Genomic DNA, 144,179 nt, shown 5'->3' with positions numbered 1-144,179 from the left:
TGTTTTTTTTAAAGCTCGCATTACTCGAGAGCCGCCTAGTGGCACAAGAAGGCTGGCTGACCCTTTTCTCTTTTATCGTATGAGTGCTGCGCGGTTGCTTACAAAATGTCTTTGAAATGTCGGCTAAGCTTTACGGTCGCTATGTCTGCAGGTCGGCAAGGCTTCTATGTTTAATCTCACAGACACACACAAACGCCGCAACTGCTCGTTTAGGTCCGTTATCAAATGAATCCGTGATCTTTTTTTTTGTTGTTCTTTATTTCGCCTTATACAATTTTTTGTATTAGGAATTTGTTAGTTTTCGCATACCCCTTGGGGTCAGAGCGCAGGGTCAGCCATTGTACAGCACCCCTGGAGCAATTGAAGGTTAAGGGCCTTGCTCACGGGCCCAGCAGAGTAGGATCTCTTTTGGCAGTGACGGGGATTCGAACCGGCAACGTACCAGCGCAGATCCTTAACCTCAGAGCCACCATTTTGACGCCAGTTTTGACTCCGAGGCCCCGATGGCGAGTATTCTTAAATAATTAAATAAATACAGTAATCCCTCCTCAATCGCGGAGGTTGCGTTCCAGAACCCCCCGCGAAAGGTGAAAATCTGCGAAGTAGAAACCATATGTTTATATGGGTATTTTTATATTGTCATGCTTGGGTCACAGATTTGCACAGAAACACAGGAAGTTGTAGAGAGACAGGAACTTTATTCAAACACTGCAAACAAACATTTGTCTCTTTTTCAAAAGTTTAAACTGTGCTCCATGACAAGACAGAGATGACAGTTCCGTCTCACAATTAAAAGAATGGAAACCTATCTTCCTCTTCAAGGAGTGCGCGTCAGGAGCAGAGAATGTCAGAGAGAGAGAGAGAGAAAAGCAAACAAGCAAAAATCAATACAGAAGGGAGCAACATGAAGGTAATCTTTAAGCATTTTTAGACGAGCGTCCGTATCGTCTAGGTGTGCGAACAGCCCCCCTGCTCACACCCCCTCCGTCAGGAGCAGAGAATGTCAGAGCAAGAGAGAGAGAGAGAAAAGTAAGCTGGGTAGCTTCTCAGCCATCTGCCAATAGCGTCCCTTGTATGAAATCAACTGGGCAAACCAACTGAGGAAGCATGTACCAGAAATTAAAAGACCCATTGTCCGCAGAAATCCGCGAACCAGAAAAAAATCCGCGATATATATTTAAATATGCTTACATATAAAATCCGCGATAGAGTGAAGCTGCGAAAGTCGAAGCGCGATATAGCGAGGGATTACTGTAAATAATAAGCAAGCAATGCCGGCTTCACTGGTTAGTAGAAATGACTTGTGTGTCTATAAGAGTTCAATTACATTCGCGTTTAGTCCAAAAGTATGCACGGTTCTTGTATTTGTAATTGAATGTAAAATATATTTAATGTGAATATATGGGAACTTGAATAACAAAATTCTGTTGTATTCTTTGCTGGGTTATATATAAGAAATATAAGATGGTTGTTAGGGAATTGAAACATGAAGCTTAAGAGAACAGATATAATTTCTGTCAATGACAGGATTTCCTAATGTACCAAAGGTCAAGGCCTCATTTTTGTTTTGTTAAAATGAAAAGTGACCTTTGGTTTTATATTGCCACCCTGTCCAGAGATTATTTCTGCCTTGTGCCTAATGCTTGTTGGGATAGGCTTCATCTTCCTTGCGATCTTGCTCAGGTTGAAAATGGATGGATGGTTTCATACTGGTGACACATTGTAACACAGCAGTATGAGAAACGACAGAACAGACTCTTTTGTTAGAAGACTGTGCTTCTTTAATTTGGGTAGTGACATTCTTTTATGTATTCTACAACTCTTTGATGGTCAGTGTGGTGTGATGGGCTAGTAATATAATTTCAAGAGAGGCCCAATGAATCAATAAGCCGGTTAAAATGACACTCAGTTTTAGGATGCATTCTTGACCCCTTGGTTTTAGTAGTGGGGGAAAGAGTGAAGAGAAAACTGAGTGCCATTACGAACAAAACTTCACATCATCTCTCTGACACACCAACACCGAGGACTTTCATCTGACAAATTATTCAGCAGAAGTGTGTCAAGAAACGTGACTGGAGATCCTTTATACAACCAGCAATACATCTGCATAAGGCCTGACTGGGACTTCCCTTTTTTATATTTTGCCAAGTCAGAAGTTTTCTTTCTTTTTAGTACTTTCAGTGTGTATTTGTTATATTTATGTATGTATTTATTTATTAAGCTTCTGTAACAAGCCAAATTTCCTCACATTAAATATCCTATCTATCTATCTATCTATCTATCTATCTATCTATCTATCTATCTATCTATCTATCTATCTATCTATGTATGTTCAGTTTTTGGACAGTACAGTGACATAGTCAGATACATAATTAAAAAAACACTGGTGAGTGGTCTGGGATTACAGTTCATAACAACTGAAATAAATCACAATGTTTATGATTGCTGAAAACAGGAATCATTTGAGAGTCACACTTTATAATAATATAATGTCTGTCTGGTTTGGATTCACTAATTTCTGTGTAAGTTCTATTTCTTCACCAAAATGTTTGTAAACATTTTAATGTTTTTTTTTTTTTATTTAATGGCATATATTACTTTCTTAAAGTGCCTGACTCGAATTGTTACTGTCACTGTACCAAGTTCTAATTGCAGTGCTTGCCCTGCTCAAACTTGTTGTATTCATTCAGTCATCTGTTATTTTAATACTACTTTTACTATAAAAAAAAAAAAAACTAGCTGTGTAAGCCTGTGCTGTAAAAAGCCCGGGGTCCTAGAAACTATTGAAATAATCAGAAAAAAAGTTGAAATGTAGAGATTTCAGGTATTTGAAAGGAACTACTCTGGACATCTCTCTTCTAGGAGGATTCGTTAGCAGATGTGCTCACATTGCTTGTGCATTAGCGGCAGGAGGAAAAGTAAAAGGGATACAATTTTGCTGATGTGCTCGCCTCACCTCTGCATTAGCAGCTAAGCGAGTGTCTCTTTCTTCAGAAGTTTGTGTTGCTGAAGTGCTTACATTGCTTGTACATTAGTGGCTAAGCGAGTTTCTCTTTCTTCAGAGCTTTCGTTTTGCCGGCGTGCTCGCCTCGCTTGAGTATTAACAGCAGGAGGAAAAGTAAAAGGAATATCGTTTGGAGATGTGCTCGTCTCGCTTCTGTATTAGTGGCTAAGCAAGTGACTCCTTGTTCGGAGGTTTCGTTTTGCCAACATGCTGGCCTCACTTACGTATCCTCAGAGGTAGAGACCTCACCCCAACTCCACCTCTCACTTCTGGGCCAGACTGACACACACTCTTCCATGTGTAGACATTTATATATATATATATATATATATATATATATATACAGGATTCTGACCATGATATTGTGTTCGTGTTTGCTTAATCACTTGATTTCTGTTCTATGTCCGCCTACTTTTTTTTTTTTTTTTATTATTCACAGAAACAGTTCATTCACACAGACCTCTGTATTTTTGTTTATAATAAGCATGTTAAATATCAAAGCAAACTGCACATAAAGGCAAAGGTTAGTACCTGTTGCAGAATTTGAATATTCAATATGTGAGTTGGTGATTTTTTTTACCTGGTTTGACCTGAACAGGGTTGCAGGGGTCTGCTGAAGCCTATTCCAGCCAGCATAAGGGTGCAAGGCAACAATCGGACCCTGGACAGGTTGCCAGTCCATTGCAGGGCATACAAACACTCACACGGGCCAATTTAGAATCGGCAATTCACCTAACCTTCATGTCAATGAACTGTGGGAGGAAACCGGAGCAGCAGGAGGAAACCCACGCAGACACGAGGAGAACGTGCAAAGACCACACGGGGATGACCCAGAATGCAAACGCAGGTCTCCTTACTGTGGGGCAGCACCCTCCTATTCTATAGTGTCTTTCATATTTGTAAGGTATTACTTATCACTGGGAATACCACACAATACAGCACAACAAACCTTGTAGCTTGAAACTACTGTATGGTGTTTGAATGCTCAGGATTTTGGCTTCGGTACACAATTGTGAGAATTATCCATGGTGGCAACCCCTAACGGGAGCAGCCAAAAGAAGAAGATAAAGATACAATTGTGAGAATTGCATATTTTTGTTTAAATAACCTATAATTTTTAACTTAATGAAAAGGGAAAATCACTTTGCACTTTCAAGACAAAAGAAAAAAAAATGAGGAAAATATAATAAGAAAGGTTACTGGCAAATAAAAATGGTCATATGTAATCTTATCATGAAGCATCACTTTCAGATTCATCCTCTGAAAATAAAGGATGCAGATGTTCTTCCAATGATCCATTTTTGTAGCCTGCTTTTCCATTTCCAAGATGTGTGGAGCTGGTGCTTAGCACAGTACCATTTGAAACAAAACGGTAACCAACCACTGGGTTGGGGGGGGGGAGCAACTTCATCACAGGGCACAGTCATACAGGGCTAATTCAGAGTCGCCAGTTAATGTTCACATCTTTGGGATGTGGAAGCCATCAGAGATGCAGGGAGGACATGCAAACTTCACACATACAGTGCTAGCTACATTAAAAAATTAAAGCATGTGTGTGAGACAATGCTTTTTTGTTCAAACAATGTATTCTTCTTCAAGTATGAAATATAGGCAGAACAATATGAAAGGTTGAAACCCGACTCAATGAAAGGCTGTGACGAGAGCAATTGAAGGAGCTGTACCATCCTTGAGAGATCATAACGAAGGCTTGGCTATGTGAAATTACATTATCTCATGACACCCACTCAGACAGACTGACAGAAAAATAAAAGTAACTATGCCGAAACTGGTAACTATAGGCCATTAAGCCTAATATAAGTCAAAAGTAAATTCATGGGCATAGTTCCCTGTCCTGTCTTTAATGTACTGTAGCATCTTTCTGTTCATTCAAGAAAGTGTGTTACTGGATAATCAAAATGGTTTCGATTGGGGAGAGTGTTCTTCTCTAATTAGAGTTGTATGAGGAAGTGTAAGAAGTATTCCATTTCAGCGTGGTGCACAATAATATCTACCAGGACTTTCTAAAAGCTTGTCATGTGTTGCATCATCAGGGGCCCATCAGCAAATTACAAGAGGAAGGCTCTTGAGTGTGTAGTGGACCGATGTATGCAGAATTGGCTTTCACCACAGTCAACGACACTTTGATTTGGTTCAAGTGAAAAGTGTGGTACCAGAGGAATCAATGTGCGGTCGTCTTTTTTTTTTTTTTTTTTTTTTTTTTATTGTTATTGATAAGCAAATCAATCTTAGATCCTGTGTCTGGTTTGTGGTAGTGGTTAAGGATTTGGACTTCAGACCCTGAGGTTGTGGGTTTTAATCCCGCTACTGACAACTGTGGGATCCTAAGAAAGTCACTTGACCTGCCTGTGCTCCAATGGGAAACCCAGAAAAATGTAACCAATTGTATCATAAATGTTGTAAGTCACCTTGGATAAACACATCAGCCAAGTAAGTCCATGAGATCGTGTCAGTAAATTACAGTATTTGTTAACAGTTTGTTTAAATATGTAACTGATAACTTAAATTTGGAGATGATGATGAGTTCTGGTGAGTTAGTAGATATTTTAAATCCCTGTAGATCAGCTAATATGTGTCAGACAAAATAAAGTATAAAATCTTACACACTAGAAGAAATAGGAATGCAATAAAGTTATACCCACATAGGAGTGTGGGAATAGTATGGTAAAAAGAATCAGAGGATGTTAATCCATCAAGTATTATCCGTTTTGTGTTTGGCAAAGGCCATAACTACTTAGACAATATGATAAGGAGCCTCCTTTCTTTTCTCTCAAGGTGAGGATTTGTACAATTAAAATTGCATCAAGGTAAGTGAAGTACATTGCTTTGAGAAACAGTAATACAATTTATTGATGTTCTGCATGGTCAAACACCACAATATATTTCAGATTTTTTATGTTATACTACCAATTGCTCACTTAAGTCATCTAACTGGGGCCTTCTTATTGTTCCACGTACTCGGCTAAAGACTCATGGGAATCGGGTTTTTCAGTCCATTGCACCGAAATAGTGGAATAGCCGTCCTTGTGCTTTGTGGGCTTCAAATACACTTGATACATTTTAAACAAAATAGTTGAGGAGGTGCCTTTTTAGGTTAGCAGGGTACCAATTTTTGGCTCTTCTGTTTTATGGTTCATTTGTTGAAATGTTAGTTTAATTTAATTTTTGTGTTTTTATTGTTTTCTATGTTGTACAGTGCTTTGTGCCTCCGTCTGCGAAAGGTGCCTTATAAATTTAAAAAACAAAGGGACTGCTTCTGGTACAAGACTCAGACACAGAGCTTAACATTTCAGGAGTGGATCTTAGGGCCAGTTCAGGACATCAAGTGCAAAGTTCTCTGGAGAGGAGCTTTCAGGTCCAAAGAAGATGGGTCAGCTTCTTGCTCCAAAGAGACAAAATGAATAAAAATATGCCAATGTTAAAACTCTGGATCAAGGTATCTTCTAGTTTCAGAGCCTATGCCTTACACATGCGTTATTTTGTCATATATGGAGTAGAGACGGTGGCACTGACCAGAAAGCAGGAGACAGAGCAGGAAGTGGCAGAGTTAAATATGCTAAGATTTGCACTGGGTGTGACGAGGATGAACAGGATTAGAAATAAGGCCTTTAGAGGGTCAGCTCAAGTTGGACGGTTTGGATACAAAATAAGAGAGGTGAGATTGTGTTGGTTTGGACATGTGCAGAGGAGAGATGCTGGGTATATTGGGAGAAGGATGTTAAAGATAGAGCTGTCAGGCAAGAGGAAAAGAGGAAGGCCTAAGAGAAGATTTATAGATGTGGTGAGAGAGGACATGTAGATGATGAGGGTAAGAGAGAAAGATGCACAGATCAGGAAGAGATGGAAAAAGATGATCTGCTGTTGGCAACCCCTAACAGAAATGTTACAAGCTTAAAAAAAATGGTATTTTTGGGAGCCTTTTCACCCAAAGGATTTTCTGAAGACATGTCAACTCCTCATTGATTAACACGTCTTGTCAGATTCATATTAATACTCAAGCTGAGTGGGGGTGAGTGTTGGTGCAGCTGGCTTCCGATACTCCTGCTGTGTCTTCTCTCTTAACAGGCTATGTGTGCTACTTAAAGCCTAGCAAAAACAGATGATGATTTATCCTATAGTGTTCAAAAAAGTTGGGGGTGGGATGTAGCATTCTGTGTGTTTCATGCTGTATGGAGTACAAGTTACATGACTACATTTACTCTACCTCATTGACGTCTGGGATAATTTGTGCAGTTTTAAGGTATCCATATTATAAAATGCCAATAAAACCTTTGGAGAAAGTCCCGACAAAAACACATTGATTTAAGGGCAGTGGGCATAAGCTATGGGGAAAGGTGAAAGAAGCTGACTCAAAAGTGTTATGTGCTTTGTGCTGCAGTCTTGAATTTATTCTACTCTGTTTTGTCTACAGAGAAAAAAAGAAGCTGTCAAAACATTTAATAAACGGAGGAGAAGTGTGCTGCTGTCCAGGAGCCTCCAGTGATGTAATATAAACATGAATAAGTGACCACAGAAGAGACGGATGAGGTGCTGCTTTAACCAGAATTACCATTGCAGAGTTTGTTTTACAGTGCGTTGTGCTGCTCGGCTGTTATTTTGGCTGTGTGCTGTGGTGTGGACGTTTTGTTTTAGGTTTGGCAGCACACAGAAAGAACAAGGGAAAAGGACAGCATCAGTCAAGTAAGCAGTTTAACTGAGAGCTAATAAATTTGTTAGCCAACCAGGGTGAAGAAAACAAGTGGGTTTGAATGTGATTAGCTGGTCTGTTTTATATGGAGAAGATTGACAAGCCCACTGTAAATGATGTGAGAAGCTGCAGGCACCTGTGACCCTAACTTTGAAAGGGCCTGGTCATTCACCTCTAGCCATGTGTTTCCTTGTGATGCTGATAACTGGAAGTGTTGGCCATTCCCAGTAAAAACCCACATACTCTACTTTTGGTCACATCCCCGCTCTGTATGGGAGTCATGGTGGGTTGTTGAGAGAATGCAATCTGTCAAAGAGACTGCAACATTAAAGTGCAAGTACTGCTGGAATAATCAAATAAGGGCAGGTTCATTCTCACACTGTATAGGAATCTCCATTTCACCTGTACCATGAAGAACAAAAGAAAGATGAATGTTAAAAAAGAAGACTGTGAATGGGAATCTTTGCAAAATCAGTTGAATGTTTATAGCAATGAGGAAGGTGAGGATTGTAAACGGGGAAAACCAGTCATGAAGGAAGAGCCAACAGCTTATGTCGCTGATTTGGAAAAACACAAGATTGAAAACCGTGTCAAGGCAGAAGACCTCGAGTCTGTCTCTCAGTATGCATGCTCAGCTGAGGAGGGAACAGGGACAGGCCTTACAAATAGTAGGCCTCACTGCTGCCAGAGCGAGACTGTGCAGGTGAAAACCGAGCCTTTAGAACGTGACGTGAATGGGTCTGAGAGAGCATCGTGTTCAACGTATTCTGGAAAAGGTAAGAACTAAAATATTTTAAGAAATAAAAGAAACGGGAAGTAAAGATTTTTCTCTCTGCAACACACAACCTTTGCAAAAAAGAAGATATGCTGTCATGTCTCAATTTATGAGTGTCACAAACACTTAATAGAAGAGTTACATTCTGAGCTTGACGAAGTGACTTACCCAGCATAATTCAATTTTGATTTCTGAAAAATGTGAAATAATGGATAGGATTAGAAAGGAGTACATTAGAGGGTCAGCTCAAGTTGGACGGTTGGGAGACAAAGTTAGAGAAGCGAGATTGCGTTGGTTTGGATGTGTGCAGAGGAGAGATGCTGGGTATATTGGGAGAAGGATGCTGGGGATGGGGCTGCCGGGGAAGAGGAGGGCCTGGGCGAAGGTTTATGGATGTAGTGAGAGAGGACATGCAGGTGATGGGTGTAACAGAACAAGATGCAGAGGACAGAAAGATATGGAAGAAGATGATCTGCTGTGGCAACCCCTAACTGGAGCAGCCGAAAGAAGAGGAAGTCATAGTTCAATATCATTACACAAAATAATGCAGTCCGAGTGTAGATGATCAGAGTACATGAAAGAGGTTGTTGCTCCAGGTAGTTTATGTGCAACAAAATCTCTTATCTGATGTTACCTATATTCCTCCAATTGAGTGATATATGCTTCTGTGACTGGTGGGTTTAAACCAGGGGTCTTCAGTCACGGTCCTAGAGGACTGTAATGGCTACAGTTTTTCTAATTAGAACTCAATCCTTGCTGATAATGAAACTTAGTATTTAACTGTATGCCTTGTTAGCGGTTTCATTCATCAAAGAAAAGCCAAGCAAAATGACACCTTTTATTGGCTAACTAAAAAGATTACAATATGCAAGCTTTCGAGGCAACTCGGGCCCCTTCTTCAGGCAAGATGTAAGATGTTGATTACATCTTTCCTGAAGAAGGGGCCCGAGTTGCCTCGAAAGCTTGCATATTGTAATCTTTTTAGTTAGCCAATAAAAGGTGTCATTTTGCTTGGCTTTTCTCCACATTCATAATGGCTAACACGGTACAACACCCTAATTCATCAAAGACAAATTTAATTTACATTGTAGATCCGAGGTCCTCAGTTGCAGATTTTCACTTCAGCCAATTTTTTAATTAGAGCCCAATTCTGTGGCTCGTTGGTCCAGTTTTCCAGGGATTATGGCCCTCTTCCTTATGTTACACCTAGGACATGGATAGCTGATTTTTGGGTTTTTCTGGCTTTGAGGAACTGTTTCATCTACCATTTCATGCCACCTCCTGTCACAGAACAGTTATTAGTTCCTTGATACTCTGTTATTATTCTCAATTTTAAAATATAGCAAAACAGCTATTACTCTATGGTTTTGTATGTTATTATTAGTGTTTGATTATCAGTACTGTTAAGTGTGTGGCATGGTTGCTAGCAGAGGTTGTTTGCATATGGGATGTAACGGGGCTTGGATTCGTTCTTCCCCACTAACCTTTTAAAGTGCTTTTAATCGAAGACGCCATTTCCAGAAATCAACAGTGAACTCCAAAACACACACACACACAAAAAGAGGAAGGCCACCACTTGGTGCGTGTGCTTCTCCGCTTTCTGCATAAAAAACATCAAGGTATAAAGCACTACAGAAAGCCAAAATACTAAGACAGCTTCTGAAAGTTAAGCTGCACACTGAGTAAAATGGCCTTCAAGCACTCCTGTCAGCTGAAGGAGACAGTCTTGTACCAGTTTGCTGCTCTAGACAAAGAGGCGGTTTGAGGCCGAACGCATTGACCTCTTTATTTCAGTGTCAACTCTAAAATCTATCAAACCAATAACATGAAACAGCTGGTCCTGCTAGTGCTACGGAACCACATGTGGTGATCTAAAACCTTGTGCAGCATTGCTTGGCCTGCCTAGAGTAATGCTAATTTAGAGACATTTGGATTTGTCTGATTACATTTTGAATATCCAGACCAGGGGTCCTCAATCATGGTCCTGAAGGGCCGCAGTGGGTACAGGTTTTCATTCCAGCCAGTGTCCTAATTAGAATTCAGTTCTTGCTGATAATGAATCTTGGTGTTTTGACTTTATTCATCAAAGACAAATTTTAGTTACTTTGTAGATCAGAGGTCCTCAATTACAGTCCTGGAGGTCTGCTATGGCTGCAGGTTTTCCCTTTAACCAATTTCTTCATTAGAACCCTTTTATTTACTACTAAAGCAATAGATTTTTTGAGATTAATTTTAGTTCTCTTGCCTGTTACCATTCAGAACCCTTAATTGCCTATTTTAGATTTTAGCAGCTTCATTTACGTTTGAATTGTTGCCTGTTTTGTTAATCAGACACTAGTTAATAATGAGATGCAGATAACCAATAAACCATGCAGCAGCTCTCCAGCTAATGTGCTTACCATGAAGTATCTGTGATAAAAAATGTTTAGAAATGAATGAGAGGTGAATTGGAAGAACCATTAAGTTTAAATCTGTTCTGTTCCACAAAACACATGGATAGTGTTCTCACAGAAGGAAACTACAGTGCAATTACAATTGCTCTTGAATGAATGCAAGCATTAAGAAGCTAAATAGTTCAATACCAAGTTTCATTATCAGCATGGACTGCTTTCTAATTAGGAAACTAGTTGGAATAAAAACCTGCAGCCACTGTGGCCAACCAGGACCGTGATTGAGGACCCCTGATCCAGACTGTAGCACATATTCATATATAGACAAGATTTGGACATGAATGTGGCAAGCCAGCTTTGTAGTACACCACAGTAATTAATTTTTCTATTATGTTTGCAAGTTTCTTTTTTTATATGTAGCACAGTCTTACCTATATTTTGACTTGGGTCTGCTACTAGGCACATTGGATATTTTAACCGAGTGGAGTTTTAAATGAAATCTTAGGTCATGGGTGGTTCGTAGGTTTCAATAGGTTTGTTGCATTTTTAAAATGTTTTCCCATGGTTTAATCATTTCTTCTATTTTGGATGTTTTCATTCTTTTTTGTTTTATAATATAGCATGTACTGTTTAATAAATGTAATAATAATATTAAAATGTTGTTTCAATGGCATACCCTACGCAGTAAAACCCTTGTGAGGCTTTTATTGTATTTTTTATGCATTCTTTCTTTTCCTGTATTTGCAGTCTGCTGTTCGCTGCATTTGTGTTTCTAGGTGGCCCTCAAAAGGACCATTGGTTACAAGACGCGAGTCTGTTCATCAGCCGCACTCTAATGCTGTCATCCCTTCAAACAGTAAATGCAGTGGCTCTCCTTTGCTCCCTCACATGAGGTTTACTTTTATTTGGAATATAGTGTAAAGTCAGTGTACCCTCAAAAATGAACTCACAGGGCCATTTTCTTCATATAACCACCTTCAATTAATTGAATCGAAACTACCGTATATACTCGTGTACAAGTCAGGTCTTGAAAACCCGAAAAATTGATCATAAAATCAGACCCCGACTTATACGCCCAATCAAAAATGCGACACTTTTTTTTTTTTAAACATCTTCTTGCTACCTCCAATCTTGCATCAGTTTCTCAGACACATCGAATTTTGTTGCAGCAGCGCAGTTTCCAATTTCTTTCGCCACTTTTCATATTTTCTTCAGATCAAATGCTCCATCGTAGATATGGGATGCTCTTACGATAAATGTGTATGAGGGTGTGAGATACACACAACAGTGCAAACATCACTTCGGAATAGTTCGGGTATTACCGTGTGATCACGTAGGCACAATACATAGAAAATAAAGGCCATCTGCTCCATGGTTACTCTCTCAGGTGGGTGTTAGCATATCATAATCTCTTGGACCAATAGCGTGAGTCTTCCTCATTCGACTTATACAACCGACATTTTAAAATACCAGAAATTATACAGTAAAATCAAGCCCCGACTTATCCACGGTAGAATTTAAACGTGAGTGTATACGGTAATCATATTTTCTAACAATCCTGACATAAATCATTTGAATGACACTTTAAATTATTAACATCAACGTATTGAATTCCTTTAAACCAGCTGAACCATAGTCTCAAGGATTATTGCCATTATCCAGCTACTTTCATTTCATTAAACTCAAAGTGAACCCCATCTTATACTGTTGTTTTCCCATGACATACTTGTATTATGTTGGCTTAAATTAGCATGAACACCTTTTCATGTTTATGTACATGACAATTGTGCACACCATTTTGATAGAGAGGAGGCTCTGCTCCTTGGTTGGTCGTTTGTGAGCAATGTCCCCCCCCCCCCCCCCCCCCTCAATAGGTTCAGGCTAATTGTTCTTCATAGCAGGTTATACATTTTCTGGGTTATTTTTCTTGATAAAGTCCTACATTTGCATAAAGATAATTTGTGATTTGTTGTCAAAGTCTTTCAATGCAGTGCTTTTACAGTGCTCTAGATTGACATTGTGACCTTCTGCACAAGCTCTCAAAAGCTTTTTGTTATCCACAATGAATACCATCTGTTTAACTTCAACATTTTGCTCAGTGATGTTTATATACAGTATTCAAATGTGTTCACTACACAGTAGGGTTGTATGGTGAAATTGCCCTTGTTGGGTATCTTGAGCATTTTTCTTTAACACAGCACCCATTCAGCTGTCATGTTAGATCCTGTACCTTTATAGTAGCCATTCTTGTTTCTTCTTCAGTTGTAGTCTTAGCATGCTCTCATGAGATGATGATCTGATCCCATGTTGGTTCCTCAATTAAGTGCAAGTAAGTGTAGTCAAATGTGATATTACTGGTGGTGTGATTCAGTAGCTCATCTTAAATTTGGTCTGTTTCCAGCAGTCTTATTGTCAGGAGGAGTGAAAATGCTGAAGTCAGAGGTCCCAGCTGGATATGGCTACTTCAGCTCTATCCAGCATGTTGTCTTTCTGGTCTTTAGTGAGTAGAATCTTTCCATTTTTATGTTTGACTAGCCATCCCATGTTGCTCTGCCCGCATAGTAGTGAAGCAGGAGAAACTTTAAAAATTAATAAACAGGTATTGCTAACTAAGCGGCGGCAAGGACCGCTCCAAAACATGGCCAGACGTAGAGCGAATCGAATGGAGGGAGTCACGCTTCCCCTCCCCTTGGCCCGCAGAATCTGTCTCGGATATGTACAAATATATAATTCCTACAAGCGAACTATGATTCTGTGAGAGAAGTCGCAAAATCAACTGGAATGTTCAAGCAAATTATAATAAAAAACCCAATCTAAATCCATTTGGCAGTTCTCTCATGAAAAGCAGACAGACAGGAGTTGGATTATATATATATATATATATATATATAATATATATATATATATATATATATATATGGTTGAAATAGTTTACTGTCAAATAAATGCAAAGAGTACGCGACACGTGTTTCGCCCTCATTCTGGGCTCATCAGGCGTACACACTCCACTGCACTCCCTCTCGGGAATCGAACCTCGGACGTCAGCGCCAGAGGCGATGCCCCTAACATTGCGCCACGGCATGTGGTTCGTTTATTTGACAGCATATAGATTGGGGTAATTACATTCACGGCATTCGTAGTCTGTGTCACAATCTGATTGTATGGGTGGTTACCTACCAGGTAACGCTTGTGGTTGGCCAGCAATCTGCTAACATCCGCCACGGTGCCCTCAGTTTGTGAGGAGCAGATCATAGAATGGTTGAAATAGTTTACTGTCAAATAAATGCAAAGAGTATGCGACACGTGTTTCGCCCTATATATATATATATATATATATGCATCAGGCACGATGTAACTCCGAGATGCCTACGATTCTCTTCCATTCATATATATATATATATAAGAGAGAAAGAGATAGGTGTGTTACTGTTGCTTCTTGCTCCTATCAGTTTTTGCATCAACTTGATAAAGTGTCTTTGCATTGTTACTGTTTGCCACTTCTTGTGTTTCTAGTCCTTACTTTTCTGGGCAATCTTTTTTTGTGAGCTCAAAAGCTCCCTTTCAGGGTGTCGTCATCATCTCATTGGTTTTTTAATGTCTTTCATTTGTCAAATCAGTTGTGAGGTTCTTTCTTGCATCCACCATTCTTTCTTAATTTCTCTTCTCCAACTAGACATTTGCTCCATGCTTTTGATCGCTACTTTTAAAATGGCATCCATTGTTCATTGCACTCTGTTGTGTGCTGTATTTGTTGAAGCCAATTTTTGAGTTTGAGTTGATACTGACTGGAGATAGAGTGCTCTTTCATCTTCTAAATCACAGATGGTTGGAGCAGTTGCAATTCTTGTCTTGTCTGCTGATCACCATGTTATCTATCATCTTTTAATGTATGAATTAGGGTTTCACAGTGCACACCTTGATTTTGTTGCTGAACAGCAACATTCACCATCATCATTCATTTTCTTCACATATTCCAGTCTGTCACTTATTACGTATTGTGCATTCTTGATGCTGGTGAACTGTCACGTCATGGCTAAGAATAGTGTGCTGCTCTGTATTTGATCACAGCGCTCATGTTTTTCAATTTCCTTCAGTTGCTGCATACATTTGAATGGTGGTAGTTTTAGTGTGGATTGAATGGACCCTTGTTGTGTTAATTCATTTGTTCACTGGCTTACACCCAACTAACATACACAGACCACTTCCTGACTTATCACCAAAACTTTGTGTGTTAATCTCCATGTCTGAAGTACATATTATTGTCATTTCCGTATAGCATGATGGTTTATGTTCACCTAATCACACTTATGCCCAAAATGTCCAACTGGTAGCTATCCTATTCATGAAGAAACTGGACTCTGTCTCTCCATACTGTTACAGCATCATCTGGATGTCCCAAGTTCCAGTTCTTCGGATGATTTTGAGCACTCACAATCGAGCGCTGTATCACCTACAGTAGATTTTTCTCTTTCATCCTTTCATTGTAAGGAATGAGGCAGTATCCTGTGTGGACGTTAGGGGTCACTGTTGCCCCTTTAACCCCAACAGACAGACGCACAGGACACCAGGTAAAAGAATGAAGAAGTATTTTAATTCTTTTCTTCTTATTAATAGCGCCTTCAAACACCCCAGCCACAATAAACGGACAAATTAACAAGCAATTCTCAATGATAATTGCAATTCTCTTCTCCACGCCTCCCAACTCCGGCACGCCTGCTGGGTCTTCAGCAGTCCTTGAAATAGTCCTTAACCCGGAAGTGCTTCTGTTCTTCCTCCCACATGACATGCAAGCACTTCCAGGTCGGATGGAGGACTTGAGTTTTCTTCAGTCCAGAAGTACTTCGGAGCTTCCATCCTCGTGATATTGGAGTAGTTCCGGGCTATGGATAAAACACAATTCCTTTGTTCCTCTTGCAGCGGCACCCACAGTACCCAGCAGGGCTGAAGTATTACACTACATGTCCCATAGTGCCCTGCGAGAATCCAGGGCACCACTGCCATCTTGGGGGAGGCAGTGTCCTACAAAAGCTGCCTTCCATCACAGTGGTGTCCCAGCCAGGTTGAGCTGCCGTCTCTTACACCTGGTGCCAATCTTGAAGAGTTCTTTGAGAGTCACTATTTGTTTCCATGGCAGGTGACTGTTTTTAAAGGGCCTCGTTGTTATCCCAATGTCTAACTTTCTTTTATTTTTCATCCATACCTGGTAGTGGTAGATGTTTCTTCCCTATAACACTGTAAAAGATGTACTGCTCCCAAATGCAAAAGAAGCATTTTGTATCTGAAGGTTGCCATTGTTCCTGTTTATACAAGTCTAGAGAAACTGCTCACAAATCTTTTATGTTCCCATAAGAGAATCATCAGTTCAACATGACAGCTAAGTAACTTAAAAAAAAATTGGCTTACTGGAAAGACAAGTACTCAAATGGTGGGAGGAAGTGTAGGAATTGAGAGAGAACAAGAGGCTGGAAGTAAACTGGAGTACTTAAGGAGATGTTGTAAATGGAAAGAGAAAGTGCAAGACCATTTTTATTTGTGACTTTTTCTTTGCAAAGAAATTAGAGATTAAGCACTGTAATGCATCACCAGTAGCCAGAGGCAAAAGAGCTTTCTTCTGCCTCTGTTGTCTGTTCTGTGTAAAGTACAGCTGTCATATTAAGCAAAAATTAGGGTTTGAACACTAATATTAAAAAAAAACTGACATAGGATAAACATTCTATGCTCTACTACATCTCCTTTTTATTTACCTTGCCTTTGTATGCACCATTGTTATTAATATTTTTGTTTTGTTGTTTGTGGTGCATCTGCAAAGCATGCAGCAGCACTTATGACTCGTTCACTAATTCAGACATCACTTGGGAAACACCACTCCTCACACAAATGAAATTTCCTGAGCATGGAAAGTGACACGATGAAAGACAAAAGTGGAGCTGTAATGTATATGTGAACCCCATTCAAAAAATCGCATGATTAATTAAACAGTCTAAATGCAGTCATTACTTTAGTCCTCTGCACCCTGAACCCTCCTGCAGCGTCACTTTGCAGTGTGTCTTTATAGTCCATGGATGCTAAAGACATGTCAGTGCCCATCTGTATTTTTTTTTTATACGTTGAGGCATAGCGAGTCTCTTTATGTTTCACAAACTGAGTTACTGAATATACTAAATGCTGTATTGTAATTATTTTTTAAGTATTTCCCCCTTGTTTTATTTGGAGAACACTTTAATTAACAGCACCATAAAAATTTGCTACAAAGTAGAAAAAAATATTACACAGCAAAATCTTAAAACAAGTCGCAAGAAGCATAGGTTACAGTTTAAAACAAAAAACTAAAAAGCAGCTTGTGGGAGGAAGATTTGGTGTGCGGAGCAGCCCGATTTGATAAGTTTCTCGAGCAAGATTCTGGATGGGCACTGTGTTGGAACTTCAGCAGTCAAAACTAAAAGGGACTTTTTTATTTACTTTTATAGGTTCGGCAAAAATATAACACATGTAACCTTAATACTTATTTTTTCATTATGCCTTTGTTTTAGGAATCATGTGTGAAGTCAACAGCATGCAAAAAGCGCATTTTGATTTAGATAACTAAGTATAACTAAGTAGTGCTTTCCTGACACTGAAAATGCTCATTAAAATGATTTTAAAGTTGTTATAATAAAAGGAAAAATAATAAATCTTGCGAAAATTTCCTGTTTTGTTTAATGAGAAAGGAAACCCATTTTTCTTTGCTATAATGAATGCTTAACAGTTTTCATATAAAAGAACAGAAAATCAGGGCTCTCAGGTTCAGGAGTCAAATGGAACAGGATTAGGAACAAAACAATCTTTTTAGGGTGTTGGAGAAATGTTTAAAGTCTGATGTTAGTAAACCTGTTAACCGAAAAAGCAGAGAACTGCAGTAAAAAAAATGCTGTCTGTTTTATAAATGATGATACAAACTAACAAATAAAAATACTAAAAACCTGTATCATGGAAGTGATGTGCAAACCACAAGTAAAATACTGAAGTATTGCATCATAGTGTATCTGGAATAGCGCAATGCTGAAATAAGCATACGTTAAAATTTAGGATTACCATTTTTTTTTCATTTAAATTTACAGTGGCATGCATAAGTTTGGGCCCCCTTGCTTTAAATATCTGCTACTGTGAATAGTTAAGTGAGAAGAAGATGAACTGATCACCAAAAGACAAAGTTAAAGATGACACATTAATTTAATATTTTAAGCAAGTTTACATTTTTATTTCCAACATTCATAGGTACAAAATACCAAAAAGATGAAAAGGGCCTGAAGCAAAAAGTTTGGGCCCCCAGCACAGTCAGTACTTAGTAAGACCCCCTTTGGCAAGTATCACAGCTTGTAAACATTTTTTGCAGTCAGCTAAGTGTCTTTCATTTCTTACTTGGGGTATTTTCGCCTATTCACCCTTGCAAAAGTCTTCTAATTCTGTAAGATCCTTGGGGCGTCTTGCATGCACTTCTCTTTTGAGATCAATCCACAGATTTTCAATGATGTTTAGGTCAGTGGACTGTGAGGGTCATGGCAAAACTGTCAGCTTGTGCCTTTTGAGGTATTCCATTGTAGATTTTGAGGGGTATTTCAGATCATTATCTTGTTGTAGGACTCATCCTCTTTTTAACTTCAACTTTTTTACAGATGGTGTGATGTTTGCTTCCAGAATTTCCTGGTATTTATTTGAGTCCATTTTTCTTTCTACCAATGACATGTTCCCTGTGCCACTGGCTGCAACACAAGCCCAAAGCCTGATCGATCCACCACCATGCTTAGTAGTTGGAGACATGTTCTTTCCCAGGAATTCTAGCCCTTTTTTCTCCAAACATACCTTTGCACATGGTGGCCAAAAAGTTCTGTTTTGACATTATCAGTCCACAGGATCTGTTTTCAAAATACATCAAGCTTGTTTAGATGTTTATTTGCAAACTTTAGGTGCCAAATTTTGCAGCTAGGACCCAGGAAAGGTTTTCTTCTGCTGACTCCACCATAAAGTTCCTATTTGTTCAGGTGTTGCTGCACAGTAGGACAGTGGACCACCACTCCAGTGTCTGCTAAACCTTCCTGAAGTTCTTCTGCAGTCAAATGGGGTTTTTATTTGCCTTTCTAGAAATCCAAAAGTTTTTTTGGTCTTCCAGACCTCAACTTTTTTTTTTTAATAATATTAAGAACTGAAGGAACAGCAACCTGAAAACGCTCTATCTTCTTGTCACCTTCTCCTGCTTTTTGAGCGCCAATTCTTTTATTTTGCAGAGTGCTAGGCAGCTGCTTAGAGGAGCCCATGGCTGCTGATTGTTTTGACAAGGTTTGAGGACTCAGAGAATTTATACAGCTTTGCAATTTGCATCACCCAGGGTTTGCTAATGACGACTGTGAACAGGCCGTAGTCCTAACGAGCTAATGGAGGTCTGAAACCACCTTGGGAAAATAATCTGAGACCTCTGATATCTTGGGTTTGCCAAACTTGTGCATGGTGCTCATTTCCTTTTTTCACTGCACAATTGTACAAAACAAAAACAATTCACTAATCTTGCATAAAATGCTGAAAAGAAATGTGTCATCTTTAACTTTCTGCCTTTTGGTGAACAGTTCGTCTTCTGCACACTTAACTATTCATTAGTTAATAGATATTTTAAGCAAGGGGGCCCAAACTTTAAAACTGTGAAAAAGGCCCATTCCAATGTGGCTAATAAATGCCAATGCTCTGCCGTGCATCGCTCAGAGGGGAGTGAAGTGTGCTTTAGCAGGTATAATCAATCTTTAGCAGATGCTGTCAGTTACCTGGTGGAGATAACACCATTGCCTTGGCTGCAGCAGTATACAATTTTACAATGTTTTCAGTAGAGAAATTTAGACTCAATGAGAAATGTTGTTGTGACCCATCAAATGTCAAGAAGATAACCCGTGCTTTAAAAGATGTGCCCGAGACAGCAATATGGGATCAGGTCAGATCAGTGCATCTGCAGAAATGGCTGCGTGAGACGATCAAAACTCACACCCGAGAACAAACCGGTCTGTCAGTCTGACTCTTCCAGTAGTGACCTACTAGACCCTCCCAATCCTGAACCTGTGGCTGGTCCCTCAGCATCTGGAGATGAAAGTACATGGCTAGGAGGTGTTGAAGAAACTGGAGAGTTGAGACTGAACTTTCTACATCCTCATGGATCGTCTCCATCCTACTCATACCCATACCATCCTGATATACTTGTCATGGATCACCAGAATGTGCTTTTAGTAGATAAGCTTGTGACGGCTGCAGGACAGACCTACACAATTTCAAGCAAAGACACAATTGCTGCATCAAAGGCTCTGATGAAGTATAAAATGAGAGTGTGGCCATTGTTTACGTTCTTACATTCTGTAACAACACATCTTACTATTCAAACAGTAAAGCTTGTACATCACTTATTCATAATTCCACCAAAGCTGAAGTTATTTCCTCACTCTAGTGTGTTAGTTTTTCAGGTTTATGAAAAAAAGGCTTGATCTATATTGTCTGAAAACATACAATGAAAGAGTGCATGATGTCAAATATGATTTACTTAATTCAAGGCCCTTTTTGGTAGGCCAGTGTTTCTCAAGAAGTCAAAAGTGTGAACTGAAGAAAAAAATAAAACTTTTCTGATTTTACCACTAATTACATTTTGCTTTAGTTACTTTGGCATTATTGTCTATGTAAGTCATTTTTAACTGACATTTTTATTTTTATTTCAATTAAAATGATATTTTCACTGCTAGTTCTGGCGTAATTTTCATGAACCCTAATAATCCTGTACCATTCACTGATCACCAGCTGCTATTCAACAGCATTGTAAGGAATTGTGGCTTTGATGGACACTTCAGATAAGGCATGATGTCTCAGTAAGGACTCAGAAACCAAAGACCACAGTTTCTGGAGATGTTCATGACATTATCGGCTAGCTTTAGTACAAAATTCACTAAATGTAAAATATAGCTTTTTGCTGTTCAATTGTTAATATTGTAATCACTCAAAACATGTTCATTTTTCTCTTTGGGATAACATAGTATTGGATTGGCTCCAGCAGACCCCCGTGACCCTGTAGTTAGGATATGGCGGGTTGGATAATGGATGGATGGATAGATAGTATTGACGCAAAATATATAGCTGGAAAAGAGCTTTGAAACAATATCAGAACCATTTCTGTTCAACTGATATTTAGTGAGATATAGCTAGTCAAAGTCATAATCCCCCTCCATAAGTTCAAAATTTGTTACCTTCAATCTCCCTTAATATTGATTCGAAAAACTTTCAATTTCAGTTCCATTGGTTACTCCTGCGACCAAATCAGCATGCCAAGTTTTGTTAAAACCGGTGATGATGAGGTCCAAAAGTGTGATAATTTCACATGGAATTGCCCAAATGCAAACTGTACACAGACAGGGTCCTGTTACTGTAATAAAGTGAAGGGAAAGAGAAAGGTGGCTCTCAACTGAAACTTTTTTTTTTTTTTTTTGGCATAATGTTTCCAAGGTCATTTCTATAAACCTTACAATAATGTTCGAACCAGCCAGAGAAAATAAAAAGAATCTTTCAACGATAAAACATATTACCAGGGTTAGTTTCTTGTTGAGTTGTGTTTATTGAAATACGCTATTGTACATTAAAAGATTGTCTTACTAAAGTTCTAATATTTACATGAAATTATGTGCTTGTATATTTCTGCAGATTTACAAGAAACTGGCATCATCTTCCCTTCCCAACCTCACACTTTTGTTCACGGCAGAGCACAGCAAAAAGGAGGTGTGAACAAAGTGACATCTGGAGCAGGGATTTTGTTACCAACTTTGTTGCCATTTAGTTCTCTGCCTGTTGTGAAATTAAAAAGGATAGATGCAATCAAAACACGACAGCAGATGCCCAACACAAGTTCGTCAGCTTTGTATGGTTGCAAAGAACAGAAGAAAACTTCTAAACAAAACCCTAAAACCAAACAAAAGAAGACTCGTGCAAAACGGAGGCCATACTGTCCAGAATGTGGGAAACAGTGTGCGACTAGAAGCAGTCTGCAGATCCACAAAAGAACTCACACTGGAGAAAAGCCATATTGCTGTTCTGAATGTGGAAAAGGATTTGTTTCCAGTGGTGACCTTCACAAACACTCAAGAGTTCACACTGGAGAGAAGCCATTTTGGTGTTCTGAATGTGGCAAAGGATTTGCACAAAAAAACACTTTTCAGATACACAAAAGAATTCACACTGGAGAAAAGCCATATTTCTGTCCTGACTGTGGCAAACAATTCTCACACAATAGCAGTCTTCGTATGCACAAAAGAACTCACACTGGAGAGAAGCCATATTTCTGTTGTGAATGTGACAAACAATTTTCCAGGAGTAGCCATCTTCAGGTCCACAAAAGAATTCACACTGGAGAGAAACCATATTCCTGTTTTGAATGTGGTAAACTGTTCAACTCCAGTAGCAAACTTCAGATCCATAAAAGAATTCACACTGGAGAAAAGCCATATTGCTGTTCTGACTGTGGCAAAAAATTCTCGCAAATTGGCCATCTTCATTCCCACACACTAATTCACACTGGACAGAAACTGTATTCCTGTGCTGACTGTGGAAAACAATTCTACAAGACCGGTGATCTTCGAATGCACAGAAAAATTCACACTGGAGAAAAACCACATTGCTGTACTGAATGTAATAAACGGTTCATCACCAGAGTCAAGCTTCAGATTCACACAAGAGTCCACACTGGAGAGAAGCCATATTGCTGTTCCTCTTGTGGCAAACAATTCTCACGAATAAGCTATCTTCATATCCACAAGAGAATTCACACTGGTGAAAAGCCATATAGTTGTTCTGACTGTGGTAAACAATTTGCTCAGTTAGGTAATCTTCAGATCCATACAAGAATTCACACAGGAGAGAAACCATATTGCTGTTCTGACTGTAACAAACGATTCACCACCAGTAGCGGTCTTCAGATCCACACAAGAATTCACACTGGGATCAACAGGACTCATCAAAAAAAAACTTCCATTGCCATCTTGAAGCCTTACCAGTTACCTTCATCCAGTATGACTGCCAAAACAGGGTAAAAATCCAGGTACTATATATAGCAAGTACTTCCTGCAAATTTTAGGGAACAACTGTAACAGAAATGTTAAGACTAATGAATGAGGTTCCCTTCTGTTTTGACAGTGAGCACACTAAACCCATTTGGAGATATTACCCCTGGCAGAAACCAAATTGCTGTTCTCAGTGGAATGGTTAACCACACATGGCCATCTTCACACCCACATAGGATCTCGGACTGAAGAGGAGCCATGTTACTCTTCTGAATATGACACTTTTCTGATAAGCCGCACAAAGAAGCCATTATTTAGCTCCAGCAATAACTGACACATAGTTCTCCTAGTACAAGTCTTCAAAAATAAACCACAATTCCCAGTGGAGAGAAGAGGTTTGCCACCACACATAAAAGCAGCTAAACATTTTGGAGAAACATCTATAATGATGGCCAAGAACAGACTAAAAACACAACATGGATAACAATCTGCAGATGGATATAGAAACACATAAATGAAAGAAATGGTGTGGCCTGAGGTAGCAGCCGAAGGAATAGACAATAAACTCAGAACTGCCGCTAAGTGGGAAATCCCAGGTCCTTTCTCTGTACCCATCTTCTGGTTTATGCAACTAACACCAGTGCACCCAGATACAGTACCTTCCATAATGTCTGCGGCAAAGGCTCATTTTCCCTGTTTTACCCCTGTACTTCAAAGTTTAAAATTACAAATCAAACAGTTCTGACATGATTAAAGTGCACATTGCATGCAGACTTTCATTTAAGGGGATTTGTATACATTTCAGTCACACCATGTAGAAAGGACAACAGTTTTTCTACATGGTCCAACCATTTCAGGGCACCATAATGTTTGGGACAATTGGCGTCACCAGTGTTTCTGATTCCTCGGGTGTGTTCCATTGCTTCATAAGATACCTCGGCTTGCTTCTATTCTTTGGAGTTTGTAGCTGCCATTGTTCAACATAAGGACAAGAACTGTGGTAATGAAAGTCAAAGAAGCCACTCTGAGGCTGAAAAATTAGAATAAAACCACTAGAGACATCTGCGAAAACTATGGGTGGCCTAAATTGACTATCTGGAATATCATTAAGAAGAAAGAATGCACTGGTGGGCTCAGTAATCACAAGGAGATTGGTAGACCAAGGAACACCTCCACTGCTGAGGACTGAAAAATCCTCACTACAGTAAAGAAAAAGGCCCAAACGCCTGTCTGATAGATCAGAAACAGTCTTCAGGGGCAGATGTGTGTATGTCAAAGATGACTATCATCAGAAGACTTTATGACCAGAAAAACAGAGGTCACACTGCAAGATGCAAACCACTAGCTAGCCACAAAAACAGAATAGCCAGATTACAGTTTGTGACAAAGGACTTGAAAGAGCCTGCAGAATTCTGGGAAAAGGTCTTGTGAACAAGTGCGACAAAGATGAACTTCATCAGCGTGATGACAAGAGCAAAGTATGGAGTTGAAAAGGAACTGCCCGAGATCCAAAGCAGACCACCTCATCTGTTGAACATAGTGATGTGGGTGTTATGGCTTGGGCATGAATGGCTGCCACAGGTCCTGGCACACTTACAGTATCTTCATTGATAATGGAACTGCTGACTGAAGTCACACAGTGGATTCTGAGGTGTAGAGAAACATCTGTTCAAGTTCCAATATATGCCCCCAAACTCACAGACCAGCACTTCATCCTACAACTACATAATGATCCATACACACTGCTTAGGCAACACGGGAGTTTTTGAAAGCTAAAAAAATGGAAATGGCCAAGCCAGTCACCTGATTTAATTCCAACTGAGCAGGTCTTTCATATGCTGAAGAGAAAACTTAAGGGGACAAGCCCACCAGAAACAAGAAGGAGCTGAAGATGGCTGCATTAGAGGCTTGGCAGAGCATCACCACAAAAGATCCTCCGCACCTGGTGATGTCTGTGAATCGCAAACTTCAAGCAGTCATTGTATTCAAGGGATATGTGACAAAGCACTAATATGATGGCTTTAATAGACCTGCCATTGCTGTGTCCAAACATTATGGTGCCCAAAAAAGGGGGGACCATGTAGAAAAAAGTGTTGTCATTTCTACACCGTGTGACTGAAATTTATGCCAATCCCCTTAAATGGAAGTCTGCAATGTGCACTTTAATCGCATCTGAATTGTTTGATTTGTAATTTTAAACTGTGAAGCCATGGAGTAAATCAAGGACAAATGTCTCTTTGTCCCAAAGATTGTGGAAGGCACTGTATAGTGGTGGAGTCTGAAGAAGCTTTTTTAGTGCTGAAGTAAACCGGGATCAGATTTTTTTCCCCTACAGGTCTCACAATGGATAGGTTTGTCTTATGATGAAGCCTGATTTGTGCTGATCCATTAAAAGCACCACAAAGAGCCGCTTGACTTCTTGCTCAAAATTTCTATAAGGGACCAACAACACCTGCTGTGTAAGAACTAAAGGCTCGGCCATTTATTTTGTAAGAGACACCCTAAGTAAAATGCTGCTGTACCTGAAAGCACAAACTGTACAACAGACATGTAGGTTATGCAGCTAGAGATTCAGAACCAATTTATAATAAAAGTGAAACTGGAGCAGTACAATAGTGAGGCAGAAAATCAATTTACAGGACCAAGAAAAAGATGACCCATTGTACATCATGATGTACTGAGAAAATTTAAGGAGAAACTGAATTTGTGTGCCACTGGAAATCATTTTTGTCACTGAAGATGGGTTAAGGCAGGATGTAACTCTTTGCACACCTGCATTTTGGGATGTGACAAAAAGGCACTGTGACGTTAAAAGGTACAAAGTAAAGAAGGCTTAACTGTAAAATGTCAATGCATCTTCTGGATAATCACCTTGATGATGATGTTAGTAGGCTCTGAACAACAACAACATTTATTTATATAGCACATTTTCATACAAAAAGTAGCTCAAAGTGCTTTACATAATGAAGAGAAGAAAAATAAAAGACAAAATAAGAAATCAAAATAAGACAACATTAATTAACATAGAAAGGAGTAAGGTCCGATGGCCAGGGTGGACAGAAAAAACAAAAAAAAAACTCCAGAAGGCTGGAGAAAAAAATAAAATCTGTAGGGGTTCCAGGCCACGAGACCGCCCAGTCCCCCTTTGGGCATTCTACCTAACATAAATGAAATAGTCCTCTTTGTAGTGCGGGTTTTTCACGGAGTCACTTGATGCTGATGGTCATACAGACTTCTGGCTTTTAATCCATCCATCATTGTTGGAACATCATGGTGCTTTGGGTAGATGGTGGTGGCGCACGCCACCACCAACAGGACACCGGAAAAGGAAACAGAAGAGAGAGTAGGGGTTAGTACAGATTTTGAATGAATAGTTATTATAATTCCTCCCACAGTCCAAAGACATGCAGGTTAGGTGGATTGCCGATTCTAAATTGGCCCTAGTGTGTGCTTGGTGTGTGGGTGTGTTTGTGTGTGTCCTGCGGTGGGTTGGCGCCCTGCCCAGGATTGGTTCCCTGCCTTGTGCCCTGTGTTGGCTGGGATTGGCTCCAGCAGACCCCCGTGACCCTGTGTTCGGATTCAGCGGGTTGGCAAATGGATGGATGGATAGTTATTATAATGAATTGGATATACAGAGTATCAGGATTAAATTACAGTGAAGTTATGAAAAGGCCATGTTAAAGTAATGTGTCTTCAGTAGTTTTTTAAAGTGCTCCACTGTATTAGCCTGGTGAATTCCTACTGGCAGGCTATTCCAGATTTTAGGTGCATAACAGCAGAAGGCCGCCTCACCACTTCTTTTAAGTTTTGCTCTTGGAATTCTAAGGAGACACTCAGTTGAGAATCTGAGGTTGCGATTTGGAATATAAGGTGTCAGACATTCCAATATATAAGCCGGGGCGAGATTATTTAAAGCTTTATAAACCATAAGCAGAATTTTAAAGTCAATTCTGAATGACACAGGTAACCAGTGTAGTGACATCAAAACTGGAGAAATGTGTTCGGATTTTCTTTTCCTGGTAAGGATTCTAGCAGCTGCATTCTGCACTAGTTGCAAGCGATTGATGTCTTTTTTGGGTAGTCCTGAGAGGAGTGCATTACAGTAATCTAGCCGACTGAAAACAAACACATGAACTAATTTCTCTGCATCTTTCGATGATATAAGAGGTCTAACTTTTGCTATGTTTCTTAGGTGAAAAAATGCTGTCCTAGTGATCTGATTAATATGCGATTTAAAATTCAGATTACAATCAATGGTTACCCCTAAGCTTTTTACCTCTGATTTGACTTTTAATCCCAATGCATCCAGTTTATTTCTAATAGCCTCGTTGTATCCATTATTGCCAATCACTAAGATTTCGGTTTTTTCTTTATTTAATTTGAGAAAGTTACTATTCATCCATTCTGAGATACAAGTTAGACATTGTGTTAGCGAATCAAGAGATTTGGGGTCATCAGGTGCTATTGATAAATACAGCTGTGTGTCATCAGCATAGCTGTGGTAGCTCACGTTGTGCCCTGAGATAATCTGACCTAATGGAAGCATGTAGATTGAGAAGAGCAGTGGACCCAGGATAGAGCCTTGTGGAACACCATATAGAATATCATGTCTTTGAGTTATAATTACCACAACTAACAAAGAATTTTCTCCCTGCCAGGTAGGATTCAAACTAATTTAAGACACTGCCAGAGAGGCCCATTCATTGACTAAGGCAATTCTTAAGAATATTATGATCAATGGTGTCAAATGCGGCACTCAGATCTAAGAGGATGAGAACAGATAAATGGCCTCTGTCTGCATTTACCCGCAAGTCATTTACTACTTTAACGAGTGCAGTTTCTGTGCTGTGATTTGTTCTAAAACCTGACTGAAATTTATCAAGAATAGCACGTTTATTGAGGTGCTCATTTAACTGCATAATGACTGCCTTCGCTAGAATTTTACTTAAGAAAGGCAGGTTAGAGATGGGTCTATAATTTTCAAGAGCAGAGGGATCGAGATTATTTTTCTTAAGTAGGGGTTTAACTACCGCAGTCTTAAGACAGTCTGGGAAGACCCCCGTATCTAATGACGAATTTACTATGTCAAGAACATTATTAATAAGCACGCCCGATACTTCTTTGAAAAAATTAGTTGGTATTGGGTCAAGGGCACAGGTGGAAGGTTTCATTTGAGAAATTATTTTATGTAAATCAGGTAAATCTATCCTAGTGAAAGACTTTAATTTGTTTATTATGGAGTACTGGGGTTTAGGAGGATGCTTAGTGTTGGGGAGATATACTATGTTATTTCTAATATCATTAATTTTTTGATTGAAAAATACAGCGATAGCCTCACAGGTTTTACTGGAAGTACTTAGGAGGCACTCCTTTGAGTTACCTGGGTTTAACAGATGATCAATTGTCGAAAATAAGACTCTGGGATTACTAGCATTGTTATTTATGATCTTAGAGAAATAGCAGCGCCTCTCAAGACGGACTGTGTTATTGTATTCTGTTATTTTAACTTTTAATATTTCATAGTCAATAGTTAGTTTAGTTTTCCTCCATTTACGCTCAGCTCTACGGCATGTTCTCTTTAAATCAGACACTCTTTGGGTCTTCCATGGTATAACAATGCTAGAAGATTTTTTAACTGTCTTTTCAGGTGCAACTAAGTCAACAGCAGCCCTCACTTTAGTATTAAATCTTTCCACCTTACTATTTACATTCTCCTCGCTATTATAGTTGGCACTATAAACGGACTGATTGGTTAGAATGTTTGAAAGTTTTAAAGCTGCTGATGAGTCAAAGAAGCGTTTTTTAACAATATGCTTCTCATGAGTGTTTTCTATCATTATTTCTATATTAAAGAGTAGAAGAAAATGGTCTGATAGAAGAGTTTATTATTAACAATAAGCAAACACAATGGGTAATTGAGTATTGTCATATGGCCAGTAGAGGTGAGGAAAAGAATTGATGTTAAAACAAGTGAAGAGTGATCAATCAATAGAACTACTACAGGCATCAGTTAACGTATATAACATCTGAAAAATTAAACATTCACAAGGTTACAGATGTAGAATTGTAAGGGAAGCAGGAAGTTGATCTTTTAAAAGTTATCTGAGGAGGCCGGCTAGTGAAGTATGCAGAATTAAAACTGTGGATAAAGAAGAGCAGTAAGAGTATGGAATGCACACTTGGTGCTGGTAGTGAAGTCCACAGAAGTCCTCAAATTCCTTTTTCTTCTTTCAGCTGCTCCTGTTAGGGGTTGCCACAGCAGATCATCTTTTTCCATATCTTTCTGTCCTCTGCATCTTGCTCTGTTACACCCATCACCTGCATGTCCTCTCTCACCACATTCATAAACCTTCTCCTAGGCCTTCCTCTTTTCCTCTTGCCTGGCAGCTCTGTCCTTAGCATCCTTCTCCCAATATACAGTATTCGGCATCTCTCCTCTGCACATGTCCAAACCAACGCAATCTCACCTCTCTGACTTTGTCTCCCAACCGTCCAACTTGAGCTGACCCTCTAATGTCCTCATTTCTAATCCTGTCCATCATAGTCGCACCAAATGCAAATCTTAACACCTTTAACTCTGACACCTCCAGCTCTGTCTCCTGCTTTATGGCCAGTGCCACCGTCTCCAGCCCATAAAACATAGCTGGTCTCACTACCTTCCTGTACACCTTCCCTTTCACTCTTGCTGATAACTGTCTGTCACAAATTACTCCTGACACTCTTCTCCACCCATTCCACCCTGCCTGCACTCTCTTTTTCACCTCTCTTCCTTAATCTCCATTACTCTGTACTATTGATCCCAAGTATTTAAACTCATCCACCTTTGCCAACTCTACTCCTTGCATCCTCACCATTCCACTGACCTCCCTCTCATTTACACACGTGTATTCTGTCTTGTTCCTACTGACCTTCATTCCTCTCCTCTCCAGGGTCTCCTCAACCTGCTCCCTACTCTCACTACAGATCACAATGTCATCAGTAAACATCAAATTTATACAAGAAGCACAAACGGAATGAGCCTAAGAGACAGGATGTGTTCAGTGAATGTTCACAAATAGGGGCAGGAACCAGCATGTCATGATTCAGAAGTCGAAAGGGAAACCAAAAAGTAAGTGCGAAAAAGTACTTTAAGAGACTAATTACAAAAAAAGTACAATACTGCAAACCTTTCAACAAACATGTACAACAGGCCACTGTAGTCATTACAATAAATAATGCGGCGAGAGTCCTTTCAAAATCATGAGCCATTGGTATTTCACAAACCTGTTTTACTATTTAGTCATGGCTATTTACTTTACGGAGCGTGTTATGTATCTAAATAAATAAAGGTTCTTTCTGGAACCTTCATACAGATGAGTCTCTTGGGAACCAAAAATGGTCCCCCTATGGCATCACTCTGAAGAGCCACTCTGGCACTTCTAGTTTTAGGAGTGTGGGACGCCAACCCTGGTCTCCTTACTGCGAGGTAGTGTCACTGTCACTCCACCACCCATTCTGTAAGAAAACAGCATGGGGACCTGAAGTGGGGAAGCCATGACAGGCAGTCAGACTCACCTTGGACATTTGACAAGTCTTTTTGTACAATGATGCCTCTAAATCTGCAGAAATTAAAACCATTTCCCTCATAATGATACAAATATAAACATTTTGTGTGTTTTATTTTCCTTGTGTAGTGTTTGGAATTATGAAAATCATTAGTTTGTTTATATTTTTGTCTGATTTTCTTCTCGCCAAGTTCAGTTCGAGCAGAGCAAAATCCTCTGAAATCATCAGAGCCCAAGTCTTTAAATATGGAGTGTTGCCACATCATTTTTTTTGGAGGCAGAAGTCGCCAAACAATTTATGTGTTACACATCCTAGAGCCATCAAGTATGAAAAGATTAGTCTCTTGTAAGGGAGTGACATCCACCATTTTACGCCGAAGAAATGTTGTGGATAAAAGTGAACAAAATGCAAACTTACGTATTAAATACTTATTACAGCTGTTGCCCTCGCTGCATTCATTAGCTAACAAACGGTTTACAACTACCACCCCCTTTAAAGTGGAATACTGCCTTTCAGTGTGTTGGGATGTCCCACGATTAACGAAAGAACATTTGAAAATCCGTCAAGACTTTAGAAAATCACATCTAATTTGAAACAGGAGACCTCAAGTACAGTATGTCTCAATTTCACGTGAACGTGTTACGAGCGGATCTCGACCTTCCCATTATGGCGCACGCGCGGCTCAGTCGATACTCCGGCATCCGACGGCGACGGAAGTGGCTGGATGATCGCAAGCACGAGCATTCATGCGGCGCGAGCGTTCAAGTGGCAAACTAGTCCGCTCGCAAGGCCTGGTTGCGGAAGTTGATCTGCAGAAAATAAAGGTACGTATTTTTATACGATGTGGATGATAGAAATGCCAAAAGAGATATTGGCAGCAACCGAGTTCGCTACAGCCTGGGGCCCTCGTAGACTTCTCTTTGTCTCTGTTATTTTATGGGAGCTCTGCTCAAGTCTCCAAGGAGTGGATCTGTGGGTTGACGGTTTCACACCTGTTATTTAACTGCCCAAATTTACCTTTAAACGCCTAGAGACGTAGCCGACACTTGCTGTTCAGATTACTACGTAGCGCTTTTCAGATATATAAAATATCGCTGTCTGTTGCATTCTGAACTGGCCATTTGCAAAAACATTTGTGTTGATTTCTGAGTCTTGACAGATTTTAACGCGGGTGGCTTCGACGCCCCGACAGTCGCAGCTTTAAGATTAGCGCACGAGCATTTTGTAAGTAATCTGACTGCAGGCTAGTGAAGTGTAGCCTTGTGTTGGTTTGCGGAGTCTCACTTTCAACCAGAGGCGTCCAGGTCTGATCCCGCTGCACGACTATGACTCGTGTATGTCTATGTGCTTAAAGTATCCACAATCTACTGGAGTTGAATTCAGATGTTGTTCAGAAAGGTGTCACAGTAGTAGCATTGCTGCCTTGCAATAAAAACACAAAGGGTCCTGAGTGGAGTTTGCGTGTTCTTCCCGTGTTTGCGTGGGCCTTCCTCCCACAGTCAATAGAAGATCTGAAGGTTGCAAGGCCGGATTAGGTTGCCTGGGGGGCCCTGGACTAGTTATTTTTGGGTCCTACCTACACAAAATACTATGAGTGCACATCAAATTCAAGGTTTCAGAGACACACAAAGTCTTAGCATTAAAATGAATGGCAAAAAACTAAAAAGCTCTATGTAATTATGTGAGTATGCTGTATTAAAGGTTATATATGTAGTAAGCCATTGCTACAGTGATGAAAAGGACCAAGTAACCACCACAAACCACGGTTTGAAAAGTCATCTACAGAACTCTATTGCAAATGCCTACAAAAGCAAGAATATCACACTGCTTTGGCCATTCTGTATAATTTACATGTACGATTCTAAAAAGCAAGCATTTGTCTCTTTCAAGATTTCTTTGCTACAAAGATAACTAAAATCCAGTTAGCAAACCAGATCACTCACAACTGACTTTAGAGTCAAATGATTCAGTCTTGCCTGTCCCATTGTAGATCTTAGCCTTTTCTTCAATGGCTTCTGCTTGGAGAAAGATCGCTCGCCGCTTGGCAGTTATAACCAGCAATGTCAGGTCAAGCTTGAAAACAATGCCTATGTCTTACAAATCTTTTTTTCTCTAAGACGCTGTAAAAGCTTTGCATTGGATGCCATTAGTTATTATGCATTCTCTAAACTTGACAACCTGCTAAACACTGTGCCACCGTGCCTTAAACGATAAAACGTGCAGACGGTACAATAGCCACAAACGAAAAATAACAAATGTTCACGTGCTAGCAACATAAATACACACACAGCTACAAAAAATGAAATCACACTCTGCTCTCAGCACTTCCAGATTACTACTATTAACAGCCTGCAAACACGGGATTAAATCAAATCAGGATCAGCATTATTACTATGCCTAGCACTCTTTATTTTTTTGTAGCTCGTCCTGGATGGAATTGCAAAAATATTAGGGCTTTCAGAACAAACATCACTATTCGAGTATAATTCAAGTCTGTATAAAATTGTTTTTTCAAGGCAAACACTGACCTATTTTAAACTAACTACCTATTTTTATTTTTTAAACTCTCACTAATATTGGCATCGTGTTACTCCAGACATGCTATGCTGTTTTACTTCTGTATTTTGCATTCGTTTTGCACATCACTTACATGATTTTTAATTGTAAGTTTTTTTATCATTCTCTCTCTCTCTCTCTCTCCTTATATATAATTTGATATTATCCGTATGTATGGTGTTCGCGTCAATACCCATGGTGTTTGCTTCAATACCTCGACTCAATACAAGTTAGAAGCACGAGTAATGACGGCTTGTTATTAACAACAGTCATTGTTTAAATTTTAGCCGATCTCAGATCTAAAATGAGTGACGATCGCAACGCGGCCGCGGAAAGGATGCGTAGGAAACGAAGTCACATGACTGACGAGTAACGTAGACTTGCTAATGTGACCAGACGTACACAACGTGCACAACAAACAGATGAGTAGATTGCGGCTACAAATGCTACTAACGCTGAAAGAAATCGTGCAAATCGGACACAAAGTACAGATGAAGAATGTGCGCTACAGAATGCTACAAACACTGAAAGAAATCGTGCCAGCCGTGCACAAGCGACCGAAGAAGCTTGAACAGCCGCAAATGCAGCACGTGTTGAAAGACATCGAGCAGCCCGTGCCTTGCAGCCTGAAAATGCTCAGCGGCACGGCATTGCCATTTGCAATCACACAGATATTATTGAGGACGAAGTTCCGGAGCACCACTCTGGCGCATTTGACAACCTGTGCAAATATTGCAACTCATTCAATTTCACCTGTGAGAACAAGCAAGGTAGAGAATACAATTGCTGCCATAAAGGTCGAGTTCGAATTAACCCTTACAGATACCCTGACAGGTTTAAGAACCTGTTGACATATTTACACCCAAACTCCAAGCACTTCTAGGAAAATATCAAAAAGTACAAAAGTGCATTAGCCCGTGCATCCATGGGCGCACAAATATCTCTGCCTGCAGGCCATGGTCCTTATTGTTACAGAATACATGGGTAAATACACCATCAATCTGGACCCTTGCACCCCGGAGCGGGCGAAACACCAAAATTTGCTCAAATCTATATATTAGAACAAAATCATTTCAGGGACTTAAAAAAACAAATAATACTTTGCAGAGAAAATATTGATTTCACAAACGTAGAATTTGTAGCCCGACTCGATCGGGCTCCCAGTCGCTAGTGTGTATGTATATGTATGTATATATATTACTGTATATAATAGGCAGGCTGTCGCACTTTAGATTTATATATCTGTCTGTATGTCTGGCCACTTTTCATGAGTGGACTTTAATTTAGATCTGGTTGTTTTCTATAATTTGCTTGAACATTCTGGTTGATTTTGCGACTTCTCTCATCGCACTAAGTATCATAGTTCTCTTGCGGTACCGATGTATTTGCACAAATCCAAGAGAGAGGGGGGACTTCACTGTGTGGCCCTCCTCTCTCACGCGCCAGCCTCCGTTTGAGTTGCTCTACCTCTCGCCACATGTTGGGAGTGCACATAGCTAGCTATTCCTGTTTGTTCAGCAGACATCATCGTCAACAGATTGTTAAGGAGTAACGTTTGACATTTTTGAGAGAGAGATTAGAGCTACGTGTGTTTTAGAGGGTAGCTGCTCATTGGCAGAGACATCACGGCCACATGCTCTTCTCCCCACGCGGGGGAGGCTCTCCCGTCTGAGCTGAACACCATCAGATACAGTGCCAACGTTTGACGTTGGAGCGGACTTATCTTCTGCTTGGCCAGAGATACCTTGCCAACTTTTTACATTTTTGGCAAACAGATCAGAGCTACACTCTCGTCCTTGATAGCAAAACCAGAAATATTGTGTATCAAGAGGCCCTTGGATGCAAAAGCTTTCAATATTAATTCTTCTCAATACAAATGACTTTTTTGTTTTTTATTTGTTTTTACAGTTTGTCGTGTTTCACTACTATGCGAGCGGAGCAGCGGGGGACAGCTAGTTATTTATATAAACAGACTTATTTTTCTACTGTACTGCTTGGCTTTTTGGTTTATGGGTGTGCTAAACAGATTTTAAATATGTCTCTCACACCAAAGAAATGCATTTTGTCTCTGAACCATTTGTTTTTCTCTTGAACCTGAGATCCCTGGTTTGTTGTTTTATATTTAAAACTGTTAAGCATTCATAGCAGCAAACAACAGCTGGTTTCCTTTGTCATTAAACATTATGAGAAAAGAAAATGTTTATGATTTTCCTTTTATGATTAGGGGAGATTTCAAATGAACATTTTAAAGAGCATTTTCAATGTGAGGAATATCTTCTCAGCCAATATATATATATATATATATATATATATATATATATATATAGGCATTGTTTAATGAATGTCTTTGGGTAGCTGGTTAAGGTGAAAAGATGGAAAAGACTGCATCTTTCGTTCATTTTTGTCTCCTTCCTATTACAATGGGTGTGGACTCTTCTGAATAAAGTTTTAATACAGCTCCGTTTATGAGATGCTGGATGATTGCTGGCGAAGTGTAATATCTTGTCTGCATAGCATTCCTTATGGTAAACACTTGTGGTCAGGGTAGCGTCATTACTTTTTTCAATGGAGATGTCCAGGAAATTGATGCATCAGTTTGTTTATCAGGACTTCTGTCAGAACTGGTAATGCAGCTATTCGAAAACATGGCTCTATCTCAGTTTACACCCAAAATTTAGATACGCTACGTAGACGACACGTTCGTCATATTAAAAAATGACCAGCTGATCGATTTCTACAACCACATCAACACAATATTCCCTGCAATCCAATTCACCATGGAAAAAGAAACAAACCGACGCATCAATTTCAATATATAAAAAAATCCAATGTCTGTCTGTCCGCTGTTCACAAGAGAACTACTTAACGAGTTTAGATTGGGATTTTTTTCTATAATTTGCTTCAACATTCCAGTTGATTTTGCGACTTCTCTCATTGCACTAAGTACCATAGTTTGCTGGTGGTACCGATTTTATTTGCGTGAATCTGAGAGGCATGCAGCGGGCCGAGGGGAGAGGGACGGGGCCCTCCTCTCTCACGCGTCTGCCTTGGGACGTTCCTTACCTCCACTTAGTTAGCGAACGAGAGAACTACTTCATGGATTTAGATCTTTTTTCTTCTATAATTTGCTTGAACATTCTAGTTGATTTTGTGACTTCTCTCATCGCGCTAAGATTCATAGTTCACTTGCAGGAGTGATATATTCGCGCTAATCTTAGACAGAGGCTGAGGGGAGGGGGAAGAGTAACGTCAGGAGTGAGGGGTCAGGCGGGTCGGGTCGGAGCCCTCCTCACTGTCCTGTTTCACTACTCCGAGGGTGAAGCCGCGCGGCATAGCCAGTACAGAATATGGAAACCTTGAGTCACAGTTTTGACTTTATTGATGATGACGCCTTTGCTGAAGGACTCTATGCTATGCTTGATTTGTAAGCACTGCTTTATATAACGTTGAAGAGTTGCGGCATGCCCTTTTACAGCTGAAGCATCAAGAGTTCAGTTACCACTGTCCTGTAGGTGTAAATAGACTGCGGAGTCCTGGCTTGACAAGGTAGCTCTTCTCTGTTGTGCCATCCACTTCGCCAGTGGTTGTTTGGTTTCCCCGATGTATAATTCACGGCAATCCTCTTGGCACTTAACTGCGTAAACTATATTAGTCTGTCTGTGCCTCAGCACCCGGTCCTTGGGGTGGACCAATTTTTGCCATGGCTTGTTTTGGGGTTTGAAAACCACAGAGACCTGGGGCCTCATGTATAAATGGTGCGTATGCACAGAAATGTTGCGTACGAACCTTTCCACGCTCAAATCGCGATGTATAAAACCTAAACTTGGCGTAAAGCCATGCACATTTCCACGGTAACTCATACCTTGGCGTATGCAATTTCTCCGCTCGGTTTCGCAGACTGGCGGCACCCAGCGTCAAAGCAGTGCTACTGTTCCTGTGTGGTTACCCTTTCTTAGATTCACATCCACGGCGGTGGATTTATCAAATACACTGAAATTAACCGCATATCGTTCATAAATTTAATGCATCTGATTGTAATTAACCTGTAACAATATAATGGTCCACAGAATGGTCAAACTACTGTTCCTGTGTGCTCATCCTTTCTTACTTAGCTCCACATTCCTGACGCGGCTTTATAAATACACTGAAATTAACTGCATATTGTTTATTAGTGTAATGCATCTGATTGTAATTAACCTGTAGCAATATAATGGGCCAGGGAATAGCCATAGTATTCCAAATACCATAACTGCTTTAGCGTTGTTATGCTCACTGCATCTTGTTCTTCTTTTTGCTGCTCCCGTTAAGGGTTGCCACAGCGGATCATCTTTTTCCATATTACTCTCACTGCACCACTCGGAGTATTTATATCACTGTATCTAAGTGTGAATCACAGCAGATGATCGGAAAGAGAATTATCGGTATACAGTTTCAAGTACACACTACCTCAACCACGGCAAAAAGCGTCAAAGCCTTTCCTGTACGGACCTCGCGTTTCAGAAACAGTTTCATCCCAAGAACTATAAACGCACTCAATCAGTCCATCAAGTGCTCCTCGTAGAACTGTTTGTACTTATAAGTACAATCACCTCACTGTAAACTTACACTACAGTTATAATATTGCACAACCTGCGCTACTTTATAAAGCGCGTATGATGACAATATAATTTTTAAGATGAAATGCAGCAAAATATGTTGCTTATAGTATACAGATAAAACTTTAACTTCATTTAAATAATCTGTATTGTTAATAATTAAACATGTGAGGACACGGTGCTGCAGCGTATAGCTGGTTCACAGATAGCTCCTGCCTTGCGTTGTATTCTTGCTGGTGCTGACGCGGCACTGGAAGGACAGACAAATAGAATAATTAAACATGTACTACGAAGATATTTCAATGTTCCTTAAAAGTTTTGAAGAATCGGCATTCTAAGCTTACAAATGGCTTAACGTCTATTACAGAGCTGATTGTGTGGTGATTGGGTATTTGGAGAAAGAAAAGTAAGGGCAGGAATTGGAGGTTAGTACGTTTGAAAGAGAGTACTTCTGTAATAAATTATTTCATCGAAGGTCGCACATGGTGCAGCAAGCCTCTTGCGTGAGATATGAACAATCACTGCGCCACCGTGTTCCCATGTTTAATAACATGCTTTCATTCCTATCATCATGAAAATGATATCACGTATACATCTCAGTATTTTAGTTATTCAGAGAGCTGTAATATCTTGAATGTAATGCATTCTGTGTCCTGTCGGAGAAAGAGAAAGAACGGAAGCACGTAGTGATTCACACACATAGAGCACATAGAAGATCAAACACAGAACAAAGCATTTAACATGCTACTTGAGAAACTAGTAAAATAAACGATTTTAAGATGAAGTTTATGATGTTCTACTTTAATGGCAAAATAAACTACGTGATTAAAGTGGAAATTTCGAGATTAAAGTTGACATTTCGTGCTTTTTTCCCACTGTGTGCCTATGTTTTTTGTTTGTACCCTAATACGCTTTCATATGACACTCAGACGGTGGGCTACGACTCGCCTTTTCACGGCGACTTTGATATGTGATTTCTTTTTTATTTCGGACACTGTGCGACTTTGTGAATTTGATCTTTCGAGTTTCTCCGACACTCTGTCACTCGATCAACTTTCTTTTGTTGATTATACCACTGTTTAAACCAACAAATAGAATGTTTTTCCTTTGCCTCCACTTGGTATTCACTGAAATTCTTATATTTTCCCCCCGTGCTTTTCCCATTGTCTTTTCACAGAAGGCGCGTGCACGTGTGTTACTTTTCACGCTGATTGGGATTTATGTAGTTGAAGAACGTGAAAGTTTGCGTACATACAGATTCCTGCATCTGGATTTTTCTGTGCGTACGCACAATCCCGCTTTTGTGCTTACGCCATGTTATAGTGTGAGTTCTACGCACGGCGTTATACATGAGGCCCCTGGTGTTTTGATAAAATGCGTCTCAGCTGTTCTGATACTCCTGACATATAAGTGATCACCAAAGGTTTTCGCTTAGGCAGCGGTTTTCCTTCCTCTCTCCTGGATTGCTTAGAGCATTCTTTAGGTGTTTTCCATGCTTTGACAAAAGTCCACATTTTCTCAGGGCCTTTTTGATCTGATGTTCTTCTGCTTCCCTGGCCGCTGTGTCTGTGGGTAGATTGTTTGCTCTGTGTTGTAGAGTCCTGATGACACCTATTTTGTGCTCTATTGGATGGTGAGAGTCAAACCTTAAATACTGATCCATGTGCGTTGGTTTACAGTACACATCAACTTTCAAATGTCCCCCATTGCTGATGGAAATTTCACAATCTAAGAAAGCTAGCCTGTCACGTTTCATGTCCTCCTTAGTGAACTGGATGTGTTTGTCCACTGAGTTGATGTGGTCAGTGAACTGTGGTACCTCCTGAGATTTGATTCTCATGTACATCTTTCACCATCTTACAATGCTGTGATTGCAGCCATTCCCCAAATCTCTGTGAATGGTACTCCTGGCCATTGATCAATGGACAATTTCATATCATTAATCACACGGCCCATTGTTAGTCAATGGTGCTAGTTTCAGTCATTATGCAAAGGTACTGTTTATAAGGTTGGAGAAACCTGCAGTCAACTGAGACTGAGGAAGTCACTTGGATGAGTGATGTAACGTATCTCCCTGGAAAAGAGCTATGTCCAGATGAACTGAATCAACTTTCTAGAATTTTCTTACCTGGATTATTGAGTATACATCGAGACTGGAACCCTGACCTCCTGCTTTGGTGAATTGTCATTTCACAGGGCATTGCTCTTTGATCAAATGTGTTTCTATCGTACCGCTCACAGTTTCACATGCAGACCCCACATTCACCTCCGCCCCTGAACAGAAAGTCGATAATTATACAGCATGAACCTTAACGGAGGATTGCTGTTTGATCGAATATCACTGAAACATGCCATGCCATGCTGCTGCTTGTAGTGTCATGTGGGGACAGCCCCCATTTAACTGAAAGTTCACTGTTTCTAAGTGTGGCATTTTATAACCTGTATGCCAAAAATGTGCCATTGAGGTTGAATGGTTCAGGTGAATGTGTGCGTGTGCCCTGTCAGGTCTGTTTCTTGCTCTGCACCTAGGGCTTCCAGGAAAGGCATTGTCCACAGCAATAGAAGAAGCTGGTATGAAAATGTTTTGCGTTCTTAGTTTATTCCAGACGTGAACTGCAAGAAAAATTCAACCACAAAAAAAATAAATAAAAGCACACTAAACCTGTGTGGGTCAACTGCAACAGAAGGCAGGTGAAGATGTGTGAATTGCAACAAAAAAACCCAAATCTCTTGTACAGAATGTGATGTTGGTTTGTGACTAGTGGGAAACAGAAATTCTTTCAAAAACCATCATGAAAAATAATTTAGAAAGTAAAGGTTTAGCTGAGAACTTAATTACATAAATAGTTGAAAATTGTTTACTTGTTTTTTCAGTGATAAAAAGTGTGTATTCTATATACATACAGTGAAATGCAAAAGTTTTCACCCCCATGCTTAAAATGTTTGTTAGTGTGAATAGTTAAGTGATCAGAAGATGAGCTGATCACCAAAAGGCATTAAGTTAAAGATGACACATTACTTTAATATTTTAAGCTAGATTACATTTTGTTTCCATCATTCATAGGTAGAAAACACCAAAAAAATGAAAAGGGCCTGAAGCAAAGGTTTGGGCCCCCCAACATGGTCAATATGTAGTAAGACCCCCTTTGCCAAGTATCACACCTTGTAAACACTTTTTGTAGCCAGCTAAGAGTCTTTCATTTCTTACTTGGGGTATTTTCACCCATTCGTCCTTACAAAAGGCTTCTAATTCTGCCAAGATCCTTGGGCCGTCTTGCATGCCCTGCTCTTTTGAGATCTCTCCTCAGATTTTCAATGATGTTTAGGTCGGTGGACTGTGAGGGTCATGGCAAAACCGTCATCTTGGACCTCTTGAGGTATTTCATTGTAGATTATGAGGGGTATTTTGGATCATTATCTTGTTGTAGGACTCATCCTCTTTTTAATTTCAACTTTTTTTTTTTTACAGATGGTGTGATGTTTGCTTCCAGAATTCTCTGGTATTTAGTTGAATTAATTCTTCCCTCTACCAATGACATGTACCCTGTGCCAATGGCTGCAACACAAGCCCAAAGCCTGATCGATCCACCACTGTGCTTAGTTGTTGGAGACGTGTTGTTTTCCTGGAATTCGGTCCCCAAGCATACCTTTGCACATTGTGACCAAAACTTTCTATTTTGACTTCATCAGTCCACAGGCAGCTGATTGTTCTGACGAGTTTTGAGGACTCGGAGAATTTATACAGCTTTGCATCACCTGGAGTTTCCTAACAATGACTGTGAACAGGCCGTAGTCATAATGAACTAACGGAGGTCTGAGACCAACTTGGGAATAGTTATCTAAGGCCTCAGATATCATGGGGTGCCCAGACTTGTGCATGGTGCTCCTTTACAATTGTACAAAATAATACACTAAATTTCACATAAAATGCTAAAAAGAAATGTGTCATCTTAAATTTTATGCCTTTTGGTGATCAGTTCATCTTCTGCTCACTTGACTATTCGCAATAACAGATATTTTAAGCAAGTGGGGGCCAAAGCTTTTATCCATTGTATACATATATACTATATGTGCATATATATATGTATGTGTGTATATATATATATATATATATATATATATATATATATATATATATATATATATATATATATATATAATATAAATTTTAAGCCTAAAAGTGCAGTGATTTTATGTGACATTATTATGTCACATTTTTTGTCACTACATATATATGTTTGGTGTCATTCTTTTCAGAATTTATCGAACTTTAATATGATGTTGTTGGATTTTCAGATTCTTATTCCATTGTTAAAGTATAAACTAAAAAATATGAAAAACACGCATCCCGCAAGATGAGACTTAACCAACAGTGCGAAGAGATTTAACCACAGCTGGGGCCGGAGATAAAAGACAAAGAGTAGGACAGCTGCTGTACAGGCTTTTAAATGTTCAAAGCACTGCACCACACCACCAGCAAAAAAACTATTTGTTTCCCATTGTATCACTGTTTAAGAGGGGGTTTCGGAGGAGTGACTGCATCTCCTTGGGGTGCGCTCAGCCCCCTCTTCACAATGCAAGTGGCAGGCTGGCCGCAACTGGAGGTTGGGCACCGAAGGCACCAGAGAGGCTTGCCCCCCTAGTATGTGTGTGTGTATGTATATGTGTATTGTCTTGGTTGTGTCCTGGTAAATCCAGTTTTTTGGAGAGAAATTCCTAAAATGCCTAATTTGTGTGTTTTTCTGTATAGCGGCTGGGTAATCTTACAATAATGTGAGTTTCTGTTTTAAAGAAAAAAAAAAAATCCAGCACACCTCACAGGAACTTCCTCTTATAACTTCACTCAAATTTTCCTCCTAGAGTTTCAGTTCAATTTCACAATTTGTGATAAAAAAAAAAAAAAACACATTAAAACTCAAGCTCTGCTAAGGGCTGGAAACACATCTCTACAATATTATCACCAGTGGCAGTTGTAACATGAAAATTCTGATGGGCCCACATAAGAAAATTGGATTATGCTTTCATAAGATGGAGATGTGACACTGAACTGTATCCCTCTTATACAACCAGTAAGCCTTGTATGAGAGAGTGATGCTGCATTTCTACCTCAACAAATGATTATACTACTAGCAAAATGATTATAATATTTTATTAGTGAGAATATTTGAATTGAAAGTCTTCCTCCCCTTCATTCACTGGTCAAGGAGGCCTCTTTTCAGTTCAGAAGCTTGATCCCATCTGAGTGTGCCTCGTGTTCCTGCACTGCTCTCATCATTTATTTAACAAATATTAACAAAGAAAGCATTGGTTTTGCACATTGTGAGCATACAACTGGATGACTTAATATGGATTATGTGACACAAGTAATGTGAGTTTTTTTTCCCATGGGTGCTTTTGTTATTTTTTGCTGTGGTCCCGTGTTGGTTTGTTAACCATTCTTGCTGAAAATCTGAGATTCAAACATTATCTCAGCCATCACTACAAACTACATGGTTTGTAACATAACACCAAACATATTTTCCGGTGGATTATTTCACTAAGATGCTACGAGCTACAAGAAAAGGCTTGAAGGTAACGACTCAGGGGTGTCCAAGTGCTGTCTGGCTCAGTTTTGAGTTCATTCTGTTGTGCTCTGTCCACAGGTGGGGGAAAAAAAAGACAACTGGCTTAACAGATGTACAAAATGGAGGAGATGACAGTACATAAGTCTCCAGAAAGCTGTGCATGTGAAGAGGTGACCTTGGAAGAAGGAAGGCATTCTAAGAAAAAAGAAAAGTTGGTGCTACACAGTAGCCTCCTTTTCATGGAAAGCGTGGACATTAAGAAAGAAGAACCTGAATGGGAGTCCGCACATCATCAGCTGGAAAGCCTTGGAATTAAAAGGGAGGATTGTGAATGGGGGTCAGTAAACATTAAGGTCGAATCTGAACCAGGATCTTTTAGCATTAACATGCAGAAAAATGAAGTTGTAAATGGCATTAAGGAGGAAGCCATCACTTCTGAGTCTTTGTCTCGGTCTGTGTATCCTGACAAAGAGGTCTCTCAGTTAGACTTTACGTTAAGCAGCGACCATCTTCTACAGCCTCTGGTCCAATCAGAGTGTGACATGAAGAGGGCTAAGAAGGCATCATGTTCAAGACATTCTACAGAAGGTAGGTATATAAAAATGTCAGGTTTGGAACTGATATTGTATATCTAACTGAAAATATAATTCACTGAATTTAGAAGTGAAGGCTTGCTATATGGTGTATAGGTCTGGACTGATAATCGTAAGATCTTTAGGAGTACTTAACAGCATTTTTCCAGATTTTGAATTCAACAGGTTGCAGTGCTGGTGCTGCTGGTTCACAGTAAGGAGGTCAGGCTTCACATCCTGCGTTGGCCCTGTGTGGAGTTTGCATGTTCCTCCTGTGTCTGCGTGGGTTTCCTCCCACAGTCCAAAGACATGCAGGTTAGGTGGATTGACAACACTACATCCGCCTTTATGTGTGTGTGTGAGTGTGTTCCTACCTTGTGCACTATGCTTGGTGGGATTGACTCCGGCCCTCCATAACCCTGTGCAGGATTAAACAGGCTTATAATACAGTATGGTGTGGTTTATCTCGCATTAAGATTATTATTTTTATTTCCTATTGTAGATGAAAACACAGACAAAGGTAAAGTTTGGGGCATCCTTGGGCAAGCCCCATATCATTGAATCAACATAATGAAGTTTTAATATGTAGTTTTTAAAAGATGTCTTCAGATAGACTGAACTCAAGATGGGGGAGAAGCCAGTTAAGTGGCCATGCAGGGTGGAAAAGACGGCTCAGGGGACCGGAACCCAGAAGGGATGTCTTCCTTCTTTCTATTGCTGGTCGATGTGTCTGCAGGAGAAGAGAGGCATTAGGCAACAGTGCCAACCCTTGACTCTGGGTGGAATTACCCAGAGTCATCTCCCAAGCGAGTGTGTGTGACACAAGTGATTTAGCAGGGAAGACTGACTCATCAGAAGTGCACCCCACACACAGACTCACCCTACCAACTCCTTTGCCTTTTTAAAAGGTCGTTTACTGCATGTTTTCTAGTGCAAAATAACACGTAGATTTGCATGTATAGTGTTCTTAAAGATCACAGACCCACGATAATCACTTTCCTGTTCAAGTATCAATGTGGAAGGTCCATGAAACACTATACTGTAGTTTCATATACCCTCACCGGCCATTTTATTAGGTATAGCTGTTCAACTGCTTGGTAACACAAATCTCTAATTGGCCAATCACATGGCAGCAACTCCATGCATCTCGTCCTCTAAACATTGTCAAGTCAACCTGCTGAAGTTCAAACCGAGCATCAGAATGGGGAAGAAAGGTGAATGAAGTGACTTCGAATGTGGCATGGTTGTTAGTACCAGATGGTCTGAGTATTTCAGAAACTGCTGATCTACTGGGATTTTCATGCACAACCATCTCTAGGGTTTACAGAGAATCATCCGACAAAGGGAATATATCCAGTGGGTGGCAATTTTTTGGGTGAACATGCCTTGTTGATGCCAGAGGTGAGAAGAGAATGGCCAGACTGGTTTGAGCGCTGAAAGAAAGGCAACAGGAACTCAAATAATCACTTGTAACAAGAGTATCACTGAACAAACAACATGTTGGACCTTTGAAGCAGAAGGGCTACAGCAGCAGGAGACCACACTGGGTGCCAATCCTGTCAGCTATGAACAGGCCACTGAGGCTACAATTCATATGGGCTCACCAGAATTGAACAAGAGAAGACTGAAAAAACATTGCCTGGTCTGATGAGTCTCCATTTCTGCTGCGACATACAGATATTAGGGTCTACAACATGAAAGCATGGATCAATCCTGCTTTGCATCAGTGGTTCAGGTTGGTGGTGTAATGACGTGAGGGATATTTTCTTGGCACACTTTGGGCCCCTTAGTACTGAGCATTATTTAAGTGCCACAGCCTACCTGAGTATTGTTGCTGACCATGTCCATCCCTTTATGACCGCAGTGTGCCCATCTTCCGATGGCTACTTCCAGCAGGATAACACGCCATGTCACAAAGCTCAGATCATCTCAAACTGGATTCTTGAACATGATAATGAGTTCACTGTACTCAAATGGCCTCCACAGTCAGCAGATGTCAATCCAATAGACCACCTCTGTGATGTGTTGGAACAGGAGATTCGCATCATGGATGTACAGCCGGCAAACTTACAGCAACTGCATGATGCCATCATGTCAATATGGACCAAAATCCATGAGGAACGTTTCCAGCACCTTGTTGAATCTATGCATGAAGAATCACAGCAGTTGTGAAAGCAAAACAGGGTCCAACCCGGCACTAATAAAGTGGTCTGTGAGTGTAATAATAAATTCAATTTGGGTAAATGGCAATAAAGGGCAGGGGGTTGTAGCTAAGCAAAGCTAGAGGATGGCAGGTGACGAATCACAAACATTGCTTTATTTGGATTTTCACAGAAACATCATTTCGGAATCCTTGTTTCCTTATAATTGTATACTGATGAAGTAAACCTTAAATATTACTTTGTCAGTGACAATGAACTTAAACAATAAGGAAAATCACATTTTTAGACGTGCAGTAGCAGTCCAGTGTTTATGATTTGTGAAAGTACTGAGACGTTAAGCAAAATGACCCCTTTTATTGGCTAACTAGAAAGTTTACAATATGCAAGCTTTCGAGGCAACTCGGGCCCCTTCTTCAGGCAAGATGTAATTCTGAGTTGTGAAGAAAGTTCTTGTAATATGAGAGATGCACTTCCAGAAGTTTCCATATTAACGGAGTCTGTCATTTTTGCACAGTTGCAAAAATTGGTCAACATGACTCCACTGAAATTCTTCCCAATTCTCACGCTAAGCCTATACATTTGTTTTTCATGGATTTCTTCTCCACTTTCAAGCTCAGTTCTCTACTACTTGAGAATGTCGCCTGTCACATCCGCTAACCGTCAATTACTCTGTGTCGTGAGTTATTTTATTCAGATAGGAAATTCAGAACAGAATTTCTGAAATGCTCCTTTGCAGCTGTCATGCTGCTTGTGCAACATCGGCCAAATTGAAACGTAAAGCCATTTTTGTTATGTGTTCTGGGGAACTGTGGAAAAGGCTGGTTTTGGTCTCTGCTAATTGCTGTTTTGCCTGATGGTGAAAAAATGGCCAGCCAAGAAAGCAAGAGGAAGAAGGAGCAGGGACATGAAAGGAATATGCAAAAACTCAAGTTAAAAGTATGAACCTTAAAGATCAATAAAACAAGCATTAAAACCCTAAATTCTCGATAAACTCACAGGCAAAACAAACAATTATTAGCAATAATTGGCCTAAAACCCTAAAGATGGAGGAAAAGCTCATGCGTATTCTTGGATAGCCTGGAAGATCATAATGCTGACCTGTATGGAATTGCAACTACTGGCTGTGCAATGTACTGAGATTATTTATTTATTTATTTACTTACCAACCCACCCCAAAGTTTGTGAAAAAATTGTTAATGGGAATCCCTCTTAGTTTATATATGGCGTGACCACTAGGGGGCACTATAGACACTATTCACTATAGACCTCCAAACCGGAGACACATCTATACAGGCAACAGTCATAGGTTCAGAATACCCTTTACCTTTACAGATTTTCTTCTTCTTGCAGTAAACCCCAGTTCCTTCTCTCCCTTCTTTTTCCTTCTTTCCCTACTCCATCTCCCAGAATGAAGTGAATCAGCTGTTTTTTCTTTTTTATGCTGAACCTGGAAGTACTTCTGGTGTCGCAACATTGCACAGTGGAAGTACTTCCAGGTCATACAGAAAATCCATAAATTGGAAAGGTGTTTTCCTGACAGCACCCAAGGACACCAACAGGGTTGTTCACCTGAACTATGACTCCCATGCAACCCTGTGGGTATCCAAACTGGAATAATGCCAGAGAAGCAGTGCCACCTATCACTACGGGAATGATCTGTTCCTAGTAGGTAGCTTCTCCCAGTCCATCCATCATTTCTTCTCACCGAGGGAAAGGAAAAAGAATGTGAACCATCCCAGCTAGGTTGTGCCTCTGTCCACGCAGTCCGGTTATGGCTTCCGGGCTGGGTAAGGAATCACTTTTTGCCCCAGTTGGGATGCCAGTCCATCTGCGATGGCATTCACAGGATTTTTGTTGAATTAAACTCAGAAACCACAGAACCCGTTGTTGTAGTGGAGGCTTGTCTGTGGTAACTATCCATCCATTTTCCAACCCGCTGAATCCGAACACAGGGTCACGGGGGTCTGCTGGAGCCAATCCCAGCCAACACAGTGCACAAGACAGGAAACAATCCTGGGCAGGGTGCCAACCCACCGCAGGACACACACAAACACACCCACACACCAAGTACACACTAGGGCCAATTTAGAATCGGCAATCCACCTAACCTGCATGTCTTTGGACTGTGGGAGGAAACCGGAGCGCCGGAGGAAACCCACGCAGACACGGGGAGAACATGCAAACTCCACACAGGGAGGACCCAGGTCCCCAGGTCTCCCAACTGCGAGGCAGCAGCGCTACCCACTGCACCACCGTGCCGCCCCTGTGGTAACACTGTTGGTCAGCCGTGCCAATAACAGCTCTACTGTACTTTGTACATGTGACAGTCAATAGCTGAACTGAATACAATGCATTGCATTTTTTTTTTTTTTTTTTTTTATATAAACGCCTTCGATTCTTGAAAGCTATGATGAAACACATTAAAGCACCACAAATCAGCTACTGAATTTTATAGCATGTGCACGGTTGCACTTGTTGAGAATATGGCAGAACAACTGAGAATGTTTTTTAAGTAAGTAAAAGTATAAGCTTTCAATGTTTCTTGTTGGTAGATATTTATCATTTAATCAAGCCCATATGATGAGGTAGTTCTAAGTTATAAATGATTCGTAATAATCTTTATAGAATTACCAAATACTGCTGCTCATTCTGTTTCCTTTGATACAATGTGTGCCATCTTAAGATGTGGATCAATACCCAATAACACTTTTGGCTGATGTGGCATATTTGGACTTGGACTCCTTGAACCACATTTTAAACCACAAAGACTGGCATGATATATAATATATATAATATAGATCAATATCTCTCTATTATATAAAAAAATTCTGGGACGAGACAAGACTTTTTTAGAGAGATACTTTCACGTCCCGTGAGATGAGACTTTGTGCCAAGAGATTTAACCAGACCCGGGGCCGGAAATAAAAGACAAAGAGTGGATGACAAAGTAGAGCGTCGTAAAGAATTAAAAGACGTTGGCGTGATACACATGCAGAGCAGGTTAGAGATAATGGAAGTACTAAAATTCGAAAGTTTCAAAAAAGAATAGGGAAGATCGCATTAGCGCAAACAAACGTAAATTATTACTCGGTGAAATAACAGAACAGCAAAAAGAGATTGAATATATTGTTCAGATTTAAACTTTAAGTCGGAGACTTGTAGATCGTCTAATTTGTCTTGCAATCAGGGAAAAATAGTGTTTCTTCCTAATGGAGAGGCATATCTGCGAGAATTAAAACATTTGTTGTTTGGTGAAAGTGAAATCCACATATGCGAGCATCAGAGACATGAAGTGGCTGGTGCGGGGGGGTCGGCGAGCAAAGCCCCCTAGTGTGTGTGTGTGTGTGTGTGTGTGTGTGTGTATATATATACAGTATAATATACACATACATATATATGTATGTGTGTATATGAATGAGAGTTTTTTTTTAATTTATAAACAATACCTCATTTTAATGGACAATTTCATGTGGCAAACTAATATACACACCTTGGTTGTGAAGAAATAACCAACTTGAAAAATATCAATTGTCCTTTAAGAAAATAAGTGCTGGGACTTTCGTGTTTGATGAGTACAACAAGCAGTGTTTATCATCGTCACGGCTGTTGATGTTGATGAATTCTCGCTGCTTTTATCATTTTGAGCCATGATGGTGGTGTGTGCAGTTGGACTGTGTTTTCTGCTTGCAGGTATGTTAGATGGCTGGTGGTTTTTCTCCCTTTTAGTTTATATTAAAGAACATTATAAGAGTTTTTAAATCATGTCTCAAACTGAAGTGTTTGTGCTGTTTCAGTTGTCACTCTCTCATTCTCTATTTGTTCCTACCGGAGCAGTTACTACAGTTGCAGCTCTCTTATTGCATGACCCAGGCATAAACCCAGGATGCTGGATCTGTAAATCTGCAGCACTAACCGCTGCATTAGCCTGGTTCCTCAAAAGCCATTTAAATTTAGCACTCTAGCTTCAAAAAGAGGAGACAGTTTTTGGAAACATTAATTTAGAGATCTATAGTAAAAATATATCTCTGAATTATTTAAGGAGAAAAACTGAAGGCAAAATGTTATGGTACCTGACAATTTCAAATCAATTATATTATAAAATGTATTGATCGCCAACACATATGACAACAATGACCCTATAAACCTATATGTACAGAGTAGAGTGAAATTTTTCCTTGCGTGTGCTAATTAACATGCACCATGATGATTTGAATACAACTACCTTAGCTCAACTGTTTTTATTTATTTATTTACTCTATAGTCTTTAGTGTCTCTGTATTTTCTCAAAGTTGTTTTATTTTTTTTTGATGATTTTAATGATTTAGGATATCATTAAAAAAGAAAAGTGTAAATACAGACAAAAACAAAATGTGTGTGGAGTTACCAATAAAAAAAGAGTACCTGATTTGAGGTGTGATCATTGGTTGTTATCCAGTCATCTTCTGAACTTGTATTTACTTTAAATTCTGAATTTATGTATTTCTGCAGATTTACAGCAGAGTGGTTGTGTCTTTCCACCACCTTTTATTCAGACCTCACCTCAGTTCAGACCACAAGAGCCACTGCATGATGAAAATATGAAGGTACTGAAATGTGGATCAGAGATTTTAACACCAACAACTATACAGGATATTTCTTCACACACTATGAAATGTACAAGAACTGACACTATAAATATTCAACAACAGGTACAAACTTCAAATTCAGCAGCTTTGTATGTCTCTGAAGATTTGAAGAACACAATTCAATGCAAATCTGAAGACAAAGATGAACAGAAGAGTTATATAAAACGGGAACTATATTGCTGTTCTGAATGTGGAAAGCAATTCTCCACAAGTAACCGTCTTCAGACCCACACAAGAGTTCACACTGGAGAGAAGCCATATTGCTGTTCTGAATGTGGGAAGCGGTTTACCACAAATAGCAGTCTTCAGATACACAAACGCATTCACACTGAAGAGAAGCCATATTGCTGTTCTGAGTGTGGCAAACGATTCTCCCAGAATAGCAATCTTAAGACCCACTTAAGAATCCACACTGAGGAGAAGCCATATTCCTGTTCTGATTGTGGTAAGAAATTCTCGCAAGTAAGCCATCTTCAGTCCCACACACGAATGCACACTGGAGAGAAACCATATTGCTGTTCTAAATGTGGCAAACATTTTTACAAGAGCAATGATCTTCAGGTCCACATGAGAATTCATACTGGAGAGAAACCATATGGCTGTTCTGAATGTGGCAAGAGATTCATCACCAGTGCCAAGCTTCAGATCCACACAAGAATTCACACTGGAGAGAAGCCATATTGCTGTCCTGATTGTGGCAAACAATTCTCACGAACAAACTATCTTCGCATTCATAGGAGAATTCACAGTGGTGAGAAGCCATATTGTTGTTCTGACTGTGGAAAACAGTTCACTCAAATAGGTAATCTTCAGATTCACACAAGAACTCACACTGGACAGAAACCATATTGCTGCCCTGAATGTGGTAAACAATTCACCACCAATAGCAGTCTTCAGACCCACCAAAGAATCCACACTGAAGAGAAACCATATTGCTGTTCTGACTGTGGCAAACAATATTCACGAATGAACTATCTTCATATCCACCGGAGAATTCATACTGGAGAAAAGCCATATTGCTGTTCTGAATGTGGCAAACGTTTCACAGCCAATAGTAGTTTTCAGACCCACAGAAGAATCCACACTGAAGAGAAGCCATATTGCTGTTCTGAATGTGGCAAGCGATTCTCCTCTAGTAGCGATCTTAAAAAACATTTACGAATTCACACCGGAGAGAAGCCATTTTGTTGTCGTGAATGTGGCAAACGATTCACTACCACCAGCACCCTTCAGACCCACACAAGAATCCACACTGAAGAGAAACCATATAGCTGTTCTGAATGTGGCAAACGATTCACGACCACAAGCACTCTTCAAACCCACAAAAGAATTCATACTGGGGAGAAACCATATTGCTGTTCTGATTGTGGCAAACAATTCTCCGGGAGTAGCTTTTGGGCACACAGAAAAATTCATACTAAAAAAGGCGCAAATCAACCCTCCTTATGAAGTTTTGTACCCAAAAAAGAGACAGCATAGCTTGTTAGGCAGCAACAAATTTTTGAAAATGAATGGACCAACAAAAAAGATTAAGAGGTGAGCAGCTAGTGAGAGATGCACAAGACAGTCAGGGTATCAATAGAAGAAAATTGATAGCTTTGGCATGATGTTACCATACAGAGCTAGAGAAATGAATTCACCTTGTTGTGAGATTCTAATGTACTGGGGCTTGTAAACCAAAGATGCAACAAACTTGCTAGACTCCATATCTGGAAAATGTGCAAAACAAACCTGATTACTTCAGTGAACCATACTGTAGAGAAAATAATGGAAAATGAGGACCTGGGAGCTATATGGGGCACACCAAATCCAACTGACAGAACCATTGATGCCAGGAAACCAAATTGCTGTTGACGACAATTGGTTAGATAAATCCTGGATGAAAGAAGTTTCAGTCTCCAGTGGATACTACTTTACTTTCTGAGACTACAGAGACACAAAAAATATCAGACCATGCAAATGGAAATATGCCACTTTTGGTGCAAACCTACTGAAATGGTGCCTGTGGTGCTGAGACCTACAAGATTAATCAAAAGAAACTTCTTAGCTTATCTTGATGCCTTACCAATACTCCTCTGTACTACAACAGGCGGGATGAATTAGGACAAGGATACATTCTTGCAGCAAATTTATGAGTACAGCAGCACTTAACAAATAAGTGATATTCACTCCTAATAACTCTTTATATTTGCATAGCGCTTTTCTCACTACACAAAGTGCTTTGCATAGTGAGTTGAAGCCACTTCAACCACCACTTATTTGCAGTATCCTCCTGGGTGATGTGACGGAAGCCATTTTGAGCCAGAATGCTAATCACACGTTAGGTGGTAAAGGGGTGACAAATAGTTAGGAGGCCAGAATGACTAGGCCATGGAGGGCAATTCAGCCAGGACATTGGGAAATACCCTGCTCTTTATGGAGGTTGCCCAGGGATCTTTTATGACAACAGAGAGTCAGAACCTCAGATTCACGTCTCGTCCGAGAGGCAGCACCATTTTTACAGCACAGTGTCCCCTTCACTGCCCTGGGGCATTGGGACCCACATTCAGACCACGTGGTAAGTGTCCCCTGCTGGCCTCGCCAACACATTTTCCAGCAGCAACCCAAGCTTTTCCTGAATGGTCTCCCATCTAAGTTCTGGCCAGGCCCAAACATGCTTAGTTTCAGATGCCTGACCTCTTCTGAAGTGCATGCGGTATGGCTGCTCCCATCTAATAGTGTGCTAAAGAAACCATTCTTGAGAAAGTCGTATTATTCCAAATTTGGTAAATAACTCGCCCAGATTATTGGTCTTCAGCCCCACACAAAAATGTTAGAGAAGCCATACTGGTGCTCTTAATGTGACAAGTGATTCTCAGGTAGTAGCCCTTAGCAGGGGTGAGTTCCCAATAGGATTGTAGGGCAAAGAACATTGTAAACACCATCTCAAGGTTTGTTGTTAATTAAGAGTGTTTCCCAGAAAGCATTAGAAATCAAATAGCACTTTAAATCCGAAATGTTCTCCCTGACCCACCTGTTAATCAGTAAATTAAACCAGAACTGAGTATTTTTACACCAGTCATAGTGAAAGACAAAGTACATTGGAGCACAGCAGTTTAGAATACCAAGATTTAAGCTTGATGAGATGTTATCATTCATGATGAAATGTAGTAATGCAAGAAATAAAGCAGAAGGTCAGCAAATTTCTTTTGTGCAATCATATATATATTCATTTTTCTATAAGGCATTTTTGCTTTTAGCATTGAAAAGGACAGTCAGAAAAGTGTCTGTTAGTTTGGGTGCTGTCTTGATCCCAGATCTGGACAGGACACGTGCTGCACTTTCTGACATGCCACAGTCATAAGGGAGGGTGTGGTAAGTGCGATGTGAGACCATTTTGGATTGGACTGTTTGCTAAGGTCTGGGGTGTCTGCTATGTAGGCAGGGTTTAATAAATGTCTTGGGGTAGCTGTTTGATGTGAATAGGTGAAAAAGATAATCTTCATTGGGCCGAAAGCAAAAAGTCGACCACAGAGACAAGAAACGCGGTTTACAGAATTCCGTGCAATTCATGCCTAGCGGTATATGTGGTACAAACGTCTAATAGACTCGCAACATGTATACAGAAACATTGTAATACTATCAGAAGGAAAGATCCACGGTTTCTGATTTACACACATACAAGTTCCACCGGACACACATTTACAGTTGTGCTTGAAAGTTTCTGATCTCTTTAGAATTTTCTATATTTCTGCATAAATATGACCTAAAACATCATCAGATTTTCACTCAAGTCCTAAAAGTAGATAAAGAGAAACCAGTTAAACAAATGAGACAAAAATATTATACTTGGTCATTTATTTATTAAGGAAAATGATCGAATATTACATATTTGTGAGTGGCAAAAGTATGTGGACCTCTAGGATTAGCAGTTAGTTTAATAATAATTCATTACATTTATATAGCGCTTTTCTCAGTACTCAAAGCGCTATCCACACAGGGAGGAACCGGGAAGCGAACCCACCATCTTCCACAGTCTCCTTACTGCAAAGCAGCAGCACCACCACTGCGCCACCTGTGAGGACACTCACAGTTTGAAGGTGAAATTCGAGTCCGGTGTTTTCAATCAATGGGATGACAATCAGGTGTGAGTGGGCACCCTGTGTCATTTAAAGAACAGGGATCTATCAAAGTCTGCTCTTCACAACACGGTGTGTGGAAGTGTATCATGGCACGAACACAGGAGATTTCTGAGGACCTCAGAAAAAGAGTTGTTGATGCTCATCAGGCTGGAAAAGGTTACAAAACCATCTCTAAAGAGTTTGGACTCCACCAGTCCACAGTCAGACAGACTGTGTACAAATGGAGGAATTTCAAGACCACTGTTACCCTCCCCAGGAGTGGTCGACCAACAAAGATCACTCCAAGAGCAAGGCATGTAATAGTCGGCGAGGTCACAAAGGACCCCAGGGTATCTTCTAAGCAACTGAAGGCCTCTCTCACATTGGCTAATGTTCATGTTCATGAGTCCACCATCAGGAGAACACTGAACAACAATGGTGTGCATGGCAGGGTTGCAAGGAGAAAGCCACTGCTCTCCAAAAAAAAACATTGCTGCTCATCTGCAGTTTGCTAAAGATCATGTGGACAAACCAGAAGGCTATTGGAAGAATGTTTTGTGGACGAATGAGACCAAAATTGAACTTTTTGGTTTAAATGAAAAGCGTTACGTTTGGAGAAAGGAAAACACTGCATTCCAGCATAAGAACCGTATCCCATCTGTGAAATATGGTGATGGTAGTGTCATGGTTTGGGCCCGTTTTTGCAGCATCTGGGCCAGGACGGTTTGCCTTCTTTGATGGAACAATGAATTCTGAATTATATCGGAGAATTCTAAAGGAAAATGTCAGGACATCTGTCCATGAACTGCATCTCAAGAGAAGGTGGGTCATGCAGCAAGACAAGTCGTTTTACCAAAGAATGGTTAAAGAAGAATAAAGTTAATGTTTTGGAATGGCCAAGTCAAAGTCCTGACCTTAATCCAATCGAAATGTTGTGGAAGGACCTGAAGCGAGCAGTTAATGTGAGGAAACCCACCAACATCCCAGAGTTGAAGCTGTTCTGTATGGAGGAATGGGCTAAAATTCCTCTAAGCTGGTGTGCAGAATTGATCAACAGTTACCGGAAACGTTTAGTTGCAGTTATTGCTGCAATGGGGGGTCACACCAGATACTGAAAGCAAAGGTCCACATACTTTTGCCACTCAAAAATATGTAATATTCGGTCATTTTCCTTAATAAATGACCAAGTATAATATTTTTGTCTCATTTGTTTAACTGGTTTCTCTTTATCTAATTTTAGGACTTGAGTTAAAATCTGATGATGTTTTAAGTCATATTTATGCAGAAATATAGAAAATTCTAAAGGGTTCACAAACTTTCAAGCACAACTGTAAATGTGTGTCCGGTGGAACTTGTATATGTCTAAATCAGAAACCATGGATCTTTCCTTCTGACGGTATTACAATGTTTCTGTATACATGTTGCGAGTCTATTTGAGGTTTATACCACATATACCCCTAGGCATGCATTGCATGGAATGGTGTAAACTGCGTTTCTTGTCTCTGTGGTCGACTTTTTGCTTTCGGCCCAATGAAGATTATCTTTTTCGCCTATTCACATCAAACAGCTACCCCAAGACATTTATTAAACCCTGCCTACATAACAGACACCCCAGACCTTAGCAAACAGTCCAATCCAACTTTCAAGCACAACTGTAACTGGGACACTGTGAAAGTAAAATTCAGGGCCAATACAAAGAGTGCCAGAGAGCTGGCTGAGTCGTGGCTCTCTAATGAAAATGCCATTAACAGACACTTGGACTTGAACCCTACATGTAAAGGCTTAAAAAGAAGAACATCTAAATAATAAAAAAGACTTTATGACTAACACCTTCCAAACTCCACCTTAACTAAACCCTTACAACCTCCCCCACCATCCCCACCCTTCACCAGCTCTATATTGCCTTTGATTCCTGTATGTCTAACCATTTTACTCTGATGATGACACCTGGCAGGCTGTCAAAAGCTTAGGAATAAGAAAAACTCTTAAGATACGCGATGCATTTTCTCCCTTTGTGGATCTCTAGCTACAAATATACTGTGTGTTTATGTACTACTCGAAAAAATTAAAGGAACCCTTTTTAATGAGAGTACAGCATCAAGTCAATGAAACTTGTGTGCTATTTATCTGCTCAGTTAAGTAGCAGAGGGGCTTGTTCATCAGTTTCAGCTGCTTTGGTGCACTAGAGGGGCAACAATGAGACGACCCCCAAAACAGGAATGAATGGTTTAACAGGTGGAGGGAGGCCACTAACATTTTTCCCTCCTCGTCTGTTTTTTCACTTGTTTTGCATTTGGCTACGGTCAGTGTCACTACTGGTAGCATGAGGCGATACCTGGACCCTACAGAGATGGCACAGGTAGTCAAACTTCTCCAGGATGGCACATCAATACGTGCCATTGCCAGAAGGTTTGCTGTGTCTCCCAGCACAGTCTCAAGGGCATGGAGGAGAGTCCAGGAGACGGGCAGTTACTCTAGGAGAGCTCACTGCCCGGCACCATGGAGCTCAATTGGCATTTGCCATAGAATACCAGAATTGGCAGGTCCACCACTGGCGCCCTGTGCTTTTCACAGATGAGCCATGTGTGACTTTGCGTGTTAAAACTGGCTGAAAACGTGCTGGAAAGCCAATGCAGTGGTGTAAGGACTGGGTTTAAACTGATCCAGTAAGTTAGAAAATTACCTAAACAAAAACAATAAACTAAAATATTTAATATACTAATTATGAGAAGAAGGTCCTGCCAAGCTAATCTTTTAGGTGTTTTTTGAAGAAGAAACAGGAACAGTTGACAAAAACAAAATATACAACATAATTTACTTAGAATTTCAAAAAGCCTCTGATGTGGTCGTCCTACAACAAAGATTAATTCTGAAACTAGAAACTGTAGGCATCAGAGGTAACCTACAGAACTGAATCAAGGGGGTTTAACCAGCAGGAGACCAAGAGTACAGATAAGAGGAGAAGGCCCCACATAGAGTGAGGTCATCAGTGGAAACCCCCAGGGGCCTGTCCTTGGACCATTGCTCTTTTCTATCTATCTATCTATCTATCTATCTACAGTCATATGAAAAAGTTTGGGAACCCCTCTTAATTCTTTGGATTTTCGTTTCTCATTGGCTGAGCTTTCAAAGTAGCAACTTCCTTTTAATATATGACATGCCTTATGGAAACAGTAGTATTTCAGCAGTGGCATTAAGTTTATTAGATTAACAGAAAATATGCATTATAACAAAATTAAACAGGTACAGTTAGGTCCATAAATACGAGGCCAATCCCAAAAGTAAGGTCTCCTATTTTTTTAGAAATACAAACAACCATGTATTTTCTGTAATGTTTACATCATTTTAAAGGTTAAAGACTTACTTGTTTTTCTACATAATCACCATTTTGGTCGATGCATTTTTGTAGACTCTGTGGTAGTTTTAGAATGCCCATCTCATACCAGCTCGCCGCCATGTCCTTCAGGAAGCGTTGAACCTCATCTTTCACCTCTTTGTCGGAGCAGAATCGCCTTCCGGACAAATGTTCTTTCAACTTAGGGAACAGTCACTGGGTGCCAAGTCCGGACTATAGGGTGGGTGGGTGGGTGATGAAGTTCTAACCACCGATCTTTACGCATGTTTTCCTCAACCTTCGCGACTGTCTCGTCGGAAATTGACGGTCTCCTGCACGAACTTTGCACTTGGCGGTAGCGTTCAATGCGAGCTCCATTTTCAATTGCTGCCAAGCCAAGATTGAGCATCCCAGCGAAGCCGCATATGCTTGTTTGGGAGTGTAGGAAGCACCAATCACAACAGTGTGGCCAACAGCCGTACGAACAGTTTCTGTACATTCCCACCGCTTTGGAGACCTTACTTTTGGGATTGCCCTCTTCTGTACATTACAACAATGAATTTTAAATGAAACAACTCAGATGCAGTTGAAGCGCAGACTTTCAGCTTTAATTCAGTGGGGTGAACAAAACGATTGCATAAAAATGTGAGGCACCTAAAGCATTTATTTAACAAAACCCCTTCATTTCAGGGGCTCAAAAGTAATTGGACAAATTAAATAACTGGAAATAAAATGTTCATTTCTAATACTTGGTTGAAAACCCTTTGCTGGCAATGACAGCCTGAAGTCTTGAACTCCTGGACATCACCAGATGCTGGGTTTCCTCCTTTTTAATGCTCTGCCAGGCCTTTACTGCAGCGGCTTTCAGTTGCTGTTTGTTTGTGGGCCTTTGTGTCCGAAGTTTAGTCTTCAACAAGTGAAATGCATGCTCAATTGGGTTAAGATCAGGTGACTGACTTGGCCATTCAAGAATTTTCCACTTCTTTGCTTTAATAAACTCCTGGGTTGCTTTGGCTGTATGTTTTGGGTCATTGTCCATCTGTATCATGAAACGCCGCTCAATCAATTTGACTGCATTTAGCTGGATTTGAGCAGACAGTATGTCTCTGAACACCTCAGAATTCATTCGGCTGCTTCTGTTCTGTGTCACATCATCAATAAACACAAGTGTCCCAGTGCCACTGGCAGCCATGCACGCCCAAGCCATCACACTGCCTCCACCATGTTTTACAGATGATGCGGTATGCTTTGGATAATGAACTGTTCCACTCCTTCACCATACTTTTTTCTTGCCATCATTCTGGTAGAGGTTGATCTTGGTTTCATCTGTCCAAAGAATGCTTTTCCAGAACTGTGCTGGCTTTTTTAGATGTTCTTTAGCAAAATCCAATCTAGCCTTTCTATTCTTGAGGCTTATGAGTGGCTTGCACCTTGCAGTGCACCCTCTGTATTTACTTTCATGCAGTCTTCTCTTTATGGTAGACTTGGATATCGATACTCCTACCCCCTAGAGAGTGTTGTTCACTTGGTTGGCTGTTGTGAAGGGGTTTCTCTTTATCATGGAAATGATTCTGCAATCATCCACCACTGTTGTCTTCCATGGACGTCCAGGTCTTTTTGCGTTGCTGAGTTCACCAGTGCTTGCTTTCTTTCTCACGATGTACCAAACTGTAGATTTTCCACTCGTAATATTGTAGCAATTTCTCGGATGGGTTTTTTCTGTTTTCGCAGCTTAAGGATGGCTTCTTTCACCTTCATGTAGAGCTCCTTTGACCGCATGTTGTCTGTTCACAGCAAAATCTTCCACATGCAAGCACCACACCTCAAATCAACTCCAGGCCTTTTATCTGCTTAATTGATAATGACATAACAACGGACTTGCCCACACCTGCCCACGAAATAGCCTTTGAGACAATTGTCCAATTACTTTTGAGCCCCTGAAATGAAGGGATTGTGTTCAAAAAATGCTTTAGTTGCCTCACATTTTTATGCAATCGTTTTGTTCACCCCACTGAATTAAAGCTGAAAGTCTGCACTTCAACTGCATCTGAGTTGTTTCATTTAAAATTCATTGTGGTAATGTACAGAACCAAAATTAGAAAAAAGTTGTCTCTGTCCAAATATTTATGGACCTAACTGTACATACATTTTGGCACCCCAACAGAGATATGACATCAATACTTAGTTGAGCCTTGTTTTCAAATATAACAGCCTCTAGATGCCTCTTATAGCCTTTGATGAGTGTCTGGATTCTGGATGGAGGTATTTTTGACCATTCTTCCATACAAAATCTCTCCAGTTCAGTTCAATTTGATTTCAAATCATCCCATAGATTTTCGATGATATTCAAGTCAGGGGATTGTGACGGCCATTCCAGAACATTGTACTTCTCCCTCTGCCTTTGTAGATTTCGAACTGTGTTTTGGGTCATTGTCTTGTTGGAATATCCAACCTCTGCGTAACTTCAACTTTGTGACTGATGCTTGAACATTATCCTGAAGAATTTGTTGATATTGGGTTGAATTCATCCGACCTTCGACTTTAACAAGGGCCCTAGTCCCTAAACTAGCCACACAGCCCCACAGCATGATGGAAGCTCCACCAAATTTGACAGTAGGTAGCAGGTGTTTTTCTTCCACCATGCAAAGCGCTTTTGGTTATGACCAAATAACTCAATTTTTGTCTCATCAGTCCAAAGCTCTTTGTTCCAAAATGAATCTGGCTTGTCTAAATGAGCATTTGCATACAACAAGCAACTCGGTTTGTGGTGTGAGTGTAGAAAGGGCTTCTTTCTCATCACCCTGCCATACAGATGTTCTTTGTACAAATTGCACTGAATTGTAGAACGATGTACAGATACACCATCTGCAGCAAGATGTTCTTGCAGGTCTTTGGAGGTGATCTGTGCGTTGTCTGTAACCATTCTCACAATCCTGCGCATATGCTGCTCCTGTATTTTTCTTGGCCTGCCAGACCTGCTGGGTTTAACAGCAACTGTGCCTGTGGCCTTCCATTTCCTGATTCCATTCCTTACAGTTGAAACTGACAGTTTAAACCTCTGAGATAGCTTTTTGTAGCCTTCCCCTAAACCATGAGACTGAACAATCTTTGTTTTCAGATCTTTTGAGAGTTGCTTTGAGGATCCCATGCTGTCACTCTTCAGAGGAGAGTCAAAGGGAAGCACAACTTGCAATTGACCACCTTAAATACCTTTATATCTCATGATTGGACACACTTGTCTATGAAGTTCAAGGCTTAACAAGCTCATCCAACCAATTTGGTGTTGTAAGTAATCAGCATTGAGCAGTTACAGGCATTCAAATCAGCACAATTACAAGGGAACCCACATTTTTGCACAGCCAGTTTTTCACATTTGATTTAATTTCATACAACTAAATACTGCTTCACTAAAAATCTTTGTTCAGAAAACACCCCAATAATCAGATGTTCCTAGCAAATGAAAGACATACCACTGTTATCTTTTTTGTTGAAAGTACAGTAAATAATTATGCAGGCTGAGAGGGGCTCCCAAACTTTTTCATATCTATTTATCTATCTATGTTTTGATGACATCGTTTCAGGTATAGTTAGTAAACTTGTGAAATTCACAGATGATACTAAAATTGGAGGGATGGCAAAACGGAGCAGGCAGCAAAATGAATCCATAAAGACTTGGACAAGCTTCAGGACTGTACAAACACTTGGAAAATGCACTAGGGCTTTCTGGTTGCATAAAGCTGCCAAAACAGCAGAAGGAGGAAGGAAGTTATCAGTATTCTAGTGGACTGCAGCAAACAGAACATAAGGAGAATCAGGAAAGGGGGAAAGAACAAGACAGTTTTTGGTGTAAATAAGAAATTGAAGCTGAACTGCACCCTGGGATGTCCGTTGTTCTGAGGTGGCAGACAATAACTAAGATGGATGAACACATATTGAAGGAAAGTTTGGGTTTCCTGAGTTGGTGCTCAGGTTTACCCCATCAGTGACTTGAACTTTTTCTTTTTTAGGATATTATGTTGCCAGCCACACAATCTGGTGTGATTCTCTGCTGACAAAAAAACAAAAAAAACAAAACTCATGCAATAGAACTGGACAGTCACCATTAAACCATCTGACTGCATTTATCCGTCCCACTTTTTTCTTAAATATTGTTATATGATTTGCATGTGCCATATGGGGGTATACATAGACAGCTTGTACAGGATGGTGGGCATCTGAGCAAAAAGGGTTCCTCATTAGCTTTTATATGTATGTATTACTGGTGTTAACAGAGTGGATGACGTAAGATACTGTCAGGTCCTTAAGTATTTGGACAGTGACAAAATTATCATTATTTTGGCTCTGTACACCGCCACAATGGATTTGAAATGAAGCAATCATTATGTGATTGAAGTGTAGACTTTCGGCTTTCATTTAAGGGGTTTACCAAAAATATTGTATGAGCTGTTTATAAATGAAAGGTCCCCTTATTTTGAGGGGCTCAGATGTATTTGGACATTTGCCTGTCAAGCTGTTCCATAGTCAGCTGTGAGCAGGTCCCCTCATTATTTCATTAACTGTTAAGCACGTACAAGGTCTGGTGTTGATTCCAAGTGTGGAATTTACATTTGGATGCTGTGACTGTGAACTTTCAATATGAAGACCAAAGATCCATCCATGCAAGTAAAAACAGCCATCATTAGGCTGAGAAAATAAAACAAACCCTTTAGAGAGACAGCAGAAACACCAGGAGTGGTCAAATCAACCATTTGGTACATTCTTAAAAGTCTACAATCAAGAGAAGACTGTGAAACTAAAGACGGAGGGTTTCCCACAAGGTGCAAACAACTGGTGAGCCTCAAGGACAGATTAGACTTTGACAGAAAACATTTTTTTAAAACCAGTCCAGTTTTGGAACAGTATTCTTTAGACAGATGAAATTAAGATAAAGATGTACAAGAATGATGGATAAAGAAGTGTATGAAGAAGAGAAGAAATGGCTCCTGGTCCAATGAATACCACATCATCTGTGAAACATGGTGGAGGCCGTGTTATGTCCTGATCATGTGTGGCTGCCAATGGCAGTCACTCACTGGTGTTTATTGATGATATGACTGCTGATAGAAGTAGCAGGATGAGGTCTGAAGTGTCCAGGGCATTATAATGTCTGCTCAGATTCAGACAAAACTGATAGGACAACACTTCACAGTCCAGATGGGCAATGAGCCAAATAATTCATCAGTGGCAAATTCATCAACTGACCTCAACCTGACTGGGCAAGCAGTTCACTTGCTGAAGACAAAACTGAAGGCAGAAAGTCCAACAAACAAGCAGCACCTGAAGACAGCAGCAGTAAAGGCCTGGCACAACATCACTAGGGTGGAAACCCAGCACTTGGAGATGGCCAGGGGCTCAGACTTCAGGAAGTCATTGACTGTAAGGGATTTTAAACCAAATATTGAAAATGATCATTATATTTATTATTATGTTAGTTTGTCCAAATACTTTTGATCCCCTGAAAATAGGGGCCCATCTATAAAAATGGCTGCCATTCCTAAATGGCTCATATGATATTTTTGGTAAACCCTTTTAAATTAAAGCTGAAAGTCTAAACTTCAATAACATATTGATTGCTTTGTTTCAAATCCATTGCAGTGACACACAGAGCCAAAATTATGATAATTTTGTTCAAATACTTATGGATCTGACTGTAAATCTTTTGGTTTATTTGACTTCTCCTGGGATTGGCAGGAGTGATGAAGGGGGTTGAGGCCCAACAGTTTCATTATGGTGAGCCTTTCCAAACAACATCAATCTCTCTAACATGCAGTGAAGTGAGGCTGATTGTTTCACTGCAACACGTCTGAGTTCCATAACCTTCCCTGGTGAATGACTTGTATGTGCAGCAAAGGAAATCCCACCAGAGGCTCAGGCACTTGCAACCCCATCTTCTGCAATTTTCCTGTTTTATGTATGTAGTGAATATCCTCAACACTTCCTTTTGATTTGGCTAAAGTGCACCAGGCCGCCTTAGTGGGTTTGTAACACAACCACATTATAACTTCTTGTTCCTGCATGTGAGTGCAAGTGAAAGGCAGTCGTCTCAGCTCTCTGACTCTCCAGGTACCCACAAGCTCCTAATGGCCTCTGATCATTCAGACCTCGAGGTGTGATTACATGTCCCAGGTATTTAACTCTACTTGGCTGACCTCTATCTTTATGGGTCCAGATTTCAGTCCCAACATCCAAAACTAAACAGCTGAAATGAGAGAGAAGCCTCGCAGAATCTATGGAGTTCAACAGCAGGTCATCCACATATTGAAAGATGGAAGGTGATTGTCATTAAACATCTTGGCAATAACACTGCGAAAGACAGGTTGTTCTTGAATCCCTGGAGCATCCCCGTCCAAGTGTTGTGTGCATCTTCTACAATAAATGTAAGCCTTCATCATCCTTTGGGATGCTCCAGAAGCCATTACAACATAAGCACATAATAAATGTGGAAAATCAGAGGGGACCCTTGCTGGCAATGTGCATTGAACAATTTCTTATTCACCTAGAACCTTCACAATGTCTCCGACTACATTCAAAGCATTTGGTATTATTGGATACTCCAAAAAGCTGTTCTCACATCTTTTAGTGACAGTGACATTGAAGAGAACATGTCCATCTCCAGGACTGTCCCCTCCTCATTTAGGCACACATTACCCTGCACTGTAACTCAAGCAGCTCAAATTCAAAAAAGCTATATCTTTTCCCTGAAGGTTTGTGTTCCACTCATTGAACTTTCTGAATATATCTCCACGGTAGGATCATGGGCGTCTTAATGGGAGGAAAAAGGGTAATGATTACCCATGGCCTGCTGGGGGGAAGGGGGGTGAAGGAGGAGGTTCAAAATTTGCTTTTGATAGGAAGGGGCCCACAGAGTCTGCTTATGTATTGGGCCCAAAGTTCTGTGTTGCACCCCTGGTAGGTCACTGGTCACAAAAGAGTTCGGCCATGCCTAGATCTTCTTGGTCCAAATAGACTGAGAGCTCCCAAAGTCTCGTCAGGACCTAATCTCGAGATGCACCTCTTAAAGAGCAAGTCCTCGTGTTCTGCTTGTGTTTTACTACACAGCTCTCTGAACAGCTTTGTTTGAAGAGGTCTGTTCTTGACTAAGCCCACCAGCTTTACTGCTGAGATAGAAACATCTTCAAGATTGGCATGACAGTCAGTGCCTCCCTATGCAAGATTAGATCTGTTATTCTTACACCAGGGACCCCTGCACAGACATAAGGAACAAAACCTGACTTACATCCTACCATACTTATGGTGTGGAGGACAAACATGCAAAACTGTGTGGTAAAAAATAATCACAGATGAACTGGACGTAAAAAGTAACTTTGCAAAAGATTGGAGATGTAATTGATGGAGTAGCTACCATACTGACTTGGTGAAACTGTCGCATATATTGCCTTATTTATTGATTAATGTTCATGTTGACTGGTGTTTGTTTTCATCTGCCGTCAGAGAGTTATACTGCATACAGGGGCAGCTCTAGGCTCGTGTGGCTCTGGGCAGAGAAAGATTTGTTGGCCCCTTCACCCGCCAATGTCAATATGGTATCTTATGCACGGTATCTTATTAACTTGTAAGACGACTCGCCCCCTTGCACTAGCTTCGTTTCTATACGTGCATGTCGGTAACTTGAAAACCAAGTGGTGGCCCATGATATTCTCATTACAGCAGAACATTATAATACTACATATAGCTTAGTGCTCCGACTCTAGCGACATTAGTAAATACAGAGTACTAATTAACAAGAAACACAATGTTTTTCGGCCACATTGCCGACAGATGTGTCATTATTTTCTCTTTCTGTTTTATATTCAATATACACTGCCTGGCCAAAAAAAAAGTCGCCACCTGGATTTAACTAAGCAAATAGGTACGAGCCTCCTATTGGATAATTACTGCATGGGCGATTATCTTTCAGCTGGCAACAAGTTATTTAACCCCAACTGGTGCAATGAGTTGCTTCTTATTTCTTAAACAACCATGTCGAAAGACACATCTCGTGGTCGTGGAAAAGATGTTAGTCTGTTTGAGAACGGTCAAATCATTGGCATGCATCAAGCAGAGAAAATATCTAAGGAGATTGCAGAAACTACTAAAATTGGGTTAAGAACTCTCCAACGCATTATTAAAAACTGGAAGGATAGTGGGGACCCATCATCTTCAAGGAAGAAATGTGGCCGGAAAAAAATCCTGAATGATCGTGATCGGCGATCACTTAAACGTTTGGTGAAATCAAATCGAAGAAAAACAACAGTAGAACTCAGGTCTATGTTTAATAGTGAAAGTAAGAGCATTTCGACACGCACAATGCAAAGGGAACTCAAGGGATTGGGGCTGAACAGCTGTGTACCCGTAAGAAAACCACTAATCAGTGAGGCAAACCGGAAAAAAAGGCTTCAATTTGCTAGGGAGCATAAAGATTGGACTCTGGAGCAATGGAAGAAGGTCATGTGGTCTGATGAGTCCAGATTTACCCTTTTCCAGAGTGATGGGCGCATCAGGGTAAGAAGAAAGGCAGATGAAGTGATGCACCCATCATGCAAGATCTTGATGAAAAATGAATGCAACACTGGATGGAACTAATCTTGTGACATTGCAGAAGCTTATCGAAACAATGCCACAGCGAATGCGTGCCGTAATCAAAGCTAAAGGCGGTCCAACGAAATATTAGAGTGTGTGACCTTTTTTTTTGGTGGCGACTTTTTTTTTGGCCAGGCAGTATATATTGGCATGGTGGCCCCTGGGATTTGGCGGCCCTGTGCAGGTGCACAGTTTGCACATACCTAAGGCCACCCCTGCTGCATATGTTCAAGGTTCATGGTGGATGACAGATCAGACTCATCTTTTACTGTAGCCCTCTTATTTAAGGCTGATCATCTGTTTGTGCATGTGGGTGGTGGGAGCGTCTCAGAGAATTCTGGGCTTGACCTGCTTGAGTCCTGTACCTGGTCTGGGATGTCACAAGCACAAGTCCCACAGACCCAACACATAAGATTTAGTGAGCCCAAGGTTGGTGGCTCCTAGCTATTCTCATAACCCTGTGCAGATAAGGCAAGCAGTCAGCATCCCCTCTTCTCTTAATATTCCTAAACCAGAACAATTTATTGAGCCCAGATGATGATCTGAGACAAACATGTACAAATATTCATTAAGCCTAATCAAATGGATTTGGTGTGATTATACTGTAGACTCACCGGAGGACAAACGGGATAATATCAGACGGGGTACCTTTAGACAGAACCGTGCAGAAGGACACACAATGGCAGCAAACTCCCGGATATACTCCAACATAAAAAGAGCCCTGTGGCAACTGGACGACCAACATCAGGGCCTCATTTGTAAAATTTTGTGTGAATTCTAAAATGCATACGCCAAAAAAAATATCAGATTTCCTAGCGTACGCACATTTCTACGCAATTTTTCGTTTATAAATCATAAATCACCTTGTAAATATGCATAAGGGAACGCGAGTGAAACACCGCCCTGAAACCTCCATATATGGAGAGTGCAAGTCACCCTCATACATATGCAATCACGATGCCGCAGGGCTTCATTGGCTGGTAGAGCGGCCTCGCTCCTGACGCGTCGAGACACCGCCCCCTGCTTTCAAGAGGCAGCGCTCCATAACCGAGCAAGCAAGGTCAAGCGCAGCATTAGAGCGCCTCTCCTCTGCGGTCTGGGGGAGGAGGAGGGTAGGGGGACAGTGAAATGTGTGATACGCCAGCGTCTGAGAGGGCATTCACCGTGTAATAATGTGATTGCTGCTACAATTCACAGCACAGGCGATATTAAAAAGCGAGGATTCAGCCAGTTACCTTACCAACAAACCAGCTACCGCGTACAGCAACATCTGTCTAAGCTACTTCGCCCCAAAATATATGACTCACGGGCTGAGCCAGACCACGGGGGCACAACGTTTCTCAGCCACTGTTTGTACACATGAACCACAAAGGGTCGGTTTCCACAAGTCAGCTTGGAGCTGCTTTATTAAAATTGCAAATTAAGAAATGCCTGGCGACTGGTCTTGCCTGTTTATATAGTGTCTGCCACTAGGTGGCAGCATAACCCGTTAACAACCATCTCATGGTACCACATTATGCCTTGTTCATTAATGGAATATGACCGCTTCTGGTTAGCAAAACATCTTCCTTATTGCAATACTGGTGCAAATTTCCTTTTTATATTGAGAAAAATATGTTACGTTGTATTACTGTGCGCCCACACCATACGAAAACTGGATTTACTGCCTCGCTGTAATCCGCTGTAATGTGTTAATGGCTTTTAGCACAGCAGGCATGATGGAGAGAAGCTTGGCCGAGATATACCTGAACTGACAGCCAGTAAACTGAGAAGTAAGAATAGGTAGCCAATATAAACTGGCAGAAAATAATTACAAAAAGTTCTTAAATGCAAATAAGTAGCATTTGCCCCATTTAAAAGGGAAGTAAGATACAGTTAATGCATTATATTTATTGTTTTTAAGGTGTAATATGTTTGTCACGTCAACGCACATAATAATAACGGCTTGGTGATAAGATTTATTGTGTGCGTGAGTCGGGGGATTGCGCCCTGTGTTGGCTGGGATTGGCTCCGGCAGACCCCCCATGCCCCTGTAGTTAGGATATAGCGGGTTGGATAATGACCGACTGACTGACTATTAACACACATACTGCATGATGCTTATGTAGGTTTACATTGAATCACGTTAGCTGGAGAGCTAGTGGTCCTTTGTCATTGTCACCTTATTATTATCTGATGGCTGGTAAAGAAAATGGCCACAATTAAAACCTTATTGCAGATGTTTAAAACTAAAATGAGCAATTAAGGGTACTGAATCATAAATTAATAGTAAATAATTAGATTCTGATTAAAATTGTGGTTAAAAACAAAAAACTGCAGTCACTGTGAACTTTCAGGACCCAGTTGAGTACCCCTGGTCTGTATGGTGCTGTCGTGAGTAATGGCAGTGTGGCTTTCAGAGCTAAATGTCTGTTATTTGAGGTTGTAACACCAGGGCCTTCATGAACACAAGATGAGGCCATCCTCAACTCTAGGAAGCAAGAGCATAACCCAGGGGGAGTTGTATGTTCTGTATCTTTGGTGGTGTCTTACCAGTGAATAATTGGATTGTCACTTTGTGAGTACAAAACTTCAGGTCATATCCCCAGCTGCTTCGTGACCCCACTATTTAGAATATTGTTCATTTGGTTGGAGTAGTTATAACCACTGCTGTGGAGTGGTGGCTCTGAGGCTAAGGATTTGCGCTGGTATCCCGAAGGTTGCCGGTTCGAATCCCAGTCAGTGCCAAAAGAGATCCTACTCTGCTGGGCCCTTGAGCAAGGCCCTTAACCTGTAATTGCTCCGGGGGCACTGTACAATGGCTGACCCTGCGCTCTGACCCCAAGGGGTATGCGAAAAAAACTAACAAACACTGTTGTAAGTCACTCTGGATAAGAGCGTCTGCTAAATGATGTAAATGTAAATGTGATAAGAGGCCCGTGACAATGTGTGATTGTATTAAATAATTGTGGGTCCCAATAATGTATGAGCGTGTATGGAGGTTGTTTGGGGGTGCTTTGCCACCCAATTCACTCAATTGTTTCTATGATAAAGGCAGCCTGCACTCAGGGCCGGCATTACTATTAAGACGAATTAGGCATGAGGGGGAAAGGAGAGACGAGACAACACAAAACAGAACCTAGCCACACAGGTTAGCTACCGAACAGTCTGTTGGCGCACTAATAAGCTTGGCCTAGGGCACAAAATAACCTGGCACCTGCACTGGCTTCACGGCAGAATGAGGAGAGTGAGAGAAGAAGTAACAGAATCGAAGGAAGAAGAAACAGAAGTTATGGAGGAGGAATCGAGGTTTAGCCCAGGAGAGCAGAATGGAAGCAGGCAGTGGGGAAGTTGGTCCCAGGGGCTGCTCCTGCTGAGCGATTTTTTGGAGAGCATGAGTGACCGATTGCTACTGCAGGATGCCCGCATAAGGCTGAGGAGTGGCAAGCGGAAGTCGGACGAGCGAGGCTCGGTGTGGCACCCTGTATGGAGCCTCGGACTGTCAAAGGGGACTTGAGCCCTGTTAAGGCTGACTGTGCCTGTTTGTGGACATCTCCTCTGGCTCCTGAGATCCCGTCTGGGTTAAGTGGAGGAGACTTCCTCTAGCTGTGGTCCTCCAGAGCTCCACTGCACCGATGAGAATGTCGCTTTATATTGCTTGTCAGTGAAAACGCCTGGTTACACTGTGGTTAAGATTAGGGTTAGGGGAGGCTGATCTAACTCAAATCAAGTAAACCATGTGACAAAATCCTGCAATCCAATTGGCTATCCAGCAGAGCTGCTGAATCACAGAGCTGCCGATGTCTGCAGCTGGACCCTTGTGGTAAGAAGCACCACTGGTGGGCTTTATTGCCCACTGCTGTCAGGCAATTCGATGCTTCCACCCAGTTTACTTGTTAAGTTTATTTTTTACTGATTTATCAATAGAGTGATTGGAGTCTAAACTCCAGTTTTCGGAAGGAGGCACTGTGGCACAGTATTTAAAGGACAGGTGCTATCTGGGATTTTAACATTGTTTTTATGGCATATATTTATTAGATATTCTAACCTCCATTTTACACCTTGTTTTTACTGATTATTTACTTTTTTATTTGAATGTCTTTTGCACTGGTCTTTTAACACTTTGATTGTCTCTTTAAATAAAAGCACCAACTCTTGCTGACTGTGGGTGTCCTTGTTTGCCCAGCTCATTCTCATGTACTTTATCAACAATTCCACGTTCAGGAAGCTTCCAGAAGCAACCAGGGACAGTGGAGCCGACCCGGATAGTCAGTTAAAATTGAGGGTCTGACCTCCTTCCACAACAGAGCAATACAAGTGACATCATCAAATCTCAACACAACCCTGCCAGTCAAGATTTAGCCCTTTTAAGTGACAAACCACTACTCTGAGCTTGTCATCTCCTGTTGTTGTTGTTGTTTACATCTGGCCACAGAAGTAAATTATGTGAAGGTGACATCCAGGATGAACGTGTACACCAGTGGTTTTCAAACTGTGGGGCGGGCCCTCCTAGGGGGGCGCGAAGATGTGAAAAAAAGAAAACGAGAATCGAAAATATGAAAAATACATCTATTGAAATCAAAACAAATAACTTAAACTACATTCTGATACTAGAAAAATAAATATAGAGTTAGATAAATGTCGATAAAAGTTAAGTAGGTATAATAAAATATGCATCTATGATATATCATTAATTAAAAAAGAACAAATTGGTATTAGTGGGCTCCTTTCAAAAAAACGTTAGGGGGGGTGCGATTAAAACGGTTATGAAAACTCGGGTCGCAAATATTTAAAGGTTGAGAAACACTGGTGTACACCATCAACGGAGGAACTCCAGCAATATCTACTCTAAATAAAGTACAGAAGTGCCACAATGGGCTTTAACAGGCCCTGCCTCTTGGCAACCCCCCAGCCTTGACTCTCTAAGAAGACAAGGAAAAACTCCCAAAGTAGAGGAAGTTGCTTGGGCTCAAATATTTTCCTTACAACACAGGCCTGCACATTCCCTGACATGTCTTTTATCCTGGTAGTCATCCTGTCGTTGGACAGCAGGACAGAACCAACCTACTCAGCTGCATCTCCACCCAAAAGAAAGACACATGCATGGTTTTATCAGTGGTGTCAAGTTTCTGCCAGCATTACTTCCCTGCCTGGGGTTCAAAGTTGTGTTCCTTGTCTGCTTTGTGCCATTTATCTATATTAGCGTTTCTGTAGTTTATTATGTACATTATTGTTGGTGTCAATTTGCAATTAGAAAATACTTTGGTTATGCCCTATGTATTTTGTGGGCGGTCCCCCAAGAGGCGGGGCCACCTGCCAATCACCACCAGGGACTGCCCTCCACCCTGTATATTGGAGGGCCTTCCATATTTCCTGGTGGTTCATTTCAAACAAGCCAGGGAGTGAAGTGTGACTTGTGTCCTGCTGCCCCTTCTGCTTTTGTGTTTCCTGGATTTTTTGAACCTGTGCTCTGTTTTTGACGTCGCCTTGGGATTCTGTATTTGGACTTGGTTTGCTGTGGATTGCCTTGCCTTCTCAGGCAATTCCTTTTGTGCCCTTAGGAGCTTTCTGGATTGCAGAGCCTTTTATTAAAATAAATCTTTCATTTTTTTTTAAAGATTCTTCTAAGCCAGGGGTAGGCAGTTTCGGTCCCGGAGGGCCGCAGTGTCTGCAGGTTTTCATTCCAACCCAATTGCTTAATCAGAAAACCAATTCTTGCCAATCTCAGACCTTATTTAGGTTCATGGCTTGTTAGCCTGCAGTGATACGTTCTTATATCTTAGATGTTTTCCTTTCCGAGGATATCATTCCAATGATTTGAAGCCTAAAATAGCTCATTTTCAGTCTGTCACATTTTTCTATTAAGTGTTTTATTAAAACAAATAGTGCACGATGAACACACACAGCATGTTAGATGGAGAACTGCTGGCTCCTTTGTCATTTGCATCTTATTGCTAATAAGGGGACATTAAAAACAGTGAAAGCAATTGTTTAAGACTGAAATGAGCAGTTAAGGGTGGGAAACCTTAACAAGTTAAGACCACTAAAATGAAGCACCAAAATGTCACTTAAGCAATAAGTCCTTCATCAGCAATAATTGACTTCTCATTAAGAAACTGGATTGGAACAAAAACCTGCAGCCACTGCAGCCCACCAGGACCAACATTGCCCAACCCTATTTTAGGCCCTTGTTTGGATGGTAGTCCCCACCCCAAGGACAACCTTTGAAAGTATTTTTTGGTGTTTTGTACTTTTAGGACTCTCAAGTCATGACAAGTGGTGTGGTGCTTCTTGCAGGCTAACTTGATAAGAAAGACTTCAGGGCTGCCCTGTTTCCCTTTAATGCCTGACAGATAAGAAGAATCAAGGTTTTATTAAAGATACCACCAGACAAGCATCAAATTTGAGTTCTCTAAAAATATTATATTTAAACAAAATGTCCCCCCTTTTCATTAGTTGTGGCCAATTCCAGTCATTTTCTTAGGTGTCTCGACATCCTTCAACACCAGCACCTCCATTTGCAAGCAAAGAAGACTCAGATGTGTTGCTCATTGCCAAGGTGTCAGCCATAGAGCTCATTTTTCACAGCCCGATCAGTCCACTTGTGGTCCTATAAGTTAATATATTAGTCTTTAAATGTCTGCAGTGCACCCTGCCCGGGATTGGTTCCTGCCTTGTGCCCTGTGTTGGCTGGGATTGGCTCCAGCATACCCCTGTGACCCTGTGTTCGGATTCAGCGGATTGTAAAATGGATGGATGGATGTCTGCAGTGCAGTGCAGTTAACTCACTAAATAAGCAGATCACACATTCAGCTGTCATCCGTTTGTATGTCAGCCGATTAAAGAACCACTGAGCGTTTAAGCTGGTGGTATGACATGACCAGCTAGAGACCACCTGGCCTAAAACTGATTAGCTGCTTTAGTGGGCACATTGTTTTTTTCTTTGAAGCTTTCCCCTTTACACTTTGTAAAGGACAGCCAGGTCCCATGCCCGGCAGGGACGCCTCTGCTACATCTGTTCCGGGGGAGCAGCCATGGACTGTTCAATACCTCCCCCGGGACGCTTGGTGGCAGCCTTCCTGGCAGCCAATGATTCCCCAGCCCGGCGCATGGCTCCATGGGAGATGGAGTCCTTCACAGCCTGGTTGGGGGCTCGGATGGCCGCCAGGGGGAGCTGCGTGGAGTCAGCAGTCTGGCTGGTCATACCTTCAGCCCCACCCGGAAGGGCAATTAGGACCAGGTGTCCAAGCACCTGGACTGCTTCTGGGTGGGATATAAAAAGGGCCAGCCACCACCACTCAGAGAGCCAGAGTCGGGAGGAAGAGGACTAAGCCTGAAGAGGAGTGGTGGTGCTGAGGTGGAGAGAAGTGTGGTTTGTTGTATTTGAAGTGCTTTTGGGACTGTGTTGGGCCTGTGGGACACGGGGAAGGCGTGCCCCACGGCTGAAGATAAAATAAAAGTGCATTTTATTGAAGTACGTGCCTCTGCGTGAGTCTGTGCCGGGTCGGGCGCTATATAGCGCCTTTTACAACTTGAATAATTTTACAAGTTTGTTTTCATGTTGTTGATATTTTTTTGAAAAAGCATTTTCAGCATATTAAATTTAAGGCTTTCCCACATACAACAAATTGTGGCTGTTCTTCAGAACTTCTGTAAGTTTTAGTGAAGAGAAGAGTAAAAAATTTGTCAACAACCAACAAAGTCGCGTCAGTTCACAAGCTCATCTGTGTCATTCTTATCAAATACCCCAAACAAGCGCACTCTGCTGCCTTTTCCCCCCAAACATGTCTGTGCTTTTCATCACTGCTGTAAGAGCGGTTAAATGGAGTCCGCTATTTTCACCCTGCCAGAGTCCGCTACCACTGCACGACCATGCCCTCAATGCATCTTTTGAAATCATTCCAAACATAACATTAACTAGGGGGACATTGGAACAAACTTCAATTAGTATGTTCCACAAGCTGAGCCTGCTCTATTTGAATGTCAATACGTTTAAATGAAAAACTGCATATGTGATCATTATGCTGCCACCTACAAGCCTGTGATTAACAGCAGCAGTTCTCTTCTTCAAGCCAGAACTTTTTATACGTGGGTGTCTTTTTATTTATTGATTTATTTCTAGACAAGAACAGGCCATTTAGCCCAACAAAGCTCACTGTTCCTGTCCACTTAATTCTTCTATAATAACATCAAGTCAAGTTTTGAAGGAGCCTAAAGTCCTACTGCTTACCCCAGTAATTGGTCACTTATTTCAAGTGTCTATAGTTCTTTGTATGAAGAAAAGTGGCGCAGTGGGTAGCGCTGCTCCCTCACAGTTAGGAGACCTGGGTTCACTTCCCAGGTCCTCCTTGCGTGGAGTTTGCATGTTCTCCCCGTGTCTGCGTGGGTTTCCTCCCGGCACTCCGGTTTTCTCCCACAGTCCAAAAACATGCAAGTTAGGTGCATTGGCGATTCTAAATTGTCCCTAGTGTGTGCTTGGTGTGTTTGTGTGTGTCCTGCGGTGGGTTGGCACCCTGCCTGGGATTGGTTCCTGCCTTGTGCCCTGTGTTAGCCGGGATTGGCTCCAGCAGACCCCCGTGACCCTGTAGTTGGATATAGCGGGTTGGATAATGGATGGATGGATGGAAGTTTCCAACTGTGTCCCAGCATTCTTGATGAACTCATTTTAAAATAACAGTCTCAATCCACTGTACTAATTCCTTTCATAATTTAAAAAAACTTCAGTATGTTCTCCTCTTCATCTTTTTTTGATTAAACTGAAAAGGCTCAGCACTTTTAATGTTTCTTCATAACACATCAGCTGTAGCCCTGGAATCAGCCTAGTCATTCTTCTACTGACTTTTTTTTCTTCTTTTTTGCGCTATATGTATAATTGTATGCAACAAATCAAATTTGATTTGATTTGAGCATTTACATTAAAAAATAGCTGTGCTGTGGTCTCTTTGGACATGCCACAAAATGTGTATTTATAATCAATTCCCAGACTTTCAAGTTCCCTTTGCTGGATGTATTCCATGTGCTGTTTTATGATAAAAAAAGGATAGAATTATGCTAGGATTCCGATTCAGGTGCGTGGTGTTTATTCACGTAGTCAGGAGGCGATTACAATCCTCGAAGAGACTCATCATCCTGTACGCTGGGTGGCAGCATATCTCTCATCGCGGCTTTCATTGTGTAAACCCGTGGTGTTTCATGGGAATTGTAGTTCTAATGTGCAGACCGGTTGCGATCCTTTCATAGCTACATTGTAGGTTTATGTAGCGTGAAGTAGTGCGCGCATGCGCGAATGTGGGATACACATGAACGGTGTATATCGGAGAGGCCGGTGGTGTTTTACTTTCCGGAGGAGTTTTTGAAAGAAAAATGGTAAGTGTTGTACTTATATAATGCGAGATGAAGGTGGAAGATTTCAAAGATAAAGATAGTAATAACGAAGCTCTGCTTGAAGGTCTGTCTTTATTCCGTGCTTCGGACTCGGTTGGCTGTCAGGTCGTCGCGGGGTTTAAAGGGTATGAAGGTTTGAAATTCTGGGCAGCTTTTACCAAAGGAGTGTGTCTCGAGCCCCAAGAGAGCTGAATTACTGGCTAAGGTAATGTTAGCTAGATGACCGACATTCGTTTGAATCTCCACATCTTTAAAAGACGTACGATTAAGTTGCTGAAACAAACTGTGGACAGATGCATAAATATTGCACTCTTACAAGCGTCGTTCCTTCTTAACAATCTCCGTGTTTTGTGTTAAAAATGCAAACCCCTTTCAAAACGTGAATAAATACCGAAATCTCCGCGTCTCTAAAATCCCATGCGAATAATATTGCATATTATGTCATAATTGCATATTACGTATAATGTCACGCGTCCTTTCTTCTTCTTTTTTTAAATAAATAAATGATTTAATTTTTTTTTTTGCTAAAAAATGAAAAGACCCTTTCAAAAAGCAATAAAGCACCGGACTTTTCACAATATATACATACAACCAACACAAAAATATGAGTTGTAACTTGTGAATGAACAGAAGTGATTATTTTTAAACAGTAACTAATGTATATCAATGTAAAGTGTAGAAGCTACATTAGTGCACATATTATTATTATTATTTAGGTCAATGCCAAATGTGTCATTCACATCTCCCAATTTGCATTGTACTTACAGACAGAGGAGGGGACGCTGGTGCATGCATGCTGCTGCCGCTCCTCCCTGTTTTTCGTAAAATTCACGTTAATCCTGCACTTTTTTACACTTGTTTTATTTTCTTTATTGTCCGTATAGTTCGTGGATGCAGTTGACTCGAATTGTATGGATATGGATTAAATTTAACGGACTTTATGGACTTTACCTTGACTGGGAACAACTGAATCTGTGGATCATGGGACGAGACATACGAACATTTCTTTGTACCTGGTGATCTAGGAGCCTGGGATGATCTGTCTCCTTGATTATAGTTTCCATGCTGGTCTGCTTTCGATTAATTTTATTGTGCTTTATGTCTAAGAACTGATCTGATGTTCACACCCACCTGGCTTGTGGCTCTGGGGTGATCATGCCTGTACTACCCAGCATTACTTGTTTGTGGCTGTATGTTGGAACCTCAAAATCCTTCTACCTCCTCCTGCTATGCTTTCTGCTGCTTTGCTATTGCCACTCATCTGCTCCGTCTCACCGGCTCCGCTGTGCTGCTTCTCCACTGCTATCAAATAAGTATTGCTCAGTATCATACTAAAATACTCTCGTGACAAACTCTTTCATATTCAACAGTTTGTCCAGAGCAAATGGTCTGACTGGAATATCCTAAAAGACACCTGTATTTTGCGGCGCCCGAAATATGTACTTCGCGGTTCAGGTCACCGCCAGGCTGCGAATGCTCAGAAATACACCGTCCTACTCATGGCCCTGGAAGTAGAAGTGTCAGTGTGCCAAATTTACATTATGTGAAAATAAACTCCGATCACGGCTCTGTGCAAAAAGAAGCTTCATCAACTAATATTGCATTGTTTAATTCGAGATCTCTTAATAGCAAAGCATTGGTGCATCAGAATTCATCATTGACACCAAACTTGCTCTGCTTAACTGAGACCTGGCAAAAACCAAATTAATTTACTTCTCTCACGGAGGCGACACCACCTGGTTACACTTTCCTCACAAAGCTCCTAGCTCAAGACAAGGCGGAGGACTTGCAGTAATTGTCAGAGTGGAGTTAATCATCAAAAGGATCCCAATTGATTGTCCGTTGTCTTTCGAGGGTCTGGCTCTTAAACTAATAACGGAATCAGGTCCTGTCTTACTCATTGTTCTTTATTGTCCTCCAAAATACAATGCATCGTTCTTATCTGATCTGACTGAACTATTAACCCACTTAAGTTACTTTTCCCAGAGAGTCATTCTTCTTGGTGATTTCAACATCCATATTGACATCCCCACATCTAAACTGAGAAATGAATTCCTATCCTTACTGGACTGTTTTGACTTGACACAACATGTTGATTTTCCCACCCACTCTGGTGGTCATATATTGGATCTGATCTGCACATGTGGACTCTCTGTTGCCAACACTTTCAGCAATGATTTGGGACTCTCTGACCATAAAGCAGTGCTTTTCACTGTCTCATTATCTCTCCCTCCTCTTACCTGTAAATGACAGATTTTTTTACAGAAACCCTAAAAATATCTGCCCCTCTATCCTTTCTGGATCCATTTCAGATCTTTTACTGTCTTCGCCTATTCCTTCAACACTAGATAGTCTTGTTGACCACTATAACACAGCCCTTCATTCAGCATTAGATAAAACAGCTCTTTTAAAACATAAGGAGGTTTCCTTTAAGCGTTCAGCTCCTTGGTATAATTCAGAATTGCGATCTATGAAAGCAGCTGACCGACACCTTGAGAGAATGTCACGTAAGACTGGCCTCACCGTGCACATCCAGGCGTTCTCTGACCACAAAAGAGCTTACAGAGAAGCACTAACTGCTGCCAAGAACACCCATTATGGCAGAATAATAGAAAGTGGCCATGATAACCCAAGGGTTTTGTTATCTGTAGTTAATAAACTACTCGAACCCGCATCTGGTCCAACTACCTCTTCTACTGAAGTCTGTGAGGAATTCCTCCACTTTTTCCGTAACAAAATTAAAGATCTAAATAATTCAACTAACATAAATACATCATCTGTTTATATCTCTCCCTGTTTTCCCACTCCATGCAGCTCCTTCTCTAAGTTCTTACCAGTCACATCTGCATTTGTTAATAACCTGCTTTGTAAGATGAGGCCGACTACTTGTGTACTGGACCCCATCCCCAGCACACTTCTTAAATCCTGCTTGCATGCCATAATCCTGACTGTTACAACAATAATAAACTCATCCCTTCACACTGGCTTTGTGCCGCTCATTTTTAAAACTGCTTCTGTAACCCCAATGTTAAAATAAGTCTGGTCTTGATGCTGACAATCTTAACAACTGATGTGGCATTCAAATTCCTTTTATAAACCTAAATTAGGAGCGAGTTCTTCATTTCACAGTTCTTTGTGAATCCTTGCACTTTTCACAGCCTATCCATATTAACAGTGTTATATATCCTAATGTAAGTATAGTAACCAGGGATTTGTGGTAGCATTAAATTAGTCAGGAATTACACCTGCTAAAATTAAAACTGTAACCGCGGTGCCTGGGCTTGATTTCATAATGTATATCTGAGTTAGGAATCTTCACTTCTCTTATACTGTATAAAGATGTCAAATATTTTACATCCACATCTTCTAATTAAGGTATAGAAACTGAGCTGTTATTGTAGAATAAGCATGTCCAGAAATTAAAGATTGTGCTGATCTTACTCACAACCTACACTGAAATTGTCAGTCTTTTCTTTCAATTTTCACATTGTGTTAAATGTTACGATTCTACACTTTATTGCAGAGGCATAGGAACTGAATTTAAAAAATTGCCCAGGAATGCCTTATTTAATTTCCATTTTAAAGAGTAACTTGTGTCTCTGATCTTGAATTGACTACCTGCGTTATATTTGTAAATCTTTTGTTTTACTTCCTATAACCTGTTAAATCGCACACTCGTTTGCATGTCTATGAAGTTGTGAGGTCTGGGGATCTGCAGTCCAATAAAACCAATTAAAATGACATTCAAATTCCCTTTTGGAAATGTAACTTAGCGGCCAGATCTTGTGTTCACAGTTTTTGTTTAATTTGTGTATCTTTGTAAAATTACCGGACCCTGTAATTGTCTGGGAATGACACATCGTTCAGCTGTCTTCTGACAGTGTACAGTAGTTGTCTTACCTGAGAATCATAACTAGCCATTCATTTGTGAATCTTTAGTTTCACTTTTTACAACTTATCAAAGTTTACTCAGCTACACTCTTAAGAGATCTTCAGAGTGATGCCATAGGAGAACCATTTTTGGTCCCAAAAGAGCCCGTCCACATGAAGGTTCCAGAATGAACCTTTATTTATTTAGACCTGTAGCAGGCTCCATATTGTGAATAACTGTGAATAGATAGTAACTGATTTGTGACATTCCAGTCAGATCCTGATGTTAGAAGGACACTTGCAGCATACATTAACATAGGCAAGTCCAGGTTTTCCTTAATCTGTTAGTGTCCTGCTAGACAACCATTAAAGATTTTTTTTCTACTTATTAGGAAGATTTTTCAAAGCTTATATGGTTACCTGTAAAGGCACTGGACCATAATACAGTTGTTCATATTAGGAATTTTTGATGATCGAGAAAGATGGCCACTCAGAAGGAACCATATTAATGTAGCATTTGAAAAAGAGAATTTTAACCTTTGCCTTTAGCAGTGTTGGTAATGAATCCAATAATTCGGCACTCCTACTTTATTTACTGTACCTTTCTCTGGTGTCTGTCTCTCTGTAACTTCACAGGAGAAATGTGAAGTAGAAGCTTCAATGTTATCTCTTTCAAAAGGAATTGGAAAGCTGTATCCTTCCTGGAAAATTTGTATTCCCTGTTAAATCTTCAGTTCTCATGCTTTAACAGGGATACATGGTGAGAACATTAGAACAATCTAGACGGGAAAAGGCCATTCAGCTCAACAAAGCTCGCCAGTCCTATCCACTTATTTCTTCCTAAAAAACATCAAGTCGAGTTTTGAAAGTCCCTAAAGTCCTACTGTCCACCACACTACATGGTATCGTATTCCAAGTGTCTATCATTCTTTGTGTAAAGAAAAACATCCTAATGTTTGTGTGAAATTTACCCTTAGCAAGTTTCCAACTGTGTCCCAGTGTTGTTGATGAACTCATTTTAAAGTCACAGTCTCAATCCACGGGACTAATTCCCTTCATAATTTTAAACACTTCAATCATGTCACCTCTTAATCTTCTTTTACTTAAACTTGTGTAAACCGTGACAGGTTATGAAAAGTGGCACATAAAATTAACAAATACAGTATAGTGCATGTTGTGAAATCAAGATCAGGTGCCATAGTTACTGTTTTTTGATAAAAATTCAAATGTTGTGTCACTTGTGGACAATTCCTTTCTCTTTTTTTCTGATTATTTTTTGTAAATTTAAGTTCATTATGAAAACACAGCAATCAACAATCATAGACAAAAGTATCAACAATCATAGACAGAAGTAGTAAGTGCCTGTAGGCAACAACAGTCTCCTTGTGATGCCCACCCTGCACCCCATGGTCACAAAATTGCCCTGGAAAAGGGGGTCCATAGAGGACTGAAAGTTACTGATGCATGTGGGGGTCAGTGAGAGGCACCGACAGACGCAGAGAGGAGAATCTTAAGACCATTCCATTCTGTTGCCAAATCCGACTCTGCATTCTCTTATTGCAGGGCTAAAGACTGCGACTAAACTATCCATCCAGCCATCCATCATCCAACCCGCTATATCCTAACTACAGGGTCACGGGGTTCTGCTGGACCCAATCCCAGCCAACACAGGGCGCCAAGCAGGAAACAAACCCCGGGCAGGGCGCCAGCCCACCACAGGTGACTAAACTAAAATTTTATTTTACAACAGTTACTTAAAGTTTAGTCACCATTAATGTCTGATAGATAACTGTTTTTTTCTGGGTTGATATGTTATGTTTTTTTTATTGCTGTTATTTAAGTACATTTTTAACTGCTTCACCTCCATCCTAATCCACAGCTTGTCAACCACACAAAGTTAATGCTTTAGTTTATAGGCAGCGCTTTCATAAAGAAGAGTTTTTACATTTGCCAGGGTCTTCATTTTTAATTGTGTTGCACATTTAAGATAGCTGCGTCATCGATTGCACACTTTCTCTTCTATGGCGTAGCTCGAGTTCGTGCCGCGCGGGGTGTTGCTTCAATTTGCCGCCCTCCAACATATCTGAATATGTTAACCTATTTAAATAGAAAATTAAAATGACGTATAGAGAAAAATTAAGATACATTTTGCATAAATGTATTCATATATAGAGAAACAGCAATACTTTTTCACATTTAATTATTCATAAGCATCAACTAGACAAGAAAATAGTATAGACACACTGATAAGCCGTGTTCTAATTATTAGTTTAATATAATTATGCTGTGAAAACCAGAACCAGTGTAGTATATAAGTGATAGGTGAGGATGTTTTCTGCACAGAGCAAGAACGCATTCAGATTGATAAACGAAACAAAATTATAAATTGTAAATTAGTTGTTTATCTTCCTAGAAATTATCGGTGTAATGTTGATGTTTATTTTTGGTATTGCCTCAAATTTCAACTGCTGTGTCTGATGCCGTCACAGAAGGACTGTCTGAAAATTATTTTTGAAGCATTTGTGGATAAAAATCAGAGAATTTTACTTTTTTCATTCATGAGTGATATTTTTCCGAACCCTGCTGCTTACACACGAATTGTACTGAGCCTTTTGGCCAATAATGCCACCCCCAAAAAATGTGCCGCCCGGGGTGGACCGCCACCAAGCTATGCCACTATTGCTCTTCATACTGACCGTGTCTCATTCTAAGTATGCCCAGACAGTACTCTCCACATTTATGGCCACAATTTGCTGTGTGTCCGCGTAATAAAAACATGTCTGCTGCCTAAAACAGAATGGCCGTCGTGCTAAACAGGCTTCATAGCCATATAGCTCATAGCTATTTCTTGAAAAAGGAGAGAAGGTTAGTGACAGTGTTTCCCCCTAAGGACCAGAAACAGTATCCTGTAATAATTGACACTGTCATGCAGTATAATTATCTTTTCATATGTCATATTCGGAAATTTGAATGCGTTACAGAAAACGCTTGGAAATGTATTAATTAAAGTGGCATTTTGATTTTAACAATCCAGGGTCTATTCATTCCTCAAGCTGAACAGACATGCTGAATGTTACTCGTGACAGGTGGTTTAGCAAAAACAAAAAAACTTAAAAAACCTCAACTCCATACCTTTTTTAAATATTGTATTACTAAAATTTCTACAAATCACAACTGTGCACTTACATCAGAGTCTTAGTAGAATCAAATTTTAATTTGTAATAAATAATAGACCTGCATTTGTTCTCAGAGTGGAATCTATCAAATTACACACATACATAAATAGATAAATACATAAATATTTTCACACACGCTATGGTCAGAACAACTAAAAAGCAAGAAAACTTAAAAACAAAAAACTTCTGACTTGGCAGTCCCAGTGTAGCATTATGTAGACGTATTGCTGTTGGTGTAAAGGAGCCCCTGTGACGATGCGGGTTTGTCCGTCCGGGAGCCCTTGAACCCTACACTGTCGGTAATGTTACCGATGAGCTCGGCAGTGAGGCATAACAAAGGAGCAAGTGGATAGTTTAATAGTGCAAAGTGCTTTTATTTAAAACAACAACAAAATAGTATCCAAATTAAATAAAGTGCAGTGCTTCAAATCATTAAATAAATAATCCATAAAACAGGTGAACTAGTGGAGGTTAAAAACAATAAATGAATCCTTTAAAATGAGGTTAAAACAATACTGGAAGCAGTCTTTTAAAATAACAACAAGCTGGTGTCTTCTTGTATCTGGCGGCTCTCCTGCTTCTCCCATCTGGGTCCTGCAACAGGAGAGTCGCGCCATCAGCAGCTGACCTTCTCTATTGTCCGGTTGCCTTTCATTCCCTGGCTCCGTACGGCTACCTTACCGGACCGAGACTTGGGTTCCTCAACGACCAGGTCTCTCGTGCTGAGGCACACCTTCCCAAGACTCCACGACTCCTGCTGCCATTTCGGCCTTACGCGGCCAGCTGTCCTTCATCCCCGGTCACTCCAGCTCCTTGTTCGCTCAGCTGGAGCGACCGCTTCCCTCTGCCCCACCGAGTGTTGGCCAAACACCACTTCTAGGGCTCACTGTCCAGCTGCCTGCCTGCGAGCACGCACACGCTCACTCTCACTGTCTCCCTCTCTCGCTCACTCCAGCTCTCTCTCCTTCCTGCTTCCTGCAACCTCTGTCTCTTTTCTCCTTAACCTCCTTTTTTCTTCCCATAGCTGCCTCGTGCTTCTATTTATGAAGAGGACGTGGCAGCTGTAGCAATCAGCAGCCCTGGGAACAATTACGGATGTGAATGGTTTCTCACCTGTGCACTTAGGTGAGAAACGCCCACACCACAAATTCCCCTGGAACTGCTTCAACCACCACGCCCCCTCGTTAAGCTGCAAGCGCGGCAATTTATTTAAAACTAACCTTTGACGGGAGCTGTGGACCCGCTATACCACAGCCCCCCATTGCGTTTCTTGACACACTTCTGCTGAATGATTTGTTGGCTGTTAGTGTGTCACAGAGAGGATGTGCAGCATTGTTCATAAAGGCACTCAGTTTTGTTTTAATTCTCTCCTTTGCTACGACCTCCACGGGGTCCAGAATGTGCCTCATAACTCAGCCTGCCCTTTTAATTAGTCTGTTGATTCATTGACCCTCACTTGAAGTGATGTTACCAGCCCAGCACACCACACTGGCCATCACAGAGTTGTCAAAGATGTGAACGATGTCACTTCCCACATTTAAGGAACGCAGTCTCCTAAGCCTGCTTTGCCTTTTCTTCTATGGTTCTTTTGTATTCTGAGACCAGTCCAGCCTGTCCTTAATGTGGACACCCCAGGTACTTGTTGGAGTGGTCCACCTCTACATCCACTCCCTGAAATACGACTGGACATAGAGGGTCTTTGCTTTGGCAAAAGCCAATAACCAGTTCCTTGGATTGGTGATGTTAAGATGCAGACAATTCTCTTTGCACCAAGAAAAAACATCTCCATCTGACTTCTCTGTCTCATCCAGTTTATCAATACACCCCATAAGTGCAGAATAATCTTAGAGTTTCTGCAAGTGACTTGACTTGGTGTTATATTTGTAGTCAGAGGTGTACAGAGTAAAGGAGGCAGGACTATTCCTTGTGGTGACTCCAGTGTTGCTCACATCCATATCAGAGACACAGTCCTTGAGTCTCACAAACTGTTTCCATCCATCCATTCTCAGGTATGATCAAATCCACCAGAGTATGATCAACAGCCACAGGCCCAAACACAAAAAGTTCTCAAGAAAGGCAAAGAAAAGTCCAGCAAAATGATACCTTTAATTGGCTAACTGGACAGAGTACAATATGCAAGTTTTCGAGGCAACTCAGGCGTCTTCTTCAGACAAGATATCAGTTCCTGAAGAAGGGGCCCGAGTTGCCTCGAAAGCTTGCATATTGTAATTTGTCCATTTAGCCAATAAAAGGGGTCATTTTGCTTGACTTCTCATTGCAACCATAATGGCTAACACTACACAACACCCAACCACTATAAGAAAGGCAAAAAAATAAAAAAGAATTGAGGGAGGAGCAAAAATAAAACGCTGCACCATTGTCAATTTCCCACCTTCAAAAAAGCTGATTACAGAGAGCAAGGACAATGCTTGGGCTTACCATTAATGGAGTCTGATGATGTGGGCCCCTGTGTTAAACACCGGGTTGATCTCCATATCGTAATCCAGCGAGCTGCACAGTCCACTTTATTTAACGTGCTTTGCATGCCAGTTTGTATTTTTGTTTGCACAATTACAGAATTCATCTTTCCCTGTCGTCAAACCGGTTACACTTTGCATGTCGTTGTGAATAATTTTTACATTTTCTGATTTATTTGTCAGCTTGAGGATGACCCTAATTAATCCTAAATTATTGCCTCTGGAGATTTGTGCTGATTGAACAGTGTGGAGTATGGCCCGGACACAGACAGGTAGATATGTTTAAAGCACCACCACACATTTATTATACAACTGATATATACAAGTGAACACCGCACACAACCCCAAAACTCCCCCAAAGTCCAGGCCTTCCGTCCAATGCCTTTCTCAGGTCCGCCTCCACTCCTCTCCTCCATGACCTCGTCTTCTCCACTCCCGACTCCAGCCACTGAACGGAGGGAGGCGGCCCCTTTTATAATCACCCGGATTTGCTCCAGGTGCCTCCCGATAATCTTCTGCCAGCACTCCCCAGTGTGGCAGAAGTACCGGCTGCACACCCGGAAGCACTCTGGGTGTCCCTGGTCGTCTTCCTCCCCAGTACTTCCAGGTGTGGCAGAAGTGCTGAGGACCAGGGCTTTCCAGGCATTGGTGTGCCCCCTGGCAGTGACCACGTGCCCCTATAGGGTTGAGCTTCCAAGCTCAGTTCCCATGGTCCCTAAAGCCACCAGGGCGGTCGCCCCCTCGCGGTCTGGAGGAGGCATAATCCCTCCTCCGGTCCTTCTGGGCATCCCGGCTGGGTGCCACCCCCAGCCTCTTGCCACAACAGCTTAAACTCAGATCAGACTTGTGTGCTTTCTTCTTTAAAGGTAAGTTGTTAAAAATATGTGGTCTTTGAGCTTTGCTTCACTGTGAAAGTCCACGCAAGAGCTGCTTGATAGACTCCAAGGCAGCAGGGAATGGGAGACACTAGCTGGTTGATTTAGATGTGTATTTGGTACATATTTGAAAATTTTCTTCTCTGTTCTGTCTATAGATAAAAGATAAGCTGCAAGTTCCAGTAACCTTTCCAAAATGAAGAAGTGTGTGACTGCTTGAAAGCATCTCGAGATGGACTTTAATTATGAATAAGGGACCTCAAAAGAGATACGTAGTGTCAAGTAGTGTGCACTTGATGTGTTACATGGACTGGTGCTGCCACTTCAGAGCTACTGAGCTGCTTCATAGTTGCCACTCCGGATGTGTGGTTGTGATTTGTTTTTAATTTGGTAGCAAACATGAAAAATCAGAAATAGAGGAACAGCACCGTATCAATTAGCATCTCATTGGACAACCAGTAACTAAATGTATTAGAATACACAGTACAACGTGTATTCATTGTGGACGGGTGGTGTGTTTTGTATAAAACAGACTTTTAGATCTCCAAGTATTACAGTGGAAGTAGTGAAGTGTTTCTCTCAAGCCAAAGTACACCCATAGAAGAGCTGTAAGACTCAAGGCATCTGCAGTTGTTGCGCATGGGAGAACATCCTCCACATTTACTGCGGACAAAAGCAGCAGCTTAAAAAGCCAGTTTATCAGGTCTTTCTCTGCCTGACGTGGATTTCTCTGGAAGGTTTGCCAGCTCTGAGTAACAACTCATGTAGTAATGAAAGAGTAAGAAAGGTATCTTACAGCGACCAAGGAGTTTCTTTTCCATGTATACCATGGAGAACAACATAAATACAGACATTAAAGAAGGTTGTGAATGGGAATCTGCGCAATATCAGTTGATTGTTGATGGGATTAAAAAAGAGAAAGATTGTAAATGGGAACAAGTTGTCATTAAAGAAGAGCCCGAGCCAACGTTTCCTACCACGTACTTGGAAAAAACTGAAGTCATAATAAACTCGGTGGAGGATGGAGACCTTAAACCAGAGACTGACTCTCGGCAAATGTTTCCAGATCAAGAAGTTACTGAAGCAGGCTCCACGAAAAGTACAGCTCACCCCCTGCAGAATCACTCTGCCCAGGTGAAGATTGAATCTTTGGAGACTGAGAAGTCATCATATTCCAACTATTCAGTTAAAGGTAAGAGCTGGGGGAAAAAAAAAAACACTGTAAAGTGCCTGTGATGATGCGGGTTCTTCTCTTCCTTTTGAGAGCTTTTGAACCCAACACCGTCGGTAATGTCACCGGATGAGCTGATCAGTGAGGATACAGTGAAGCAAGGGGATGGTGCATAAAGGTGGAAAAGTGCTTTTATTTTAAAACCGCAAAATCGACAACAGTGTTCAAAACAAATATTGCAGTGCTCCCAAAAGAATATTATTAAATTAATAATCCATTAAAAGAGGAGTGAACCAGTGGAGGTTAAAATCCAATAAATAATACCTTTTAAAAGTGAGGTTAAAACAATACCTGGAAGCAGTCCTTATGTACATGTGATTTCTCAGTTTTTTTATTTTTAATAAATTTGCAAAAACCTCAAGTAAACTTTTTTCACGTTGTCATTATGGAGTGTTGTGTGTAGAATTCTGAGGAAAAAAATTAATTTAATCAATTTTGGAATAAGGCTGAAACATAACAAAATGTGGAAAAAGTGATGCGCTGTGAATACTTTCCGGATGCACTATATATATATATATATATATATATATATATATATATATATATATATATAATTCATATCTGCATTTTAACAAACAATATATTGCCATTTCCCATATTTGTAGCAGTGCTACTTAAAATGTTCTGTATCTCCCAGTAGCCTCAGTGGTATAACCCAATTGGCGTGCTGGGAAGAAGATTGAAGAGAGTACGGCCCTTTCAAAAGGAACATAAAAGACGCCAGGGGGAATCGCAATTATCCATCCATTTGTTAATACTCCTTATTCACACAATTGGATTATGACTTGCCCACCTTGGATTACAGTTTCTGTATGGCTGTACAGTACTGTGCCTGTCTGTCTTTGTCGAGTTCGTACTGATTGGATACGTCTTTGTCTGCTGGAGTGCTCCTAATCACTTCAAACCCCCCACCACATCTGGAACCTGGTAGGATAAAACTTTACATTGTTTTCAGAAAGCTGTTCCCAGCGTGTTTCAATTGCACATCCTTCATCAACTGCCCCTGCTGCACTGGACTGTTTCAGACATGGTTGTTAGTGCTTATTATTTGTTGTTAGTGCTGTAATTTATTATCGCTTTTGGGAGCTGGGAAGGGCCTTTGTGTATGTGATTTTGATTATATTGTGTTTTCTTTTTTTATTATTTGATTCATATATTGTTATGCATCTGTCTGTTGTCGTGCTTATCAATGTCTGTCTGTGTGTGCGTCGGGTCAAATCTGGGTGTGTTCCTGGAGTCCCCACAATAAAATTAAGACTCACACTGTCCGAAGACGGTGATTTGTTTATGTCACCACAACCACTACAAAGTGTTAAAGTAAGACCTGGATTAGAAGTTAGTTAATAAAGATAGTATTATGTTTTAACCAAAACATTTTTTTCTTATCTGCACAAATCTCCATATTCCATTTCTGACAAAACCTGGCTTAGACCCTGATATCCCTGATTATCGGCCTATTTCAAATGTTTACAGTGGTACCTCTAGTCACGACCATAATTAATTCCAAAACTCTGGACACGACCCGATTTGGTTGCGACCCGAACATAATTTCCCCATAAGATTTTATGTAAATACAATTAATCCATTCCAGACTGTACGAACTGTATGTAAATATATTTTTTTTAAAGATTTTTAAGCACAAAAAGTTAATTATACCATAGAATGCACAGTGTAATAGTAAACTAAATGTAAAAACATTGAATAACACTGAGAAAACCTTGAACAACAGAGAAAACTAACATTGCAAGAGTTCACGCTAGTCCCTTACGAAGTGTTCGTACAAGACCCTTACGAACCGCTCGCAGTAAACACTTTTTTTATGAGTTTTAAGCACAGGGAAAAAAAGTTTGAAAAATAATTTATACAAAAAACTAACTCTAAACAACCAAGAAAACTAACCTAGCATGAGTCGAGTTCAGTCATGAAGGAAGTGAGAAGGAAGCTGGGTGGAGAGGAGGTTACAGTTTTGCGGGAGAGACTGAACGCACTGAAATCATTGGCGCGTACGAACTGGAAGGGAAACTGGCTGCCAGTGTTTTTGTTCGCCACCAGAGCCTGTGGTCGTGAACAGATGCGAAATTTTGGCAAACTTTTTGATCGTAACCCAATTTGTACGTGTTCGGAAACGTTCGTGACCAGAGGTTCTACTGTATATGAAAAATTCTCAAAAAGATAGTTGCCTCCCAACTTCAGTGCCATCTTTGAGGAGAAATTAGCCTTTTTGAACAGTTTCAATCTGGCTTTTGTCCTAAACAGAGCACAGAAACTGCCCTGCTCAAAATCACAAATGATCTTCTCCAGGCAGCTGACACAGAACTTGATCTCAGCTCCCCATTTGACACCATATTACATCAGATACTTTTAAAGCATCTAGTTTGGAGTCTGTGGCCTTGTCCATCAATGGTTTTCTTTCCACCTCATTGACGGAGGAGGCATTTTGTTCAAGTGAAAGCTTTAAGTCACAGAATGCAGTAGTTAGATGGGGAGTTCTGCAGGGCTTTGTGTTGCGGCCTCTTCTTTTTCTCATCTATACCATTCCAATAGGAAATATCTTTCAGCACCATGGCATTCAATTTCACTCTTATACTGATGATGCACAGCTTTATCTATCCATTAAATCTACCTCTGTTTTTCCCCAAATATTCTCACTGCATGTCTCCAAGACATGAAGTCATGGATGACTCATAATTTTCTCCAGTTAAATAGCAATAAAACTGAGCTTCTCCTCATTGGTTTTAAATCTGTACTTACTAAGGCTAACAATTCTTCCATTTTAATTAACAACACTATCACAAACGTGTCTTCGCAGGTTAACAGCCTGAGCGTCATTCTAGACAGTACCCTCTCTTTTTCTTCCCATATAAAGGTTTCTCAGACTGCCTTCTTCCATCTCTGAAACCTTTCCAGAGTCCGTCCTGTTTTTACACAACACAGTACTTAAGTATTGGTCAATGCCTTAGTCACTTCACGTATAGATGACAGTAATGCTATTCTATCTGGCATCCCTAAAAAAACGTATCCATCGTCTACAACTTATACAAAACTCCGCTGCTAGGATAATTACCTGCTGTAGGGTGGCTAATTTAAAAAAATCATTAATGTTCAGTTACTTACATAAAATGTCTAAGTATCAACAATTGTTAAATGAATATACGTAAAACTGGCAAACATAGCATCAGAAAAAAATGCAGACCTGTCATAGACCTGGCCGGATTAAGATGGGTGCTATTGATGCTGCAGCATTAGGCCCATTCCTGAAATAGGCCCAGATGAAAACAGACAAGAAATTTCCGGAAGCTGAACAGTTTTCCTTTGCTATATTAACCTCAAAATAATTTTTAGAATGAAATTTGGAGTCCGACTTTCGGACGCCTAGACACAGCATTACTTATTATACAGTTACTATTGTTCTTTGCGCTGTGACGTAACCATAACGTCGTTGTGTTTATTGTTAACCGAAGATTTCAAGTTAATGCTATCAATTTTGCGTTAAACAGTTCACTTAGTAATTTAGCTCGAAAAACAGCAATATAAGTAAGCAGCACTAGTGCAGTAATTAGGGTGACAATATGCCTAGGTTAAGTTGATCTGGTTTAGCCTTTTCTGCATTAAGTGCACTTTTCAGTCAATTGCTATTGAATGTTGATGTTACATAGTTTGATGTTAATTTCAAGTTGTTACGATACTACATTGTTATTATTATTCATGTTCAATAAAGTCTGGCTGGTTGCGTCACAAGCAATTAAGGCTCCTTGGTCGGTCTGAGTGCGCATGTACGGTGAGTGTCGAATGCACATGCACCAATGCTGAGAAAAAATAGGCCCTTTTTTGCGCTGCAGAATCAGGCCCAATTTCATCTTAAACGGCCCTGGTCATAGATATAGGGATCAGTTCTTTTCAAATCAAGGAGGCCAAAGAGGTGGCATCACTGGAGTTTCAGGAATTGTGTGGCCTAGAGGCTGCTACAAGTTCCTGGAAGGACCAGCCGAGTAATGGTGTGTTTAATGAGATTGTAGATGAACATGCAGCGGCATCAATGCGTGCGGTGTTCCAGTAGCTGCTGCCATACAGCTGGAAGAGACCACAGTTTCTTGTTTGGACAAACCACTTAAGTACTGGTGTCTCACTTTGTCTTGTATGTCAAGGAAATTCCTTTCAGCTCCATGCGGTAGTGTAGAGAGTGAGAGATTGTTTAGTGCACTGTCATATTGTTAATGAAATAAGCTGAACAGGCAGAGATGCTTCTGTTCTGCCGCTTTCTTTCCCAAAAGAGTCGTATTCCCCAGTGACTTTTGACCTATGTACCTTTATGCCACTGAGCTAGCTATCTTAAACAAATGGAATGCCAGTAAGAGAAATGTTCTGCTTATGTTTAACCAAATTCCTGTGAACACTGTGTTGTACTATTACATCCCATGTTGAAAGACTTGAAATAATGTTGGTTTGATTTACATACACTAATTTGGTTTACATACATTCATGAATTAATCTCTGTAGTGTACCTTATATGAATTATTTGTTCAATTTTGAATTATTTTATTCCAAATTATGAGTCTTATATTTGATGTTAACAGTAAAGTAGATGAACATAAATAAATACTGTCTTCCAGTCTCACTACAATGGTATCGGCGAATTCTGAAAACCAACTATCAGTAGTCGTACTCTGTCTGAAAAAATGGTATTGATGCATCCCCCCTTTCCTCTTTGCTAAATGCCCCTTTCTGTACAATCTTGAAACAAGTGCACTTTGACTCTGTCTGTCCTAGAGCTGTCCAATTGAATGTCACTATTCAAATATAAGTTGAATGGATCTGAAAAAAAGTCTGAAATTCGACTTGTACAGTACTTTACCCGTGCATTGTGTTAATCCAGGCACTCTATGCAGTAATTTACTTGTTATATATTTTTTTTCTACATGTCACTTTTCCCACAATCAGCCTTTTTGTAATTGTGTATCCTCACAAAATGAATGGCCCTTTAGTTATTTAGACACACCACATCATAGGACAGTTCTGGACAGATTTTTCTTTTATACCCCATTGCCCTACATATTGATCTACAAGTGTATTAACAACACATTTTTAAAACACTCCTCTTTAGCACCATAAAAGAATTGTTCTGGTCCTGATTCTGTTCTTATTCACTCAAAAGTTTAGAATTCATCACAAATCCACCGCTCAGTGTTTGTGTCCTTTTGTCCAGTTTAACCCTTTCTTTTCATTGTTGCAGATGACACTGCTATTTGACTTTTTAGGAAGCAGCAAATTAATTTGTTTCTCAAACTGTACATTCTGTTCTTAACCCTTTCGTGCAGATTTGCATCTTGGCCTTCAACTTTTTTTCCTATTCATGTTAGACCCAGTTTCATTCACAACACCGAAGACAGTAGTGGCCATCTTTGTATGAAATTATCATCATCATGCACAACAGCCTTCAACAACAGTCTGACATTCTGTCGTATTGTGGCCATTTTTAAGCCTGGAATACAATTTTGAAGAATGCCAGTAATTTGCAACCCAAAGAACAACAATTTACTTTGCTCCATTAAACCAAATATCAGGTTTGAGCTGAGCTAAAATAATTCCAAATATTTCTCTAAAAACCAATTAGCAAGTATGCAGCATTAATTAACAATGAGCTAAGAGAGTTTACCATTGGGGCACTGGAGTAATGGCTGCTGAATTGGGGCTTTACTGATGTAAAGCAAATAATTCATTATAAATCAGTCATTTCAGGCAGTGAACGCTGTTGTCAACATTAGCAATGTCTTGACTGTTTTGCAGTCTTCTTTTTAACAATTAATTTCAATCCAAAAATGAACATTTCTGGGTGATTCCTAACATCTGAATACTAAAGTGTATATAGCAGATTTTCTACAAAGAAACATGACAACAGAGCAGAGACAGTGATAGGTGAAACCTTGTGGAAAAAGAAGCCAATGGCACACATCATCAAACCAGTGCATAATGAAGTAGAACGGAAATTGAGAGCATCTTCAGCTACAACTTTTTTTTCTTCAATTTCCTTAAGCATTTGACCAGAAGTTGTAGGCGAAGTTGTAAATGGCGCCCCCAGCACCTCCTTTGCTTTGAGAGGAATCATCACTGCCAGAGCTGTACACTGAGAGCGGGGACAGCAAAGTATTTAGGACCTTGAATTCACAATTTGAGAATATCGAGTTATAGCAACATCTGTTTACAGGCAAATGCACTCTTGAGGGTCGCCATTTCTGAAAATTAGAAAGATTTGGGTTGTGTTAGTAGTCTTTATTTGCTGTTAATGTCTCTCTAAAGAAAATTAAGACAGGCAAATTTATTTTTTTGCTAGAGCTACAGTTTAATTTCTGTAGTTATCTATTTAAACTACCAGCTGAACGTGTGTCTTTTGATGATGGTGACATTCTACATATAATTTATTTTTTATCTAAGACATTATCGTAACATACCATATATACTCACATTTATGTTCTCCCGCATTTTAGTTCTCTCAGGAATAAGTCGGGGCTTGATTTTACCTTATAATTTCTGGTACATGTATTTTATAATGTTGGTCATGTAAGTCGAATACAGAAAACTCACGCTATTGGTCCAAGAGATTATGATAGTGTTATAATAAGTTTGTTATAATATTAAGTTTAATGTCACTGTCTCTGTGCAGACATTTTAAACTCTGTTTTCCTTTTCTTTGTACATGCATAGCTGAGCCAGATTTAGTACAAAGGGGCTCAGCATTTAGAATTGCCAAGCCAAGCATAGGACTAGATAGCCAAAGACCGCTTCAGGAATGTATAGTCAGCCTAAAGACAGAATAGTATACATCTGTCCTCTATCAGCACAAAATCTTCTTACCTTGTTTGGAGAATGAGACAAATGCAAGTAGTCATTGTGCTATTCCTGTATTTTTGGAGGTGGGGTTGAGTCCTTTCCTGTCCTTGTTTGGAGACCAGAGAGAGAGCCTGCACGTGGAGAAACCAGTATATAAGGCTTGAACTGCTGCTGATTAGTGATGGGTCGTTCCTGAACGATTCGTTCATTTTGAACGAATCTTTAATGTGACTCGGGAAGAACAAGTCGTCTCGTGGGAGTGAGTCTTTCAGTCGCGCATGCGCATTTGCGCAACTTTCTATAGTTTTTTCGAGTCTTCGGGTTTTTCGAGTCGTTCGTTCATCACGTGACAGCCCCATAAGCTTAACCAACTCAGTCTGAGCTGGAAAGAGAATTGATTAGTTCATCTCTCGAGTCTTCGGGTTTGAGTCGTTCATTCATCACGTGACAGCCCCATAAGCTTAACCAACTCAGTCTGAGCCGGAAAGAGAATTGATTAGTTCATCTCTCGAGTCTTCGGTTTGAGTCGTTCATTCATCACGTGACAGCCCCATAAGCTTAACCAACTCAGTCTGAGCTGGAAAGAGAATTGATTAGTTCATCTCTCGAGTCTTCGGTTTGAGTCGTTCATTCATCACGTGACAGCCCCATAAGCTTAACCAACTCAGTCTGAGCCGGAAAGAGAATTGATTAGTTCATCTCTCGAGTCTTCGGGTTTGAGTCTTTCGTTCATCACGTGACAGCCCCATAAGCTTAACCTATGCAGTCTGAGCCGGAAAGAGAATTGATTAGTTCATTACTCGAGTCTTTCGAGTCGTTCGTTCTTTTGTCACGTGACCACTTACCGGCTCAGTGGTAGCGAATCATAGACTAAAGACCCATGTAAACAATGAATTAATATTTTCTGTTTCTTATAGCATTATAGTTTTGTCTTGTTTGTAGTGTGATCAACATTTGTGTAAGCAGTAGATGTGTTAGGGAGGTAACAGGTAACATTTTAATTATATTTTGCTAAAATGAACGAAATGACTCGAAAAAATATTCGTTCATTTTGCTGAACGAGACTCAAAGGTCCAAGTCGGTAAAATGATCCGAACTTCCCATCACTACTGCTGATACACTTTGAAGCTGATGGATGGAAGATTATGTCATCTGTCCGGAAAATCCTTTCAGAGCATCAAACGAAAGATGGCAGACTGCATAGATCAAGATCCCACCTTGATAAGTTTGTCATAAGCTTCCCGTTCTGTAATGCCACGTAAAGTCGTCAGTAAAGAAACCTAAAGTATATCTTTTTCTCTGGTGTGATTTTGTACCACCGTAATCACTATGGGAGGGATATCGCCTTTTATATCATATCTCTATATTTTTCAGTTACTTAAAACGCCGCAATTTCAAAAGAATATATTTCCATAGAGCTAGTGCCTCTTAAGGAGATAGATAGATAGATATGAGAGGCACTACATAATAGATAGATAGATAGATAGATACTTTATTAATCCCAAGGGGAAATTCATATACTCCAGTAGCAGCAGCATACTGATAAAAAACAATGAATTAAACAATAAATTAAAGAGTAATGAAAATGCAGGTATAACAGACAATAACTTTGTATAATGTTAACGTTTACCCCCCCCCCCCCCCCCCCCCGGTGGAATTGAAGAGTCGCAAAGTTTGGGGGAGGAACGATCTCCTCAGTCTGTCAGTGGAGCAGGACAGTGACAGCAGTCTGTCGCTGAAGCTGCTCCTCTGTCTGGAGATGATACTGTTTAGTGGATGCAGTGGATTCTCCATTATTGACAGGAGTCTGCTCAGTGCCTGTCGCTCTGCCACAGATGTGGAACTGTCCAGCTCCGTGTCTACAATAGAGCCTGCCTTCCTCAGCAGTTTGTCCAGGCGTGAGGCGTCCCTCTTCTTTATGCTGCCTCCCCAGCACACCACCGCGTAGAAGAGGGCGCTCGCCACAACCGTCTGATAGAACATCTGCTGCATCTTATTGCAAATGTTGAAGGACACCAGCCTTCTAAGGAAGTATAGTCGGCTCTATCCTTTCTTGCACAGAGCATCAGTATTGGCAGTCCAGTCTAATTTATCATCCAGCTGTACTCCCAGGTATTTATAGGTCTGCACACAGTCACCTCTGATGACCACGGGGTTCAAGAGGGGCCTGGGCCTCCTAAAATCCAACACCAGCTCCTTGGTTTTGCTGGTGTTCAGTTGTAGGTGGTTTGAGTCGCACCATTTAACAAAGTCATTGATTAGGTCCCTATACTCATCCTCCTGCCCACTCCTGATGCAGCCCACGATAGCAGCGTCATCAGCGAAATTTTGCACGTGGCAGAACTCAGAGTTGTATGATATGCTAACTCCCACCTGAGAGAGTAACCACAGAGCACACAGCCTTTATTTTGTATGTATTGTGCTTACGTGACCACACGGTAATACCCAAACTTTTCCAAAGCGACGTTTGCACTGTTGTGTGTTTTTTGTATCTCACACCCTCATACACCTTTATCATAAGAGCATCCCTTATCTACGATGGAGCGTTAGATCAGAAGAAAGTATGAAGCTGGTTTGTTGAAGTGGCGAAAGAAATTGGTAACTGCGCTGCTGCAGCAAAATTCGATGTGTCTGAGAAACTGATGTGAGATTGGAGGAAGCATGATGTCAAAAAAAAAAAATTATTAAGTGTTGTATTTTTGAACAGGTGTATAAGTTGAAGTCTGATTTTTCGGGTTTCAAGACCTGACTTGTACGTGAGTATATATGGTATATGTGTCATGTAAATTAATAAAATAAATTGAAAATTTAGCATAATGACAACATTCAGTGAAATTTAGAATATAGTGGTTATCTTTAAATAGGCACTGTAGGTAAAGATGCCTATTTACCATAAGCTTACGTATGCAAATAATGCAATCTACCAATCCAAAAGAACACACTGGTGCTTTAGTGTGCCCAGAGTGAATCTAACAAATGGTGGTGAGCAATAGAGGATGATTTTAGCTAAATTTTAACACAAGTTGTAATGTGTGTCCATTTGGGAGACAATCATAGTTTGGGTTAAATCAGCTTTTAGAAATTCACACAAGAGCTACAGTCCTGTTGCACTTTTGATCATTTAATTTTATTTTGCCATGTCTGAGTCTTCTGTGCCACAGTTTGAGGATTATTATTATTATTGGCATCATCATCTTCATTGTTGTTGTTCATATTATTGTTGGACATCAGATGTTAAGACTGAACATTGCTAGTACGGGAAAATAATGTATAACAATGTAATCGGGCATTCGCTTTGAGTCTGAGTTTCTGTATGTCTGTATTGTGACATACATACATATATATATATATATATATATATATATATATATATATATATATATATAATATAAAGGAGAGTTGGGATCCGTGTGGCTGTGTTTGTGGAGGAACGGAGAGTTAAGGCGGGTGTTGGACTCACGTGATCATCTCCCCTCCCATTCACCTCATTTCATTCACTTCATTTCGCTCCGAGCTGAGCTCCGCAGCTGATGCGGTCTTGCCGTTCTTTTTCCATAGTGTTTAGTCCTTTCTCCTTTACTGTTTAGTAGACGCGGTGCTTACTGAATAGTATTTTTTTCCTTTAGTGTTTCTACTTAGTGTTTCGTGGATACGGTATGCAAAAGGAGAGTTGGGATCCGAGAGACTATGTTTGTGGAGGGATGGAGAGTTAAGGCAGGTGGGGGAGTGACGTGATCATCTCCCCTCCCATTCACCTGATTTCATTCACTTCATTTCGCTCCAAGCTGAGCTCCGCAGCTGACGCAGTTAGTCCTTTCTCCTTTACTGATTTACTGTTTAGTAGACGCGGTACTTAATGAATAGTATTTTTTCCTTTAGTGTTTCTTAGTGTTTAGTAGACGCGGTGTGCCGGTGCTCCCGGCGGTGTTGCGGTTTAGTGTTACTTTCTACTTCGTTTTTGTACTTTAGTGTTTAATAATAAATAATAATAATTCATTACATTTATATAGCGCTTTTCTCAGTACTCAAAGCTCTAAAATAGTGAGTGATACTTAGCTGATAGCAGTGTAGAAGCAGCACAGCACAACGCAGCCGGTAGGACAGGCGGGTGTGGTAGCGTTGGTGAGCGGCGATAGCAAGCAGCAGAAAGCACAGCAGGAGGAGGAAGCAGGATTTGGATGTTCCAATACACAGCCATAAACTGTAACGCTTGGTAATTTCAGGCGTGATCGCCCCGGAGCCATAAACCAGGTTAGTATGAACATCAGATCATTTCCCGGTCGTAGAGTACTGTAAGATGAAATGGGAGCAGATCAGCATAGCGAATATAATCACGGAGACAGATCATCCCGAGGTGCTAGATCGCCAGGTACAAAGAAATGTTCGTAGGTCTCGTCCCGTGATCCACAGACTCAGCTGTTCCTAGTAAAGTGGAGTCCATAAAAGCTGTAAATATTAAGCCAAATCCATGCAATTCGAGTCCGCTGTATCCACGAACTACATGTACAATAAACGAAATAAAACAAGCGTAAGAAAGTGCAGAATTAAGGCGAATTTTGCGAAAAGTGTTGTTAACAGGGAGAAGCGGCAACAACAAGTGTGCACCAGCATCCCTTCACCTGCTATAATAAAGCTTCATGCTTTGTTTCCTTACAAACCTCCCATAGTTTATGAAGATGCACAGCAACAATTAAATCATACAGATTCTGGTGTATTCTCATTTGCATTTGCTGTGTGTATTTCTTTAGGTATTGACCCAAGTGATCAAGTTTTTACTATTTCTTCAATGTGAAATCACTTACAAATAATTTTTGTTACTCGACAATTCCTTCCATTCCCTGTCGAAAGTAGCTGACGGGCGACACTACAAGTATTCAGTGCGTTCAAAGACCTGTACGAAGTACGGCCACTAACACATTCACTCATAAAAGGTGAGATGACTCGGTGCAGGACATGGGTATTGAAACTACCTTGGAAGACATGCAATCAACGAGGTGATTAAACGGATCTCAAGAGACGTCTTCTAGGTTGGAAAAAAAGTGCTTGGCTGCCAAAACCATATATATATACATACATACATACATACATACACACATATATATATACTGTATACATATACATCTATACTAATAAAAGCCAAAACCCACACTGACTCACTCATCACTAACTCTCCAACTTTCCGTGTAGGTAGAAGGCTGACATTTGGCAGGCTCATTCCTTACAGCTTACTTACAAAAGTTAAGCAGATTTCATTTCGAAATTCTACACATAACGGTCAACAACGTCCGCCATGTTAAACTTTCTTATTTATGGCCCCATCTTCACGAAATTTGGTAGGCGGCTTTCCTGAAACCGATGCACGTACTTATTTCGGTGGAATGACACCACTGTCGGCCGCCATATTGATCTTTCCAACGGTCTTTGTTACTTAATGGGCTCATCTTCAAGAAATTTGATACGCGGGTTCCCAACGCTAACTGAATCCTACTTACGTACATATATACGTCCATAGCCTGCAGCTCGGTCCACACTCTGAATCCTCCAGGCACTCCTGAGCATAATCTAATTTTCAAGGTTGGGGCACCAATAATTTTACTGAGAAACTTACAGCCACCCAAACTTTGTAATGGCATGAGACTTCAGGTCACATGCCTGCAAAAGAACCTAATTGAGGCAACTATTTTTACTGGCGGTGGCTCAGGGGAGAGAGTTTTTATTCCTCACATCCCCGTTATACCCTCTGATCTCCCATTTCAATTCAAACTCCTCCAATTTCCAGTAAGGCTCTGCTTCGCAATGACAATTAATAAGTCTCAGGGACAGACCCTACAAAAGGTTGGCATTGATTTGAGGCAAGATTGCTTTTCACATGGCCAACTATACGCTGCATACTCAAGAGTAAGCTCAGCGCACAGCTTGGTCATATTACAACCGGAGGGGCGAACTGACAACGTGGTATACAAAGAGATCCTTAACAAATAATTATTGGTACATTTTCCCTCAGTTTATTATTTAAAATTTTAAAGCAGTACTTCACCGCTGTGAGAAGCTGCCCGGACACAGACAGACGGACACCATGTTAATGTCCACCACACGTTTATTATACATATTTGCAACGTCCAATAAAGTGCACAACCCAGTGCCTCAAGCACCAAACTCCCCCAAAGTCCAGGCCTCTCTCAATCTCTACCTGCTCTTCAGGCCGCCTCCACTCTCCTGCACACAAACCTTGTCCACTCCTCACCCGACTCCAGTCCTCCTTTGCAGGGAGGTGGCCCCTTTTATAAGTACCCGGATGGGCTCCAGGTGATCCCCGACACTCCCTAGACACTCCCCTGTGTGGCAGAAGTGCCGGCTGTGTTCCCGGAAGCCCTCCGGGTGTTCCCAGTCGTCTTCCCCCCAGCACTTCCTGGTGTGGCGAAAGTGTTGGGGTTCCTGGTCCTTCAGGCATTGGGGTGCCCCCTGGCGGAGACCACGGGCCCCTACAGAGTTGGGCTTCCAAGCCCTGCACCCGTGGTCCCCAAAGGAACCAGGGCAGTCGCCCCCTCATGGTCTGGAGGAGACATGCACCCTCCTCCTGTCTTCCTGGACGTCCCGGCTGGGTGCCACCCCCAGCCGCGTGACACTATATATATATATATATATATATATATATATATATATATATATATATATATATATATATATAGAGAGAGAGAGAGAGAGTAAAAGGCGCTATATAGCGCCTGACCCAGCACAGACTGACATAGAGGCACATGTAAAAACACACAAGCACTTTTATTTTTCTTCAGCAGGAGGGCACGTCTTCAACGTAATCCCTCCAGCCACAACACAGTCCCAAATAAAGCACTTAAAACCAATCCAATCCTTCCTCTGGCACCACCACTCCTCCTAGGCAACCTCGTTCTCTTCCTCCTGATTCTGGCTCTTGGGTGGTGGATGCTGGCCCATTTTATAGCCCACCCGGAAGTGCTCCAGGTGCTTGATCACCTGTTGCTAGTTGCACTTCTGGGCGGGGCTGTAGAGGTGTCCAGGTTGGCTCCGGGATCCATGCAGCACCCCCTGGCGGCCACCCTGGATCTCCACAGGGTTGTGGAGAACTTCATCTCCCATGGAGCCCTGCGGGAAACTGAGGCACCATCGTCACCTAGGGATGCTGCCACCAAGTGTCCCGGGGGAGGTACTGAGGAGCCCGTGGCTGCTCCCCTGGAACATATGCAGCAGGGGCATCCCAGCTGGGCATAGGACCCAGCCACCTGTCACTATATATATAATGTCATCCAGGGATGTTTTTGGGAAAAAGATTGTGCTGTTCATAGTGCAGACACAACATTAACATTTCTTTGTGTTCCAGTCCGGACAAATTTTTCTAAAGAAAATAAAGACAGGAATCTCTACTTGGGGCTGCAGTAATGCACCCTGACCACTAGAGGGCACCCTAGGCACTTTCCTAGAACGCCTATGCCCAGAAACAGCTCTGCTTTTGACATCATTAATGTAATTGTAACAAGAGTCCACTAATTTGTTACTGAACTTCATTTATTCCTTTTCACGTTTAGAGAAATATCCTACTTGCAATGAGATGGATGCAGTCATCAGTCCTGAATAGAATGTCTGTGCATCCCAGGAAACACTGTGGTAGAAATTAAATTATTAATTAAAGAAAGAAACCTATCCTCCACTAGGACACGTTTGATAAATCCTCTTCTAATAAGAAAACCAGGCAAGAGTAAACTTGTCCATTGTGTCTTTAATTTACTTTTACAGTAAATGCTGAAGAGGGAACATCCATCACAACAGTCTGTTACAAAATGATCAGAATGGTCCAAATAATGACAGAGGTCTGTTTTATAAAGAACTGAATTTGCATAAATATTCATTTAACATTTACTCTGATTGGCTCAAAAGACATGGAAGTGTTTTATAACCAGTTTTCATTCCTCTATTTCTGATATGATAGTCAGCCAACATCTTGAACTATCTCGGTAGAATCTTCTTGTTCTTTGTTGTTCACTTGACCTTCATCTGCATATATTCCTAATATGCTTAGACTATACTTGTTAATCCTTTATTCTACTTCTAAGATAGATGTCTATATTTTAATGTAGAAAGCTAATCAAAACACTTCATCCTAAATGGCAACGTGGTCCCCAACACACACACCCCCACCCCCCCCGCCCCCCCAATCTAATTTTTCTTTCACAACACACACAGACATGTAGACTGTCTCCTATTGGACCAGTAGAGAGTTGCCATGGTGGACTTGGGGTTGTGGCTCAAAACCAAAGCACTTGTTCTTTTTTCTTCGTAATTTTCATTGCCTTAAATAAAAAACTTTTTAAGAAAAATCTGGATGAGATATTGGTACAGCTTAGCTATTAGCTAAACAAACAGGCTTGATGGACTGAATGGTTTCCCTCTCGTTTGTAAAATTTCTTACGTTCTTATGTTGTAATTTGGAATAAATTGTTTATTTATTTTACACATGGCACATCAGTCAAACCATTTTTTTTAATCTGAGAAAAAAATTTTACTCAAGAAAATGAAAATACCCAAATTAGCTTATTGTGATTAATGTAATTTTTTTCTACAGGAAAAAGCTAATGTATATTAAATGATGGTGTCTCTATGATGTTCTTATATTGACACAAATTTACAATGTTTGTATTTCTACAGATTTACAAGAAAGTGGCACCTTCTCCCAAACTTCATTACCTCAGAACTCTCTTCACCGTAGGCCACATCAAAATGAAAACTTGGAAAAACTGACATCTGGATCAGATATTTTCATGCAGACTTCGTCGTATAGTCCTTTGTCTGTTGTGAAATTAACAAGCGTTGATTCAATAAACCCTCAACAATGGGTACATGATGTAAATTCATCAGCTTTAATTACTGAACAAACATCTAAAACCAACCAAAAGAGGAGTTTTACAAGACAGAAAGCATACTGTCCTGAATGTGGAAAAATGTTCTCTAATAAGAGCAACCTTCAAGTGCACAAAAAAGTTCACACTGGGGAAAAGCCATATTGTTGTTCTGAATGTGGCAAACGATACACTGAAAAACGCAATCTTCAGATCCACACAAGAAGTCACACTGGGGAGAAACCATATTCCTGTAAACAATGTGGCAAACAATACTCTGACAAAAGCTATCTCCAGACTCACATGAGAATTCATACTGGAGAGAAACCCTATTGCTGTACTGAATGTGGCAAGCGATTTTTAAAATTTACCATTCTTCAGATCCACATGAGAAGTCACACTGGGGAAAAACCATATTGCTGTTCTGAATGCGGCAAACAATTCTCTGATAAACGCAATCTTCAGATCCACACTAGACTTCACACTGGAGAGAAGCCATATTCCTGTTCTGAATGTGACAAATGTTTTAACAACAGGAGTAGTCTTTGGAAACACAAAAAAATTCATGCTGGAGAGAAGCCATATGCCTGTTCTGAATGTGACAAACGATTCTTAGACATAAGCGCTCTTCAGACCCACACAAGAGTTCACACTGGAGAAAAGCCATATTGCTGCTTGGAATGTGGCAGACGATTCTCAGAAAAACGCAATCTTAAGATGCACACAAGACTTCACAGTGAAGAGAAACCATTTTGCTGTTCAGAATGTGGCAAGCAATTCTGTGACAAACGTCTTCTTCAGACTCACACCATAATTCACACAGGAAAGAAGCCCTATAGTTGTCCAGAATGTGGCAAACGATTCTCCAGAAGTACCCATCTTCAGACTCACATGAAAGTACACACTGGTGAGAAGCCATATAGCTGTTTGGAATGTGGCAAACAATTCTCACAAATGAACACTCTTCTTATCCACACTAGAATTCACACTGGAGAAAAGCCATATTGCTGTTCTGAGTGTGGCAAAAGTTTTACTGATAAACGCAATCTTCAGGTCCATACTAGAAGTCACACTGGAGAGAAGCCATATAGTTGTTCTGAATGTGACAAACGATATTCTAACAAACACAATCTTCAGATCCACAGAAGAATTCACACTGGAGAGAAGCCATTTTGCTGTTTTGTATGTGGCAAACAATTTGCTGACAAACGCAATCTCGAGACCCACACTAGAATTCACACCGGAGAGAAGCCATACTGCTGTTCTGATTGTAGCAAAGGATTTTCCAACATTAGCAGTCTTTGCAGACACAGAAGAATTCACACTGGAGATAAGGAGCAAAGGTCTACCATGAACTCTCCCAGCCTGTGCATTGACAATAATGGTGCTACTGGCTAGACAACAGACAGAGGAGTTAAAGGGGAAAAAAAATTCTCCAGAAGAAAACAAAAACAACTGGCAAATGGAAATTATGTAGATGTAGATCTGCAGTTAGCCTATGTTGTAAAAGGCTTAACAGAGGTAAACTGAGAACTAGGGAAGAACCCTTAATCATGGCCAGTCATGGTAGTGCACTAGGTGGTTCAAGGTAACAATAGTAAAAAAAAACAAAACTGATGGGTACCAATTCTGTCTAATAGAGCTTGAAACAGCACCTCATTTCTTGCTGATTGCAAAGTTCTGATGCCACAATGATTAAAATAACAAAGCGACCAGATTGCTCCATTGAAAAATATTGAGACTTTCACAGATATACTGGGACCGCACTACAAACAGACTCTCACAATGGACAGGAAAACAGATGCCAGGTAAACAGATATATCTGGAGTGTTCTCCTATAATAATGAAGTCTGAATAGCTGAAGTGTCAGTTGTATGTTGGTACATGCTGCTTAGCCTTGAGAAATGAGATAAATAAATAAATACCAAGATTTCACGTCAGAAAATGGGCCAAATGTGGACAATAAAATGTTGAAATTATTACAGTGGTGCTGGGAGTTTCAGAACTAATCAAAAAGAACTCCAGGCCCTCCTTGACATTTGAACAATCACTAAATCATACGTATTAGCTACAAAAGGGAGCATTATTGGGGACAATAGAGCTGCAACAATGGTCAGTTTACCATTAACATAAACTTAAAGAATTTGGTTCTTACATAGCCAATTTCATAATTAGAAGACAAGCCTAGCAGATAATAAAATTTTGTATTTAGTTCTATGGCTTGTTAGTGCTTTCATTCTTGCATGACAAATAATTCTTTTCCTTTTCTGAGAACATTATCCATACGTTATGTGGTTCAGAACAGGTTTATACATTCTGGTCCATCCTGTCTTTCCCATTTATTTTGAAATATTTTATTAACACACAGTGGCGCTGAAGCTTGGGGGGCCTCTTCACAACCAGCCCGAGGTTTGAGTAACCACTGTTATTTTCTTCAACGGGGTTGTTCCACCACAGGTCACTGTAAATTTTAAAAAATGTTACCATTGCATCTCAGCTTTTGATTAAAATGGCTGTACTGGATTATCTCACATGTCAAATGTCCCTGGTGTGATTGACAATTTCCTTCTTCTTATAGTTTTATATTTTTATTATCTTTTTTTTTTTTTTAGTGTATTTTAATTGTACATAGGTAAAATTATTTTTTTGTAATCGTATTATATGTTTAGTATATTGTAAGGTTTTATAAGATAATTCATGTAAATAAAAAGTTACCAAAATGTTGTCATTTGCAATGACTGCAAGCAATGGAATATCCTTTTATTTATTTTTTTTTATTATGGCTAGACTAGTGTAGCCGCCGAAGTATAAGACGAGATCAAGCACGGGTAAAACGTGTGCCAAAAGAAATCTCTCAGTCCAAAAGTTTGTTTTAAAAATATTTAGTGAAAGTTAAAAGCAAATAATCCACACAAGAATAAAGAAAAAAGTAGTTACACATGTAGAATAAAAGACAAAAAAGGGAAAAATGTATCTTCTCTAAACTTAGCTTTTCTTGAGAAATTTTAGTTATTTCTGTACTTAAAGGTTCTTTACTTCTTCTTCTGTACACTTTAAGCGTATGGCTTTGCACTTAAATAAGCACGAGTTATCTTCACACACTTAAAAGATCCATAGGCCCGTAGATACGGGTACGGTTTAAAACCTTATGCCCTCTCTATCTTACACATGGCAAGGCTGGTCACTAACTGAAGATTAATATTAAGTCAAAGCTATTAGAAATGACAAGAATATACCAATTCAATTCTACTTAAGGGGCTTATAGGAACCTCCTCTAGATTATGCATTGTCATCTTAATGAAATATATATGAATCTTATATAACTAGGAAAATGGCTCATACACCTAAGATAAATCATTTTAATTTCTGTCATAAATGTTAATCATGTTTTAGATTATTAATACTTATTTTACATGAAATATATTTTTTCTCATTTAAGGCTAGCCTACATGGTACTTTTATGACATTTTTTATTCTATTATTTTGTATTCAGTTAAACTAGATTATTAATATCTCTCTATTATAAAAGAAAATCTTGAGACGAGACAAGACTATTGCCTAGAGATTTTCTCAAGTCCCACCCTCCTGTCAACCATTTCCGGTTAACGGGCCACACACACCTCTCATTTGAGTGAATGCTTTTGTCAGACACAGTTCCTGCGCTCTCAGCTCTCATAAATTATGTTTTCCTCACTTTAATTTCCCAATAAAAGAAGATGGATTATGTCCAAGTCTTATTTAAGAATTTCATCCCGAAGGGTTATCAACAGGAGAAATGACTACACAGGCAATCCTAGCACCAAGAAACGATGAAGTCAAACAAATTAACATGAAAATTGTCAATTGGTTACACGGCAAATTGTTTAAATACGTATCAATAGACTATGCTGAATCAGTTGGTGGTGATCGTGCAGAAGATTAAAACATCAACTTACAATATCACATAGAATATCTACAACCATTAACACCATCCTGTCTTTCACTGGCTGAATTATTGTAGAAAGAAGGATGTATTGTAATGTTATTGCTTAATTTATGTCTGAGTGATGGGTTGTGCAACAGGACAAGATTAGTTGTATATTCAAAATTGGTCAAACAATTCTGATATGTAAAATTTTAACAGGCGACAAGAAAGGTAATGTAGTACATCTTCAGGGGATAACATTAGACACCAAAGGAGATCTTGATATGCCATTCGTATTAAAACATTTACATTTTCCCATTAGAATAGCTTTTGCTATGACAATTTACAAATCACAGGGACAAACATTCGAAAAAGTCGGTTTATTTATTAGAGAGAAAGAAATGATATTCACTCACGGGCAGTTATTTGTTGCATTGTCACGATGAAAGTCCAAACACTGAATCAAAATTCAGTGTGAAATTGAAGAAAACTTAATTCCAAATATTGTTTTTACTGAAGTTTTACAGTAAAAGTTTAAAAAGTATTTGTGTATTAATTTCAAAGCCAAACAGAACAAAAACGTATAACTCAATGAATACCTCTCGCGCAAAATGAAACCTAATTTTCTTTCAATTTATTTTGTTTTACAATTTTTTACTAAGGTTAATTACTCATTGTAATGTAGAATAGTTAGGTCTATTATAAATATGTATCAATTCCCATGAAAATAACAATCTGATTAAATTGTACATTCGCTTCCCCATACGCAGAGCCATGAAGTGGCCTGTGCATAGCGCCCTCCCAGTGGTTGGCAAGCAAAGCGGGCAGGGGGCAGAGCCCCCAAGTTATTAAAAAAACACCTCATACAGTAGACAACCACAATTGCTAAGCAATGTGGACTAACTAGGGCCCTAAAGCTTAAGCCTCATTAGTTTCCTTTGTGACAGATAGAGGGTGCCACCAAGACCCAAATCCTGGACACTTCCAACACAAATATAGTCACGGGTTCAAAACAGAGGTTTTTATTATACAAATACCGCGCAAAGATTTCTTGTAAAGGTTGCACAAAAACAATTCCCGTTAAATTGTTCTTCCTTCCTTCTCGTTCCATTCACAACCTTCCAATGCATGCCATCATCCTTCCTCTTGTCTCAGACTGCTTGAAGGAAGCTGGACGGTACTGGAAACATTCCTCAGTGATTTTGCTCCATATTGTGTGGCAGGCTGCTGGCGCCCATGCCCAGCTGGGACGCCCCTGCACACTATATTCAGGGGGAGCAGCCTTGGACACTGCAATACATCCCCCTGGACGTTAGATGGCCGCCCCCATGGAGTGGAGCAGTGCCTCAGGTTCCCACAGGGCTCCATGGGAATTGGACTTGGGTGCAGCCCTGTTGGGTCCTGCAGGCACTGCCAGGGGGTGCTGTGTTTGGGACTCCTGAGCCTGTGTGGGCAGCATATTCATCACACCCGGAAGTGCAGCCAGAACTCAGTGATCAAGCACCTGGAACACTTCTGGGTGAACTATAAAAGGAGGCAGCGGCCAGAGTCGGGCGGGAGGAGAACAAAGCTTGCTGAGGTGGAGTGTTGGTGCCGAGAGGAAGAGTAAAGTGCTTTCGTGCTTTGTTACTTCTGTGCTTGGGACTGTGTTGTGTCTGTGGGTACGGGGAAGGCGTGTTTATTTTACATGTGCCTCCCATGTCTAGTCTATGTTGGGTCAAGCGCTATATAGCGTCATCTTACAATTGACATGATGGCATCACCCAGTTGCTGCAGATTTGTTGACTCACATCCATGATGAGAATGTCCCATTCCATCACATCCCAAAGGCGCTCTATTGAATTAAGATCTGGTGTCTGTGGAGGCCATCTGAGTACAGTGAACTCCTTGTCATGGTCAAGAAACCCATTTGTAATGATTTGAGCTTTAACCACACATATGCGTCAGAGGAACACCTTCCTGATTCATCACAACTATGCAATACCCCGTTTGGGGGGGGGGGGGTATTGTCATTAACAGCCTAATCTGTTTTTCTCCTCATCTACAACAGTGAGAAGACAGCACTCGAGGGAAAAATGACTCCGCCCACTCCATCAGTAGGGCTATAAAGGTCCGACGCCTACTGATGTCGGTGTCTCATTTGGACTCCGACTTAGTGGAAGGATGGAACTCCCACTGACAGACCTGCTCTATGGAGCCAAAGCCTTTTCGAATAGCCAAAAAGGCTGTTTATTTTGTTTTCATTTTTGTGCCCTCAAGCACTGTATTTTGATTTATATATTGGAAAGTTAAAAGGGGCAACCCCATTGTCACCCCAATACTTTTTGGACTCTTTTTAAAATCATTCACCCGTCCACAACATATGTATAGAGTAAAAGGGTCAGTGGATTGATAGACATCACAGCCAGGCTGGTTGATGGTACCTTTCACTGCCAGAAAGCCATCTATTACATAGTGCCTCTCATATCTATCTATCTATCTATCTATCTATCTATCTATCTATCTATCTATCTATCTATCTATCTATCTATCTATCTATCTATCTATCTATCTATCTATCTATCTATCTATCTATCCAGAGATTGAGATAGATCTATCAAGATCTATATTGTGTGAGTATATATATCCATCCATCCATTTTCCAACCCGCTGAATCCAAACACAGGGTCACGGGGGTCTGCTGGAGCCAATCCCAGCCAACACAGGGCACAAGGCAGGAAACAATCCTGGGCATGAGTACTGAGAAAAGCGCTATATAAATGTAATGAATAATAATAATAAAAAAAAAAAGGGTGCCAACCCACCGCAGGAGTATATATATATATATATATATATATATATATATATATATATATATATATATATATAAATGTTGCCTAGTTTACTGTCAAACAATGCAAAGAGTATGCGACACGTGTTTCGCCCTTATTTGGGCTCATCAGGCGTACACACTCCACTGCTCCCCTTGCGGGGATCAAACCTCAGACACCAGCGTCAGAGACGAAGTCCCTTTATGATGCGCCACGGCGTGTAGTTCATTTATTTGACAGCCTGTAGATCGGAGTAATTACATTCATTGCATTCGTAGTCTGAGTCCCGACCTGATTGTATGGGTGGTTACCTACCAGGTAATGCATGTGGTTGGTCTTCCATTCGTGTTGCGTACTCTTTGCATTATTTGAGAGTAAACTATGCAACATTCCATGACCTACTTCTTGCAACTGAAGAGATCCCTGTGGCGGATGTTTGCCAAATGGCAGACCAACCACATTACCTGGTATATATATATATATACATATATATATATATATATATATATATATTTATATATATATATATATATATATATATCTATATATATACTGTATATACTAGGGGGCTCACCCACCCCACAGCCCCCCTGTGTGTCGAGCATTTAAAAGCCTGTACAACAGCTACTGCTGCCATGCTGCATGATCTGCATGTTGTGCGGTGTGTCGATCATTTAAAAGCCTGTACAGCTTTTGTCTCACTTCCTTGTCTCGTGGGACGTTAAAGTGTTTCCGAGAATTTTTTTGTAAGTAGGGAGTGATGTGCAAGAAGTCACGTGGGACTTCAAAGTGCCTCCCCGAGATGATCACGTCTCTACCCAAATTTTTTTTATATAATATATATATATATATGGGCGGCACAGTGGCGCAGTGGGTAGCGCTGCTGCCTCGCAGTTGGGAGATCTGGGGACCTGGGTTCGCGTCCCGGGTCCTCCCTGCGTGGAGTTTGCATGTTCTCCCCGTGTCTGTGTGGGTTTCCTCCGGGCGCTCCGGTTTCCTCCCACAGTCCAAAGACATGCAGGTTAGGTGGATTGGCGATTCTAAATTGGCCCTAGTGTGTGCTTGGTGTGTGGGTGTGTTTGTGTGTGTCCTGCGGTGGGTTGGCACCCTGCCCAGGATTGTTTCCTGCCTTGTGCCCTGTGTTGGCTGGGATTGGCTCCAGCAGACCCCCGTGACCCTGTGTTCGGATTCAGCGGGTTGGAAAATGGATGGATGGATATATATATATATATATATATATATATATATATATATATATATATATATATATATATATATATATATATATCCTTGCTCTGTAATTCAGCTTCCTTCACCTACCTGTGCTTCATTTACCAACACCATGATAAGTCAGGGGCCTATGTGAGGATCTTGCTTGTGGACTTTAGTTCAACTTTCAATACAATCATTCCAAAAAGCTATTAGAGAAGAAACTCACCCAGTTCAACCTGCCCAGTTCAATCAACCATTGCATCACAGACTTTCATACAGATAGTAAACAGTGTGTGTGTGTGTGTGTGCGCACACACACACACACACACACACACACACACACACATCTGGCCCATTAACCCTCAGTATTAGTGGACCACAGGGATGTGTCCTTTCCCCACTACTCTTCTCACTTTATACAAATAACTGTGCCTCAAGCAATGTGTCTGTCAAACTTCTTAAATTTGTAGATGGCATCATGCTAACAGGCCTCATTTCAGACAATGATGAGTCCATAGACAGACAAAAGGTGGGGCAGCCATAATAATAATATGAACCATATAATTCAAAAAAACTCAGAAGATGATCATAGATTTCAGGAAACAGTCATCAGCTCACCTATCACTTGCTATAAATGGCTCAGCCATTCAGATAGCAAAATCATTTAAGTTTGTGGGCACTGTGCTGTCACACCTTAAGTGGGACAATAATATCGCTTGCATTATTAAGAAGGCCCATCAGAGGATGTTTTTTTCTGCATCAGCTGAGGAAATTCAGTCTTCCTCAAGCAATTTTGCTCCAATTCTACACAGCCATCATCGGGTCCATTCTGACCTCATCTATGACTGTCTGGTTTGGTGCTGCTTCTGCTCAGGCTGAGGCCAACCTGCAGTGCATCATCAGAACCTTTCAAAGGATCATAGGCTCTAACTTACTGGATATTGGAGTACTATAAGAGTCCAGCGTAAGGAAGAGGGCCACAAAGATCACTGCTGATCAGACTCACCCAGGGCATTGTCTGCTCCAAAGACAGTTTTCATACAGTAAAAGCTAAAACAACATGTCACCTAAACAGATTTTTTTCCATGTGCAATTATTCTGGATAATCAGGTCTGAGCTTCTAATCAATATCTATGTATACCTGCACACTGGAACGCCTGGACATTTTAATCCTACTATATCCTATATATCTCTTTATATTTTTGTGTTAATAATAATAATAATAATTCATTACATTTATATAGCACTTTTCTCAGTACTCAAAGCGATATCTGCCCTTGCATGCCATGTCATATTTTATTCTTTTATATTTTATATTTCATCTTTTATATTCTGTATTTCTGCGGTGGGTTGGCACCCTGCCCAGGATTGTTTCCTGCCTTGTGCCCTGTGTTGGCTGGGATTGGCTCCAGCAGACCCCCGTGACCCTGTGTTCGGATTCAGCGGGTTGGACAATGGATGGATGGATGGATATTCTGTATTTCTTTGTATGTTGCACCAATAATAATAATGATAATAATAATAATAATACATTTTATTTATATAGCGCCTTTCCCATGCTCAAGGCACTTACAGAATATAAGAAAGAACGGCAGGGTATACAGTATATAGCATTGTACAAACCAGATAAATAAATAAAGAAGATTACAACAGTGAATTCAGAGAAAAAAAGCCTAACAGACAAGTATGCTGCTGCTGGAGTATGTGAATTTCCCCTTGGGATTAATAAAGTATCTATCTCTATCTATCTAATTGATGGTCTCGCACACACACACAGGTTATATGAGCATCTTAACATAGAGGTAAACTGAGAGAAAGGTGATAAAGTGAAGTAGAGCTATAAGCCTTCCTGAACAGATGAGTTTTGAGTTGTTTTTTAAAAGAATTCATGGAGTCAGCTGACCTCGGTAGGTCATTGCAGAGTCTGGGCACTACACAGCTGAAGGCCCTGTCATCCATGGAGTGTAGATTAGTGTGGGGTACAACAAGATTGCCAGAATCAGAGGACCTTAGTGGGCGGGCAGGCACATAGTGATGGAGAAAGTCACTGATGTAGTTTGGCACAAGGTTATGTAAGGCTTTGTAGGTTATTAGTAGGATTTTATATTCGATTCTGTAGGACACAGGGAGCCAGTGGAGACGGAGCAGGATGGGTGTGATGTGCTCGCTGCTGCTGGTTTAAGTAAGGACTCTTGCAGCTGAGCAATACTATCAAGACAAATTCTTAATACACATTTAGTGTACCTGATCAATAAATTATTCACATTATTAATAAAGTGAATTTATTTTATAATAAATCCCTCCCTTCTTGCTAATCACCATTATTTTAGTCTTCCTTGAATTCACTTTCATCCCATACTATTTACATGCTTTGTGTATATTAATTCTACCATCTTTACATATACAGGGCGAGACAGAATTACGTTAACACTAATGGTACTGCTATGTACATACTTATATACAATTTTTGTGGACAATTTATGTGCCACATATGGCACATGTGTTGAACATGATTGCGAACAGGTTGAGACATTCCTGTTAATCATCTTGAACATATGAGTATGTTTTGTGAATAAATTGTTTCGGCCATTCAAATGTTAACATAATTTTGATTCATCATGTATATACATAAAAAATGTCACATTAAGAAATGTCGGCTTTAGTTCTTTGAAATAAAAATGTCAGAACAAAATTCCTCGGTAGTGTATATGTTACCGGTAATGTATGAAATGCAGGCATTGTATAGAATGCCTAGGCAATATATAGAATGCCTGACGTTTTTGGGCAAAGTATGAAATATCCGAATTATTTTAATATTATATATACTTTCCCTTGGCATTCTATGTAATATCTAGGCATTATATAGAATGACAAATGCTATTTAGGCAAAGTATTAAAAGAGAGTCATGAGGAGGGTAACGTCAGGAAGGGCATCCAGTGTAAAAATTTTGCCAAATCAGTATGCGGACAACAATTTTGGATGATCCGCTGTGGCGACCCCTAACGGGAGCAGCCGAAAGAAGAAGAAGATTAAAAGAGAGTCACGAAAAGGCTTTTATTGAAAAGACGTACATGAAAAAGAAAGAAATACAAAATAAAATATAGGACTTTCTTATTGAGGAAAACAAGAGAAAATAAAATATGAACCTACTTGTTGCAACAAGGAAGGACAAAATTTTATTTTAAATTGCACTGAAATGCAAAAAGAGAATTCTTGGTCTGAAGCGAGAGTCGAAAGTCACGTGACATTAGAAACGTCACTAGCGGCAGTATTTTATACTTTGCCTATCTATTTGTCTTTTGGCATTGCATAGAATGCATAGGAAATGTGTGAAATGCTAATCGTTTCATACTTTGACGTCAAATTTTCGGCATTCTATACAATGCCTGGTTTATAAAAGTGGTTATTATAAATAGGTAAACACGGTGATGTGTATGATGCCAGATATCCGTATTAAGAATAACGACTGTAATAATACTGTAAAATCTTGCAAAGTAGCCAGAGCTTTTTGTATAAACTGTTGCAAAAATGTTCGCCCACTGGGGCAAACAAAACAAACAAGGATGCGGTGGTTCTCAAGCCTTAAGAAAAGCATCCCGTTTCAATGATAAACAAGTAAATTAATCTTGGAGAACTCTCCGTACAACTGTATCTTTCCACAACGTTCTCATTCGCGCAGCACGTGGTGTGCACTGCCGACTTTTTTTTTTTTTTTTTTTTTTTTTTTTAGAAAATGAGACGCATGCGTGTTGTGAATCTATGCCACGCATGCGTCATAATAGAACTAAGTACTGCGCGCATGCGTGGTTTTAGGGCACATGAATAGTGTAAAGCGAAGTGGCTGGAGGTGGCTGTTTACCGTCCGAAGAAGCGGCTCTTTGAAAGAGGAACAGTAAGTGCTGTTTTTATATAATGCGAGGAGAAGGGTGACAGTATCAAAGGTAAAGATTGCATTAGCAGCTCTGTGTGAAGGGCCCTTCTAATCTCCATTTCGTGATTCGGGCTCTGCTCAGTTTGGCGCTCTGATGGTCGCGAAGTAGGGGGTCCACCTATGTATTTAAAGGGTATGACTGTTTGAACATGTGGGCAGTTTTTAACAAAGGAGTGTAACTCTACCCAAAGAGAGCTGTTTTCCTGGCCAAGGTGACATTAGCTTAGCGTTAGACATTCGTTTGAATCTTCCCATCTTTAAAAGCTGTACGATAAAGTCACCGAAATAAACTGTATGCAAAAGCATATGTTGCACACTTATGGTTATAAGCGATGTTTCCTCTTAAAATCTGTATTTTTGTTTTAAAAATGCGAATTCCTTTCAAAACGTTATTAAACAACGAAATCGGTACAACACATGTAACATTGACACGAAAGTATGGAATGTAACTTGTGACTTTACACACTTTAGATTTTTTGTGTACATAACCTAATTATTTTTAAACATTTCAAAACCGTAAATAACATATAGCGATGAAAGGGTTATCCGCTCCAATAGTCAGTAGTCCAAACATAGTTCTATATATGTTTATGTATTTGTATTTATTTATTTATAATGTGCTGGACGTCCAGCATACCTGCAAAGGGCCCCCCTCTGAATTGCTTTTTCTAAAATGTCTTTCTTCCATTTTTTTTTCCCCTACAAGGTATTTTTTTTTTTTTTTAATGGAGGTTCCTTGTCATCTTAGGGAGTGGAGGCTGGGGGGCTGTCAAAAAACAGGACCTGTTAAAGCCCATGAGACATTCCTTGTGATTTCTGGGCTATACAAAAAACGATTTGCTGTTACTGTTTCAAAAAGAATAAAAAAGATATATCTTTCCCTGTAAAGCTTATTCCGTTTTAAATCTTCACTTCTAATGCTTTCTCAGAGATGCATAAATTGAATAAACCGTGACAGGTTATGAAAAGTGAAATGCAAGATTCGCAAATATAGTGCATGTTGTGAAATTAACATCAAGCATCATATGTCAATTTTTTGTCTTTTTTGTCATTTTTTTTAATCTGAGAATTTAGAGAATGTGTGTTCAAGTCCTATCCTCATTTTATTGCCATTGAGCTATCCGTACTTTAGCCATTTTTTAGTCAAATCATCCTCTCTTAAAATTGACCTCATCTGTATATTTTGTAGTAAAGATACATTATTCAACAATATTGCCTGACTGTATTTTGTTGTAAGCTATTTTAACTAAACTAGCAAATAAAGCGGTTAGCTCAATTAAAGTTATCATGCATACATGAAATCTGAATGTATTTAAAAGGTGCACAGAGCTATTTCTTAAAATTCTCTCCACGGATGTCAACTGTTAGGTAGAAGACCTGCAAATTTCTACTTTACCAATTTCTTTTTAATTCAAATGGAATACCTGACATGTTTCAATGGCTTTATATGCCTAGGTTCACATTTAGGAGCTATTTCTCAGAATATTCTTATAATCCCTAAAAATGTCTGATATCCTTGGAAAGATCCTCGCTCATTCATAAAATTAGTGCCAATAGAAACATTAACCTCATTCAGATTTACACTGTTAAATACTTTAGTATGTTGTGAGTTAGATATTGTAAAAGGAGAAGCATTGCTTAGATGAAATAACCTGAAATCTAACAAATCACCAGGACCAGATAACCTTCCCCCTATAGTGCTTAAGGGTGTTGGTGAGTACACATGCTGTATAAATCCTTGGCACTTATTTTTTGAAAATCTCTGCACACTGGAGAATGTCCTAAAGCCTGGAGGCTAACAAACATTATGCCATTTTATAAAAAAAGTGATCAGGCTGTATCCAAGTAAGCTTGATGTGTATCACAGGTAAATTAATGGAAGCAATTATTAAGAAAATGATTAACCAGCACATGTCTAGAGCAAATACTCAACATGGGTTCAAACAAGAGAGGTGATGCTTTCCTAATGTGCCAGAATTCCATGAGGAAGCTGCTGAAGTATATGATAAGAGAATTGCGTGTGATATTCTTCATCTTGATTTTCAGTAGGCTTTTGATAAGGTACCACATGGAAGGTTGGTGATGAAATGAAGTGGGAGTTTAGAGCTCAGTGTGTGGGTGGGTACAGAATTGTTACAAACTCAAGCAAAGGGTTTTATGGTGAGGGGAGCTTTTTCAGAATTGTTTGTTGTTAAAAGTGGTGTCCCCTCAGGGATCAGTGCTGGGGCTGTTGCTGTTTTTAATATACATAAAGTACCTGTGCAATAATATAATCAGTAAGCTGGTTAAGTTTGCAAATGATACCAGACTAGGAGGGAAGGCAGGTAATATTCAGTCAGCTAAATTGTTACAATGTGACTTGGGACAACATACAGGCTTGGGCAGATATGTTGCAGATGAAATTTAATTCATAGTAAGTAACTATAATGTATTACATGTGGGGATTAAAAACTATTAGACTTGAATACACAACAGGAGGTCTGAAACTTGAAAGTGCCTTATATGAAGGACCTGGGAGTCTTAGTGGACTCATGACTATCCACATCAAGAAAGTGCAAAGAAAAAATTTGGAATACAGTAATCCCTCACTTATCGCGGGAGATCAGTTATCGCGGTCGGCCTTGGAACCTAATTTCCGCGAAGTAGGGACACCATATTTATTTAATTATTTAACGTGTATTTGGACGTTTTTAAACCCTCCCTGTATTGTTTACAACCCACCCTTTACTCTATTAATAACAGGGACAACTGCTAAGCAATATGAAATCGGTAGATAAGTTTACACTTACTGTATAGCGAAGTACACGTAGCAGCTTGTAGGCAGTCATGACGTCGTAGACCTTGTTGCAAAGATTCCTAAAGCAGATTCCATCCAGACTACTGCCTTATCACGTTCACTTGCAACTCGTTTTGCGCCCTGGTTAAAGGACACTGCGACCGTAGATCTTATATGCTTTTCCTCCTTTTTAAATAAAAAGAATCGTGGACTCATTGATGCTGTAATGGTGTCTGCAGCGGTGTAGCTGTTCCCTTCCTTCAACATATCCAAAACTTTTACCTTTTCTGCAATCATTTGCATCTTCTGTTGCTGCTTGGACACGGCCCCTGAAGCAGTAGCACGTTAATGCTGAATAAGTGAGATGAGACTTCCTGGTTAATGCAACACTCTGTCGCTGAGCCAATCGGCAGCACACAGGAACTTAACTGCATGCTCTGATTGGGTAGCTTCTCAGCCATCCGCCAATAGCATCTCTTGTATGAAATCAACTGGGCAAACCAACTGAGATAGCAAGTACCAGAAGTAAAAAGACGCATTGTCCGCAGAAACCCGCGAAGCAGCGAAAAATCTGCGTTATATATTTATATATGCTTACATATAAAATGTGCGAAAAGTGAACCGCGAAGTAGCGAGGGATTACTGTACTACAGTAATGTTATGTTCTGTATTGTGATGTGTGGACTACAAGTCAAGGGAGGTTATGCTTAAATTATACAACACACTAGAGCGAGTAAGAGGTATGAGATGTGAGGAGAGATTGATGGAGCTAAAGCTTTGCAGTTTAAGCAAATGGAGATTAAGAGGGGACAAGAATGAAGGGTTTAAAAATTATGAAACAATTAGTATAGTGGATCAAAGTCAGTCAGTCATTGTCCAACCTGCTATATCTTTACACAGGGTCACGGGGAGTCTACTAGAATCAATCCCAGCCAACACAGGACGCAAAGCAGGAACAAATCCCCAGGCAGGGCACCAGCCCACCGCAGGACACACACCAAGCACACACACTAGAGACAATTTAGGATCGCAAATGCACCTAACCTGCATATCTTTGGAATGTGGGAGGAAACCCACGCAGACTCTGGTAGAACATGGAAACTCCATGCAGGGAGGACCCGGGAAGCAAACCCAGGTCTCCTTACTGCGAGGCAGCAGCGCTACCACTGTGCCACCTGTGGATCAAAGTTGTTTCTTTAAAATAAATTCTGCAACAAGGACACTGGGACATGGCTGGAAACTTAAGGGCAGGATTGCACAAAGTTAGAAAGTTGTTTTTCATGCAAAGAACCATAGACACATGGAATCAAAATTACCAGGAAGTTTGGTGGTGAGCAGGGGGTTAATTACCTTCAAATCTTAACTTGGATGTTACTTTGGACAATCTATATGAATAGGATGGATGGGCTTATTGGACTGAATGGCCTGTTCTTGTCGCATTTTTTTCTAATGTTCTAATAACAGAGAACCAACTGTCCGTCCTATATACAAGGTGAGACGCAAAAATAACCGGATTGGTAAAAACAAAAAAAAAATACCTGGAGTGATGAATTATAGCAGGGGTGCCCACACTTTTTCGGCTTGCGAGCTACTTTTAAAATTACCAGGTCGAAATGATCTACCTACATATATATATATATATAATATATATATATATATATATATGTTGTCGTACCTTGCATAACTGAATAGCCTTTATGGCACAATAACAATTCATTTATGATCGCTACAGCATTTGGATTTAATAATCTTCATGTGGGAAAAGGCTGACTCGCATAGATAAGTAGAGCAGAATAATGCAGTCAAGGAGGTAGCACATTTCCTCATGTTTGGGTACTTTTCCTCTGTGAGTAAGTTCCAAAACTGTCCAAGAGCCCCAGACTTCAGCTGAATGTCATCCTGTAGTGTCAAAATCTCATCCTCCATTGTAGAGGAGTTTTAGGTAAAACAGTGTTGCAATTTTTGATGAGGGTGAATCACCCTCAATATCTTCCCTAAATGGATAGCACTTAAATGTAGCGATTGGCTCAAGTAAAGCTGAGTCTTGAAACCGTCTGTCAAAGTCTGACGGGCAATTTTCTGTCTGCTCTGTGTAGCATATGCTGTCAAGTTGCACACACACCTTCCATTGAGTCTCCAGCTCTGACGCGAGGTTTTGGATGTTCCCCAAATCAAGGCGCTGCAGCTTTGAGAACAGATGTTGCATTTTTTATTTGAAAGTATTAACTGAGCTTATCACCTTGACCATGGAGTTCTCTTTTTCCATGCAGCTGTAAATTAAGCTCATTCAACATGTTGGTCAGATCGGGGGAAAAAAATGGCAAGTCTAGCGGCCATTGATCATTATTAAGTTGCTTGTATTCTGCATGTTTAATGACGAGGAGAAACTCCTTTTTCTCCGGCCAGGGGTCTTGAAATTTCAGCAGGAATTTCTCCCTAGCCATCTCTCAACGAAGGCCTCTTTTATCATCTTTCCATCTTGGAAAGACTCCTTATGCTTAATGATCGAGTGACTCACCCGGAATGATGCTTTGGTGTGTCTGCCTTTGCTTTTGAATTCAGCCAAGTGAAAAATGATGGCTGTCCGATTTAAATGTGATTTTAGTTCCCTCTCCTTTCTCTTTCTCAGATCGCTTTTTGGAAGTAAGTCAGTTTCGTAGTTTTTATGAACAGTTCGAAAGTGCCTTTCCACATTTTCCTCCTTTGGAATAGCAAGGATAGATTGACAGATCAGTTGTCTTGTCTCTCTGTTCGCTTTTTTCACCAAACATTGTTGCGGCAACTTGTGCAGTGATTGTTGTGCAAATACTGACTGGGCTATTCACAGGATATACCTAGCCAGTCGGCAGTTTGAGAGGGCGCATAGGAGGGGATATAGTTCTGATTTATGTCCGGCCGACCTCCAGACAGTTTTCCAGGAAAGCCCCAAGCCCAGTCTGGTTATTTTTGTGTCTCACCTCGTATATAGTTTTTGTTGTTAATTTTTTTAAACCTTATACCACCTGCACTTCAGAAGAGGTTCTCCACTCGAAGCTAAGCATTTTTGGGCTTTGGTTAGTATGTAGATGGGAGACTGTCTAGGAAAAGCTTGTGCTGCTGCTGGAAGAGGTGGTGGTGAGGCCAGCAGGGGGCGCTTATACTGCAGTCTGAATGTGAATCTCAAGGTCCCAATGCAGTGATGGGGACACTGTGCTGTTAAACAAAAGTGCTGCAGTCCTTCGAATGAGACATAAAACTGAGGTCCTGAGTGTCTGTGGTCATTCGAGATCCCTGGTTATCCTTTATAAAGAGCTGGGTGTATCCTAATGTCCAGGCTAAATTGTCCACCATAGCCTAATCATCCCCTGTCTCTATTCGGCTATCTGTCTCTCAGCACTTCACCACCTAACAGCTAATGTATGCTGAGCATACTGGCAGAGAAATGGCTGCCGTTGAGTCATCCAGGTGAGTGGTACACCTTGGTGGTTGAAGTGGCTCTCCCCTCGCTCTGAAAAGTGCTATATAAAATGTAAAGAATTATTGAACATATTTAATCCACGTCATCTTGCAGGAACAGACTAACTGGGTGGTTGTATTTTTTTAGTGTCAGACTGTGTGGAATATAACTAGACTGGGTACATTTATATCACACACTTGTTAGACCAAATCTAAAATAATGTGTGCAGTTTGAGTATACATACAAAGCACATTAAAACTCTGGATGCAAATGCAGCTCGATGGATTCAAAGGCAGCAGGCAATGGGAGATAAGAATTGGTTGACTTGAATGCATTTTTGGTGCAGATATGAACTATTTCTTCTCTGCTCTGTCAACAGATAAAACGAGGAGCTGCTAGTCACAGTAACCTGTACAAAATGAAGAAGTATGTGGCTGTCCAGCAGCACCTGAAGATGGACATTTAACGTGAATGATGAACTTCAAAAATGATGACCAGTGATATGTGCTGTGCTGCACAGACTGGCGTTGCTGCGTCAGATTTACTGAGCCACTTGATGGTGGCCATTTTGAATGGGTGCAGTGGTGTGTAGTTTTAGCTTTTAATTTGCTAGCACACTCAAAGAACTAGAGGAGCAGAATACAGACTTGTGTAGCAATTAGCTACTCAACAGACAGCCAGTAACTAACTGCAGTAAAATACTGAGAACGATATATGTTCAGTGTAACTGGCTAGAGTATTTAATATAAAGCAGGCTGTCGTAGATCCAAGTGCAGTAGTAGCAGTAAAAGAAAAGTGCTTCTGTCAAGCTAAAGTACACCCACAAAAAAAGCTGTGAGACTGCACACGTCTCATAGGAGAACACCTGCCACATTTTTTGGGTGCAAAGGCAGCAACTTTAAAAGCCAATGGATCAGGTGTTTCTCTGCTGACTCTCTCTGTGACAGAGGAACAAAAAGTAAGGTGGGCATCTCACAGTACCCAGCATTTGCTTTTCCATGCATACCATGGAGAACAAAATAAATGTAGACATTAAGAAAGAAGACTGTGAATGGGAGTCTGTGCAACATCGGCTGAAGGTTGATGGAATTAAGAAAGAGGAGGATTGCGAATGGGAAAATAAAGTCATTAAAGAAGAGCCTGAGCCAACCTTTACTACCACAGAGTTGGAAAAAAGTGAAATAGCAAATTCAGGGCAGGAAGCTGGTCTTAAATCAGAGTCTGACTCTCAGCATGTGTGTCCAGAAGAAGTAGTCACTGGAACAAGCCTCAAAAAAAGTAGAACTGGCTCACTCCAGAATCCTTCTTCCCAGGTGAAGACTGAATTTTCAGATTCGGACGTGAAAAAGACTGAAGAAGCATCCTGTTCAAGCTGTTCAGGAGAAGGTAAGAGCGGAAATAAAAACAGAAACCTGCGTAAAGCTGATCTAACTGATGGGGTGTTTCCCACTTTTCACTGAATTTAGAAATGCCATGTTGTTTTGATTCATAAATTTGGAAATGAAAGGTTCAGATATTGGAAACGTTTGGTTCAGTTTAAACTGTTATTAATCTTTTATCTCATTATCTATCTTTCTATATAATACGCTACCGTGGCTGTCCGTTTGTCTGTCCAGGATTTTAAATCGCCTGTAGCTTGCAAACCGTTTCACCTATTGACCTGAAATTTGGATCACATGTACTACGTGACGTTTACTATCCCCTTTCGGGGTGATGATTGACCTCCAAGGTTATTCCTCCTTTTATTTTTACTTTATTGTAGAATCAACTCTTCGCAGCAGCCATGCGGCATATGCATACGGGTGCTTTCTCATTCCTACCACCTTTGCCATCACTTCCTCTACCTCTTCATATCTTAAATCATTCTTGAGGTAGAGTGAAACCTTAAGTGCCAGCTTAAGTGAAAAATTAAGAAAAACGTACTAGCTAATTGCAATACAAACACTAACTTGATCCGTTTTAACGCAAAAAGATGCCAACGAAAGAAGAGAAGAAGCGGGCCGCTAGGGTGGAGAAAAGAAGAGCTGCTCCGCAAGCAGCAAGTGTATCAACCTCTAATGCTCAAGTCAAGTTTATTCACTGCATGTTATCGTGCAGTGCGCAGTTACTGGTAATTTTAATAATTTTGATTTCCCTGAAATGCTAAGAGTTGACTACACAGTTAACCACAGATGACCAGTATTATGCCAAATAATAATGTAAATGTGAAGAAGGTCAGATTGCAGATATTAAAAGCATATAAAGGAGGTGGTTGCTACGAGTGCTTAATATGCAATGAAAAACCTTAATTGATCTTGCTCCTTGTACTCTAATGTCCTTGACTGGTGGTGGGCTTAAAGATTAAACTGTTACACTGTCGATTGAAAAAGGTGAAGCTCAGACAGTTTAGAGGAGTGGGGGGAAAAGGGGGTATGTTGATGTAACACAAGATTACAGAGGGGTAATGAAACTACACTGAACTCCTTTATCTGTTAATGTTTATTATTAACAGGCTGAAATGAAAAAAAAAAAGAAAACCTGTTAACACAATGAACACCTGGGGCCTCATGTATAACGCCGTGCGTAGAACTCGCACTATAACATGGCGTAAGCACAAAAGCGGGATTGTGCGTACGCACAGAAAAATCCAGATGCAGGAATCTGTGTGCACGCATACTTTCACATTCTTCCACTAGATAAATCCCGATTTGCGTGAAAAGTAACGCACGTGCACGCGCCTTCTGTCCCGCCCCAACTCCTCCCAGAATTACGCCTCTTTGAATATGCAAATCAATATAAATAGCCTTCTGTGAAAAGACAATGGGAAAAGCACAGGGGAAAATATAAGAATTTCAGCGAATACCAAGTGGAGGCAAAGGAAAAACGTACTATTTGTTGGTTTAAACAGTGGTATAATCAACAAAAGAAAGATGATCGAGTGACAGAGTGTCGGAAAAACTCGAAAGATCAAATTCACAAAGTCGCACAGTGCCCGAAATAAAAAAGAAATCACATATCAAAGTCGCTGTGAAAAGGCGAGTCGTAGCCCACCGTCTGAGTGTCATATGAAAGTGTATTAGGGTACAAACAAAAAACATAGGCACACAGTGGGGAAAAAAGCACGAAATGTCAACTTTAATCTCGAAATTTCCACTTTAATCACGTAGTTTATGTTGCCATTAAAATCGTTTATTTTACTAGTTTCTCAAGTAGCATGTTAAATGCTTTTTTCTGTGTTCGATCTTCTATGTGCTCTATGTGTGTGAATCACTACGTGCTTCCGTTCTTTCTCTTTCTCTGACAGGACACAGAATGCATTACATTCGAGATATTACAGCTCTCTGAATAACTAAAATACTGAGATGTATACGTGATATTATTTTCATGATGATAGGAATGAAAGCATGTTATTAAACATGGGAACACGGTGGCGCAGTGATTGTTCATATCTCACGCAAGAGGCTTGCTGCACCATGTGTGACCATCGATGAAATAATTTATTACAGAAGTACTGTCTCTTTCAAACGTACTAACCTCCAATTCCTGTCCATACTTTTCTTTCTCCAATCGCCACACAATCAGCTCTGTAATAGACGTTAAGCCATCTGTAAGCTTAGAACGCCGATTCTTCAAAATTTTTAAGGAACATTGACATATCTTCGTAGTACATGTTTAATTATTCTATTCGTCTATCCTTCCAGTGTCGCGTCAGCACCAGCAAGAATACAGCGCAAGGCAGGAGCTATCCTTGAACTAGCTATACGCTGCGGCACCGTGTCCTCACATGTTTAATTATTAGCAATACAGATTATTTAAATGAAGTTAAAGTTTTATCTGTATACTATAAGCAACATATTTTGCTGCATTTCATCTTAAAAATGTTATTGTCATCATACGCGCTTTATAAAGTGGCGCAGGTTGTGCAATATTATAACTGTAGTGCAAGTTTACAGTGAGGTGATTGAGTGCGTTTATAGTTCTTGGGATGAAACTGTTTGTGAAACGCGAGGTCCGTACAGGAAAGGCTTTGACGCTTTTTGCCGTGGTTGAGGTAGTGTGCACTTGAAACTGTATACCGATCATTCTCTTTCCGATCATCTGCTGCTGTGATTCACACTCAGATACAGTGATATAAATACTCCGAGTGGTGCAGTGAGAGTAATATGGAAAAAGATGATCCGCAGTGGCAACCCTTAACGGGAACAGCAAAAAGAAGAACAAGATGCAGTGAGCGTAACAACGCTAAAGCAGTTCTGGTATTTGGAATACTATGGCTATTCCCTGGCCCATTATATTGCAGCAGGTTAATTACAATCAGATGCATTAAACTAATAAACAATATGCAGTTAATTTCAGTGTATTTATAAAGCCGCGTCAGGAATGTGGAGCTAAGAAAGAAAGGATGAGCACACAGGAACAGTAGTTTGACCATTCTGTGGACCATTATATTGTTACAGGTTAATTACAATCAGATGCATTAAATTTATGAACGATATGCGGTTAATTTCAGTGTATTTGATAAAGCCTCCGCCGTGGATGTGGATCTAAGAAAGGGTATCCACACAGGAACAGTAGCACTGCTTTGACACTGGGTGCCGCCAGTCTGCAAAAACCGGGCGGATAAATTGCGTACGCCAAGGAATGAGTTACCGTGGAAATGTGCGTGGCTTTACGCCAAGTTTAGGTTTTATACATCGCGATTTGAGCGTGGAAAGGTTCGTACGCAACATTTCTGTGCGTACGCACCGTTTATACATGAGGCCCCAGGAGAGGCTCATGCTGATGACCTAACCTAACACAGACAAAGGATTTGTGAATCTGTTAAAGGTTCAGCACCCATGTGAGCAACAGTAATGGAATAATTAAAAAAAAAAAAAAAAAAAAAAAAAAAAAAGAAAATATGTACAATGTGCTAACAATGATGATTAAAAGGATATAAAACAAACAATATAACTTAAGGGACTTCTTATACAGTACTATAAGGTTTGAATACATATACCGGTCTTTCTTGCGTCCAGATCAACCTGCGATTGGTTCATTTGGAACCAAATGTGGTTGTAAGTCTACCTGTATAGTCAAAGGTACACTAATCAAGTTGAGTATTCTAAATCCAATGAAATAAACATATGTGAACGTACTGTAGTAGACAAGCTGTGTGTGGTCTTCAGGACAAAGAAAAAGAAACCAAAGATGCCCTAGCAGTTTCACTATATTCGTGGAGAAGCGTCCACTAACTCTTAAAAACCACCCAGTGCAGAGCACGTGGACCCATGTGTGCGGGCTGCCCCACTGTCTGTTTGTAAGAAGACACTGGCAATGCCATATCTTTGCCGTATTGCTGGCATAGGAGTCCTATTAATCTTTCTCTCAAGAAGATACCTCCAGATAGACAATTAATTTTATTGAAAACTTCAAGCCTTACCCTCCGTTGCTGAGGTGTTCACACTTGCACGTTGTTGAGCCGTCAACGTTGTGTCTCTTCATCTGTGTCATTAACATGACGTCGTTGTTGCATTTGCTGCACACAGGCCTTTCAGAGTGAGAAGTGAGGTGCATGCAAGCGCCATCTAGTGGGGAAAAAATGCAAAAGATATAGAAAAATAAAAGCAAAAAGAAGCAACAGTACAAAAATTTAGAGACCAAAAAAAGATACAATAAAATTGAACATATGTATGTGACGATGTAAAGATTGCTACAAAAAGAGTAGTGGAAAGTTTAGATTTAATGATTAAATAAGTAGAACAATGAAATACAAGTATATAACCCATACAACAGAAAAATATAAATATAAGGATATTTTTTTGAGGGCAGGGGGAGCCAATGCATTACAAAGACTAAAAGCCCCCATCTTCAGGGCCATGTAAAACATCAAAAAAAAAAAATTATAGAAGGTGAATGAGAAAGGTCAAAAGAAGGTAAAATAAAAACCTAATACAAGGAAAGTGTTACAAACCCTGATACTAGCGATGTTGATGGGAAAGAGGTGACTACAAAGAAAAAAAGGAAACCTAATTGAAATAAGTCCAGTAATTAAAGCAGAAGGAAGTAAAACATGAAAGTAACCAATAATAAAATAGAACCGCACATATTATTTAATCAAAGCAATAATGTGGGTAGTGGAGTTTCTTTTTTTTTTTTAATTTTTTAATAGTTCATAACAGGAGGAGTCATTCAGTTGCCTTAAACCTTTGTTAACATAAGCAGAGGTGTTCTTTACAGCAATGGCTTGCTTCCCTTTTATATGCTGGTCTTATAGTGATGTTCAAATCCTGAGACAGAGCGGTTGTACTTAAATAAAATTCTTAAAGGCCCACTTAAACGATTTTCACCTGAGTCAAAGGTCCTGAGAACAGTCTAAGGAGCAAAAAAAATAAAACGTTCTGTTCTGTGTCCAAAACATTTCAGAGCTATGTGCAAACAAAGCATTGCAATTGTAATGAGAAAAGTGACCTCTTCTTCCTGTAACCAAGCCTTTACAATTTGGCATAAAAGGTGTGATAGCCAACTGTACACACTCATCCAAGTAATCATTGGTGAGTCTACTGCACTAGGAGTGTTTTGTTTTTGTTTTTTTAATCATCATATTCATAAGATGTAAATGCTGATTCACAGGAGTATTTTAAGGCAGACATGGTGAAAATTTGATGAACCAATATTTACAGGAGGAGGAGAACATTTTCTGCAATAACCACTTTTGTCCCGATAGTGACAGGGTGACAGTAAGCTTCCTTCACAGGAAGGTTTTCTCGGAGGTCTGTCAACTCCATTTGCATTTGAAGCAGCACAGGCCCGTTGACAGATTTTCTGTACATCTATGGAGAATTCTGTGACCTTTTTCTATTAACTGAAAAAGGATTTTCAATGAACAGTAGGGCTTGTTTTCCCAGGCTGAAGTCTTCAAGGAGAGTTTTTGAAATTTTCATGCAATTTCTCCAGTGGCCCACCTTTCTGATGGTGACGTTTTAGTTTTGTTTATGCCAAACATTTTGGGAGATGACGCAGGTGCCACCTGAATGTCGCATGTAAATACCTCCAGTTGTCTCTGGAAAGAAAGCACTGCTGACATGAGGTCCCATAGTGTGGGGTTTCTAGCCCGGTGCTTGACATTTTGGTCAGTATGGTAGAATAGTATATTGGACAAAAAAAAAACCCTTCTTTCTATTTTCTTTTCATTTTGCATTAAATCCACAAAATGTTTAACTTTTACATTGTTTTGTTCAGTCCTCAACTGGAAAATTACAAAGGGGAGCCCACAAATCCCTTGTTTCACTACAATATATGCCACTCTGATTTTTTTTTTTTTAATTTTGATTAATTTTTATTTTCATTTTTCTTTCCTTTGTTTTTTGTTTTTACAAATTGTTTCCCTTTGTTTTTATGTGTAGCAACCCTTTCCAATGAACATCATTAGTATATTGGTTTGTTACATTTTTCCTTAAGTCAGGTATTAGTTCTTTATTTGTTCTCTTTTTTACTTTTCTCTTTCACCTTCTACATCATATAAATTAGCTTTTCTTGCTGTTACATGTCATCAAATTTTAATATTTTATACATTATTACAAAGTAGAAATGCTTTACCTTTACAGCAATAATGAAAAAATTCTTTTGTGTTTTGTTAATTTCAAGTGTGTAATAACCCATCTTTTGACCGGTGGTTTGAGTCTGATTTTTACAGCTGCCTGCCCATTTGTTTAAAAGTGGCTGTCCAGCCAAGTATGTTAGTTACTTGTCTTCAGACCTATATGGGGACCTGCATGCCAGAAGTTAGTCTTGCTTTTTCCGACCTGCACTGTTAAGCGGAGTTTGAAACTGTTGTACTGTTAAACACCTGTGATCACGCAAGCTATTGCCCTTTAGAATCTTGTCTTCTGTTTGGGTTTTGACTTTGGCTCTGCCTGATCTGTTCCTATCAAGGTTTCTTCCAGTTGCCTTTGGATTGTGTAGGACACCACTGTACCCCTTGACACTTTGATTTGTTTTGTAGTTTATCTATTTCGAAAGGCCTACATTTCCATGAGTAATAATGCTCTTTGCCATTATCACTGGAATATTGTCCAAGTAGTACTTTAGAGGGTGTAGTAACCCAGTCTGTTCCAACTCTTGCTTTGAGACTGACAGAGTTTTTAAGTAATCAGCACAAGTTGGGGCACTTGTGCAAATTGTTTGCTTCAACTTGCAAGGCTTCATTTACTTGAATTGTTGCAGAACATCTGTAGGTTGTAACCTATTAGTTGTTCCCTGAAGAAGGCCTATTTGTAATATTCTGACATTTCCTTTATTTTCAGTTTTTGCTAACCTAAACTTTAAATAGCAATATTTTATTTATATAGCACATTTTCATGCAAATGATGTAGCTCAAAGTGCTTTAAAGGATGAAGAAAGAAAAAAAAACAAAATAAAATTAGGCAATACTAATTAACATAGAATAAAAGTAAGGTCTGATGGCCAGGGAGGACAGAAAAAACAAAAAAACAAACTCCAGATGGCTAGAGAAAAAAATGTGGTCCCGAGGCCACAAGACCACCCAGGCCCCTCAAGGCATATGACCTCAATCCTCATAGTTTTCAGGCTTCACATGGAAGAACTTGATGATAATGATGGTCATGTGGACCTCTGGCCTTTAATCCATCAATGTAGGGACATCTCGGTGCTTTGATCGGGTAGTGGTGGTGCAGACTGCCCCCACAGACAACCATAAAAAGAACAGTAGAGAAAGTAGGAGTTGGTAAGGATTACGGAGCCACCAGGAATGATAGTGATAATTAAATTGCTTATACAGAATATCAAGATTAAACTTAAATGAAGCTATGAGAAAGTCATGTTAAAGTAATGTGTTTTTAGCAGTTTTTAAAGTGTTCCACTGTGTTAGCCTGGCAAATTCCTATTGGCAAGTTATTCCAGGTATATAACAGCAGAAGGCCGCCTCACCACTTCGTTTACGTTTAGCTCTTGGAATAATAAGCAGACACTAATTTGAAGAACTAAGGTTACGATTTGGAGTATAAGGTAAAAGCCATTCTGAAATATAGGATGGAGCAGATTATTTAAGGCTTTGTAAACTATAAGCAGTATTTTAAAGTCAATTCTAAACTGGAGAGATGTGCCCAGATTTTCTTTTCCTAGGTAAGATTCTAGCAGCTGCATTCTGCATGAGTTGTAATCGATTTATGTCTTTTTTGGGTAGTCCTGAGAGGAGTGTGTTACAGTAATCTAGCCAACTGAACACAAAAGCGTGAACTAATTTCTTAGCATCTTGCAATGTTGTAAAAGGTCTAACTTTTGCTATATTTCTTATGTGAGAAAATACTGTCTTAGTAATCTGAAAGCACACAAAGCAATGGTTTCACACACAAATCAACATAAAAACTCTGCTGCTCGTTCTGTGGCCACTCTCACTGCATCTCTGGCTACAGGGGCTGTGTAGGGGTGGTGGACGTTACAGCGTGATGCAATCTTGTTTGTAACTCTTGTCATTGTAAAGTGGCGGTCCTCCTAGGTGAACATTGCCATGGGCTTCTCAGCACCACGATCAGCTGGTGACTGGTCAACTGATGCCAGTACCTCACTTTCTTGACCTCCAGATCTCTTGCACCAAAATTGTAGTCCAACAAGCCAGAGTCCAATTCAGAATAATAAAATATATACAAAACGTCATCCACTGAGAATTTTGCTTTGTGCTTTTGATTCGCTCTCTTGTCAGATGTCGATGATATTGTAGCCATTGTTTGTTCGTTGTTACTCACACAGACACAGGGATTAGATGTCAAGTCAATGAGTCAAACGTTCCTCCAAGCAAAGAGTCTACCTTTACCGTAACAGTGAGTTTTTTTCTCTTTCAGCGTTTACAGCTGAAAATCGCCCTTACCCCTCCTGCCAACATGTGGCCTAAAAGAATTAATAAAATCTTGAAAAGTTAAGGGTGCATATTATATACGAGTTTATTACCTGAATTTTTTTTTTTTTAATGCATCTTCTGTGGTGTTTATGTTCTAATCAATTACCAGGGGCAGAATTCAAATGTTTGTTTATGTATAAAGCTCAGTAGTTTAAAATATAGAAAGACTGTTATGGTTTTGTGTATTTATTGTCATAAGATTTTAAAGGAAAAACTTAACTAAGTTAACTTACTTAACTAATGTAGTTTGTAGTGATTGCTGAGAATACGTTTTAATCCCGTTTTTCATGGTGGCGCAGTGGTAGTGCTGCTGCTTTGCAGTAAGGAGATTGTGGCTTCGCTTCCCGGGTCCTCCCTGTGTGGAGAGCGCTTTGAGTAGTGAGAATAAGTGCTATATAAATGTAAAGAATTATTATTATTTATTATTATTATTAAGACAAGAGAAAACAGTTTGATATAATTGAGACTAATGGTGACCCATGCTGTCCAATGGCAAATGATGTGAAAAGCAACCATGAAGCCCTCCTGGTTCGCCTGTCTTAGAATTCATGTGAGCTTTTTCTGTTGACGTGTTTTTTTTTTTTTGGTTTTTTTTTTTGTGGAGGGAAAAATGTATGCATTTTGCACATTTTAAGCGTTTGACAAACTTTCCGTTTGTTCTTCAAAAAAAAAAAAAAAAGCATAAGAGAATTTTTTTTTCTTGGTCATAAGAAAATTAAAGAATTAAAGGGCTGGGCAAGTTAACACGTTATCGTGTTAACACATTAATTAACACCAACAATTATTTTATCACGTGTTAACAGTTTTTGCAATTATTATTATTTTGTCTTGTTAGCAATCTATAGAGATCAGTGATCTTCTTGTTAGTGTTTTTCGTTACGATTTTGCTAGAAGGAAAGTTAGCTCTGTTGATTTGACCTTGATTCCCTGCGTGTGTGTGAGTAGCGAAGAGCAAATAGCTTCTAAAATGGCATGTGGAGAGATACCAAAGTGAATGTTCAAAGCAAACCTTTTTTCGTGTTATCGCTGAATTGGACTCTGATTTGTCGGACTCCAGTTTTGATGCAAGTGATCTGGAGATGTAGATTGAAAACGAAAGTGAGGTACTGGCGTCGGCTGATCGGCCCCCAACTGATCGTGGTGCTGAACACGTTCGTGTAGCTGATGCATCCATGGCAATGTTCGCCTGGGAGGACAGACTCTTACGATGATAGGAGGTACAAACCATATTGTTTCTCACTGCAACTGCTACCCCCGCGCACCCATCTCACAAAGATAGCCAGCCCACTGTGCATTCCTGCTAGCCGTTGAGCCGCTGCTGCTGCAAACAGGCTCCGACCGTAGGCACAACAGGCAGCAACTGACGTTTTATGTTGATTTTATGTGTGAAACCATTGCTTTGTGTGCTTTTATGAAAACTGAGTTTTTTGGAAAAAATATTAGCCCTCAAAGAGCTGCTTATGTTTTTTTATACTGTTTATGCTTCTCCCTGATAAAAGAAAATGTTTCTGCTGGTATCTGTTCAGATAAAAAAGAAAACAAATTTAGAAATGTTAACTTGCTGTTGATCAGAAGATGCCTGTTACAATATTGGGATCGTGGCTCTGGACTCTGAGGGTAACTTGATTTTCTATAACAAACTAGAGAAAATGTTAATGCAATGGCAAATAGCGTTGGTTTTAAATTTGATTTGATTACATTAATGTTTAAGTTCAGGTTTACAAGAAATATTTTAACTGCTAGTATGTAAAGGGAATACTGCTGTTAAAAAGCACCTTATTTGTTATATGCACATACTCTCACACAGTCAATTAATTTATATTGGCAATTAAATACTGCTTAAATGTGAATATACATGCACTATAGACCTACAGGTTTTTTGCTGTTAAAATATAAATTTATCATATTATTGTACAGGTGTTTGGTTTTTTTTTGTTTTTTTTTTCTTTCAGTGTATCTGCTAGACCTTCATAATTATTGATGTCATTATAAATATGAATTAAACTTTAATTGAGCACTTTGAGTAGTAAGAAAAGCACTATATAAATGTAAAGAATTATTTTTTAATTATGGAGTACTTGTTTCTTACCATAACTTTATGCTGTATGACACACAGCACAAATCTAAAGAGAAAAAAACGCAAATGTATTAAATGCTCCGAAGTAGTTTATTAAGAAGACACAAGGCTAACGTGCTTTATAAGCAAAAGACACATTTTGCTCTTAAGCTAATATTTTTCTTTTCCCAATTGAAAATGTAAGCTGCTGCACTTCAAACAAGCTCGCTGTCCAAACTAAAACAGTGTCTGTTTTAATTTAAGGACAAAATAAATAAAGTTCTATCTAAAATAAAAAGTTCTGAATTTATTAAAGTTGCCTTTCTTGTCATCTAATTGAACAGGACAATTCCTCTTTTTTTTTTTTTTTTTTTTTAATCGGTTTATTTATCCACTTTCTTTAATGTAAAGGCTGATATTTCAATCATTTCCCATCGTCTCTCATAAAACAAGCCTCGCCTTCATGGTCTTTGTTTACACTGCAGGAAGTTTTACTGCAAAAATAAAAGACAAACCGGAGGTTCAACTACTGTAACACCTCGTGTAAACGACCACTGCAACTAAATGACTGTAAAGCCTAGAAAGGCATGGGCTGGAAATAGTGTTTTTTTTTTTTTTTTTTTTTTTTTTTTTGTGATTGGGGAAATTGGTAAAGTGACCAATCTTTTTTTAATCAGCCAATTTTAGATTGGCAGCCAATTGTTTAGAGTATCCCTAATTTTTACTTATTACAGCTGTTGTTAGCCTGCCAGTGTACACAGTCCTATATGCAAAGCAGTGTATGTGTGCAGTGTTTCACTTACAACCTTCACCTGTATTAAACAGTTAGAAAGTGGATGGATGATTAAACAGCCTTCTGCAGACATGCTTGAATCAATCAGAGAACAAAAATCCCCAATTCCTTTATTTTATGGACTATGTAGGACATGGTATTAAAAAGCAATTCATCAAACCTTCGCTTTGTCTCCCCTTACTACTTTTTTTTTTTTGTTTTTGCCTTATTATATAATAACTAGCTATGTAAGCCTGTGCTGTAAAAAGCCTGGGCTCCTAGAAACCATGGATTCTGGCACTTCAATTAATCATATCGGTTGTGCATTAGCAGTTAGGGTCTCTTTATTCAGCGGTTTTGTTTTGCTGACTTGCTTGCCCCCCTCGTCTATCAGCGGCTAAGTGAGTTTCTCTCTCCTCTGAGGTTTCATTTTGCCAATGTGCTCACCTCGCTTGTGTATTAGCAGCTTGGCGGGTTTCTCCCTTTTCTCAGTGGTTTCACATTGGTGACAGAGTCGCTTTCTTTGAGCTTCATGCTTTAGCCTCGCACTTCCGGGCCAAACAGACTGACAGACACACTCATCACTTCCACGTGTAGATGTTTATATATAAGACCAGCACAATTCCCATAATTTTGGGCTGTGGTTCCCTATTTACCTGACGAGGTAAGAAGGCGGTATCGTGGCAGCAGAGCCGGCACTAAGCTAAAAATGAAGCGGCTTGCGAGAAAGTGGCGTTTTAAGCCTTCGGTGCCTTCTGTTATTCTGGGGAATGTGAACTCAATCTCAAATAAGATCGACGAACTGGCTGCGCTGGTGAAAAATGTCAGAACCTACAGAGATTGCAGTTTGTTGTGTTTCTGCGAAACGTGGCTAACTAACACCATCCCAGATGCTAATGTGGAGCTACCCGGGTTTAGCACAGTTAGAGCGGACAGAGACGCAAGTACCTGTGGGAAGCACAAAGGAGGAGGACTCGCTCTCTATGTTAATACACGGTGGTGTAACTCTGGACATGTTAAAGTCAAAATCTCCACTTGCTGCAGGGACATCGAACTGTTGGCCATAAGTCTGCGTCCCTATTACTTGCCCAGAGAGTTTGGACAAGTCATTGTTGTCATCGTGTATATTCCTCCTCGGGCGGACGTGGAGATAGCGAGTGACATCATCCATTCTGCTGTTGCTAAGTTACAAACGCAGCAACCCGAGGCACTTGTGCTAATCGCTGGAGACTTTAACCATGTGACGCTGGACAAAACATTACCTGCATTCTCCCAGTATGTGGACGGCAACACCCGGGGAAATAAGACTATTGATTTACTGTATGCAAACGTTAAAGACGCATACAGTGCCACCCCGCTGCCTGCGCTTGGAAAAGGAGATCATAACCTGGTTCTGCTTCAGCCTCACTACAAACCAAAAGTGAGAGTCCTACCTGTAACCAAACGATCATTCAGGAAGTGGACCCCGGAGGCTGAGAATGCTCTGAGACAATGTTTTGGAACTACAGACTGGGATATCCTGCAGGGATCACATAGTGAGAACATTGAGGAGGTTGTTGACTGCACTACTGACTACATCAACTTCTGTATGGACACTTTAGTTCCAGTAAGAACTGTACACTGCTATGCTAACAACAAGCCATGGATTACAAGTGACATCAAGGGCCTTTTGAACCAGAAGAAAAGGGCCTTTAAAGACGGTGATCAGCATGAGCTCAAGCGCGTGCAGAAGGAACTCCGAGTCCAGCTCAGGGCGGCGAAGGAGCAGTACAGGAGAAAGCTGGAGCAGAAGTTGCAGAACAACAGCATGAAGGAAGTGTGGGATGGGATGAAGATCATCACTGGCTGCAGCTCGAAGCGGGGTGCCACCATCGAGAGAGACGTGAAGAGAGCAAACCAAATGAACATCTTCTTTAACAGGTTTGACCACCCTAACCCACTCTCACCTCGGAGTACTGCACTCTCTACACATCCTTCTGCTGATACCAACATAGGAGAGACATCCCCACCCACAATTACAGCAGCGCAAGTGAGCAGAGAGCTGAGGAAACTTCGTGCCAGCAAAGCAGCAGGTCCAGATGGAGTATCGCCACGACTGCTGAAGGTCTGTGCATCAGAGCTGGGGGGTCCTCTACAGCGCATCTTCAACCTAAGCCTGGAACAGGGGAAAGTCCCGAGGCTTTGGAAAACATCTTGCATCACCCCAGTCCCAAAGGTATCACGTCCTGGTGAGCTGAATGACTTCCGGCCTGTCGCTCTAACATCACATGTGATGAAGACCATGGAGCGGCTGCTGCTTCACCACCTGAGGCCACAGGTCCAACACGCCCTCGACCCTCTGCAGTTCGCATACCAGGAGAAAGTGGGAGCGGAAGATGCCATCATCTATATGCTACATCGATCCCTCTCCCACTTGGACAGAGGCAGTGGCGCTGTAAGAATTATGTTTCTAGACTTCTCTAGCGCCTTCAACACCATCCAACCTCTGCTCCTTAGGGACAAGCTGACAGAGATAGGAGTAGATTCATACCTGGTGGCATGGATCGTGGACTATCTTACAAACAGACCTCAGTATGTGCGTCTCGGGAATTGCAGATCTGACATTGTGGTCAGCAACACAGGAGTGCCGCAGGGGACTGTACTTTCTCCTGTCCTGTTCAGCCTATATACATCGGACTTCCAATATAACTCGGAGTCCTGCCACGTGCAAAAGTTTGCTGACGACACTGCTATCGTGGGCTGCATCAGGAGTGGGCAGGAGGAGGAGTATAGAAACCTCATCAAGGACTTTGTTAAATGGTGCGACTTAAACCACCTACAACTGAACACCAGCAAAAACGAGGAACTGGTGGTGGATTTTAGGAGACCCAGCATTAAGAAGAAGGATGCCCCTCGCCTGGACAAACTGGTGAGGAAGGCAGGCTCTATTGTTGGCATAGAGCTGGACAGTTTAACATCTGTGGCAGAGCGAAGGGCGCTCCGCAGGCTCCTATCAATTATGGAGAATCCACTACATCCATTAAACAGTGTCATCTCCAGACAGAGGAGCAGTTTCAGCGACAGACTGCTGTCACTGTCCTGCTCCACTGACAGACTGAGAAGATCATTCCTCCCCCAAACTATGCGACTCTTCAATTCCACCAGAGGGGGTAAACGTTGAACATTATTCAAGTTATTGTCTGTTTTTTACCTGCATTTTTTATTACTCTTTAATGTAATATTTTTTGCTGCTGGAATATGTGAATTTCCCCCTGGGATTAATAAAGTATCTATCTATCTTATCTATCTATCTTATCTTATCTATCTTATCTATCCCAAACCAAACCAATTTCACCCAACACAGCTGTCGGTTCATTCATATAGGGAGCAAATACTATGCAACAGTTACCCATTTACCCCCCATTTCTGTAGTACCTCCCCAACACATGTTGATAGATACAGTCATGTGCTTTTTGCAAATCTACAAAACACATGTAGACTAGGTTATCAGTCTACACACATTCCAGCAACTGTGCCAGGGAGAAGAGATGGTCTACAGTTTCATGGCCAGGTCAGTTCCTTATTTTTCTTCCTTTTCTTGCCACTGGCACTCTGCCTTTAGAACATTAGAACACTCTAGACGAGAACAGGCCATTCGGCCCAACAAAGCTCGCCAGTACTATCCACTTATTTCTTCCAAGAAAACATCAAGTCGAGTTTTGAAAGACCTTAACGTCTTACTGTCCACCACACTACTTGGTAGCTTATTCCAAGTTTCTATCGTTCTTTGTGTAAAGAAAAACTTCCTAATGTTTGTGCGAAATTTACCCTTAACAAGTTTCCAACTGTGTCCCCATATTCTTGATGAACTCATTTTAAAATAAGTCTTGATCCACTGCACTAATTCCCTTCATAATTTTAAACACTTTCAATCATGTCACCTCTTAATCTTCTTTTGCTTAAACTGTAAAGGCTCAGCTCTTTTAATCTTTCCTCATAATTCAACCCCTGTAGCCTTGGAATCAGCCTAGTCGCTCTTCTCTGGACCTTTTCTAGTGCTGCTATGTCCTTTTTGTAGCCTGGAGACCAAAACTGCACACAGTACTCAAGATGAGGCCTCACCAGTGCATTATAAAGCTTGAGCATAACGTCCTTGGACTTGTACTCCACACATCGTGCTTTATATCCTAACATTCTGTTAGCCTTCTTAATGGCTTCTGAACACTGTCGGGAAGTCGATAGCTTAGAGTCCACTATGACTCCTAACTCCTTCTCATAAGGTGCCATAGGCATTACCTTGGGAGGCTGAGGAGTGTGATGCCTCTGTCACCTTATTGTCAACTTTTTTATTTTTATTTTTTTTAAATATGTGGACCACCACTCCAGTCTGATAGTTCAAGGGTACTTTTCCCACATGACACTGAATAGATGCATTAACTGCACTATCCCAGTAATGTCCAGTGCTTTCAATGACTCGCCTCAGCAGACTTCACCGCAGAGTCCTTGGTTCAGCAACAATAATTTGATCCCCCACCCAGGACATGTGCAACGCTTCCTCCTGATAGGTGGGCATGTCCACCATGTTTAGTAGCTCCATAATGTTCCTTCCATTATTCAATAGTTTTCCCAGAAGAGGTTGGCACCTCTTCATCCCTGCCTAACACAGTCTGGGCGCAGTTGTGTTTTCCCCTTCGAAGGCATCAAAACAGTTTGCCAAAAAAAAACCTTGAGGTCATCCAATAGTCTTTCTCCATGGCCACTCCAAACTCCTCCAATGTTCAGGCTTTTGCTTCTATGACCACTTTTTGCAGCAGTCCTCTTAGCTTGTCAGTGCTTCTTAACAAAGTTGAGAGATTCCACAGAGAGCATTTTCCTGACTGCCTCTTTCTTCTTTAACAGCTTCCCTCACATCTGGTCTCCTCTATCAGGTCCCAGGGTTATCACCATGACAGGACTCGATTTCCCTAAGACCACATCTTTTAGCAGCCACTTCCATAATTTAGGCCTTCAACAGGGTCCATTTAGATCAGTGTCCTTGACCTTTGACCTCACTTTGCACATGGCAGAAATTTCTCTATAGTAGCTGAACTCATCACAAACGAAAGCCTCAGCCAGTCATTCCCAGGACACCCGAAGTGCTCATCTTGGATTACCCAGTCGATCCGGCCTATTCCCCTCACTTTAAATGAACGTATTGCCAAGCGGTAATCAGTTGACTGCTGCTGTTCCTGCCTTCACAGACTCCTCTATTCAATAAGAGGCCATTAAAGAACTTTAGAATAGCAGATTCAGTGAGCTTCAACCTCTGCATTAATGCTAAGTATGACTCAGGCTTGGAGGTCTATGCAATCAGTTAAACCCGAATCAGATATGGGATAACGTGTAATGACGTGCTTTATAGTGTTAAGCCTGAATAATTCGGGATGGCATTCTGCTTCCATCTGGTTGATGAAATAACATCCTGATGGACTTGTGATATACTGTAGTCAAAGAAAGTGAAATACTCAGAGTGTAAAAAAGGCTCCTGTGCCTTTAAGGCGCTGAAGCATGATGACGTGAAAACCATGGCGTGTGCAGGGTGCATGCGCGTTTTGTGAGATATACCTCGTGAAAGCCGGAACTACTGGAGCCGCTGGAGAAAGTTTAAGTTTGTGCGTTGTTGACCAAATAACCACACATATACCTACTCACCTACCTGTACAGTTGTTCTACTTCATGTGAAATTTGGCATCTCAACATTAAAGCGATTTCTTGAAATGGTTGGATTAGTTCCTGTGTTCTAACCGACACACCACAGCGACTACAGTGTATTGCAAGTCTGCCTTTCTTCATAACACAGAGGTCCATGAACATTGTTTGATAAAATGCCTTTTGCCCTGCACAAAGTTGATATCTTAAATGATCTGCCAAATGTATAGTTTGTTAGTATAAACTCTGCAAAGGCATGATAGGGTGAATTCATTAAAACTCACTTTAAGTGTATGGAAACTTCAACCATTTAAATAGTAGATTTTCTACAAAGTAGCAGGACACACAGAGCAGAGACAGGGATAGACAAAAAACCTTGTGGAAAAGACTGTAACTTGTATTTGAGCCGATGACACGCACTGTCATTCAAGTGCATAAAGAAGGAGAATGTAAATCGAGTTCATCTTTATCCACGGCTTCTTTGTTCTTCTTACTTCTGCTTTTGACATAAATGCAATTGGAACATTTAATCTTTATCATGTTTAGATGAAAATCCTAGTAGGCAATGAGGTAAAGGCAATCTCCAGATCAGTTATAGATATTTATGGGCATTATACAGTGTATTATCGTCTTGTTTCCCTCTACTTACCCTTTTCCTATTTTCTTCAGGGGTAAGTGTACTCGTCAAGTTCGTTACCGGGTTGGTCTACTGTCTCACTTTAAGATTAACACACACATACATAGATATACGCATACACACAGACCCGAACTACAAAAGTATCGTATGAAAGACGTATACACATGCACGTTATTCCCTAGCACTTTAACTCGCACAAGTACCGTATGAATAACACATGCACAGTCCACTTTCCTTAGTACTTCAAGATACTCACTTATCATAGGTACGCATAATGTACAATATCTTAGATATATCTCAGACCTAAATATTACCTTTGGTCTCCAAGAATATATTCAGACATACAAAGGCTCAACATTTCTGGCTATAGGCCATTTATCAACCAATTAATGTTTTAATTTAACAGACTCTTCATTATTGGACAGAGCTCTTCGCCCACAGCTCCGTAAACCTTGCAGTGCCAGGGAAGAGTTACTATCATGGCATTCAGAACAAAAAGCCGGTCGGCACCGGTGGACTCGCCCAGAAAAGTGACTCTTATGTGGCTTATGGGATCATCACAGTATCTGTCTACTCCTAATTTTGCACAATATATTTTTCCCCCCTTTACAGATGCAGCAATATTTTAATACAAGTGGCCTGATTATTTTTAATTACGCCTCATTGTTTTAGGTATTATGTGTCAAACCAGCAGCTACGAAAGATGAAGACTAATTGTAGGTCACAGCGTGTTGGCTCTGTAAAGCACTGTAATAAAAGGAAAATCGGAATTTTAAGTTTTTTTTCCCCCATTTGCTTTATTGAGAAGGTCTTAATGTTAAACTTGAGATTCCGGAGTATTGTTTAAGTGTGAAGGGGACAGAATCGGATGCAAACTGATGCTTTCAGGGTACTGTAAAGCCATTTTAAAAAAAGTATACTTGTGGATCAAAAAAAAAAAACTCTACACTGTGAAGGGGTCTAGTTGTAAGTTTTGATAATAAAGATTAACCATTTGAAATTATAATGTGGCTGATCATGAATGTGAAATGAAAAAAATAGATCTGCAAAATACTACAGCATTGCATAGCAGATCTAGAGTAACTTGATGGCAAAATTAGTGCAGGTACAATAGTAACCATACTTTTACAATCAAATGTCAGCTTTTGCCTTTGAATAAGACTTATTTTTTTTATTTTTTTTTAATTAATTTTAATTATATTCAAATAGCGATGATGATTTTGACAGCCCTAAAATTTTAAGGAAAAAGCTATTTGTGTTAAATGATAGTCTCTTCCCAATCTTGTATTTATATGACTTTATCATTTTTGTATTTCTGCAGATTTTCAAGAAAGTGGCACTTTGACTCCAACTTCAGACTCTCTTCACTGTCGGCCACATCAAAATGAAAATCTGGAAAAACTGACATCTGGGTCAGATATTTTGGTACAAACCTCCTCATTTAGTCCTTTGTCTGTTGAGAAATTAACAGATGTAGATGCAATCACCCCTCAACGATGGGGACAATCAGCTTTGTCTTCTAAACAAGCATCTAAAACAAAAAATAAGGGGAGACGTACAAGACAGAAAGCGTATTGCACGGAATGTGGAAAACTTTTCTCTAGTAAGAGTAACCTTCAAGTGCACAAAAAAGTTCACACGGGGGAGAAGCCATATTGCTGTTCTGAATGTGGCAAACGGTACACTGACAAACGCAATCTTCAGATCCACACAAGACGTCACACTGGAGAGAAGCCATATTCCTGTAGTGAATGTGGCAAACGATACCCCGACAAAAGCTATCTGCAGACTCATATGAGAATTCACAATGGCGAGAAGCCACATTGCTGTTCCGAATGTGGCAAGCGCTTCTTAAAATTAAACACTCTTGAGACTCACATGAGAATTCACACAGGGGAGAAGCCATTTTGCTGTTCTGATTGTGGCAAACATTTTTCTGACAAACGCAATCTTCAGATCCACACTAGAATTCACACTGGAGAGAAGCCATATTCCTGTTCTGACTGTGACAAGCGTTTCAACAACACAAGTAGTCTGTGGAAACACCGAAAAATTCACACTGGAGAGAAGCCATATGCCTGTTCTGAATGCGACAAACGATTCTCACAAATAGGCAACCTTCAGAGCCACGCAACAATTCACACTGGAGAAAAGCCGTACTGCTGTTCTGAATGTGGCAAACGGTTCTCAGAAAAACGCAAGCTCAAGGTACATGCAAAAATTCACAGTGAAGAGAAACCATTTTCTTGTTCAGAATGTGGCAAACGATTCTGTGACAAACAGCATCTTCAGGCTCACACAAGAATTCATTCAGGAACAAAGCCATACAGTTGTGTTGAATGTGGCAAACGATTCTCTACCAATACTCAGCTTCAGACTCACATGAGAGTACACACTGGAGAGAAGCCATATAGCTGTTTGGAATGTGGCAGACAGTTCTCAGCAAAGAGTAAGCTTCAGATCCACACAAGAGTTCATACTGGAGAGAAGCCATATTGCTGTTTTGAATGTGGCAAGCAATTCTCACAAATAAACGCTCTTCACATCCACGCTAGAATTCACACTGGAGAGAGGCCATATTCCTGTTTGGAATGTGGAAAAAAATTTGCACAAATAAGCAATCTTCATGTCCACACTAGAATTCACACTGGCGAGAAACCATATTGTTGTTCTGATTGTGGGAAAGGTTTCACGGATAAACGTGGTCTGCAGATCCACACACGAAGTCACACAGGAGAGAAACCATATTGCTGCTCTGAATGTGGCAAACGATACTCTGATAAACGCGATCTACAGGCCCACACAAGAATTCACACTGGAGAGAAGCCATTTTGCTGTTCTGAATGTAGCAAACAATTCTCTGACAAACGCAATCTGGAGATCCATGTTAGAATTCACTCTGGAGAGAAGCCATATTCCTGCTCTGACTGTAGCAAGGGCTTCTTCAACCTTAGCAGTCTTTGCAGACACAAAAGAATTCACACCGGAGAGAACAAACAAAGGCCTGTCACAAAGTCCCCCAGCTTGGGCCCAGACAGTAACACTGCAATTGGCTAGACAGTGGAAAGGGGAGTTCAAAATACTTTCACCAACTGACAGTATCACAGTGGAAATTATGTTTACCACCTGTTTCAGTTGCATGTCGATTTACAGTTAACACATACTGTAGATGGCTTAGCAGAGATGAACCTGGAAGAGGGAAGAACACCTAACCAGGGCCACACTGGGTAGTTGGCTGTGCACTAGCTGGTTCAAGGTAACACAAGAAAACAAAGGGCTGAACTAACAGATACTAGGGATGCTCCGATCAGGTTTTTTAAGGCCGATACCAATCACTGATTACATGATATCTGACTGGCCGATTCCGATACCCACACACACACACACTTTATCGCTTATAAAAACGTTTAAACTAAGCTCCTGCATAACCAGATGCATAGAAGCCTTATGTCCTGTATTAAAGTGGATTTTTATAATGAAACTATAGAGTACAGGTATTAACTGTTCATTTTTTATTAACAAAATGAAACTCTGCAGTGACCATAAAATACTAAAATAAAATGTCCTTAAAATACATACTAATAAATATATACAAAAATATTTAAACATAATACATATAGCATAAAAGAAAATACTTCTCATAATTACAAGGTATTGTATTGTTGAATATTTCTGTAATAAGCCTTGTTTAAAATAGGTACATTTAAAAAAAAAAAAAAAAAGTAGTTTTCACCACTTCTCTAACAAAAAAACAATATATGTAATATACGAGGTGAGACACAAAAATAACCAGAATCGTAAAAAAAAATATTTATTAATGAATTAC

The 144,179-nt window shown here is 40.3% G+C and overlaps 2 protein-coding genes across 4 annotated transcripts; both read left to right on the top strand.

The window, feature by feature from the left end:
• The first annotated feature begins 31,175 nt into the window (after positions 1–31,175).
• LOC114666866 (gastrula zinc finger protein XlCGF57.1-like) lies at positions 31,176–104,687 on the top strand. Of its 3 annotated transcripts, XM_051926193.1 has the most exons (3): positions 43,007–43,769; positions 50,404–51,897; positions 103,357–104,687. In XM_051926193.1, the coding sequence occupies exons 1-3, from the start codon at positions 43,292–43,294 to the stop codon at positions 104,673–104,675; spliced, it is 3,291 nt and encodes a 1,096-aa protein (XP_051782153.1). In that variant the 5' UTR covers positions 43,007–43,291; the 3' UTR covers positions 104,676–104,687. The 3 variants fall into 3 exon arrangements, 2 of the variants coding, with proteins under 2 accessions (XP_051782149.1, XP_051782153.1); XR_007934744.1 differs by lacking the exons at positions 43,007–43,769; positions 50,404–51,897; positions 103,357–104,687 and adding exons at positions 31,176–31,290; positions 41,087–41,329; XM_051926189.1 differs by lacking the exons at positions 43,007–43,769; positions 103,357–104,687 and adding an exon at positions 31,176–31,290 and having other exon boundaries at positions 50,404–52,069.
• Positions 104,688–115,030: 10,343 nt separating this feature from the next.
• On the top strand, positions 115,031–143,872 carry LOC127527243 (zinc finger protein 260-like). Its single transcript, XM_051925334.1, has 3 exons — positions 115,031–115,096; positions 121,727–122,733; positions 141,675–143,872. The coding sequence occupies exons 2-3, from the start codon at positions 122,346–122,348 to the stop codon at positions 143,408–143,410; spliced, it is 2,124 nt and encodes a 707-aa protein (XP_051781294.1). The 5' UTR covers positions 115,031–115,096; positions 121,727–122,345; the 3' UTR covers positions 143,411–143,872.
• The last annotated feature ends 307 nt before the right edge of the window (positions 143,873–144,179 follow it).

Source organism: Erpetoichthys calabaricus, chromosome 1 (genome assembly GCF_900747795.2).
Source record: "Erpetoichthys calabaricus chromosome 1, fErpCal1.3, whole genome shotgun sequence".
Classification (NCBI taxonomy): domain Eukaryota; kingdom Metazoa; phylum Chordata; class Cladistia; order Polypteriformes; family Polypteridae; genus Erpetoichthys; species Erpetoichthys calabaricus.
The sequence above is the reverse complement of the archived record's forward strand: the minus strand, read 5'-3'. Positions and strand labels throughout refer to the sequence as shown.

Coding starts and splice junctions, on each gene's coding strand:
- LOC114666866 (XM_051926193.1), top strand. CDS start 43,292: ATGTACAAAATGGAGGAGATGACAGTACATAAGTCTCCAGAAAGCTGT. Junction 43,770..50,403: donor TTCAAGACATTCTACAGAAG/GTAGGTATATAA, acceptor GTATTTCTGCAG/ATTTACAGCAGAGTGGTTGT. Junction 51,898..103,356: donor TGGGGAGAAACCATATTGCT/GTTCTGATTGTG, acceptor CAAGACAGAAAG/CATACTGTCCTGAATGTGGA.
- LOC127527243 (XM_051925334.1), top strand. CDS start 122,346: ATGCATACCATGGAGAACAAAATAAATGTAGACATTAAGAAAGAAGAC. Junction 122,734..141,674: donor TTCAAGCTGTTCAGGAGAAG/GTAAGAGCGGAA, acceptor GTATTTCTGCAG/ATTTTCAAGAAAGTGGCACT.